The sequence below is a fragment of the Maylandia zebra genome, linkage group LG18 (genome assembly GCF_041146795.1).
Source record: "Maylandia zebra isolate NMK-2024a linkage group LG18, Mzebra_GT3a, whole genome shotgun sequence".
NCBI lineage: Eukaryota > Metazoa > Chordata > Actinopteri > Cichliformes > Cichlidae > Maylandia > Maylandia zebra.
In genome coordinates this window covers 13,306,074-13,427,969 of record NC_135184.1, presented here as the reverse complement: position 1 = coordinate 13,427,969, position 121,896 = coordinate 13,306,074, and the positions used below count along the sequence as shown (strand labels likewise).

The 121,896-nt window shown below is 39.2% G+C and overlaps 5 protein-coding genes and 2 long non-coding RNA genes across 8 annotated transcripts; 4 read left to right on the top strand and 3 right to left on the bottom strand.

The window, feature by feature from the left end:
- Positions 1–10,020: 10,020 nt before the first annotated feature.
- LOC106676186 (macrophage mannose receptor 1-like) lies at positions 10,021–27,398 on the bottom strand. The gene is made up of 31 exons (XM_024799385.2): positions 27,321–27,398; positions 26,663–27,019; positions 26,250–26,420; positions 25,953–26,108; positions 25,614–25,736; positions 25,012–25,149; positions 24,740–24,922; positions 23,180–23,334; positions 22,853–22,966; positions 22,314–22,429; positions 22,083–22,231; positions 21,797–21,996; positions 20,733–20,857; positions 20,393–20,465; positions 20,080–20,233; positions 19,908–19,946; positions 18,455–18,618; positions 18,275–18,336; positions 17,699–17,799; positions 16,605–16,750; positions 16,392–16,497; positions 16,069–16,193; positions 13,793–13,819; positions 13,587–13,689; positions 13,089–13,321; positions 11,782–11,947; positions 11,272–11,445; positions 11,074–11,193; positions 10,752–10,922; positions 10,477–10,506; positions 10,021–10,376 (listed from the first exon to the last, which is right to left on the bottom strand). Exons 1-31 carry the CDS (start codon positions 27,382–27,384, stop codon positions 10,126–10,128), a joined length of 4,296 nt encoding a protein of 1,431 aa, XP_024655153.2. The 5' UTR covers positions 27,385–27,398; the 3' UTR covers positions 10,021–10,125.
- Positions 27,399–41,155: 13,757 nt separating this feature from the next.
- LOC101482372 (macrophage mannose receptor 1) lies at positions 41,156–56,111 on the bottom strand. 2 transcript variants are annotated; one of them, XM_012916852.3, is made up of 32 exons: positions 55,930–56,111; positions 55,371–55,727; positions 55,110–55,280; positions 54,871–55,026; positions 54,513–54,623; positions 53,924–54,061; positions 53,630–53,806; positions 52,631–52,785; positions 51,879–51,992; positions 51,626–51,741; positions 51,337–51,485; positions 51,043–51,242; positions 50,570–50,685; positions 49,750–49,825; positions 49,474–49,627; positions 49,125–49,163; positions 47,697–47,860; positions 47,509–47,570; positions 47,074–47,174; positions 46,806–46,948; positions 46,350–46,455; positions 45,785–45,912; positions 45,423–45,467; positions 45,207–45,251; positions 44,980–45,082; positions 44,290–44,522; positions 43,798–43,963; positions 43,177–43,341; positions 42,946–43,062; positions 42,563–42,718; positions 42,246–42,275; positions 41,156–42,110 (listed from the first exon to the last, which is right to left on the bottom strand). In XM_012916852.3, the coding sequence occupies exons 1-32, from the start codon at positions 56,102–56,104 to the stop codon at positions 41,869–41,871; spliced, it is 4,410 nt and encodes a 1,469-aa protein (XP_012772306.2). In that variant the 5' UTR covers positions 56,105–56,111; the 3' UTR covers positions 41,156–41,868. The 2 variants fall into 2 exon arrangements, with proteins under 2 accessions (XP_012772306.2, XP_012772307.2); XM_012916853.3 differs by having other exon boundaries at positions 49,750–49,822; positions 55,930–56,091.
- A 6,505-nt stretch (positions 56,112–62,616) lies between these two features.
- Positions 62,617–63,431, top strand: LOC143413552 (uncharacterized). Its single transcript, XR_013094151.1, has 3 exons — positions 62,617–62,793; positions 63,161–63,251; positions 63,373–63,431. It is a non-coding gene; the product is annotated as an uncharacterized LOC143413552 (long non-coding RNA).
- A 5,255-nt stretch (positions 63,432–68,686) lies between these two features.
- LOC143413673 (apical endosomal glycoprotein-like) lies at positions 68,687–70,927 on the top strand. The gene is made up of 5 exons (XM_076877012.1): positions 68,687–68,857; positions 69,933–70,056; positions 70,379–70,508; positions 70,586–70,661; positions 70,749–70,927. The coding sequence occupies exons 2-5, from the start codon at positions 70,046–70,048 to the stop codon at positions 70,925–70,927; spliced, it is 396 nt and encodes a 131-aa protein (XP_076733127.1). The 5' UTR covers positions 68,687–68,857; positions 69,933–70,045.
- Positions 70,928–71,151: 224 nt separating this feature from the next.
- si:ch211-106h4.4 (apical endosomal glycoprotein) lies at positions 71,152–87,859 on the top strand. Its single transcript, XM_023154658.3, has 24 exons — positions 71,152–71,261; positions 71,359–71,574; positions 71,671–71,790; positions 71,906–72,067; positions 72,156–72,247; positions 72,777–72,944; positions 73,222–73,419; positions 73,530–73,638; positions 74,847–74,969; positions 75,056–75,155; positions 75,341–75,500; positions 75,629–75,725; positions 75,871–76,014; positions 76,640–76,827; positions 77,256–77,421; positions 78,042–78,260; positions 78,365–78,543; positions 79,518–79,755; positions 83,088–83,247; positions 83,350–83,464; positions 84,829–84,946; positions 87,366–87,459; positions 87,555–87,633; positions 87,720–87,859. The coding sequence occupies exons 1-24, from the start codon at positions 71,174–71,176 to the stop codon at positions 87,819–87,821; spliced, it is 3,435 nt and encodes a 1,144-aa protein (XP_023010426.3). The 5' UTR covers positions 71,152–71,173; the 3' UTR covers positions 87,822–87,859.
- A 1,833-nt stretch (positions 87,860–89,692) lies between these two features.
- Positions 89,693–93,495, top strand: LOC101482653 (uncharacterized). Its single transcript, XM_004542968.4, has 4 exons — positions 89,693–89,989; positions 90,092–90,139; positions 90,737–90,849; positions 91,981–93,495. Exons 1-4 carry the CDS (start codon positions 89,953–89,955, stop codon positions 92,104–92,106), a joined length of 324 nt encoding a protein of 107 aa, XP_004543025.1. The 5' UTR covers positions 89,693–89,952; the 3' UTR covers positions 92,107–93,495.
- Positions 93,496–101,606: 8,111 nt separating this feature from the next.
- LOC143413472 (uncharacterized) lies at positions 101,607–103,824 on the bottom strand. The gene is made up of 2 exons (XR_013094083.1): positions 101,982–103,824; positions 101,607–101,862 (listed from the first exon to the last, which is right to left on the bottom strand). It is a non-coding gene; the product is annotated as an uncharacterized LOC143413472 (long non-coding RNA).
- Between the last annotated feature and the right edge of the window lie 18,072 nt (positions 103,825–121,896).

The following is a 121,896-nucleotide window of genomic DNA, read 5'->3' as shown; positions in this document are numbered from 1 at the left end:
GAACAGAACCAAAATCGAAGAGAAAACACAAAATGCTGGGTCAAAAGGACCCAGGATCATGACACTTTATTTCCCTCAAGCTATCGTCCAATATCCCTTATAAATGTAGACCTCAAAATAATCTGCAAAGCTCTCTCAAAAAGATTAGAGAAGATAACCCCCCTTTTAATTCATCCTGACCAAACTGGTTTCATAAAAGGCAGGCACTCATCAACAAATACACGTAGATTACTTAATTTAATAGACTACTCATGCAGTAAAAACACTAAAACCACAATATTATCTGTAGATGCAGAAAAAGCATTTGACAGAGTTAACTGGAAATTTTTAATTGCAACTTTACACAAATTTGGTTTTGGAAACTCTTTCATAAACTGGATAAGAATATTTTATAATTCCCCAACAGCTTGTGTCAGAAAAAATGACCAGACATCCTCCAGCTTCTGTCTCCTGAGGGGCACCAGACAGGGATGCCCACTCTCCCCTTCACTGTTTGCAATTTTTATCAAACCACTAGCAGCAGCATTTAGACAGGCTACAACAATTAAGGGCATAAAATGTAAGAACGTAGAACATAAAATCAGTCTCTATGCGGATGATGTATTGCTTTTTCTCCAAAACTCACAAACCAACCTTTCTGAGGTAATTACACTAATAAACAGGTTTTCAAGAGTTTCAGATTATTCAATTCATTGGTCAAAATCTAGAGTTCTTCCCATTAACTGCTCCTTCCATAATTCTTCTTCTGCCCCACTACAATCTGGAAATATTAAATATTTAGGTATTCATTTCTCTCCTAAGCTTTCAGACTTAACTAAATTAAACCACATCCCACTTCTAAAGAAAGTACAAGGCGATCTGACTAGATGGAAATCTCTACCCATATCACTCATGGGAAGGGTCGCCACTATAAAAATGATGATCTTGCCAAAAATAAATTATTTATTTTCAATGATCCCAAACAAACCATCACAAGATTGGTTCAGATCTCTTGATTTGTATATTTCTAAATTCCTTTGGAAAGATAAACCCCCCGCGTATCAGCTTAAAACCACTACAAAGAACCAAGGATAAAGGAGGACTAGATCTGCCTAACGTTCAACAATACTTCTTAGCCAACAGGCTTCAGTTCATCTCAGGATGGTTAAAACATACCTTCTTAGATGAGCCCTGACTAGATGTTGAACAGGCACTATGCAATAATCTAGAGATTTCAGACCTACCATTTATCAGCTCAAACATCAAAAGACATGAATGCTTTAAAAGCATCAACATCAGCTCTTCTCTGACAGCATGGTGGGAGTTTCTAAAAAATAACGGAGTCTTCATTAATCCCATGCCAACGTACACCTATCTGGAATAACCCTGACATATTACAAAACAATAATATGATTAATTTTCCAGATTGGAGTTATAAAGGAATTAAATATTAGAAGGAAAAGACTTTATTCCGTTTGACAGACTAGTTATACAATTTTGGATCAACAAGAAAAGATTTTTAGAATATCAACAAATTAAATCCATAGTAAAAAAGAAATTTAACCTCGGTCAAGTTGAATTACAAACACCACCAAGTGCGGTACATTTTCTTACTCTTAAATCCCCCAAATTATTGTCTAAAATATACAGAACACTTTCTAAAATAGATGAATCAATATCCCTTCCTATTGCAAAGTGGGAAGCAGATTTATCAGTCAGCCTAGACCAAAACTTCTGGTCTCAGGTATGCTTAAAAACCTTTAAATTGATTAGAAATCCCAGTCTGCAATTAAAAACAGGTCATTTTTAAATTATATATATAACCCCTTTGTAAACCCTGTTCACTGAAGTCTATTTACCAACATAGATAAAGATATCACACATAAAAATACACACAGAAACATTGGAAATCAGTTTTTGGCAGGCAAACACTTTTTGGCACAACACCCCGGCAATAATTCATTCGCTGAAATTATTCATGAAATTAGCTAAGTAATTCCTAAATGCGTGTCAATTAAAGAAAATTGTTTGATTGTCTCTGATGAGCCTAAGGTACAAAACATGCCGGCGATGATGATAAAGTCTTTCTAGCTCCTTTTGCTTCTAGCTGCATACCCAGCCTTCGAGGATCCTACCTACATGACGTAGGTAGGATCCTTCGGAGCATCCTTCCCCTGAATTTGGACACAAAAACAGACATGAGACAAGGGACCGTCAAAGTAAAATGAACACAAGCACAGAGAACACCTAAACACTGGAAGAAAAATAACACAAAACTCTAAAAAATTAATAAACATAAACACGGAGTTACCAGACAGTAACAACTGCAAAAATTACCCTTTCATTTTGCTGACCATCAGATTTTGTTGTAATGCAAAATTGTGCAATTATTTAAAAAGTTAGAACTCTAAATGATATAAGTGCCAGTGTCCTCTACAGCGGTCTCACAGCCCAGCATAAAAGCTTCCTGTTGTGAGTCAGAACATTGTCAGGAATAGGGAAGGACGTAAAATTCTCAGTAAACAGTATCAAACTTTCTCAATTTATATCTGCTACTTCCTTATTGGGTTTAGAATTTGTAGTTTCAGATTTCAAACAACAGTGCAGATAACCACAAGCTGTGATTTGTACTCAACAATCTCTGTATCAGTGATGCTTGTAAGTTTAATGAAGTTAGCAAATACTTGCTCAATAAAACGGTTTTGAACATTTAACAGTCTGATAAAGAGAAGACTTTGAGCTAGTTGTATGTTCTATGTAGACCCATTGCATGTTTCCTCGAATCTCTGCATCAGAGGTGGCGAGGCTGAAGCTAACATGTCCCATTGAGCTCCAATAGCGGTAATTTTTACTCCCAAGTTTCAAAACAACATCTCTGGTTTTCTGTTGTAATAAACACTATTGTGTATACATGTCAAGACTATTAAGATTGCTGATAATGCACTCAAAAAAGATAAAAACAGTTCTAATGAGTACTAAAATAAAACATGTTACAAATAGATCCTTGACATATGAAACTCTTCATCTACAAATAGTGTTTGATGTGTAAGTAAGTGAAAGCTGTCTGGATTTAGACTTTCAATTAGATCTTTGTCTTCTGTGACTTGTGTCATTATAAGTTTAAATTGGTGAACTACTGCTTGTAAAAACACTTCCGGATTGTTTCAAATGTTATGGAGTGCAAGATAATGGCTATTTTACCTCCCCCCCCCCCCCCCCCCCTCTGTAGCAACTCTACCCTCTTCTGATCACAAGTGATGTACTTGTGCCCTCAGACATGTCAGAGTTACCATCAAATAGAATGACTTGGCCCAGTGATTAATACTTACCGTATTCAAAAAGGGGAAGTTCCTATTTTTAAATGATACTGTGGAAAAAAAACTTTCAAGACACTACTGTCAAACTAATAATCTGTACTATCCAAATAGCATAATGGAAGTCACATTATTTGGAATCCAAGCTCCACAAATATCCTCTCCAAAGAACTTAATTGTTTAGGAACATACATCAAAACTTTATTTAATGGCAAAATATTGTAAAGGTCAGTTTTTACCAAAAAAGAACCTTTGCTAAATTAAAGCAAATTATATCATTAAAGGTCTTAAAAACTGTTAACCATTAATTTATCATCTCTCAGATGGACTATTGCGAGACTAGGCATTCGGAAAATAGGAAGACAGGAAAAACTCAATAACTAAAAGATCAAAATGAAATCATAACCTAGTAATAAAAAGTAATATCCAATCTGAAACTACAATGTCAAGCATGTTTCATGTTTTTTTCCTATTTTCAACCCATATTGCTTTGAATTTCCTGTCCTTACGCTTCACTTTTTCCTTTTATAACTTCCCCATTTTGTTTGCACATTCTCCAGATTTCCATTTCACCAATGCATGCAGTTATGTAGAGGCCAATGTAGGAACCAAAGATAAAGGACAAAGATGATAAGCAGTGTTGGGTAAGTTACTTTAAATTAGTAACTTAGTTACATTACTAGTTACTTCTATCAATCGTTTGATGTAAGACTCAGATAATTATTTTTTTTTAAAAGCTAGACATTTTAAATGAGAATAAGAAAGAAAAGTATTTCCTTGTGCCCCCCTTTCCCTGTTAATGCCCTACATGGACCCCTGGCAACACTTTGCTAGACCCACCCCTGCACAGTTACCAGCTGTCAGCTACATAGAAAAGGATCCTGGTGTTATTTGTCTCTCAGAAACAGTTCATAACTTCCCTTCAACTCATTCATGTCACCTAAAAGGTAAACCTGTTTCTCCATCACCTGTTCAGCTCTGATGATTCAGTAAGGACATCTCCTGGTTTCATCTTCATGTTTCCGTCTCACCAGATAACCAAACCATATCATGACCAGCAGCTTTACAGCTGTGGCTCCAGCAAACATCAGCTGATAGAAATTAATATTAAATAAATTCTAACAACAGCTGATCAAGCTTAAATGTGCTGCTGTTGTTTAGCGCGGTTTCCTCTTTCTGGCGCAAAGTGGGCGATAAACAGACAAGAGAGAAAAGCCGATACGCTGATCACTGATCAGTTTTATGATTGAAGTAGAAACAGGAGAGGAGAGAATGAGAGAATAAGAGGCAGCTGTGCAGCGTAAACACAGAATAAATCCAGCTTTGTGTCTTTTTCATTGTAGCTGAAGTCCGGGACAAACTGTTCCTTTTCACCTCAATACGAAACACGTAATATTTTCTCTGAATACGAGACGATTCTGTTTTTTACGGGACGGTTGGCAACTCTAATAATTAACCTTATGAACAAAATAAAGTTCAACATCAGTAACATTATAGCACCCACCCAGCTGTATAGAAACTCTGTCATGCTAGCTAGCATGCAGTACGAAAAAGTCAGCACAATGAAAATAAACTCCAACTAAACTTGGTTTATATCTGACCCAGATGGACTGCAGGTCATAACTTCTTACCTGAAGTTCAGTTCACCTGATACTCTCGGACCAGCGCCCGCTTCGGGTCTCTCCTCTTGCCTCCCCTTTCTTTCATCCACCTGCTGGCCTCCACCACTTGCTAATGTTATTGAATCTGTGGAAGCTCCGCGATAGCCACCGCAAGGAGTAACGAATAACGAGCCTATCTAAATCCCAGTAACGAGTAACGCGTTCCTGATTTTGGCATAATAACTAGTTACCGTGCTCGTTACCACAATAATAACGTAGTTACTGTAACGCGTTACTTAATAAGGCGTTAGTCCCAACACTGGTCCCTGACCACCGAGAATCCACACGTTAACTTTTATTGAGTGGGAAAAAGTTAGCGTTCATCCTCCAGCTTCACTGTTTATAATATGCTAACATAGCTGTGTCGCTAGTGATCACAAAGAACATCGTTATATACCAGCTAGCCAAACTTCAGTAACCCTACAAACGTCACTGTTGTTTAGTTTTCTGTCTTCATTTACAGTGGGGCAAAAAAGTATTTAGTCAGCCACCAATTGTGCAAGTTCCCCCACCTAAAATGATGACAGAGGTCAGTAATTTGCACCAGAGGTACACTTCAACTGTGAAAGACAGAATGTGAAAAAAAAATCCATGAATCCACATGGTAGGATTTGTAAAGAATTTATTCGTAAATCAGGGTGGAAAATAAGTATTTGGTCAATAACAAAAATACAACTCAATACTTTGTAACATAACCTTTGTTGGCAATAACAGAGGTCAAATGTTTACTATAGGTCTTTACCAGGTTTGCACACACAGTAGCTGGTATTTTGGCCCATTCCTCCATGCAGATCTTCTCGAGAGCAGTGATGTTTTGGGGCTGTCGCCGAGCAACACGGACTTTCAACTCCCGCCACAGATTTTCTATGGGGTTGAGGTCTGGAGACTGGCTAGGCCACTCCAGGACTTTCAAATGCTTCTTACGGAGCCACTCCTTTGTTGCCCCATTGGCCCCATTCATTCTGTCCTTAACACGGATCAGTCGTCCTGTCCCCTTGGCAGAAAAACAGCCCCATAGCATGATGTTTCCACCCCCATGCTTCACAGTAGGTATGGTGTTTTTGGGATGCAACTCAGTATTCTTCTTCCTCCAAACGCGACGAGTTGAGTTTATACCAAAAAGTTCTACTTTGGTTTCATCTGACCACATGACATTCTCCCAATCCTCTGCTGTATCATCCATGTGCTCTCTGGCAAACTTCAGACGGGCCTGGACATGCACTGGCTTCAGCAGCGGAACACGTCTGGCACTGCGGGATTTGATTCCCTGCCGTTGTAGTGTGTTACTGATGGTGACCTTTGTTACTTTGGTCCCAGCTCTCTGCAGGTCATTCACCAGGTCCCCCCGTGTGGTTCTGGGATCTTTGCTCACCGTTCTCATGATCATTTTGACCCCACGGGATGAGATCTTGCGTGGAGCCCTAGATCGAGGGAGATTATCAGTGGTCTTGTATCTTCCATTTTCTGATGATTGCTCCCACAGTTGATTTTTTCACACCAAGCTGCTTGCCTATTGTAGATTCACTCTTCCCAGTCTGGTGCAGGTCTACAATACTTTTCCTGGTGTCCTTCGAAAGCTCTTTGGTCTTGGCCATGGCGGAGTTTGGAGTCTGACTGTTTGAGGCTGTGGACAGGTGTCTTTTATACAGATGATGAGTTCAAACAGGTGCCATTCATACAGGTAATGAGTGGGGGACAGAAAAGCTTCTTACAGAAGACGTTACAGGTCTGTGAGAGCCAGAGATTTTCCTTGTTTGAGGTGACCAAATACTTATTTTCCACCCTGATTTACGAATAAATTCTTTACAAATCCTACCATGTGAATTCATGGATTTTTTTTCACATTCTGTCTCTCACAGTTGAAGTGTACCTCTGGTGCAAATTACTGACCTCTGTCATCATTTTAAGTGGGGGAACTTGCACAATCGGTGGCTGACTAAATACTTTTTTGCCCCACTGAATGTCGGAAGTGATAGCTGTACATTTTAAAAGTTTCTGAAATCCCTCAGTCAGGACATGCTATATTGTATTTAGATGGAAGCTACCGTGCTAACTCCCTGCTAACTTCTAACTCCATTAAATGTCAAAATGTCATGAAAATTCCATTTTCATGGATGCCTGGATGTTAAACTTAATTGTTACACCTGGTAGAACAGCCACACTGATCATTTTATAACAGATGAAAGGATTTAGACCAAGCCTATTCAAATGGCGGCCCGCGGGCCAAATGCGGCCCAGAAGCAACCTGCGAGTGGCCCTGCCTGTGGTCCTGGCAGAAACACAGAGAAAACGCAAAAAATTAATTCATTAATTAATTTTAAAAAATTAAAAATTCCTACAGCGTAGTGTAGACCGTGAATGCAACACTCCTAGTAGCCTAGCAATATTTAACCCACAATGCACCGTGATGTAAACATATTAAACAATCATCGTAATATATGATGCGACAACAGCATGTCTTTCTCACTCCAGAAGCGCAAAATTGACAATGAAAACTGTCGGTTTAACCCTGCCTGGACTGACAAATACTTATTCATTTTACCGAGTTTAATAATCTTACAACCGGAGTTGTACTGCCATGGTGAGGGTCCTGTACAGCCCAAGATAGAGCTGCAGCATCTTCCCTTCATGTTTGCTTCTTGGCGAAGAAGAAAAGGCCTTTCACAGATTCTGAAACAATGAAAGACTGCATGCTGGCCGTGGTGGATGCGGTGAAAAGTGAGTGTGACATCTGCTATTAAAAACGTACCCCTGTAGGACAGTTCAAATATTCGTAGAATTGAAGTTCTGGCGTCAGACGAGTTTGAAATGCTGTTAGATGACCTGAAGAAAACTGATGTAATGTCTATAGCAGGAGATCACAGACAGAACTGATAATGCACAGTTGTGCGTATATGTCCGTTTTTTGGATGGGAAATTGCTCGGTTTACTACCGTTAGAGGGACACACAGCTGGCGAAATTATGTTTGAGAAGATTTAAGCTCTTTTTGAGGAAAATGGTCTGGATATGAAGCGTGTCTGTATACTTGTGACCGATGGGGCTCCATCCATGGCAGGAAAAGTGAGTGGTCAGCGAAATATTTATTTTAATTTGAAAGGAAATTATCAAAATGTTTTTTGTTATTATTATTATTATTATTTCAAATGTGCAAAAAATAGTTTAGTTATAGCTCCCTTTTTTTTAAATGGACCTTTTGGTGTGCATTTGTGAGAGGTCACCACCAGATTTACAGGGGAAAAGGAATAAAAAAAATACTTGTTTTTCAGTACAGTTGTGTGGGTTTGAAATTGATCATGATCTGCTGCTTACTGGCTGCAAAAAAAATATCTGGCCCAGATAAAGTCCTCGGTTTGAAAATCTGGCCCAACTAACTTCGTAGTTGAATAGGCATGATTTAGACAGTTTTTAACTCTCAGTTTTCCACAGTGATTGCTTGACTTATGGACCTGCAGCGGAGTTTGGGCCCAGACACGCAGTGTTGCCAACTCCTCAGTAAGGAAAATCGCTATTGGTTGTCCTAAAAGTCGCTAGAAGTCGCTAAATGACGTCATCGCCTAATTTGCATAATTGGTCATGCTAATCTAATTGTAACCTATGTTGTTGGAGAGCGAAATAACATCGTGGAAGAGACATAAAGTGGTAAAAAATGTCCTAAATGCATTTAGAGTTTATTTAGAACTACAAATTAAATTTCTTTTAGCAATTGCTGTTTTTTTAATGTCACAATTCCAACCCTGCTCCTTTACCCGGGCTTGGACCGGCAAAAGTGACCCGAAATAGGCACTCTGGTGGAGTTACTTTGTGTGTGTGTGTTTATAAGTAGTTTTAAACCTTGTGGTCCACAAAACAGCATAAGAGTAAAAGAGTAAAAGAAGAACTGACTGCGTTACAGCACCCGCTGCTTGTTGAGAGTAAAAGCGATACGCACTTTCACGTCTTTTTTAGCGACTTTTTTTTAGAAGAAAAGTCACTAAGGGGTCTGAAAACTCGCTAAATATAGCGACAAAGTCGCTAAGTTGGCAATACTGCAGACATGGCTAATGACGTCAGACTTAAAGACCGGATTAGAACAGGTTCTATAGACACAGAGACAACCATTCAAACTCACGTTCACACCAATGGGCAATTTAGATTTACCAATTAACCTAACCCCACTAACTGCTTGTCTTTGGACTATGGGAGAAAGGATGGAACTCAGGACCTTCATACTGTGAGGAAACTGTGCCACCGTCCATATACAATGTTTTAAATATTTACATTCAGAAAATAAAGTGTAGGAATGTTTAGCTGATTTAGAGTTTAGAAATGTGTTAACATAGAATGTAGAACTATTGTAGAGACACTGACCTTAATATAATAAAGGCCTCATTGTGTTGTGAACTTAGGAGTAGATTGTAGGAGACCCCTCCCCCACTTGAACTGTGAAAGTAAAACAGAGAGGAGTTAATGCTGAGTGGAAATTCCCCAGAGGATGTTTGGGTGGGGGTCTCAACATTTGTAACTGGATAACTGTGGTCTGGAAGGGAGATGGGTTTTATGACCTAGGGAGTCACCTACACCCACAGTGTTTTAACTGTCACGCACACTCACTCATGTGCACACACACATCCACACGCACACTCACTCATGTGCACACACATACACACAGGTATGCGTACACAGTCACACACGAGCACTCACATAGACACCAGGGAACGCGCACATGTAGGCATTCATGTGCTCGTGCACATAGACACAGACAGAGTTTGCAGCACACCGTGGGGGGTTTTATGATAGGGTCGCCCCTACAAAACTGTGTTTCACAGACAAAGGAGTGAAGATTTGGAGAGGGACACACCGGCCTCGTCTTCCCTTCTAGAAGATGCATGCTTAAATGAAGATGAGTAAAGATGAGTAAAAGATGAGTAAAGATGAATAAAGGTTTTGTGAAATGACTACTGAGTCCGGTGCCGTCTCTGGATGCTCGAGGAATAAAAAGAACCGGGGTAAAACTGATTTCGTAACAAAAGCAAATTTAATCAATTTTCACAGTCATAACATACATATTTGGTTAAACATTCTCCTGTGTTGTTTCAAATATGCTTTTAGCCATTTACTGCCACCTCAGCTCAAATTTTCATAACATACTAGGAATCACATGGGCCATGCAAATGAGCCCAAAATATTTAAATTACATACTGATTAAATCTCCAGTGTTCTCTTCTGCTGCATTCTCTACCAGTATACTGGTGTCAGCTTGCTCAGGCTGTGACACCCTACTACTGAAGAAGAGCGGGTTATCGAAAGTGTTAGGGGCGGGTAACTGATGACCAAATTTCTTGAAGAAGAAGACAGCAGTGACTGCCACCACTGCAATTCCAGTAATGACTAACACAACTGCAGTGGTTATATAGACACGCTGATGATGAGGTAATCCAGTTTCTGTACAGAGTGAAAAAGTAGATGGTAATCAGCTAAAAAACATTTGTAATAATTTGAAACAAGATATGTAAAATAAATAGTTAAAAGAGGTGTTTCTTACTCGATGATGGTGATGGCTTTGGTAGCAATACTACAAAAGGGAAAAAAAGAACAATCAAATAAGACACTTTATCACAAAGTAACTCTACTTCATTTAAAAATAAAAGTAAATTGCTATGGCGTAAACAGGTATTTGCATTTGTAACACGGTAACAAGAGTTATTCCTTTTGGATTCATATGACTGTGTCATGTCTGTTGTGAACATCTTACTAGAGATTCATATCATTACAGAAAAGAAAAAGAGAAAACACTTTTATAAATAAAGATTATTTTACCTTTTTGTATCTTGCAGATGTAAGGTCTTTGAACCCACATGCCAATATCTGTCCATGTCCCATCTGATGTACTAATCTCTCCTCTGCGGGGTAATCTGCTGCCATTAACAGGTTGACCTTCAGCCCAGTTAGTGTAACTAATGACTGTTTTATCCAACCAGAGCCATTCCTCTGCAGGCAAATAGACAAAAACAACAGTGTACATCATTTAAAAAAAATATTTATTTTGAACTGAAAATTTGGTTTAAAAACAAATGATCAAAAAATATGTTACTATTGTTATTATTATTATTATTTACCATAAAAATAAATAATGACTCACCTTTGTGTTGTTTTTTAAACAGGCCAATCCAGAAAGATGTGTAGCCATCTTGAAAAGTTCTCAGGTTAATTTCTAGAAATTTTTGCTCAGAGGAATCTTCAATGCTGGCAAGCATTCCACCTTAACAAAACAAATCAGTTGTTAATGAAAACTACAGCAATTTATTGCATAAAAGTATCTTTCAGATAAGTCGCCTACCATGTGCTACACAGCTGGTAGATGCTTCTTGCCAGCGCTTTTGCTCTGTAATAAAAATATAACAATAACCCCTGAATGGTACCCAGATATAGTTCTTGTTTTCTATTGTTGCCTCTGGGTCTAGAGGACAAACTCCTGGAAAAAGAGTTGACTCTGACTCTGTTGGCAGCACATCTGTGAATGAGACAATGATGTCAATGAGATCAATGAATTACATCTTTTAAAACTCTTAAATGTATTGTTTTATTGTTTTGACAACAAACGTGTGTGTGTGTGTGTGTGTGTGTGTGTGTGTGTGTGTGTGTGTGTGTGTGTGAGAGAGAGAGAGAGAGAGAGAGAGAGAGAGAGAGAGAGAGAGAGAGAGAGAGAGAGAGAGAGAGAGAATTTTACGGACATCAGTACCTGTGATCTGTAATTTAAGCTTCTCAACAGTGATTCAAGTTTAAATGAAACAGACATGCCAGTCATTACAGGGTTATAGGGTATCTATTAGCCAGTGTTTGGTCGTACCTGTCGACTTCATGCAAACACTCATTAGTGTCTCGTTACAGTGAGTGGTTTTCCATTTTCCATCCACATCCATGTATACACAACTTCTGTCCTTGCTTGGTTCATTTTTACCCCATCGACTGAATATTAAATGCCATCCATCAACATAGCGGAAAGAGCCATTGATCTGAAAGAAAAGATTAATGAGACAGCAGTTACCAATCAAGAAAACTAGCAGAACCATAGGAACCCTCTCATCTGTAATCCAGTTTTGAGATCCCTTCCCACACGCCTTAACGCCCTCTCACATCTTGGGTCATTTGATCTGAGTAACTCAAATGATAGGGTGGCGTAAGATCTAACAGTGGGTTCACCAGAAACCTTGGCTGATTGTGACCCACACCTGTTTTTATCTATTTTATTCGGCTTTTAGGAATATTTCCCTTAGTAAGCATAGCTGCACAGAGGATATAACAGTTGAACGGAGTTGACTCAAACTAACATGATAATCTATACTGCTCAAAAAACAGGTAGTCCAGCTCCTCCAGGATGGCAAATCAAAATGTACCATTGCCAGAAGGTTTGCTGTGTCTCCCAGCAGAGTCTCGAGAGCATTGAAGAGATTCCAGGAGACAGTTACTCTGGAAGAGGTGGACAGGTCTTTAGAAGGTCCTTAACTCATCAGCAGGATCAGTATCTGCTCCTTTAGCTAAGACAGCCGGAGCTGGGTAAAATGATGGAGTTTAAAGTAACAGTTTAAGAGTTTACATAAGAAGTGCTGCTGCTCAACATGCCTTCCTCACACAGAGCATCTCCCTGCTGGATTAGGGAGGCTGCACTGATCATGCCCTGGGTAAGGTAGGCACTTTAGTAAAACAGTGAAACTTTCCACAATGCTTATTTAATGACTGCTGCATTTAAAAGTGTTTATTTTTAATGCAGCATAATGTGCAACTGCTTCTTTATATGACCTTTATTGGCATCTTTGTAATCAAGTTAGCAAGTGCTACACAGCAACTTCAAATGTGTTTACGTGGTGCTGGCAGACGTATTATGAAAAGCAATAGCTAGATTTAACTGAAATGGATGGATGATTAATCTCAGTTCACAAATAACCGAATGATTGGATAAATAACTAGGCCAGTATATTTATCCATCAACGAAGATTTCATTTTCATAATTACAGATTATTTCGTTAGATAAAATCTTTGTTGAAATAATTTTTTGTGCACATAAGTAGATTTTTGATTGAATTTGCAGTCAGAAGTTTCGAAGTGGTTGGCCCTATTATTGAGTTATGAACTTTTTATATGTCTTCAAAAGTTTACCTGCGCTTTGTGTAATCCAAACCAAAGAGGAGCCTTGAGATTCAGCGCCAGGAGCTCAACATAAGCTTGCGTCCACTCATTCCTCAGGCTAGCTAGGAGGGCATCGTCATTTTTACAGTACTCTGCAGCTTTATCCCAATTCATTTGTTGAGGAACAACCTTAATGGAGTCATTGAGTATTTTGATGTAGTTAGTAGAAATTGTTGGTTCTGGAGAATCTGGTTGAGATGTGTCTGTTTAGGATGAGAATAGAAACTATTTTATTTTTTTTACATAATAAAACCCTCTGAATCATTCTTAAAAAGTTATTATAGCTATTTCCAGTGATGAATCCCTTGATCATAGATATTATTGTTATTATATATTATATATAGATATTAATTACAGGAATGAAATGTCAAAGCAAATTTTTAGTTGTTTTAGAAAAGCTAGAGAGAGTGTGATGGAGCTGCAGCTGAAGTTGGGTGGCAACAGGCCTGGGGTTAGAAATGGACTCACCAAGATTTCGATGACAGATAAATCCATTGGTGTCATTGCATGACTTTTGAATCCATTTCCCAATACCAATTAAAGGCTTGGTATTGATCACAAAACAGTTTTTCTGTGGAAACAGAGTTGGGTCAACAGAGAATAATGATACGTGATGATACAGGGAACTGTGTCAGGGAACACGGGGCATTCTTGGATCTTTAAAATTGACTTACCTTTTGTTTATAATACCAATACCAATGCTGCAACGTAAACACAAAGATTTTAATTATTTGTAAATACAAAAATATAAAGTTATGGATTATTTCAATGTGTCTGACCCTCCACAATAGGTAATATAGACTGTATCTACATGGTGCAAGTTCACTGCTCAAAAAATTAATGGAACACTTTTTAACCAAAGTATAGCATCGAGTCAGCTAAAGTTCTGGGATAGCAGAGCAGGTTGTTAATCAGTGTCAGCAACTTTGGGGTTAATGAAATTATCAACAGGTGCACTAGAGGGGCAAAAGTGAGACAACCTCCAAAACAGGAATGGTTTTACAGGTGGAGGACACTGACATTTTCCCCCTGCTCCTCTTTTCCGAGTGTTTCTTCACTAGTTTGGCCTTTGGCTAGAGTTAGTGTCACTGCTGGTAGCATGAGGCCATACCTGGATCCTACAGATGTTGCACAGGTAATCCAGCTCCTCCAGGATGGCACATCAATATGTACCATTGCCAGAAGGTTTGCTGTGTTTCCCAGCACAGTCTCAAGAGCATAGAAGAGATTCCAGGAGACCGGAAGTTACTCTGGAAGAGCTGGACAGGCCTGTAGAAGGTCCTGAACTCATCAGCAGGACCAGTATCTGCTCCTTTGTTCAAGGAGGAACAGGATGAGCACTGTCAGAGCCCAGCAAGTCATCTCCAGCAGGGCACTGGTGTAAATGTCTCTGACCAAACAATCAGAAGCAGAATTCGTAAGAGTAGCCTGAGATCACTACATCATGTAGGGTGGCCTGTGCTCACTGTCCAACTTCATTGAATTTGATTGGTATTTGCCATAGAATACCATAATGTTAAATCGTTCAGCATGACTAGTTTGGTTGTGGCTCTGTGACAGTCTGGAGAGGCATATCCATGGCAGGATGCAAAGACTTTTATAGGTTTGGCAATGGCACCAGTGTTGCCAACTTGGCGACTTTGGCGATATATTTAGCGAGTTTTCAGACCCTCTTTTCTAAAAAGCGACTAGTGACAAATCTAGCGACTTTTGCTGGTGTTTTTAGGAAGACTTATGACCACTTTGTGACGTGAAAGCACGTATCGCTCTTACTCTCAACAAGCAGCGGGTGCTGCCATGGGCACCTCGCCCGTGCCAAAGCGCTCACAGGCAGCAGATCATCCTCACACAGCAGTGTCCCCCAGCTGGTGTCAGAGCAGATGTTAACCCCTACGCGTCCAAACTGCAATGAATCGCGCATGAGCGAAGCCACTGCTCCAGCCCTGACTGTAACACAGTCAGTTCTTCTTTTACTTTTACTTTTTGTGGATCACAAGGTTTAAAACTACTTAAAAACACACACACACACAAAATAACTCCACCAGAGTGCGTATTTCAGGTCACTTTTGCCAGTTCCAAGCCCAGATAAAGCAGGTGGGCTGGAATTGTGACCAAAAAAAAACTATAATTACTAAAAGAATTGAATGTGTAGTTCTAAATATATTCTAAATGCATTTAGGGTGTTTTTTACTCACTTAATGTTCTGATGTCTCAAATCTGGTGGGAGACACCTGAAACACTATCAGTCGTGTCATTAGAAACATGCCCCAATATCATCAAGCATGTATACAAACATGCGGGGGCCATACAAGCTACTGAGTCATCTCTGTTCTTTTCCTCCTAGATCTTAGTGTGATACTGGTAAAAATATTAGAAATATGGTATCTAACCACATGCTTACTCTGGATAGCATTACCTTGGCCTCCAGAGACACTGTGATGAATCTTAAGAGTTGTTTTGACCAGGATATTAAACAGATATGTAAGACTGCTTTCTGGGACTCTCCACTGAAAAACTAGTTCATGCATTTATTACTCCTAGGCTTGACTACTGTAGTTTTTTTATTGTCAGGATGTCCTAAAAACTCCCTGAAAAACATTCAGTTGGTCCAAAATGCTGAAGCATGAATACTGACAGGGACTACAAAGAGAAAGCACATTTCTTTTATATTTGGTTCTCTTCACTGGCTCCCTTCTAAATCCAGAATTGAATTTAAAATCTTTCTCATCACATACAAGGTCTTAAATAATGAGCCCCCATCTTAGGTTAATGAGCTATGGTACTGTATCACCCCATTTGAATTTGGCCACTCTCTAGGTTGACCATTTTCATTTTTGTCAAGCCAGGTGGCATCTGTTCGTTCCTGACACATTACCCAGTCTATATAGCTACAGATTTTCAGCATGATTTTTTTTACTCACTGAGAACAGATTATTATTTTCCCACTTACATTATTACCCAAATTGATGTATGACTTTGGTTGTCCATCAGTCCAGTAAGTTCTCCACTGTGACTGAAATAAACCAATCCACAAGTCTGTAGTAGGCGCATCAGCCATTTGAGACAGTAGAAACACTGAAAATGTAGACAAAGATTTATGGTTAAGATATTTTCTTGCAAATAAAAGTGCACCGTGGTATCAGCTCTAACTTGTGGGTATGCCAAAACTGCACAACAAAAGAAATTCAGTGGTAGTATCATAAATGGACCGCAAAAGACGAGAAGGTAACAAAATCGAAATACTTATTTGAGTGAAAAGAAAATGAAACAAACCTTCCACCTGTCTTGAAGTAATAGACACCAAGTTTCCACCCTTTTGTTTGCATTTTTCCCTTGCATCATGCCATGTTAAATTCTGATTGTCAATGATGCTGTAACACTAAAATTGAAAGATGAAAAAGATCAATATAGTGTTCCAAGCACTAAGAACATATTGCTTCAACAGTAAATAATAGAAAGATTAAAAGACATGAAAAGACATCTGACCTTAGAGTTAAATTTTTTCCAGGGGTGTGGACATCCACCTTTTGGGGACACTGTAGGCACTGCGGCGGTGGTGTTTGCAGGTGTTGAGCTGCTGCGCTTACAAATGGACGCATACTCAAGCCCACAGCTGGAGTCATGCCAGAATCCTGCAGGCCAGGTCAGCATATTAAATGAATAACATTATTGACTTGAATGAATAATTAAAAAAATCAACTTCAATCAATTTTGATATCACACACTCATTTTATCTTTTGTAGCATGTCGTCTTGAGTAGTTTCTTTTTCTACATACTTTTTACTTTTACTCCCTACATTCTTAAACAAATATCTGTATTCTACTTCTTACATTTTCAAAACAGACTCATTACTATTGCTTTAACGCTTTAGGGTCAAGTTATTATTTTGTCCCTGCGAGCCTCAAAACATCAAACCGATTTGAAGCAGAAGTCAATCCTGTTCATGTGTTTATCACCAGAGGATGACTCGTAAAAAGAGATGACGTGTGCCAAAGTCAGGGGTTAAAGGCGGGATGGTGTTTTTCTTTTTTTTTTGTCATAACACCACAACAACTGCAGGTGTCCGTACGTTGCGGTTTAGGTACTTTAGCATCATAGCTAGTGCTACAATAGAGGAATGAGCATAATGGGAGTGACTTTTTTTTAAGTGGCAGGTAATTTCAAATTTCAAATGTTTCTATCAGCTCAGCAAACATCAGCAAACACACAAACTGTTTGTGTGCAGTTTTTTACACAGTGTGTTGCAAGCTAAAGGTCCAGCTGCTGTGATGAATTTAAAGTAAAACAGTGTGTGACTGTGACTACATTTCACTTTTTTTTAACTTTTACTTGAGTACGAAGTTGAATGTTTACTTCAACTCAACTTATATTTTCTAATAGTAGTATTTCTAGGATGTCTGTACTTTTGCTGTTCTTTGATATGTGTGTATGGGCTGTAAAGGATACGTATTACTGTGATAAAACTAGGGTGCCAGTAAAACTGAAGGGATAGTTGTGACAGGATGGCCTGAGTGCTATCACTGGGTGATACCACTTGTATGTATTTCAGTGAAACTGAATCGTATTTCGATACACTCACCATTGTGATATGTCATGAAAGCACAGTTCTCATCAAAGTTCTTGAAGTCAGGTTGATTTTCCTGCCAACTTTGAAACAACAACTGAGAACCATCCATCCACCTTAATGTAACACAAAAAATAAATTTGTTTAAATATATCTGTAAAAGATTTGTGACAATAATACCAAGACAGTGGCATACTGGGTTCATTAAAGATACTCTTATCCTTCTTCTTTTTGGTCACACTTTTGTTGTTTTTAGCTGTAATAACTGAGTAAAATTGGTGGGAAAGATTACAAACAGGAAACTCCAAAATTTTACAAATACAGACAAAGCTTCGCAAATAGAAATGCAAATAGATCTGCATTTGCAGTTAGAGCTTAAAGTATTTGGACAATAAGACACATTTAATTTCCCCTTTGTGTATCAGAACAGTAGATTTTAAATCAAACACTCAAGATATGACTGACTGAAATTAAAACTGGTATACTTATCTGACATGCTGCCTTGCACTAAGTACTTTTTAACTTGCTGTTACATAAATTTAAGTTAATTGTAAATTGCATTTACGTTTTTGTCACTAAATTCATACTCACTGAAATGTTCCATCAAGATCTACAGATAGGCCAATCCAAGAATTCTGATAACCTGTTGAAATCTGCACAAAAACATGGATACATAGGAAAAAACTGTCGGTGTCTGGATGTTTAAGTTTTTGCAATTATAACTTAAATACCCATTGCCTTGGTAAATGTTTTACAAATGCCATTGCTCACCTGTTTCCATAAAAATATCCTTTCTGCTTCACTGTTGATAGATACCAGGTCACCATGCCTCTGTCTGCAGAACATACGAGCGTCCTCCATGGCCATCGCCTTTTTGTTAATGTAATACTGAGCCCCATTCCATTCTAGCCACCCATCAGATGTCGTGTTATATTCTGAGAATAGATAAGAAATGCGCAATCTATTTCAGTAAATGTGCAAATAGTATGACCCTCTTTTTCAAAAATTTCAAAGAAAACGTTATAAAAACATGTTTGGAAACTGCTGTAAATGTGTTAGATAAGCAAGTCTTAAAAAAATAACTTTTTTCATGACAAGCTCATGTTTTTCCAGCTGTTCACAGTGAGGCTTTAAAATTATGAACAACAACTGCATGTTTTCCATCTTTTCCTCAAACTACACAATCCAATCTTCCTTTCTTCACTGTGAGGTTTATGCTCATACAGTATCAATGAGATCTGGTTGTGGCAGATGGCCCCGCCTCCCTGAGCCTGGTGCTGCCGGAGGTTTCTTCCTGTTAAAAGGGAGTTTTTCCTTCCCACTGTCGCCAAAGTGCTTGCTCATAGGGCCTCATATGATTGCTGGGTTTTTCTCTGTATGTATTATTGTAGGGTCAACCTTACAATATAAAGCACCGTGAGGCAACTATTGTTGTGATTTGGTGCTGTATAAATAAAATTGAATTGATAAACAAATAAACAGTTCAACTATGAAAAAACAGTTCAGTCTAATTCAACTGATCCTTGCACCGTCAGATACAGAGAAAAATAAAGGATGGTCAGCCATTAAATCCTTTCAATGGGCTTCACACACTCATAGAACTGACTTTCTATTTACTATTACTATTCTCACAGGTTTTTATCTTGTTTTGTTTTTTGAAATCATTATTCCATTATCTTTTGAGATTTCAGAAGAGCAAGTCTAGGTTCTGTAACATATTTTGGATTTGTTGTTGGATTATGAATGGTAAACGGCCTGTATTTGTATAGCACTTTATATAAAAAACGCATTTCATATGAGTTCATAAACATTCATACATTCATATATTCATTGTACATGTGTCCTAGCAGACACAGCTATGGTATCAATTTCAAAAATCAAAAGTGTTTTCTTGAGTTATCGCATTCACAAACACAACACCCATCCATCCCATCTGCCTGCCCAGTGGGGGTCACAGCAGTACCCCATCAGCCTTTAACAGCTTAGTGGTAAAAACAAAACAAAACACAATAATATTATTCAGCCTATTATTATTATACTTATTATATTATACTAGTTTCAAATATTTGCCACGCAGAAAATCAGCATCCATGAGACATCAGTTTCCCTGTCAGCATAGTATGAATAATGGTCTCAGCCTGGTAATCCCAATAGAAAGTCAACAGTCATGTAAAGATGCTGTATGGCAGTATGGTCAAATTCCTCAACGCACTGGTGCACTTACCAGGGGTGACAGGGTCTGGAGCCGGCTTTGGGGTGACTCCTGTGAAGGAATAAAAACAGAATAGTGTTGAGTTACTAGTGACCAGCTTGACATTGTGAGAATACATACAATAATCTTCTGGTCCAAAAAAAAAATGCTACAAAAGAATTGTATAACTGTGACCATGCTGTACCTGCGTGGATCTGACAAATCCAGTTATTGTACTTCTCACAGTGCACATCACTCCAAAACAAAGTTTTCTCCCAATAATTGGGTTTCATTTCAGCACATGATTCGGCGTTATTTTCATTGTTTGGCTCTCCATCACTCCACTCTTGAAAGTTTACCTTTATACAAAAATAAGATAATTATGAATAGTAGTAGTAGTATTTGTAGCAGTAGTAATAGCAGCTGTAACATCAGTAATATTAATAATCATCATCTTGATCGTTATCATCATTTTGGCTACATAAACCATTGTAGAGAGTTAAAAACTGTAAACTCACCGGGGATCCATCGCTCCATACATAACCTGTGTCTGGGTCAGGAGCACTAAGTCCAATCCAGTATTGATTATGCCTATAATGGACAAATGTATGTTCCAAATGTTTATACTTGTGTGATTTCTTTTTCTTGCTCAAAGACCTTTTATTTACTTATTTTGTGTAAATATTTTGTAAAAACATGTTTCCTTTTTTCTATCAGTGATTATGCTAATACGCAACTCATTGCTTGAAAATGATAAGAATCTATGACTGCCACTAATGTGTGACTTAGGCTGGAGGTGTACTTTACGAAAGATTTTTATCTTATGTAGCTCTGATTGTAGACCAGATAACACCATACCATGAAAATTGCCTTGGTAGTAAATCAGCACTGCTGTGAATGCTGACTAGGTCTCCTCCAATGGCTCTGCAGTAATCTCTAGCCTCGTACCAGGTCTTTCTCTTTTCTGAAGCCTCTGGAAAGATCTATAAACAAAATATAAGAAACTGAGTTGTGATCTGAAGCTTAATAATATTTGTACATTCAGAACTACATGCTAAACATGGGCCGTCATCTCTGTTTTTATGTCATCCTTGTTATGAATAAGATCAACAGAATAATAAGATAAGATAAGATAAGATAGAACTTTATTAATCCCTCGGGTGGGTTCCTCTGGGAAATTCGATAATCATATCCTTCTACAACAGAAAGGATTATGAGTATGGAAGTGACAGAAACCCATGTGCAGAAATGATCAGAAATCACTAACAAAAAGGAAAGTCAAGTTGTTGGCAAAAAGTCACAACTGTCACAGATATTATGAAATTGATGGGACACACACTCAAAACAAAATTAACATGTTTTTCCTCTGCTTATTCAGCAAGAGTTTTTTGGTTGTTTTTTTTTTTTTTTGGCCAGTTTTGAAGTTAGCTCTGCAATCCAAACGGTGATATTGCAGCTAAGCTAAGAGGAATACCATCTATATTTACATTCTGGGATGTTATCACAAGTAGAAGCCTCTTGTCATGTGTCAATGCATACTTTCTTTTGCATAAATGATGCAAATGACAAGTGTAGTTTGGTTGGAATGAAATCTTTCCTACATAAAACTGATCACAAGGTTGTGAGGCTTTTCTTTATTTGTTTGGTTTTTTGGGGCTTATAGCAGCACAATGCATTCTGGTTTCAATAATTTTTCGGAGTAAAATAACATCGGACATGTCTTTACCCGTTTATTCTTTTAACAAAACCAGTTAATATTGGTCCTCTGCTACTGCCTTGAATCAGGAGGAGCTCAGGGTAACTTACTTGTTTATAGTGCTACTATACTGCTGCTCTTGGTAACTCTACTGTTTGTAAAGGGCTTGTGAAAAATAGAGACTGCAGAATACTTAAGTCATGTACCACTGTGGCAGCCACAGTACCTTATAACAGATGCCTCTGGATTGCATCTTAATCCATCCATCTGTGCAGTTAGGTGTGGCAGTGGTTGGTGGAGCTGGGGTTAAAGCTTCCCCCTCTGCCAGGTGTTTACAGATGTATTTTTCCTTATTGGTACAGGGCAACACATCCCAAAGGCCAGCAGAATGCCCAGTTGCCATAGCAACACAACCCTGCACGTTACCTTGTGTTATAAAAGAAATTGTTAGCTGTCATTTGTGAAGTCATCTCCCAACTATAGTTTACATAGCAATTCACATTTTGCATTACCTGGCATATGAGTGTTCCAGTGAGTATATCTTGCATAGGCATTGTTGGTCCACATAAAATATTCTCTGTTTTTCAGGTTTGAGAGACCTATCCAGAAGTGTTTCTCTGGCCTCAGCCCCACCAAGCTTACAAGGAAAGCATTATCCACCCTGGAAATATTTACACAAGTCACATTAGAGGCTGCCTGATGCAAAATTACATATAATTTTTTTTTTATGAAAACTATTTTACCCAGTTGAAACGTCAGCTAAGTAAGAGTTTGAGCTCTTGCAGTCATCGTTGGCTTCATGAAACGTCTTTGTCTCAGTCCCTAGAAAGTAGCAGTAGGATCCATGTCTTTTCCAACCCTGCATTGCAGAGAAACAAGTTGGAGAACTATTCAAGCCTGTCGTTAAATGTTGTCTTTCTGTCTTTTTGTGATAGCAAGGAGTAAAACACCAGAATGCAGAATCACACTGCATCAGTGTGACTACTTGTTTACTCTACAGGAATGTTTTTTTTTTCCTAAAAATGCAATGACTAAATAAGATGTTCTCTTAATCTTTTTACTATAAACAGCACCCAAATACAATGTTTCATTAGGCATCATACCTTATGTGTATGCTGCTTTCCTAGATATTTCATGGACCACAGGCACAAAATTACATTTAGACATTGTGCCATTTGAAATATACAACAGCCTTTACAAAACAGAAACAGATAACAGAATGTGTGCATTCGACCAACCAGATGCAGACATTCTTTGGAAAATATATGAAAGGTTCACATACAGTTTTGCAGCCTGCGTTCAGCTCCACTTCATCTCCAGAGGGTTCAGAGTCACTTGTCTTCATGCAGATAAAGCCATGTTTCTCATCACACACACGGTCAGCCCAGTTTCCATTCTGCAAGAATGAAAAGAGCAAAATATATGTGGAAACTGAAATTAACAAGAGATAGACAGGCTACGGTGCATATCATAAAACAAAGACCTAATTTTCCTGGATATTAATGGACGTTCCTGGCATCCAGTGTTCTTTAACAGAACTGCATAGTTTTACAGAAAAAAGCTGGCGTGTCACAATCATCAATAATCTCTCCCACACTGTGCACCTTACCTCCCCTCTGATCAGAACACAGTCTTCTTGTTCAGAGGTGACAGTTGGTTCCCGAGAGTCCCAGCTAGTGTAACTCACAGGAGAATGATCACTCCAAACAAACAGCCTCTCTCTGTTCCTATCGTTTAGTCCAATCCAGAGTTCATCAGTGGATGCTGCAGACAGAAAATAACATTAATTGTTGTATAATCTTCTTGATAAATTCTGCTCATTTGCTACTCTTTAGATGTTACTTTTGCACTTAAGTTTTAGACTGCTGCTAATCGTCTGCCAGAATTGCTGGACTTGTAAACAAACTTCATCATATGTGAGATGTGCAGTGATACAGGGATCAGTCAACAGAAAGTGACTGAATGCTTATGAAGTGACAAAATCAAAAACCTAGTTTTGTGTCCAAAATAGCAGGATTCCCAAAGTGACCGACTAATGAACGGTCATTATTCTAAAGAGGTAGTCTGCATGGTAGGTCTGAAGTGACTGTTAGCTGTGGTGAGAGCCCTGGATTTTCTGAAGGTGGTGGACGGCTATACATTTCCAAGAATAGATTGCTCACAATTGTATTATGTGTGTAGCTATAAAATAAGATATTCATTAATATCTGTGTTTGAGTGTGTTTTTAACTTTTCCGTGTGATGTTCAAATTAGACATTTTAACAATTAAGGAGAGACAACTTCTAATGACTTAATTACAAGCTGAACACTTCCTGTAACTTTAACAGTTAACTTGATATTTATGTGGGATTTGCATCTTTCAGTTAAATGGACTGAAGTGAATTTAGGGCTGAAGTATAAAGGAGCATAAATTTGTTCAATATTCAATCACCTGACTTCTTGTGACTTTAGTTTTATGAGGTTAAATGTGTTCTCAGAAATGGACTATCTGATATAATCATGTTAAATCGAAAATAGAATTGAATTTAAAATCCTTCTCATTATGTACCAGGTCTTGAATAATCTGGCACCATCTTGTCTTACTGACCTTATCACCCTATTAGAGCACTTCGCTCTCAGCCTGCTGGCTTACTTGTGGCTCCTACAGTAAAGTTAAACTTCATTCAGCTTCCAAGCCCCCTCGACTATGGTTCAGAGAGGTAACTGTTGCTGTGATTTGCGGTATATAAATTACATAAAACTAAATTGTTGGTCTTTTTCTTAGATCAACATGTTTGTTTGTCTAGGATTCACACTGTATATGACAAATAACATTGTTATGATTTCACAACTTTGCAACTTGGAAAAAACTTGCGTTCGGCATTGGTATGTGATCATTGTTAAGGTTTGGGGTGTAGGGTTAGGGTTTGGTGTGTGGTGTGATGGTGTTTCCACATCACAACATTATGACATCACTGCAATGTGATTGATAACTTGCAATGTTGAAACTGGACAAACATTACTTTTGTTGATCCAGGAACATACCAACACAATCATATTAGATCGTGCCTCAAAAATATTTCAGTTACTCACCAGCAATTGCATAAAAATTGCATAAATATGAAAAGTGTAGGGTGAAGGTTATGTTAAAGGAATGCAAATGGTGCTCAGAAGTTTTTATTGCCATACCATATCCAAGTTGAGAGATGATGAAGCTTTGGTCCTCTACATTACGAATAGTTACTAGGTCTCCTCCTTCTTTACGGCAAGCTTTCTGAGCATCAGACCATTTTTTTGTTTCATTACGATAAAGGTAAAAGCAGTGGCCATTGTAGGGGATCCAGGGTGCTGTACAAAATCCACTCTCGGGAGCTATGAACCAAAAGAACAAAAGAAGATCAAAGAAATAGAGTCAATCAAGTTTTTTAAGAGAAGGGTAGAGAAGGGATTTTTTTCTATACCTTCAGTAGGTGCATCCAAAGGTCCTTCACTGTAGCAGATGTATCCCAGTTTCTTGTTGCATTTTGAACTTTGCCAAGAAAGCTGAACAGCGCCATCAATAATTCCACACTTATATCCTGGATTAGAAACTGGATGTCCTACGGAGCAGTGATGGTAAATGAAACTTGTCACTTATGAGATGAGACTCGGCAACTTTCAATTCACAGGATTCTCAAGATATTTAGAAGCATGGTGTGTATTGTGTATGAGCATTTTAGTTTTCGTGGAAATAAAATAGAAGCCTATGATTTCTACCCAAGAGTGATAAGGTTATGTGACACACAACGCCACCACAATAATTTAGCGGTTGTTGAAATTGCTGAACAATAAGAGGTTCTCTGATTATTGCTATATCTGCAGTGTGACTGGCACGCCTGCGTGGAAGACATTTTATAAAAAATAGGGAAAAAAATATTGACTTGCTGACAGATAACATTTCTTATATCAATAAAAAAAGATGACAAACATGATCAAGATGACTTGCTGAAATATTTTAACAACAGTAATGTAAATTATCATCAGAATGGTAACACAAGCTCCTGAAACTTGAAAGAAAACTTACCTGAGTCCCAATTCAGATATGCATAAGGATTCCCATTAGACCACTTCCACACATAATCTAAATGCTGGAAGATCAGTCCAACCCAGAGCTTGTACTCCTGTCCCCAATTTGTCCCTAATAGTGCTGTCAGTAGAGTTTAACAGACAAAAGAGACAGAGAAAACAAAAGTTTACAAGTATAATACTCAAAACATAATCATCAGCTGGAGCAGTGTCTACAGTCTACAGACCACAACAACTTTAATGTTTCAAGTTTTAGCTATTTGTAAAACTCTCTCAGCTTAAATGAATTGTTTTGTTTTCAATATATTCAGTGTAGTGTGGAGACTTTTCTCCTTACCTGAAATATAAGCCTGCTCATGAGGATTGCTGATACTGAGCAGGGAGGCACTCTGCTGTTTGCAGCTGGCATCAGCCTGATCCCAGGTCAGCGCTGACTGTGTGTTCAGCTGATAAGATGCTCCTGTTGTAGGGTCTTTGTTCCAGGTTTCTTTGGCTGTGACACAAACACAGTTAAGGTATTATAGTGTTACACTGAACTTGTACCTCAAGATGGCGTTCCTCAACATTTAAATTTGGATGTCCAGGTTCTGCTTATTACTCTGAAAACCTGTATTAGAATTTGTTGTGTACTTACAGTTAGTTGGGCAGTAACCCCAGAGTTCATGATCATATTTTGTTTCAACCGCACACCATTTACGGTTCCCTGGAGAGTCAAATGCAGTGCACTCCGAATACCAATTGCTTTTGTAAAAGAAAGGAAACATGCACGGCCTCCCAGCTGCATTTCCTTCAATGGTGTAAAGTTCTGAAGGACCAAAATAAGGAAAACATATAAGAAAAGAACAAAGAATAGCTTGAATAGTTTAAGCAAAATGATACTTTTATCATTTATCAACATCTTGTAATCATTTGACACACTATCTTTGCATTACAACTGTTTTGGAACTAAATATGAAAATCTACAAATTTATTATGCCACTAATATTATTTCCATAAAAGTTATTATGAATTACTTTACAATGTATTTGTTTTTTTGTTTTCACTTACCTGTATATGTTCTTGTGCAAGCACCACTGGAAGTCCCAGAAATTGTAAGGTGGCTATTGGGCACAACTTTATTTGAGAGCACAGCTGTGTTATCGGCAGTGAGGTCAATGTAAAGTTCTTGGCCTTTGAGAGCGATCACAGTTTCATTCATGCATTCCCACTTTTGGAGCTCACTGGTTTCATCACAATCATACAGGTTTACTTCACTGCCCACAGTTTTTCCCTGAACACCCAGGCACTTGTTCTTATTCTGAACCAAAAGTCGATCCCCAGATGTCCAGCGAATGTCATTGCAGTGGTTATTTAATTTTACCAAACAAAAACCAGTGGCCCTGTTAATTAGTTGAAATTGGGAATCTGTAGAGAAAAAAATATTGGAAAAACAGTACTGTTGGAGATGTAAAAAAACAAAGAAAATCTTCATCCATTTATCATACTTGCTTCAACTGATTTTTATATTTATAATTGCGGAAAGTTTACTTAAAGAACAGTTTTTATGATAAAATCACGAATAACTCATTGTAGAATTGTAAAAAAAACCAAACATAAATACAGGAAACGATGGAGGACACAACAATCTTACATTTAGTGCAGACAGGCAGGACGCACGATAGTCTGTTAAAAGCCTTAGCAAAAAATACAAGAAATAGTTGATTACCATCTGAAGCCAAACAAAGAAATGTTTGGATGAGAAGCACAAAGACTGTAGAAGTTATCCTCATTGTTAGTATTCCCATTCCTGTGTCTTATATTTTCATATAAGCTAGTTGCACAGAAGCAAAACACAGGGTGTGAATGATTGTCAACCATGACTCTTTATATCATCCTGTCTTGGGTCATCATGATGAGTGATGTTTTACAAGAAAAAGGAGGGGAGGGTTACTGTGAATTTTGCCTCACTGACTTGTATACTGATTTTCTAGCTTATCCAAAGAAACAAAAATGTAGACATTTTCCCTGTAGTCAAGAGAAGTAGGACGGAGGGAGATTTAACTCAAAAAAATGTATGATTTAGTAAAAAGAAGTTGAATTAAGTTAATTGTTGTTAGCAAACAGAGTTTTAAAGGGGGGGTGGGGGAGTAAAATAAAGTATTCATATATAGCTGAATAGCTGGATTAAAAGGGATCATATTTAGTGCCAGCGGAATGAGCCACTGCTCAGACTGTGAACCTTTGGTTTTGTATTTTTTGTTTTTTTCTCTGCTAATTTTTGCCATGCTAGAGTAAGGAATCAAGAAGATTGGGATTTCCACTCATAAGTGCATCTTATGATCCAGTTGTGCTTATCCTCAGATCTTGTTTTTCCCCATTCAGCTGACTCTTCAGGACCTTGATTTAGCGCTTTGATTTAATTCAACATTGTGATTTACCAATTGTGTTAGAAGGATACAGGGATTCAAATTGTGATTTAAGCACAGCAAAACATGATCCACAGCTGCTATGATTGGCAACTCCAAGCATAGGGTAATAATTGCAAAAATTAAGCTTTCATTATTCTGACGGTCAGAATTTGTTAAAGTGGAAAATTATGAAGTTTTTTTTTTTAAATATCACTCTAAATTATGTTTGTTTGTTTGTTTGTTTGTTTGTTTGTTTGTTTGTTTGTTTGTTTGTTTGTTTGTTTGTTTGTTTGTTTAATCTAGAATTTGTGTTCGTACTTAGTTTTTTCACTGAATTCGCCACAAGCTCTGATCACCAAGTTCTGCATCGGTGATGTTAAGGCTTATATGTTTAATGCAGTTATCAAAATACCTGCTTAATAAAACTGTTTCAACATTTAAAATGTCTGATAATAGAAAACCCTTTGAGCTAGCTATATTTTTTATATAGTCCTACGTTTCCCTGAATCTACATGCATAAGAAGTATAGAGGCCAACAAAGGATGACACACATAGGAAGTTTCAAAACAGCTCTGGTTTTCTGTTGTAATAACCACAACTGTATGTAATGTCAAGACTAATGATGCATAATGATGCATGACGCGTAATGCAATAAAAAAAAATCAAAATGGCTTGAATGAGCATGATAATAAAACACACGTAAAAAAAGATATATGATATATGAATCTCTTCAGCTGCAAATAGTTTGTCATGTAAGGATGTGAAACTGCCTGGATTTAGACTTTCAATTAGGTCTTTTTCTCCTATGCCTTATAAGGCACCCGTATGACGATAAGTTTAAATGGGTGAACTACTGTATGTAAAAACACTGTGAAATTGTTAGAAAATCCTCTGCTCACACTGTTAGAAAAAACATCTTAAAAAAACAGTAATATTCCAGCAGCTGGGGCGCCAAAATAATACCGTAAAATAACAGAAAATAACTCATAAAAATATGGTTTTTTCCAGTAATGAAAATACAATTTGTTGCCCTAATTTTACATGGGATTTTGCCTTTTTCAAGTGCTTTTAAACATTAAATTAGGAACAATTTAATGTGATTAAACAATGAAATTACCTATAAACAAGGTCAATGAATGCGGCAATATGAATAATAATACTTAAATGTACAGTTAACAGTTGGTTTAAATAATAATGGATTGCATTCATATTGCACTTTTTGAGACCCTCAAAGTGCTTTACAATTCCACTTTATAATTCCCCTCTGGCCATCACCTGTAGGTGGTAGGTGAAGTGCCTTGCCCAAGGACACAACGACCGAGACTGTCCGAGCCGGGGCTCGAACCGGCAACCTGCTGATTACAAGGCAAACTGCCAACTCTTGAGCCACGATCGCCCTAAATAGCAATAATAATTATTATTATTTGATGTAAAAAAAGTTTATAAGACTCATTTTTTATATTTTTCCACATTTTTTACATTTGAATTTAACAGTTCAACCTTTCAAATAACGGAAAAATATTTGTGAAATTATGATACATTTGTGAATGTATTTTAACAATCTAAATATGCATATGTACAGACAAATACATTTAAAAAACAAGAAAATTATGTTTTATTACATTACAGTGATTTTACGTTAATTTACATTTGAAATGTGAAATCACAGTCTATTGATGTAAATTTAATGATATTCTAGAAGAACAGTACAAAACTGTAAAATACACAGTAAAATACTTTTATATTAGGATTTTCTTTTACAGTGCACAGTTCTTTTACCTTTTTTTTCCTGTTTAGCAACCCTACTCTCATGATCAGAAGTGACGTACTATGCATTTGATCATGTCAGAGTTGACTGTAAATAGAATGACTTGCTGCACTGATTAATTGTTCTTCAAAAAGAGGAAGCTCTTATTTCTGACTGATACTGTGTCATGAGCCGATGTTCTCACAATTACTGGACCCAGAAACAGACTCAAAACAAATTAAGCAGCAAACTATATACAAAGTTTAGTTCATGTATGTCTCCAAAAGTTGATTCTGTTCATCTGGACGTAGCGTTTTGTGGGAGAAACGTTTCGTCATCATCCAAGTGACTTCTTCAGTCTCAGCTGACTGCAGGTTTCCCCAATCTTATAAACAGTACATTTGCATAATGACTGAAACTAGCACCACTGAAGGAACAATGGACTGGGAGGTCAGTTCCTTAATTATAATTATGCAAATTCTCATGACCATTGATCAACAACCACTGACCAAAACCCACTGATCAAAGACCATGAGTACCATTCACAGAGAGTTGGGGAATGGCTGCAATCACAGCATTGTAAGATGGCGAAAGATGTACCCTTAGGCCCCCTCCTCGATTCAGAGATGGTCTTTCCCTTTCCACGTAAATGGCCTCCTTGACTGCATGCTCAAACCAGCGTTCCTCCCTGCCCAGGATGTGTACATCCTCATCATTGAAAGAGTGTCCACTGGCCTGTAGGTGTAAATAGACTGCAGAGTCCTGGCCTGACAAGGTAGCTCTTCTGTGTTGTGCCATCCGCTTCGCCAGAGGTTGTTTGGTTTCCCCGATGTATAAATCCTGGCAATCCTCCTGGCACTTAACAGCGCACACTATGTTACTCTGTTTGTGTCGGGGACCCGATCCTTGGGGTGGACCAATTTTTGGCGCAGCATGTTTTGGGGTTTAAAAGCCACAGAGACCTGGTGTTTCTTGTATGAGAAAACAATAGCAAACTATGAAAGTGAAATTTAAATTCAGGCCAGAGGAAACGGAGCAAATATGGAGGTCAGTGCCGAGAGAAGCCATGATTGGGACTGTGGGAAAACTGCAACAGAAGAGGAAACAATTACTTAACTGTGGGAGAATCTAGAGGGATGAACTGACAGAGAGTGTTATCCAGCATGCAGGGCAGGCAGGAGGACAGGCAGGTAGTATTTCCAGCGAGCAGGACGGAGACCTGAGCACAAGGGAGTAGAATTAAACCCGAGCAAAAAACCAAAATGGGTACAGAGCAGTTAGTTACCACTAAGAGTGACTGAACAGACTGGCGTTGAGCAGCAGACCATGCTGCCTGAAGTATTCCTCCTGTGATTGCCTGTCGATGGAATTCAGGTGTGACGCTGGTGGCCCTGGCCCAGGGCGTAGCCAAAGAGCGATCCCGAAACACTCCCCGCATGATTGCTCCCACGGACCATGACCTCCTCTTCCTTACACACTGCTGAGTTTGTCCTGGTGTATTATCAGGGGTGGACAGCCTCCGTCCCATCAGCTCTCCGTCAGAGATGATCACAGATGATCTGCAGCACTGTGTTTCTGAGTCTGTCCTGAATCTGGACACTTGCAGTTTTCATACATGGAAATCAAATGTGTGATAAGCTGCAGGATTAAAACACAATGCATGCAATAACAATGAATGTATGCTCCTTCCTCCGGCTTGGCATACAGTCCCAGAGTGGTGGACAAAGCATCTCCTTGGTAAATCCTGCATGATGACTTGTGCTATAGGCTTGAAGTTGGCCAGTGTTGTTCACCATATCCCTGTTGATCTTATATAGTTTTAGGCATTCCAGGATCCATGCGTGAGGCAATTCACTTCAATTCAATTTCTTGTAGTCAATTCAGGTGGTGCACGGGTCTTACAGTCTCAAGCGAGTGATCTTTTTACCTGTAGCTGGTATTTTGCCCCTCTGGTGTTTTTGCCTTTTCCTTATCTACCCCACTCATGTATTGATCCATGTACAGGCGTGACAGCATCGTCCATGTGGTACTGAGGGAGGTTATTGGTTGATAGTTGGATGGGATAGGTCCCTTCTGTGGAATCCTTGGGGATCAGGCCCATTTGGCCTTCAGTTAGCTGTTCTGGGTGTGTCTCATTCATTAGCATCTGGTTAATGAACATTTAATGAAACATTTTTCATTAATTACATTTAATATCTCACTTCAGCTGTCTCTTGCGAGCTCAACATGCAAGTTGTGTAAGGAGAAAAAAGGAGAAATCACAACTCTAAATAACAGCAGCATGGAGCATAATGACTGATTTTGAACCAAAATAGCGTTCATCATTTAATTTACATTGTACATATCATTGACTTGTTGTCAATCATTACTTCACAGATAAAATTCAAAAATTAAGGAAAAATTAGTGCTTGGATGAATTTGTTTTTAAATTTTTTTTACAAAGATAAGATAGATGTTCAAGTTGAAGCTGACATTCACATACACGTGAAGAATGAGTCCCAGCCTCTTCAAAACAATGACAAATAGTAGGACCTGTACCCATGGCGGGTAGGAAGGCTTACACAATAGAACCTGAGCCTTTGTTCGCTCTGTAAAGAATACACAAAGCGCATACGTGAAAAAAAGAGGGAGAATTCATGAGGAGCATGTATTCTTGCTTTTTTTTTTTTTTTTTTTAACTAAAGGGCAGCTACACTAATGCTTTCTCATGAAACACTGTCACCTGGTGGTGAAATGTTTTGTTCAGTTTTGTACAGTGACTGTAACTATTTCCTTTAAGGTATACTGACAGACAAAGACTAACAAAATCCAACGGTAAATGAGAAGTGGAAACCAGGTTGGCAGAAGCATGAGAGCCTAGAGCAGGGGTGGGCAACTCCGGCCTTGAGGGCCTTTAGATCTCACCCTGGGTCAACACACCTGAATCAAATGATTAGGCCAATTATATTATATTATATTATCCATCCATTCGCTTCCGCTTATCCTTTTCAGGGTCGCGGGGGGCGCTGGAGCCTATCCCAGCTGTCATAGGGCGAAAGGCGGGGTACACCCTGGACAGGTCGCCAGTCTGTCGCAGGGCCAACACACAGGGACAGACAACCATTCACACTCACATTCACTCGCACATTCACACCTAGTGGCAATTTGGATTATCCAATTAACCTATCCCCACAAGCTGCATGTCTTTGGACGGTGGGAGGAAGCCGGAGTACCCGGAGAGAACCCACGCAAACACGGGGAGAACATGCAAACTCCACACAGAAAGACCCCGGCCTGATGGTGGAATTGAACTCAGGACCTTCTTGCTGTGCGGCAACAGTGCTAACCACCATGCCACCGTGCTGCCTCTATATTATATTATATTATATTATATTATAAATAGAATTAATCAAAAACTAAGCCATCTGTGACATGACATGGCATGGCAAAGACATATTAAAAATAAATAAAAGAAACAAATACATTAAACTAGTAACACTGTCATGAACAGAAGTAGGCAAAGATCTCTTGTGAGATTGAGAGAAAAGAATGCTGTGGCAAGTTAGAACACTGTGTCCATCTTGAATGAAGCAACACAATATCCTGTTTAGGGATGGAAACAGTCAGATGTTTGCTCTTAAATTCTTCCCAAACGTCTGTCATAGCATTTTCAGTTCCTGTTTTGCTATCAATCTTTCTAGCACAACATTGTGATAATATATGAAGCTTTGCTACCACAGTAAGAAAACCCCTGATATATATATATAATTGGAACAATCACTGCAGTTTTTCAAATCTCAAATATATCAGAGTTCATAAAAACATCTTTTCATGTATCTCTTTTCTGGCATCTATTCCCTTTCTCAAATACCCAGATTAAGCAATGGTTTTAACAGCACAAACAGGGTTTCGGCATTTAGAAACTACCGTATTTTCTGGACTATAAGGCACACTTTAGTATTCTCAAAAATCGACAGTGCACCTTAACGTAACCCGGTCATAGATTACATATTGTTATAATTACACAAAATGTGTTCTTCTCCAAGCCTTGTAGTTATATTCATTATCAGTTAGAGCATCTCCTCATTTTTTCTTCTTCTTCTTTGGTGCAACCGTATAAATACAGTTGTCGTGTTCAAATTCTTGGGCTGCATCCTCCTGAAGACCCGGCCTGCGCGGTCTACGTGAGCCGGGTCCTCAGAAGGTCGGGTAGGCCGGAAGTAAATGGCTGTGAAATTGGACAGTCTAGCCTTCTGATTAGCGTCACCACTGTCTCGAGGGAGTTTAATAAACTCAGCCGTCTGCTCCTTGCTATCTAAAATATAACAGGACACTGGTGTAAATTCTCGACCATCTCACACTTCTGTTTAATCAGTTTTCTGTTTGACGTTTACTCAGCTGAGTGAAAACCAAGGAGGAACCCACCTGGGGGATTAATAAAGTTTTATTTTATCTAATCTAATCTAATAACTTTAATCTCAGCCAAACCGATTTACTCACAAATGAAATAAAACACTGAAAAAAGCCAAACAATGACAATTTTAGTTTATCTAAGTGACATATATTACGTTTAACCTGAGTAGCGAAAGACTGCAGTGATCTGAAAATGACGTGCCTGGAGTTGTGCCATTCTCAGCGGCTCTAGTAACCCTCGAGCTCCTGGCTAGCTATCAAGCTGGTGGATAACGGACGTCTCCGAATACGTCGGAGCACTTTTGCAAATATGTGAGAGCTTGATAAACCAAGCAGATATTTGAAGTTTACACAGCTACATTCTCGCCTGAAAATATGCTAAAAGTTTGTTTTGTGACCTGGAAAGAGTAATAAGAGTAATATTAAAAGCTTAGTAGCGGCCGCCATTGTTGAAAACTGGAATTGGCTGGGCCTTGCTATGAATTCTGGGACATGGTGAGCCATGAAGGATATACACGACCCATCCTTCAAATGATGGAAAAGGAAAAGGAGGATACTGTCATGGTCCGGAGTCTGTGACTCCGTGTTTATGTTTAGTTTATTAGTATTCTGTGGTTTTGGTTACCTTGGGTGTTTGTACTCTTCTGTTTCATGGTTCATGTTCCTATGTTCTGTGTCCCCCAGTCTGTGTTAAGTTGGTGTGTTATGTCATTGCGTGTATGTGTTTCCTGTTTTATTGTGAAGGTCTGCGTCCTATGTGAGTGTTTTCAGTTTGCCTCCCTAGTCTCGTCACGTTAATCACTCCCAGCTGTGTTCCCCACCTGTGTGTAATCTCCGTGTGTAATCTCCCTGTGTTCTCTGAGTGTATTTAAGTTGTGTCTTCTGTCATAGTAGTTGCTGGTTTGTCTGTGTTGTTTCCCCTCGTCTCCCTGCGTCTCTCCGTATGTATTTCCTCGGACCTCCCTGCATCTTCGTTTCTGGCTTGTTTTGCTAGTTTTACCCAGTTTAGGTTTCCGGTTTCATGTTCACCCACCATTGCTGTTTGTACCCACTCCTGTAAATAAATACTCACCTGCACCAGAGCTGCCGCCTTTTGGGTCCTTTCTCCAACTCCACACGGCTTGCAAACCGTGACAGATACATTTGTTGGCTGCATTTAGAGGAGTCTACGAATTTGGACAGCCTTTGTCGCGTCACTGTGATGTAATCGGCCTACAAATGCGGCCTCAGGAGGATGCATTCCATGAATTTAGACACCCCCAGTGTACCCCTTTGGCCTCTCCCGTTTTCTACAATTCCCCCGTGGGAGAGGTTGGTGTAATTTCTTTCCCAACACTGTAAAGCGATCATATAATGTATATTTATCCACCCTGATGCTTCTGATTGTGATTTTTGTTCAATTATTGTCATCATTGTGCCTGTTTTTGTTAGATGCTATAAACGTGTAGTATGTGTGTGTCATAAATGTGTTTTAGGCGCCGTTAACACTAGCATTAATATATAATTCTGGCTAGCTTGGAAGTTGTGATGGGTTGAGCTAACCCTCTCCCCCACTGTTGTATTTGGTCATAGGAGCTGGAGCAGGCAAGTTATTTACTTGGAGGTCTTTCTTTCTTTTACCTTTCTTTGTCAGACACAACGCAGGAACACATCGGTTACACACCTTATGTATCAATTCTGGTTGTGCTTACTGACCTCGAACCGATTTTGTGTGGTACACGGTGCTCAAAAATCTCTCAAAAAATGTTTTAGTACAACTTTGGTGAGCTACGAAGCTGCACCGCTTGATGGATTGTCGGAGCATTATGGCTACCGTTGTCAGAAGCTTTGCGGAGTAAACAGAGTTCAAACTCTGCTTAAGGTCCCAAAGTCAAACAAACACTGCGGCATCACTTAGACTTAAAATCTGCCTAAATTCTTTCATCTTTAATAAAAGGATCACCGTTGCTGCTTCACCAGGTGTAACAATTAAGTTTAACATCCAGGCATCCATGAAAACAGAATTTATTAAATTTAATGGAGTTCGAAGTTAGCAGGAAGTTAGCTTGTTAGTTTCCACCTAATCAGTGATGCTGCAGTGTTGGTTTGACTTTAAGAGGACTGAGTTTAGGACCCAGATTACTCCCAGATTTATGAGCGCCTTAGTCCAACAAATACGGCAATAATGACGGCCCGCTTGCATGTTCTACAAAAAATTTGCTTTGTAGTGTATCTGACGGGCAAACACCAAACCAGTTCCACATCACTGAAGTGGCACCATTTTTACAAACTAATGCTGGTTCATCCGCTTCACTCAACGATCTGCTTTCTCCCTTCTCATTCTCCGTTGCCGCCATGCTTGTTTGGCCATGTGCGTATGAAAACAAAGGCACTGCACATGCGTGTTTTACCCATATTCTATTGCGATATTTCATTTTCTTATCGTTGCCTAACATTGTAGCGGTATTACCGTGAACGGTATAATATGGCCCAGCCCTACCTCGAACCAACCTGAGTAAGAGTCAACTACAACCAGGTGATGTTGACCATTCCACTCAAAGATGTCAGTGGCGACGGTTGACCAGGGTAGCTCCGGCACTGGATGTAGCTTGAGTGGCTCCTTCTGTTGATGTGGCCTGGTGCTGTTGCACACTGGACACACAGTTGTTTCTTGCTCTATAGCTTCAGTCATTGTGGGCCAAAACACGATACCACGGGCCCTTTTGCAAAGACTTTGGGATCACTGTCTTCGGGCCTTTCATGACAATGCCATCTTCTAGGGTGAGTTCATCTCGATATGGGTGGTATTGACGAATTTCTGTGGGCAGCTGAGTTTGTCTGCAAGGCCACTCATTGTGACATTTCTCAGTTTCTGTAGCTCTGGATCAGAGGCAGTGTGTTCCTTCAGCTGGGTCAGCCTAGAAGAAGAGATTTGTTGGATCGACATGATCTCGTAGTCTGCTGTTTCATCACTGTGCTGACCTGTCAAGGTTGTGGGAGCACGGGACAAAGTGTCGGCGAGGTACATCTGTGAGCCTTTTTTGTACACCATCTGAAAGTTGTACTTTCATACATGCAGTACGAAAGTCTGAGCATCAGTCTGAGCAGTCTGAGCATCATGCGCTGCAGTTTGGCTGGAGCTGAGTGTATGGGCTTGTTCAGGATAGTGACTAACGGCTGGTGATCGGTTTCGATTTGGATTTGCTTTCCATAGATGTAATCATTGAACTTGGAACATGCAAATACAACTGCAAGAAGTTCCTTCTCGATCTGCGCATAGCGCATTTCGGTCTGTGTCAGAGTACGAGAGGAGTAGGCGATTGGGGCGCCTTCCTGGAGGCATGCAGCCCCGAGTCCACACTCCGAGGCATCACACGTTAGCGTGACGGGTTTCTGGACGTTGTAGTAGCTGAGAGTGGGTGGACTGGTTAGGCTCTGTTTTAAAGCATCGAATGCATCCTGATGCTGCTTCAGCCAGCACCACTGAATGTCTTTTCACGTTAGCTCCCGAAGTGGGGCTGAGAGCTCACTGAAATTAGGAATGAACATTCCTAGGTAATTAATCATCCCTAAGAAGCGTTGGAGACCTGTGACATTTTCAGGTGTGAGCATCTCCTTAATTGCTTTAGTCTTTGCTGGGTCAGGCTTTAAGACCTTGCTTGTGAAGACATGACCAACATAACAGACTTCTTTGAGAAGGAATTTGCACTTTAGGGGGTTGAGTCTCAGCTTGACTTCCCTTGCACAGTCAAGTACCTTTCTGAGATTCTGTTCATGCTCTTTCATATCTCTTCCGCCGATGATTATGTCGTCGACGATGACAGCACAGGGGTATCCAGCAAAGATCTGCTCCATTGCACGCTGGAACACTTCGCTGGCTGAGTTTATTCCATACGGCATTCTGAGAAAGCGGAATCTGCCAAATGGAGAGCTTAAAGTCATGAGCATGGATGATTTGTGTTCAAGCATTACCTGCCAAAAGGAGCATTTTGCATCCGGGACAGAAAAGACTTTGGAGTTAGCCATTTGGGCGGCTACCTCCTCTATAGTATGCATAGGGTGATGCGGGCATTTCAGCGCTTTGTTTAGATCTCTTGGATCGATGCAGAGTCTGATGTCATCTGAATTTTTTTTGGTGGGTTGCCACCATAGACAACACCCATTCTGTTGGCTCGGTGACAGGGGTGATCACACCCAACTTGACCATGCGGGTTAATTCTGCTTTAACCTTGTCTTGCATTGGAACTGGTATTTTACGTGCAGGCTTTACTACTGGTGTGACTTCTCGGTCTATTTTCATGGAATAGGTAACCAGAAGCTTACTAAGTTTATCTTCGAAGAGATCTGAATACTCTAAGAAGATCTTTTCTGAAAAGGTGCTTTCCACATCCATGGCTACATGGTGGACTTCTTTGTTCAATGTGATTAATTGTAAGCGGAGTGAGCCTGGTAAGCCAAGTAGGGGTTGTACGTCCCATTTCACTACGAAGAACTGCAGAGGGTATTCCTTGCCTGCAGAGTGGCATGAGAGTGTTGCTGTGCCAGCGGTTTGATTTCCTCACCTCCATATGCCACCAGTTTAGTTTTCTGTGATGGCAGGAGTTTTTCATCTTGTCTCAGATGTTCAAAAAGGTCAGCTGGCATGACATTACATTTGGCGCCAGTGTCCACCTTGAGCTCTATGGGTTTTCCATTAATATACACTGTGGTGAAAATTTCATTCTTGTATGGAAAGCAGGGATTTATAGTGTCTATATTAATTCCAATCACATAGAACATTTCCTCATCGCTGCTAGGCGCTTGCATCTCAGTGTGGTTAATGGGTCTCTTTTTGAATTGCCGTGTGTGTGATGACTTGCAGTATTTCTGGAAGTGATTCCATTTTTGGCACTTATGGCATTGCTGGCCATATTTATTATTATTAACCTTTATTTAACCAGGAAAAGTCCCATTGAGATTAAGAACCTCTTTTTCAAGGGAGTCCTGGCCAAGAGGCGACAACATGTTGAAATTATTATGCTGGGCATTTGTCTCTTTTTGCCCCGTGGCTGCCCCCGCAGTTGTTGCAGTTTGTTATTGCGTGAGCGGGCCTCTGTTCTTGTTGTGTTGCACGCCGCTCATTGCCTGTCCTCGTCTTGACTTTGTGTAGATGTTTTTTCTTTATTATGTGATGCAAGGTGTCCACCTTTGCTGCCATTTGTTCTGGAGCTGCTAGAGCTTTTTTGTATGTTGATCTGTCTGCTCGAATATCTGGCACATTTCAATTGCTTTGCTCAAAGTTAGGTCACTGTTGCACAGCAGTTGCTTTCTCATGCTGTCACTATTTATGCCACAAACGAGTCTGTCTCTGATGAGCTCGTCTTTAAGCTGGCCAAATCTGCAACTGCCTGCCTTCTTTTTCAAGTCGCTCATGTAAGACTCAATTGTTTCATCTGGTCGTTGGTTTCTAGCGTTAAACTTGTGCCTTTCCATTGTTATGTTTGTTTGGGAATTACACAGTTTCCGAAATTTGCGCTTGAGACATTCCGGGTCTTCTCTCGATTCTGCTTCTCTCACCAATTGTCTGTGTTCTCCTTCCCCCGCGTGCACAGCGGGTGCATAAACGAAGGCGCGCTCCCGCTCGATGGCTTCAGAGCTGGCCAGGTTTAGCAGGATGAACGCTCTAGTTCGAGCATCCTTATGCTATGAATATGTCGTATTCCTGCTCGAAAACACGCCACTTCTCGGCGATGTTTCCACTGAACACCAATGGTTCTGGTCTACGGAATCCGTCTGACATGGTCATTGATCCTTAATAGCCTTTCCTGCGATAGCCGAGCAACGCTAGCTGGTTACTTGCTTGCTTCGTCTGCAAAGTGCTGAGAAAACTTTGGCCTTACCACTCTGTCAGCAGGGCTGTAGCACACGACCAAACCACAACTTCTGACACCATGTTTGATGTTCAGCAATGACTCTGGATTCGATTCGTGATTACTAGCAAGCTTTGTTTTACTACGTAACTGAGCAGACATTACATGTAAGCAACTCCACACCCGGGGCGGGGGGGGGGGGGGGGGGGGGGGGTAGGAAAATCACTATTGGTTGTCCTAAAAGTCGCTAGAAGTCACTAAATGATGTCATCGCCTAATTTGCATACTTGGTTATGCTAATGTAATTGTAACCTACGTTGTTGGAGAGAGAAATAACATCGTGGAAGAGACATAAAGTGAGTAAAAGACATCCTAAATGCATTTAGAGTTTATTTAGAACTACAAATTAAATTTCTATTAGCAATTATTGTTTTTTTTTAATGTCACAATTCCAACCCTGCGTCGTCATAAATAAGTCTCCAATAACACCAGAAAAAGTCACCAGATTTGTCGCTAGTCGCTTTTTAGAAAAAAAGTCGCTAAGTTGGTAACACTGGGGGGGGGTCTCACCTTCGCGCTGTATCGCTGCATGCGTGCGCAGCGTACTACTTGGAACAGGTATATGAAAGCGGCATTAACGAACAATATTAGTCAGATGTTCTACAATGACTGAAAGGCACAGACAGTTATTTTTGCAGGTTTTTCGACTGTAATTTTAAATCAGAATTTACTTGACAGGTTAGGCACAAAATTTGGGATTTAGTCTGCATTTGGTCTTATTCAATGTCAGGGACAAAAGCATTAGTTTATTGTGTGTGTGTTTGTCTGTTTTTCCAATAACCTGTCCAATCTGTACCCCACTGTCATCCAATGCTAACATTCACACCTACTGTCAGTTTAGAATCACCAGTTAACCTAACTTCATGCATGCCTTTGGGTTGTGGGAGGAAACCTCTCAGACACATGCGAACACCACACAGAAAGCCCTGACTTTACACCCATGAACTACTTGCAAGAGGCAAGAGGTACTAAGTACTAATCACCAACACCATGCTGTTTCATATGTAGATCAAATCTGTTAGTCCAAAGTGTGCCTGAGAAAAAACAAATTACACGGTAACGCTAACACAAATTTTGCTTTTGAAAACTAGAAAGATAGCAACTAAACATACTAAATACACATTAATTGTTTATTGCCAAGTTTAATGTTTATTCAATACCAACAGGCAGTACATTTATGTATTTCAAGACTACAAGCAATGAACAGCTACTAGTGGATCTAAGCACCACATGTAATAATTATATACATTCAATCACAGGGATAAAGAAAAACAAATTGTTATGGGGAAATGTTTTTATGCTTCGCTTCATAATAATAGTGTTCATATTTTACACTGTGCAGCCCAGCTTCTAAACAGTAAACTGTAAGCCATATAAGCCATATGATAAGACCACATGAGATTAACACACAAAGCTGAGTTTTGCAGAATTTGACTCACAAACAACACCCACACACGAACATGAAAAACAGGAACTGCTATGCTTGTTAAATAAAGGAAACGCCTGCGACTCGGTGTGAGTCTCTCTGTTGAGCTCTCACCCGTGCACGTTAAAAATCTCTCCAAGTGTCTAAGTGTTGTTTCTTCACCTGAGTGTTTGATAATTGTTGATATCCTTGACACAAATCAAATAATAATCCTATTCATACAGACATCCTAGAGCTTAAATTGGTCTGTAATGAGGTTGCCACCTCCACTGAAACTCACATTTAGTGACTTACTGTTAAATAATTGCATGTATTTACTGCATATAGTAAACAACCAAATAATAAATCATCAAAGTGTAATGCATCAGTTTGGAACACAGTAAAGTTTATATCCTAATAGACCCTACCTAAAATCACAAAGTTAAAACTGGTTCAGGGTTTTCTGCATTCTCTATTAGTTTATTGGTGTCAAGCACATCAGGTTGCGATCGTTCACCATTGAAGTACAGTGGATTTTCAAATGTGGGGAAGGGACCAGGAGACTTCTTGTAGAGGAAAAATGCAATGACTACCAGTGTGGAAGTGATCGTAATCACCAGTACAACTACCACAGTAGTGTGGACACGAGTTTGATGAGCTTGATCTCCATTAGATCCTGCAGGTTTAAGCAAGTAAGTTCAGATTTTAAAACATGATTTAAATTTTCACAAATTTTCACTAAATTTTTCACATTATTAGTAGTAGTATTGTTATATAATTAAACAACACAGAGCCATAAGACAGAACTTACCATCTTTTGATCCTGAAGTTTGAGGCATCACTAGTGGCAAAAAAACAAAGGAAAAGAAAGAAAGAAATGGTAAAAATGCAAACATATAGGTTTATTAGCTCTCTCTTTCCTGTAAACCATAAAACTTTAGCATTAATGTAAAGTAAGATGTAAGATATCCAATGGTAGATGGCATCTGTGTGGTGTACTAACAAGCTGCTTAGTAACACATGTAATGAGTATTATTAATTATAAATTATTATAGTTGTGCATTTGTTAACATTTTCCTTCAATAAATAATTGGATATAATTACTTCACATTGACACAATTATTTTACCTTTGGCTGTTTTACAGATATATGGTCTGTCGTGCCATCTGCGACCCGAGTTCCAAGTCCCATCTGAGGTTTGGATTGCTCCAAAATCAGAATCCGGCTCATCTGGAGCCCAGTTAGTGAAGTCCAAAATAGTTCTATCCAACCAAAGCCATGTCCCTAGAGACAAACAGAAATGTATTCCTTTTTTCACTTTGCTAACTTACCAATACCCCACTGAATGTGGCTACACAGTTGCTGACAAGAAAGACATGATAAATAGTACTGATTTAGTGGTGATTTGAGGTTATAGTTTGTTTCTTCAATTAAGTCAATAAATTGTTAATATGGTTTCATTAAATAGTTTTTCTATAAACACTAAAAGATTACACTTATTGTGGCCATACCTTTATGAGTTTTAAACAGACCAATCCAGAAAGAGTTGTGTCTGTCTTTGAAATTTGTCACAAAGCCTTTGATGAATTCTTGCTCGGAGGGATCTTCAATGCTAGCCAACACTCCACCTTAAAAACAAAAATCGACTGGTTGTGACAATGTTGAAAACACATATTAGGCTTAATCTTAACACCACATATTTACTGTATAGTGATTCTAAAATTATTCAGCATGTATCTTACCATGCCTTACACAGCTGCTAGCTGCATCTGCCCATTCAATTTCATCTTGGATAAACAAATAACAATAACCCCTATACGGCAGCCATGTGTAGCTCTGTTGGTACTCTAGATCTGTATCTTCAGGACAATTTCCAGGAAATATTGTAGACTCAGTTGGTGCCACTTCTGTGAAGAATAGAAGCAATAATGCTCAATGAATCACAAAATGTTTTACTGTGACTTGGTGAAACGGTTATCTCCTGGGATCAAAATGTTCTGCGATGTCTGTTACTGTAAATTAATGTAAATAATAAAAGAAGAACACTTGAGCTGACCAACAGCCAGCTAAGGAAAAAAGGCCCTCTGAAATAGCTCTTATTTAATGGACAGTAATGGGTCTCAAACACTCACAGGCCATCAAAGTTCTGTTCTCGTTACTCTCACATGATCAGAACACAGAGCACTGAAAATCCTGCCTCTTACTTTTAACTACATCCTTCTAAAGACATTAATAAGCAGAGATTGCTTGACATTGGCCAGTTACCTAGCAGTTGCCAATTTAGTGATATCTAATATAGACGTTAAGACGTATAATCAAGATGCCAAAGATGTAGGAAAAATCATTAACTTGTTAAAACATACCTGTAGACTGCATACAGGCACTTTTTATGGTCACATTGCAGAAAGCGGTCCTCCATTTTCCATCCACATCTACATACACACAAGGTTTGTCCCTGCTTGGTTCAAATTCAGCCCAGCCGGCATTGTTCAGATGCCAACCATCAATATATTTAAAATAACCTCCAGTCTGAAAATAAACATGGATCAGATGTTGTCAAATCAATAGTTTTGTGGGGGATGTTTTCTGTCTGTCATACCTTATTAAAACTGCTTCTGCCAATATGTGTTATACAGATTACAAATTTTGATTTTATTAAGAAGTCAGCAATCTTGGGTCATATGCCATTTGTCATGATTTTCCAAAATAAGTCATTTAATAACTTTATCACATCTTATTTCATACATAACCAAGAACCCTGTATAACTCTTATTTTCAGGTGTCCTGTATGTTTAATCATTTTATAGTACTTTTTATAGTTTTTATAGTAATTTTGGATAGTTGCAGCCTTGTACCTGCTGTTTGTTAAGTCCAATCCAAAGAGGACTATTGAGTTTTATAGCCAGTAGCTCAACATATGCCTGTGTCCAGTCATTTCGCAGGCTGGCCAAGTTGGCTTTCTCAGCGTTACAACGTTTCTGGGCATCATCCCAGGTCAGATTTTGAGTATTAATCTTGATGCTGTCATTTCCCAGAGTCTCATAGATATTATAATCTATGGTTTCAGGTGGTGCTTTAATGTTTGGATCTGTTAAGAGCAAAAATAAAATTAGACATGAGATTAATTCACATTTTTTGCACCACTGCAAACATTATAACTGTCAACAGGACTTTTTATTTATTTTGTTGTGCATTATTTGCAAATTTGTTCCCCATAGCAGGCCAAACACATTGATATGAGTGAACTACCACTGGAATGCAGTTGTACAACAACAATTTAACTTCTTAACATCCACCAGATCTCCAACGACCTCATTATGGGTTAGAGCTGGGTTTACATCAACCTCTCTATAACATTTTCACCTGTTTGCTCAAATGTAAATATAATAATAGAATTAAGGCTTATGTTTGAAATGAAGCTCTTTTTGAATTTGGATCAAATGCTACTTAACACTACCCCTAAATGGTGAGACTGCAGGAGAACAAAATATTTTATGAACTATGTTTAGCCTCTGAAAATGTCTACTCCAAAGAGATGAACTCACCAAGATTCTGTTGACATATATATCCATTGGTGTCATTGCAAGACCTTGTTGTCCATTTACCAATCCCAAAAACAGGATTTCCATTCATTACAACACATTCATCCTGGGTAAGAATGGTAAGTGAACATGATTTTAAAATCTATTTTTTTAAAATGCGCAATTAATTAAGATTACTTGTTGCATACAAACAGTGGTGACATGCTTAAATTAATATGGAAAATCATTACCTCATTCCATCTTTTATAAAAGCTGCCAGGATGACGATGAAGTCTCTGCAATCAAAATGATCATTATTAATATTTCATTAACATTTCTATTCCTGGGAGAAGAAAAACTTTTGGTTGGAGTTTGACATTGACCTCTGACCAAGCCCAGCATCACTGGACACATCTCTAACCACACCTACCTGTCAAATCACAACGCATAGCTCAAACTATGTTTACCTCATTCCATCTCGGATACACCATCCCAAAAGGTTGTTCACGTCTCTGAAATCAAAATTTGCTAGTGTAAATATTTCTTTAAAATGTCAGTGAAAACTCAAAAGCTGGTCAAAGCTTGACACTAAATTCTGTGTAGTTCAATTAAATCATAGCATCACTGAATATATATCTGTAACTCGACAAGAAATGCGCATTGGCGACTGCTGCTGTGATTTGGTGCTATATAAATGAAATTTAATTTAATTTAATTGAAAATGTGAAATCATGATACAAAAGCAAGCTGTAAAATGACAATACAGCTACTGATAGTTGTACAAAGGATTAGCTTCACATTACACCTGTATGAGATTGAATGAACTCACAGAATAGCCCCAGTTGGTGTATTGCCTTTTTTTCCCATCGGTCCAGAAAAATCCCTCTTGGCTTATAGCATTCAAACCAATCCACAGGTCTGTAGATGCTGTATGAACCATTCTGGTGATCAAAAATGCTGAAAATTGAAGATACAGACACAAGATATTAAATGTAGGTTTCTGGTTTCTTTTCCATTTTTGGTAAAGTATTCACATCTTCATAAGCTGTATGATATGTTTAACTCTTTCCTCCATAATGACCTCCCCTGTGCCCTTAATGAGGAGTTTTGAAACCTTAATATACACCAATAAAAATGTGGTTTGACAACCATTTGAATGGGCTTTAGGTTTTTCCAAACTTAGCCCTAGAAATATGTAGCGCTAAGTACAGACAGAGATCAACCACACTAACTTCAGAAGCACACCCAGTAATTTTGTTCTGGAAGCAGACCTAAAATATAACAGAAACCATTGAGTCCAGAAAAGAGAAACGAGGGATACACCTAGTAGGTATTTAAGGGGGAAAGAGTTAAAGTTTAAATCCAAATCTGAATAAAACACAATTAGAACTAACCTTGCACACTTCTTGTAGGTATAGAGACTAAATTGCCTCCCACCTCAGTGCATTTTGACCGTGCATATTCCCAGGTGATCTGCCTTTCGTTAAAGATGTTGTAACACTGCAGAAAAGAAATGTAATTATTATTATGATAAGACTTAGGTGAAACATTTCACCACTGAAACCTGTGTATTTTAGATGATCTCATTTATAATTAGTACTGAATGAAGTACACAGATGGAGGGGTCAAAATTTGCTGACTTTTTTTAATGCCACTCCACATTCGACAAACTTCTTTCTGCTTCCTTCATTCTCCTTCATTCGTGTTTTATTTAGTTATTTATTACATTTTAAAGAATCAACTTGACATTTGAAGCCAAATAAAGGCTCAATGTAAAATTTGATGGTGGGCCTCTGCTGTAATGTTGTCATTTTAAAAACTTCTCTGAAATAAAGGTTTAAAAGTCTGACCTTTGTGCCAAATTTCATCCATCTTTTTGGGCAGCCACCTGTTGGAGCAACTGTTGGGGCTGCAGTGGTGTTGGTTGGCAACATCCTTCCTCGCTTGCAAATAAATGAAAGCTCTCTTCCACAATTAGAAGTCCTCCAGAAGCCTATAAGATCAACAAAGAATTCATTAGGAACATTATCCTAATCCATTAATCAATTATTTTAATCCAGACATCGTGTCTAGATTTGATCATTTTTCAATTCAAGCGTTCAGCGCATTTTTACTCACCCATGTGATAAGACATAAAAACACAGTTTTGATCAAAGCCACTAGTGCTGGGTTGATCTTCATCCCATCTTCGAAATGACACTGGAGTACCATCCATCCACCTTAATGTAGAGAATTATGGTTAAATTTTTAATTGTATCATATGAAAATATTCATCATTTGATGTTAGACTTTTTTGTATTATGGTGTCACTATTTCTATTCCATAATAAATAAACAAACATGTGACCACATGGATTTAGTTCACTGATGGCTAAAAAAGAAAAATCTTCTTTAGATCAAATGACAGGTCTTTTGAACTGATATCTGAAACTTAACCAGTAAAAAAAAGGAAATGTGCCTCATTACAAATCTAATAGGAAATGCACTTCTTATCAATGATCATGAGTTGGCCTAAAAGCTCCCTTTTCCCCTTATGGCATTAATGATTACTCACCAAGCTGACCCATCAAGATCCACAGACAAACCTATATAATAACGCCCATAGCTTCTGGATATCTGTAGACACACACATAAATATGCACAATTATCTCTAGTGTGTGTCACATTCTAATGTTTTCAGCCTGCTCTAATGTATTAATAAAACAAAACAAAAAAGTACAAATTAAATACATAGATATTTACCTGTTTCCATAAGAAAACATTTTCCTCTTTACTGGTTATAGATACTAGGTCACTGTGCCTCTGCTGACAGAAGTGACGAGCATCTTCCATGGGCATTGACATTCTGTTAATATAATACTGATTCCCTCTCCGCTCCAGCCAACCATCCGAAGTGGTATTGAATTCTGTAAAAGTTTAGAAATACATTGATAGACTTGTCAGTGTTCTACCGTATCTTTTGGTCAGATCCGTTTGTCCAAGGAGACCCAACCTTAAAAAAGAGCAACTAAAACACCTGGTGGCCACATCAGACTTTTGAAGAGGGCTGAAGGTACACAATGAATAAAAAGGTATAAAATGTAAAATCTATCCCATTGATATTCAGATCATCCCAAATATTTTTCAACTAAAATTTATTTTTATTCATTAATTTCTTCAGTGATGTCATTATCAGAGGTGGAGCAAGTAAAGTACAAGCATTCTTTACCCAAGTAGAAGTACAGATATATTTGTTTAATTAAAAAAAGTACTAATTCAATACTAATTCAAGTTCATTACACACTCACTCAATTCTACCACCTATTTTTTATGCAAAGGTAACTGAACCTTGTCCTGTATTAATGTCATTCTAAAATAATATTATTATTACATGAGAACACAAATGTTATTCCAATCTAAATCTAAACCTAATGAATGAACTTTGCTTAAATCTTTTATGTAGGACACAAGTAGTTAAAAAACATTTTTTAAAATAACCATTTTCAGTTGTCCACATCGTAGAGCGTGACTTTGCCTCCACACCGCCACCAAATAATTTTTAATGTGTTCTCCAGTAGATTTTCTTAATGTGCAGGGTTTGATCACTTCATCACTTTGTGGATTTACAAAATTCAACATGATGTATGCAGATGTTTCACAGCTATACTAACAGTATACTGTATATTGTCCTTATACTAGACCTTTAAAGATGGTAAAAAGGTGGATGCTTAATCTAAGCATCACATGCTTAAATGCAAATTAATATACTACATTTACATAACACTGATCATGAGCACCACAATATGAAAATGGATAGAAATTATCAAAACACATCATATACAAATCCAATATGTAAAAATGCTGATGATTACATGCAATCAGTTTATGAGGTGTCACTAAGCAGTCCTTATCTTTAAATATAACCTCTCTTTTTCCTCCTTAGTTTTTTTCTATATTGGTCTCATGCTCTATAAAAAATACTGTTTATAATTTATAGTATAAGTTTGTTTATTTGAAAGGTAACAATGAAAATGATTTATCAGACTGCTTTGGGAAATTGCAAGTTTGAGCTACAATGCAAAACCACCAAAAAGGATGAAGCTGTACTCGGGCAAATCCGCAATCCAAGTTTTGTAGTGCATATGTGTTATTCACCCAGGTTATGTTCAAGGTTAATTCATGTGAACTTACCCACCACAGTATTATTCGAAGGTAGTTTTGGAGTCACTCCTGCAAGAACACAGACAGAAGTCCATTTTATTCAAAGGAAAGGAAAGCAACAGTAAACATGTGGTGGCACTCTGTAGTCTACACTGCGGTATACTGTAATGCAGTCATTATTTTTAGTCCGAAATGTGTTTCAACAATAGTGACAATTTCTCCAATCATATACACTGAAATCATGGCAAGAAGAGATTACATAATATTGTGAATATTAACAATAATCTCTTCACCCCTGAAGACAGAAAAGAACATGCATATGAAAGTTAGTTAAAAAATGTTCCAGCAGTGAGACTGGTCAGCATTCAGTCAACTATACCTGCACGGATCTGACACAACCAGTCATTGTAACTGTCACAGTTCAAATCATTCCAGGAACCTTCTTCATCCCAGTTATGTATCACAAACTCAGCACAAGATTCTGCATTGTTGAAATTGTTTGGTTCTCCTTCCTGCCAGTGCTGGAAATCTAGCTGTTAACAATAAGAAACAACAATATTATGTTGAGTTATTGTAAATATTTTATTAAAATAACATTTAATGATTTAATGACCAAAAACAAAAGAACAACAAGAACAGAATGCCATTAACTTACTGGGCTTCCATCAGTCCAGGCATAACCAGTGGTTGTTTCAGGAATGTGAAGTCCAATCCAGGCTTTTCCACCTCTGCTGTACAAAAAAGGAAACGACACTCTCACTGTCTTCTAAAGTACTAAAACAAACATTTTAGCTACATTTGCAGTTAGCTGATGGTGTCAGTCTCATCAGAGAAGCTAAAACATGTCCATATGTTTTCACCCTACAGGCAAGATGTGGTACTTCAGGTGATGAAAGTCGAAAATATGGTGCATCTGAATTTGCTACTGCATAGAACAGCAGTCCCCAACCCCCGGGCCTCGGACCGGTACCGGTCCGTGAGAGTTGAGGCTCAGGTGTGAAATGTATGGTTTTCAGCGTTATTTTGTTATCGTTTTTATCGTTAACTCAGTTTTCCTGGGTCTTTTCACGTGTGTTATGAATAAATCTTCTTTTTTTCGGTACCGGTACTAGTTGTATTTTGTTGTATTTGCCGGTCCGTGAAAATATTGTCGGGCATAAACCGGTCCGTAGTGCAAAAATGGTTGGGGACCGCTGGCATAGAACACAGGTCAGATAAGTAGGTGTGAAATGTACTACTATATGAATGCTTTTTTTCAGTAGGTTAAAACACCAACATGGTGTGTTGTGTGAATGTGAAACATATTTGCCAGCATGCTGAATATTTTTAAACAGGATTATTTCACATAGATGATCATTGTCTAGAGTTTGATCTTATGTTAGGATAAACTAATGGTTGTATGATTTAGACTGGAAAATAATTGACAGAAGATATTATAAACAGTAGTTGTTATTGTAGACTAAGTCATACTGTACCTGAACAGTCGTAGCTCAGCAGAACTGTGGATGCTAAGCAGATCTCCTCCAATGGCCCTGCAGTAATCCCTGGCCTCAAACCAAGTCTTTTCTTCTGAGCGAGGACCTGTAAAAAACTTCAAACGCAAGACAACAACTCTGTAAATTTCTCAACCGCAGATAGTTCATGCAATTGAAGGTAATTGAATTTAATTTAATTTTGTGAGCACAACACTGAATGGAGTCCTGAGGAATAAGGAGAAATAGAATGCAAAACACGAAGAACAAGTCCCTATCGTGATGAATGAAGAGATTCTTAAAACTGACAGGTTGCTAGTGTATCATAGGACTAACACACAGAGACCCAGTTACACTCACATTCACACTTATAGCATATTTTGGCTGACATCGCATTGCTGTAAAGTGCCAGTGCTAAATACTCCACAATAGACAAAGTTTCTTTGAGTTCACTCAAGGCTGACCGAAGGTTGTACCTTAGCGCACATAGCTTTCGTTCCCACTCGAGTCCAACCCTCTGGACATTTAGGAGGAGCTACAGTTGGTGGTGGAGCAGTTGGAACCATCCCCTCTGCCATGTACTTGCAGATATATTTTTCTTTGTTGGTGCAGGGAAGCAGGTCCCAAAGTCCAGCCAAAACCCCAGTTGTCATGGCAACACAACCCTGCTGGTAACCTTGGGGCATTGAGGAAAGCAATAGTCATGTGCAACTTATTGGGCTGCAGTTTATTCCTGATATTTAAGTACAGAAATTCAGATGCATCCATACCTGGCATTTGGCTATTCCAGTGAGTGAACCTTACTGTGGGTGAGTTGGTCCACTCAAAAACATCAATATTCTTTTGATTTGAGAGCCCTATCCAGAAGTGTTTCTCTGGTCTCAACCCCACCAAGCTGACAAGGAAGGCATTATCCACCCTGCAAAAATGTATACAATTCATGGATTTCTTGTCATTTTTAATATACCGTGCAGCACATGCATCTGCATGCATGTTTGTGGATTTCCCAAAGAAGTCGTTATGTGATTTATAACAAAGATGAACTGGTTGTTTTCTTACCCATTTGAAACATCAGCTAAGTATGAGTTTGAACTCTTGCAGTCTTCACTAGCTTGACTGAAAGTCTTTGTCTCAGTGCCTACAAAGTAGCAGTAGGAGCCATGTTTTTTCCATCCCTATAGGAGAGTAAATACATCACAACTGAGGAGTACATTAAAATTTCATTTATCTATTTTTAATCTGTTTTTTTAGAATGTACTACTGATTTCACAAAGTGAAATTTGAACCTTAATCATGCTTTGTTATTACTCACGGCTTTACATCCGATGTCTATATCTGGTTCATTTCCAGTGCTTTCAGTGGAACTTTGCTTCATACAGATAAAGCCATGTTGCTCATCACATGACCGATCTGCCCAGTTCCCGTTCTGCAAGAACAAAAGCATTGTAAACACTTGCAGATTTGTGGGCTGGATTGCTGAATCAATAAAATTCAAATATTTAAAGCACTGTAATTACAGTTACTCCAAGGTTCTTTGGTATATTTCTCAGAATGCTAAGCACTCAAAGTGCTTATATTTGCAGTAAAACACTATCACATCCAAAAAGCCTGTAACTTGCCCAAAACCTTTAAATCATGAAAGGTTTTAAAGTTTAGATATTTCGTAAGAATGACACATGGCTATAGAAGTAAATGCATTGCCTTCTAATTCTAAAGGAGTCTTGTCGTGTTTTCTCTCACAGTGAATCTACTTTACCAGTCTACCACACCTAAGATACTGATTTCATAACATTCAACTTTGTAAACCAGTGTGGAAACTATGAAGAAAAATGTCAGAAGAAAATATTCTGCAGCTCACAACTAAGTTAAAACGGTAGAAAAATATGTAAAATATCAGTATTGTAAAACATGTACTCTAGAAACAGCACAAAAAATACAGTTTAATATTTCTTGCAAAACTTTTTCTTGAAGATCAATACATCAAGGGTAGTGGATTATGCTTCCTCCATGCATGATTTGTCTAGCTAAACACATATAGATGAATAAATATGCACAAGGTCTTACCTCTCCCCTGATGAGAACACAGTCATCTCCATCAGTGGAGAGTCCTGGTTTTCCATATTCCCAGCTGGTGAAGGACACATGAGACTGGTCACTCCAATCAAACAGTCCCTCTGTCCTAATGTCATTCAGTCCAATCCAAAGCTCATCAGTGGATGCTACAGAAAAATAATGGACCAAATATCAGCCAGAAGCTCAAATTTCCCCATTGCACTGAAAATTACTTGTACAGTTCATAGACTGGTAAAGAGCGACAGGCATTGTCTAAATCGTACTTTAACATATGAAAAAATCAACAGCTCACACATGCGTGGAAATATTTGACATAGACTCGCAGCAAGCTAGAGCTGAATGAATGACATGATCTCTATTGTCACTCCTAAATGTACAGTCATGCTGCCAGTTATTATGTGTAAAGTGTGCATGTCATTCTCATCTGTTAAGGCTTTCTTAATAATTAGTCTTTTATACAAAATTCAGTATTTTTTTATTATTTGCCAGAGTAAAAACAATTATGATATAGGGATGAATACAGCACTCTCTCAGTGATATTACGAAGTGAAACTGTTATTCATATATTGTTATTCATATATCACTGGCTGTTTATGTATTAGTAAACATTTTGGTTTTAATTAAAGACAAACTTGAATAAACTCAGTAGGTGTAAATAGAAACTGGATTAGGTGGAATACACATTTTGATTAGGTTTAGGTGAGATAGACAGTTTAGTTAGAGTTTAAAAAAACACGATTTAAATTAAATGCAAATAAAGATGTTGTGACCTAGCCTGTGTACTTTTTTTAAACCACAAAATATCCCTAAAGTTTACCATATCCTGCCACAACAATAAAGAGTTTAATGATGCTATTAGTGAATTACAAACTGGAAACTGATGTGTTCAACCTCAGCACATGTGCACCTTGTCAAATGTATGAAATATATTTGCTGTTGGGAATCTGTTTTATATTAACATTATTTCTTGGAGATATGATTGCCACATACCGTATCCAAGCTGAGAGATCACAAAGCTTTGATCCTCCACATTTCGGACGGTCGCTAAGTCGCCGCCTTCTGCACGACAAGCTTTCTGAGCGCCAGACCATGTTTGAGCATTACGCTGAAGATGAAAACAGTGGCCATTGTAGGGAATCCAAGGTGTTGAGCAAAATCCTTGTTCAACTGATGATGAAAAGAACAAATATATAAGAACTTCACTTCTGATGTCCCCCAAGAAACTACTGCAATCTAGAGAAATATTCAAATCGCGGTAAAACAGAATCGAATTTTTTTATATACTTTGTGGAGGTGCTGGTGGGACCCCATCTTTGTAGCAGATGTAGCCCATTTTCTTGGTACAGGATGAACTTTGCCAAGAGTGCTCTCCAGCAGTGTCAAGAATTGCACAGTTGTGTCCTGGATTAGGAAGTGGATTCCCTAAATCAAGATAATAATGATGATGGTTAACACTCACACATTACCCAATCATGCACAATAAGAATTTTAGGAGTACTTTAAATCTTTGAGTAATTTGTAACAATATTGGTAGTATTTAGCATTTAGAAAAACTAACAAAAGACGGATAGAAAATGAAAATACTGTATTAGTTGTTAAAAAGATAAAAATGTGTAATAATTAGCCGAAACTTGGAGACATGAATGAATATTTAGTTGTTGGTTTTTTTAGGTTTAGACTGTTGTACTTCTTACGTACATGAATTCTTGAAAAACCTTTTACCCTAAGAGTCTAGTTGTCACAGGAGTTAGGCTAACAGATTATATTTGCTTAACACTGTAATTTTCTGAAACTTTTCAGTTAATTTCCAGATCGCTCAGATGTTTTGAGGATTATTGCTGAAAGTAACTTCGTCCTTGCAGGGAGGACTTACCAGAATCCCATCGCAGATAACGGAAAGGTTTGCCATCAGTCCACTGCCAACCATGTTCTGGGTCCAAAACTAACCCAATCCAAAGTTTTTTTCTCCCTGCTCCCAATAATGCTGTGTGTTCAAGTGTTTACGAGACAGCGGGACGAAAAAAGAAAAGCACTTATTTTTCTTTCCTGAATTAAAATATCAGCTTTACAAAAGTCAGTTGGTAGGAATAACACAGATAAATACTAAAATATAGTGCAGGTTCATGCAACATCAAAAGTATTTGTAATCCAAAATCTTGATTATTTCATTTAAAATTCAAAAGGCTGCATCTGTTTGAGCTCTGGCAAATATCCACCAGGTGGCACCTCACCTGAGATCAAAGCTTGCTCACTGGGCTCCACAATACTGACCAAGGAGGCAGCCTGCTGTTTACAGCTGGTATCAGCTTGTCCCCAAGTCAGAGATGACTGTATGTTCAGCTGGTAATATGCTCCTGTTATGAGATTTTTTCTCCAGTGATCTGTGGCTGTATTTTGACAGAAAAAAAAATAATAATTCAAATAATTCTTATATTTTCACTCCAGTGATGTTGAAATTTGACAAACTCACAAGTGGTTGGGCAGTATCCCCACTGTTCACGTTCAAATTTTGTTTCAACTGCACACCATGGTCGCTTTGTTGAGGAGTCAAATGTAGTGCAGTCTCCATACCACCGGTCTTTGTAAAGGAAGGGAAACATGCAGATCTTTCCAAATGCATTTCCCTCAATGGTAAATAACTCTGGAGGTGAAAAGAAAAGGCTTCAGGTTGGGTCAAGTGGCTATAGACAAATGCACACTTACACATAAAAGCATATGTTTTATACTATACCTCTGTATGTTCTTGTACAAGCACCGCTTGAGGTCCCTGTAATTGTGAACTGGTTATTTGGTCCTGTTGTTTTTGAGAGAGCAATTGTTTCATCAGCTTTCATCTCAATGAATAAATTATTATTTTTGAGGGCAAGCAGAGTTCCATTCCTGCATTCCCACTTTTGCAGGTCGCTCTTGTCATCACAGTCATACAGGCTCACTTCACTTCCTATACTTTTGCCCTGAGCTCCCAGGCATTTTTTAGTTGTGGTAACATAAAGCCGGTCATCAGTCGTCCAGCGTAGGTCAAGGCAGCGGCTAACCCTTTTCAGCAAACAAAAACCAGTGGCTTTGTTCATGAGTGAAAACGGGGAATCTGCAAAGGGGAAAGTTAAAAAAAAAGATCAGCCTGTTGCACAAAGTTTATTCCAGTATGGATTCAAACAAGCCTTTAATGAAAGCCGTGTTTGAATCAATAAACATCCTAATATATAAATATATTTCCCAAACAATTGTGGGGTTTCTCAAGGCTTGGTCATGACAAATCGTTAAATCAAATGTTTGAGCTTATACTGTACCATTTGTTGTTGAGCATTGGCATGTTGTGATGAAGAGGCCAAAGACTGCTAGAGATATTCTTGGGAGCATCATTCCTCCAATCAGTCTCAGAGCAGCAGACAATGTCCATGCATTGCAAGCAGAGGACTTATGTGCCTGAACATGAAAAGGAGGCAACCTTAATATCTCTGACATGACTTTGTTTCCCCCCCTTCATTGAGAAAGTCTCATGTTTCACATTGGCACATTTCAACATTTTGCTACTGGTACGTGGGTGGACAGGAAGGAAGGAAGGGCAACATACACAAAAGCACACAAACACACACTCTTTCTGTTAGACTCCAGACACGGCAAAAAGCTGTCCCATTCACTTCCCCTCCATAGGAAGAACGAAATGTGTAAGACAATTTGCTAAACATGTTTCATGAATCAGCATTAGTGATCCAGAGAAACAGTAATTCACAAGCTTTGATGCAGTACATATGGATTTATAGTGTTGCCTTTGACATCTTCCTTATGATTAAGTAAGGGTCAGAATCACAAAGTTCCTCACAGTACTACAGTACCATAATACTGTAACAATGTTATCAGGATAAAGGCATTCAGCAATATTCTACACAGCCCAAGATTGTCTACTATCACACTCAGTGATATATTTGTTACGAATTAAGAATATTGCTCTGAAGAGGCAAAGGCAGGAAATGTGCTTCTATTTATTTGTACACATATATTAAATTCATAATGAATTTTCTGTGTAGAGTTTGCATGTTCACTGCAAGGCTGCGTGGAGTCTCTCCAGGTTATCTGGCTTTTAAGCCAACAAGTAACGTACCCAATGGCATGTTAGCTTATCTTGTGATTCTAAATTGGCTGTAGGTGCAAATGTGTGCAAGTGAATGGTTACCCTGTGTCTCACCCAATGAAGCTGAGGTGACTGATGCTACCAATGCTATAATTCATGATGTTATGACAGATCCGGGGGGGGGGGGGGCTGTGTGCATCCTGAGAGTAGTAACATAATGTCCTGCTTTACGGAGTAGGCATTCAGATGTTTTTCTTTTTGTTTGGTTTGTTGTGTTTTGTTTCCAGTTCTTCCTTAATATCTATCACTGCATTTTGTATTTTCACTTCCCCTTTGGTTATTCTCCTTTTTGTGGTGGCACATTGTGCTGAAGTATGAACCTTTGTTACCACGATGATGTTTTTATGATGCCTGGATGAAGCTGCTACACTAATAAAGCTCGAGCTTTTGTTAAGCAAAAAATAAAATTATACTTTTTTCAACATATTTAGAAACAAAACTATTATTGTAGGGTAAATCAAAAGAAATACCTTCAAGAATATAAACACAAATGCTTTGCAACAAGGTGCAAACTATTGTTTACACAAAAAGCCCAGATTAGACACAAAAATATCTAAAATAGAGTGCACAGTTCTGAAAAAAAAGTCTTTGGAGAAATGAAAGTAAGATAAATTTGGATGATGGGAAAAGAAAAATGCAAAGAAAGAGAAAAACATTAACGATCCGAAAAATTATCCGACAAACATGGTGAAGGCAGTGTTATGGTATCAGCATGTTTGGCTACCAGTGGGACTGGGTCACTGGTGTTTATTGATGATATTAATGCTATTGATGATAGAAGCATCCGGATGAACTCTCTACTCAGATTTAGCCAAATCCTGGAAAACTGATCGGACAGAGCTTCACAAATGGATAAAGTAAAGCTGTTGGTTATTTAAGATGTTCTTAAATAACCAAGTCAGTCAGCTGATCTAAACCCAACAGAGCATGCTTCTCACAAGCAAGCAGCAACTAATGGTGGCTGCTTTAAAGGCCTGGCAGAGCATTATTAGGGAATAATTACATGTGATGTACAAGGGTAAAAGGTGTGTTATTTCAATTGCTATCCAAGTATAAAAAACAATCCTTATATCCTTATATTAGTTTGTCCAGATTTTCCTGGAGCCGACCCAGTTAGAAGGTCAGATCAGACCCAACAGGCTTGACCATTACATCTTTTAAACAGGAAGTTTACTTCACAAAAAAAGTGAGAGGTCTCCACTTTTGTATATTTATATCAATTTTAATAACAACGAGACACATTAGTAAGACCAAAAGAAAAAAAACACTTAAATGCTTGACCATAAACCATGTTCTCAAGCCATTAAATGCTTTTATAATCTACAAAATATAAGTTAGCCATGCATTACGAGTTATGATTTACAAGCAAATGATAGAAATGCAGTGTCGCTCATTGAGCACACCCTGGACTTTGGTGTTTGATAAGGTTTCACAGTCTCAGCTCAGCTGTGGTAATAAAAGCTGATGTCCAGTATTTCAGGTACAAACTGAAATACTGGACTTACACTGTAACCTGGTTATGATGTTGAGATGTTTCTCTTTATTTGGACTCCTCACGTTTCTCTTGTCATCTTTGTTTAGATGTGAAACAAATATTTGCTCTGCTTTCAGGTATGTTTCTCTAATCTGAAATTGCTTGCAATATATTTTTTGTACATCCTGAGGAAATAAGGGGTATAACAGTGAGGGAGAGCACTCATGACTTGTGTAACCTCTGACAAATTGTGCAATGTTTGCTGTAGACGCTTTAAAATGTATGAATAAGAGTAATATAAATAAATATGCACCAATAAACATGTCTCCTTGATATCTTCTTGTAATGAAACTGTCTTCACAGTACTGTTAGTCATCATCTCGTCTCGTCCTGATGAGGAATTTAACAGTAATTCTGGTGAATGTGTTCCTGCTGGCCTCAACTGTGATTTCAAAGAATTGTGGCGACGGCTCTGATGAAGAATTTTGTGGTATGTGGTCATTCTACACAAGTTAAGCTGAAGCTTAAATTTATATTTTAGTGTCAGCTATTTAAAATTTACCAGACATTACTGGAGAAATTGTGATGTCCTTGTCTCATGCACACGGCCAGTTTAACATGTGTTGAGTAACTCGTGCATCTGTTAAGATTTTTAACTCTTTGACTACATCATGATCATTATTTTGTACCTGTTGCAGTCTGTGAGAAATGTAAACACAATTAAAGCACAAATAAACAAATATAAGCGATCATGTGTTCTACTTACTGTTCTACTTTGAAGTGACTATTTTTCTTTTTACATGAGTAAATTTGTTCATTAATTTACAAACACTGGTCGTGAGATGCTATGTAAAAGCTTGATATCAGAACTTTTTCTTTGCACTTTTAGTTTGTAGCTTTCAATGATAAATCCATAATTTGATATATCATCTAAAAGGCTCATGCGACTTTGAGGATCACTCCTGTGGTTGGAAAGATGTTAGTCAGACCTCTTATTCCTGGAGAAGGCAGATGGCAAACATTACCTTAATACCTGGACAGGACCATACCACAGGAAGTGCATGGGGTGATTAGTATAACTTCCTGTCATATTGTTGATGGCACATTTTAAAGTGGATGCAAAAACTACTGAGATCCATTTTTCATTTGATTATGAGATTTAGCCTGTTAACACTGGATTTTTTTTTCTGATTGCCACAGGTCATGTAATGCATATAGATGGTAAGGAAGGAGGTGGGGTTTTTTCAGATGCTAATTTGGAATATTCTGTTGACCAGGGAGCTGCTCTGGGATGCCAGATTAGGTACTAAAAATTTATCATTAATATATGAGTCCCACAGCTGAGTTCCTGATTGATAGTGCATATCAGTATGCCCCATGCCAGCAGTTATCTGTTTTTATGTAATCTGTCTGTTAATATGTTTCAGGTTTTGGTACCATATTTATGATCAAGAATCATCATCGCTCCCATCAAGATCAGCTCTTACAGTAAAAGTGATCAGAGACCACACTGAAACAGATTTACTGACGATTTCTGGTGAAACAGATGGTTGGGAGAATGCCACAGCGCTAATTGGGAATCAGCCAGGAGGATACAAGGTTAGCAAAGCATCCTGTAGACTTTAACCAATACACAGAAAGTAACAGCAAACATTTAATTAAGGTTAATATCTTTTTAGTTCCTCCCTCATATTATATTGATCTTTATCTGATCTTTAACTGTTTCATGTTCTTCTGGAACACCTCTGCATCTGGGGCAACAATAAAGCATTTTTTTCACTAAAAATGCAACACCATAGCACTCAGAATGATGAAGATGCTTTTGTAAATTAAAATACACATCATAATTTCAGGTGAACTTAAGCAAACAGGCCAACCAGGTAAAATCCGGATGCTTTCCATTAATCAAAGCAACAAATGTATCAAAATTTAGATGTACATGAATGTCAGTGACCTAAAGTGTTATTAAAAAAAGAGATTACAGTAATACTAATTTTATGGCTGTTTGTTCTGACGTATCGACCAAAGTAGTTGTCATTGTTAAAAAATATGCCTTTAATTCTTTTAATTTAGTAATCTAATCTATTCTTCTCATTTTGTCATGTATGGACCCAATAGACGTCTTTTCTACTTGTAAAAAATGTCAACATCCGTCAGTTTTTTCAGCTATACTGGAACCCAGTAGATCACATCAGGGTTTCAACCGTGTTTTCATGGCAAGATGAAAGTGTCATGTTTTCAGTAATTTCCTACTGTACTTAAAAGCAGCAGTGTACAAACAGTACAGAGAGTTTAAGGAACCATTTCTTCATTTCTGACCCTCTGCAATCATAACTAAGAGATTGTGGGGGGGTGTCTTCAAAGAAATGCAGTAATCTTCTCTTATAAGGGTGAAAAAATACTTTCTAACTTTTGATTATGAATTTAATACTGACTTTTCAGAACAAATGAAGAGTAAAGGTCTTTTTCTTTTTGCAGCTACTGTTTTTATTCAGTCTTTCATTTTTGGAAAAACTGGATGTTATGTTGGATGATATCAACTTTGAATACTGTAAAGAAGGGGAAGTCCCAGCTGGAGGTATAGACAACCTTTCATGTGACTTTGAAAAGGATACCTGTGCATGGTACCATGACTACAGAGCCAGTCTCTTGTGGGAAAAGAGTAAAGGTGGATATGATCTCCCAACTGGGAATGGTGAGTAGCCTACTGAGCATTAACATATAGGTTTAATATTTTGGATCTTCCTGGGTGACATGGATTGAAATATTGTGATTAATAAATAATATTAAAGCCATCATGAAACTATATACAGTAGCAACACAGTTTAAGTAAACTATAAAACCATCCAGAGTACTATGCATGGCCTCTGATGTGTCTTTTAGGTCATGTGATCTTCTGTAGTATTAATAACGCAGTCATTATCTTAAATATCTGCTCACGTGTAAGATTTATGTATCATCTATTACAAATTGCAGTAAATTCAAGTGAGTGTATAACTTGACTTTTGCATCTCACTCATCACTTCAAAGTTTATGAGATTGCTCTGAGTGTATCTCCTGTTGTGTTTTGTTTTTCTTCTGCAGGCTACTACATGCTCATAGAAGCTAAACGAAACCTAAACATCTCATCAGCAGCCAGACTCATTAGCTTTCCTCAGCCTGCGGGTCAAGTGCTTTGTGTGAGTTTCTGGTACCACATATTTGGCAACAGCATTGGTACGTGAACCGCTGTCCCTAACTGCACTTGGAGGCAAATTTTATCTAAATGCACAGAGAGATAACAATATGTATTTTAATGAATTGAGATACATTTAATGTATTGCTGTTCTCTCATCATCAGGCTCACTCAAGTTTATTGCAAAGCATTCTGGTGAGCCAGAGACAGTTATGTGGATGAGAAGCGGCACCCAAGGAAACAAATGGCATTATGCTGATCTTACCTTCAACAGCAACAAACCAATACAGGTATAACTGATGCTTTTGTAATTGCTATAGCTTGTTTGTTTGTCTGTTGGCAAAATCTTTTTCAAGAAATACTACTGGAAAAATATTTTGTGCAACAAAATCTGATGTATACCTGTTTTCCAGTTTATTATAGAAGCTGTTACGGGAGGTGAACAAGGGAGCATAGCCATTGATGACGTAGTGGTGTTCAGTGGCAAAAATGGTTCTTGTCCACCAGAGAGAGAGTGCACCTTCCAGGGCTCCCTTTGTGGTCTGCTGCCTCACCAATCTGCAAACTTCAGCTGGGACCGGATCACCGGAGAGTCCCAACCATCCCTCTCTTCAGGCCCCAGAGTGGATCACACACTGGGGACAGATCAAGGTATGCAAATGTTTAGAATAACGATATACGGTTGATTTTCAAAACCACACATATATTAAATGTTTTGTGTTGTTGGAATAAAGCTCAGTAGATCAGTTGAAGTGATATGATTCATCCTCTGGGGAGTATGAATGAATTACATTTTATCAAGGCCAAAGTCCACTTTATTGTCAGTATTTGTTGTTTCCTTTCCAATCTTGAAGTTTAAGGCAGGAATAGAGATGCAGTGCATGTGTTGTGTTTATTGGCACATGATACGTTTTCAGTAGAAATATTTGATCTTATTTGAAAGTACCTGCAATGTTTTTTTGAGGATGACGCCTTGTCACACATGATATAGTTAGTGATTTCATAAACACGGTGCCTTTCCAAGCTAAGCAACCTGTGCACAAAGATAACTATGCATTTCCTCAAAATAAAGCAGAATGTATGATAACGCCACAAATTTTGTAGGTTATTACCTGAGCGCCCAATTGTGGAGCCATCCTGTGGGGTCCAGAGGTGCAATGACGAGCGCGGTGCTCGAGCCTACCCCTTCAAAGGGGGAATGCCTAATGTTCTGGTACTACATGGAGGGAAGTGGCGTGGGAGAGCTAAATGTGTATCTTCAAACCCCCGACAGCCATGAAGATCCCGTCCAGCTCTGGACCAGAGCAGGTGATCAGGGGAAGCACTGGAGGCATGGAAGAGTGACACTTCTCAGTCCTCATAGCACATATCAGGTATGTACACATAGACACAATGTTTTTTGTTTTTTATGTCATTTTATATATTTTCTGTAGTTTGTCTAATAATATAATATAAAATATATACTGTTTTGAGGTTTTTTCCTCTGGCACAATATTGTTACGCTTCATCTAATACTATATATATCTATAAAGATTGCCACTGTCGATTAACTGATTTTTTTAGTTATGTTTTCTCCTGTATGGCTTTTTACTTGTGCCTTGTGTTCAAACATTTTATATATTTCAAGGATAATGAAACACTTAAAAAAACACTTACTTTCATCATTTTAGCAATTATACTTTAAAGGATGTCATGTAAAAGACAGAGCTATTACACGACATTTGTGCTTTTGAATTCGAGGTGATTTTTGAGGCGATAGTTGGGGATGAACCAAGCAGAGATATAGCCATTGACGACCTCATAGTCCTGAATGATGCATGCCCTCCGACGGGTAAGTAGCCACTGTAGATTTTAGATAACAAATTAATCGTAGTGTTTATTTGTTCGATTGATTTGATTTGATTACACTGTGTGTATCCAGCTGTATAATGTGTCTGTGTATTTCTTTGAAGGTTTTTGTGACTTTGAGAGGGACTTCTGTGGTTGGGTCAACAATCCTCCCCCAGAGTTTGGAGTTGAGTGGGATTGGCTCTCTAGCAAAAGTGATGGCTTAATGATTCCACCCAGAGACCACACCACAGGATCTGCTTTAGGTAATTTACATGTCACACATGTACTTTAACTATAATGGCAGGCTCACTTCAATATTACTGTTATAGCATTTGCTCTATAAGTGAAGATATCCTTCAAATTCTTAGGCAATGTCAGAAGATGCCACTTTTTAAAAAATAAATATGTTTTTCAGGCCACTTTGCATTTTTCATGGCATCCGATTCTGATAAAGAAGAAATTGCCCAACTGGAGAGTGAATCAATGGCAGCTGTTGACCAAGCTTGTCTGGAGATGTGGCACCATGTTGGAACATGGCTATCAAGTAGTGAGTACAGTTTGTTTTTTTTTACTTTATATTAATCTTGTTTTATTAACAATCTGCAAATATGTGGTGTAAACAAGATAAGGTCTGCTTTTCTGCAGTCAAACATGAATAGTTATCAACTTTACAATAACTTAAAGACAGAAACTACCAACATTAATGTCAGTCATGCCATGTTAGTGTTAATTACACAGTGTAACAGTAATTTCATGCTAAGTCCAATGCCAGTCATGAAAAAACTCAATCCAGATCTTAGTACAGTTATCAAAATTGACATTGTAAGTGGAAAATTTATTTCAACCTGTCAAGAGATCAGTGAATCTACTGTAGTAACATGTGGATACAAAATAATAGCATCAATGTAACTACTAGCAGCTATAAATTGAAGTAGCAAAAGCATTTGTGTGAAAATTAGCATGCAGTTGAACCTTCACTTACATTCATTAAAAGACCCAAACAAAAGTCTTATCATTAGTGGTGCTTTGTGTTAGAAAATTAAATTGCTGTCGTTATTTAAACCCCTAAATAAATTGTCACATGTTGATTATTGAGGCTTGGATCCGATACAGACAAGTGAGGCAGAGCCATTTATTGAGGCTGAAGTTAAAGTCAAAAACAGCACACTGAAGTTGTTCAACCAACTCTAGAAAAAAAACTGAGAGGAAAGACTGTTTATACACATAAGGGGTGGAAATACCAAAGTAACAAGTCACAGCTGCAAATAGTCAAGACAGCAGGGGAGGGAGCAAAACCCAAAACCAGGCACAAGAGTTAACTAATTAATAAAGTATAACCAGTTAACTAATTAATAAAGTATAACCAGTAATGAATGCAGAGACAAAGAAATAACTCCTCTGTTAAGCATCTCCTCAACAGAAGGGATAGCACAGGAGAATGAAACAAAGGGAAACTAGTAAGGGAACTAATAAACTCCACAATTAAGAAACAAATAAAGGCTCCAAATACTAAAATAATAATAAAACTTTAAATAACTTATACATAAATAGTAAACATAACTAAGAACCAAACAGAGAACCTCTAATAACAAACATAGTATAAACAAAGAAATAACACTTAATTATTCTCTTGATGACCCAGAGCCTTCAGCCATTACACTGACGGTGTTTGTCAATGAGCCTGCTGGACTGCGTGCTGTGTGGAATACAAGTGGATTTTCTAATAACAATTGGATCAGAGACAGGGTGGATTATAGCGCATCAGGCCCTCACCAGGTAAGAATTGCATCATTTTGATGTTGATTTTCTCATGAAAATATTGACCAATGATAAATCAGCGCAGAGTTTTAAACTTCTATTGTTCTTTATCGCAGATTATTTTGCAAGCCAGGTGTCCCGCCTCAACAGATGACAGCTTTTCCCTGGATGACGTTCACATAATCAGGAACATGTCTTGTGATGACCTCATTCCAACCACTACACCATACCCAACCACCACCATGACCAGCGCTCCTGCCTCTGCCATGGACTGCACCTTTGAAGAAGGTAAAAGTGCAAAATTTACCAGAAATTTAGCAGAAATAGCTTCATTTGTTAATAGTATGCTACAAAATGAAATGCCATTCAAGTTCTTATGATTACTGGCATTAGAGCTTACAAATCATGGTCATGATAATGAAAATGTTAGACATAAAATTACCTTTAAGAGCTTTTTCCACAACTAAAAGCTCATAATCATTGCCATTGTGTTTTTCTTTTAATCATCAGTGACTTTGAAATATATGGACACAACTTAGCTCAATGAACAATAAAGAAATATAAATGAATTTACAATATTTGTTGGTATTATTGGTATCCCATCTCCTTCATGCCCAGTTCAAAACACCGCTAAGTATGCATTGGCTATATCCATCACTATATATGATCTATAACATATATAGTTATATAACTATATATGATCTATCTATAACATTTTAAAATATTATAGATATGAATGTGTAACCACTCCTACATGCATTTTTCTCAATTTGAGTATGTCAATTTTTTCTTTCCTGCTCATGTACTTATATCGTGTTTGAATACTCTCTTGTAAAAACAGGTCTGTGTAACTGGGTCCAGGAGGCCAATCATGATTTGAACTGGACTCTCAGTATTGGACTTCCAGTTGAGCAACCATGGGATGGACCTCAGTATGATCATACTGTTGGGAATAATGAAGGTATTCATTATTGACAGTAATATAAGCACAGAGGCAGTGCATTTATAACAGAAGTCTAGTGATACACCTTAGCTGAAAAATAATGAACAACTTTGATACCCAGTTATCCTTTGTCTTGTTTTTCTAGAGAAAGTCTTTCTTTCTTTCTTCTTCTTCTTTTTTTGGCTGTTCCTTGTAGAGGTCACAACAGTGTCTCATCTGCCTTCAACTCACCCTGTCCTTACCATCCTCACCTGTCACATCAACCTTCTGCATGTCATCCTTTACTACATCACTACTTCTCTTTCTGTTATTCTCCTGTTTAGAAGCTCCATATTCAACACCATTCGGTCACTATATCCACTATCCCTGTTCTGCAAATGTCCAAATCATGTCAGCCTTGCCTCTCTAGGTTTTTCTCCAAGCTGATCAACCTGAGCCGTCCATCTGATGTACATATTTCTAATCTCGTGTATCACTCCCAGTGAAAATCTTGGTACCTTCAACTCAGCCTCCTGTCTTCTTGTCAGGGTCACCATCTCAAACCATACATGATTACATCATACATCTCACAACCAACTTGTAAAGATTTCCTTTCTCTCTTGTTGGTATGTTTCTGTCACCTCTGACACCCATCTCCATCCACTCCACCCTGCCTATACAGTATTCTCCTGTTTTCACAACAGCCCGGCCTTTTATTCTCATCTTCATCCATTTTCCCCTCTCTATCAAGGTTTCTTTCTACTTATTAATGGATTTGGATCTAAGAATGGTGAAAAAGCAGTCATCTCTGTTCCTGTCATTACTCGTGCGTCACCAATCTGTGTTGATTTCTGGTATCACATGCTCGGGCCTTCAGTGTCAAACCTGGATCTGCTGGTTCAAACAGTATGTAACCTTTTTAACACAACTGAACCTTCAGTTTCAGGCTGTGCTTTATATCATCTTCAGATTTCTTCACATTCCTTTACATAATTTTTTCTAGCAATCATCTGAACTCTTAGTTTGGACTCGTCGGGGAACGCAGAATCCAGAGTGGATGAATGCGAAAGTAACCCTCAGCATGAATGACATAGTACAGGTAAACCTCACCTTGCCATAAAAATGTCAGTCAATTTTCAAGTAATTTTTTAGCTTCTGACTCTGAATAGAAATGTCTCTAATTCAGAAACATTTAATGTAGCACTTTGGCAGCATTAAACTTTGCATCATCCTTAATTCACAGATTGTGTTTAGTGGTCAAAGAGACACCAGCAGTCAAGGATTCATTGCTATTGATGATGTTAAAGTTAAAGAGGGGGCCTGCAGTAATCACGGTATGTAAACATTAACTCAGTACTCCCAGTTATCGTCAAATAACATCAAATCAATATCAAATAAATAAATAAAATAAAACTTTGCAACCTTTTTGTTTTAAACACCATTTAGATGTGTGTGGGTTTGACTCGGACTTGTGTGGCTTTGAGAATGATGTGAGTCATTTGGGTCGCTGGATTCGCAGAAAAGGAACAAAGCATCATGTGGATCACACATATGGAACTGAGAATGGTGAGTGCTGAACTGTGCCACAGTGCCACTGCACAATGTGGGATTAACAGAGCTGAGCAGTCATGGTCTCACTCCTACAGGACAATATTTATGCTGTAACTATAATGGTAATATATTGTAAGTCCTAAGTTTGTCCCTTGATATCAACTTGTGGATCAGAGCTCTACAATAATAAGTCACAATAAAAATGCGACTCATCATCTTGTAAAATAATTATCAAGAAGGAGTATGTTGCATAATGTAACACATTGTTTTAATGCGAAAATACTGCATAGCTTTATTACTCAATCCAATCATCTGTATTTGATGTGTTATATCTAATATTTCATACAACTCTGTTTAAAAAAAGGATTCTGTTACTTAACAGGCCTGCAGGATTATCGAGGTGTAGGCTCTTCTTTTAGCTAATCCTCTGCAGTGTTTGACACCTTTTAGATGGCAGCTAAAGCTTAGACGGCTGTTACAGACAATATAATACAATACAATATTTTACCACTGAAGCAGGAATGTTATAAATTGCCATAAGCTGATTTTCACAATCAGTCATAAGTTCAACAAATTGTCTGAAAGTAGCAGCATTGTTCTCTGCCTCAGATTTTAGTCATCGTTTCTCAGAAATGTCCCAGTCAACAGTCGTCTTTGCATTTTTGTCACAAAACAAATTTTGTTTTTATAGGTTTCTACATGATGGTAACATCAAATTCTACACAGGATGAGATCGCTGAGCTGTTCACACCAGATTTACCTTCAGCTAAAGAAATGTGTGTGCGCTTCTGGTGAGTTCAAAGATCCATCACAGATTTACAATTGGAGGTTGAAGACTGGTGCACATATTACTGTACATTTAATGTAAATGTACTATTTTTAGGTACTGGTTACCCACAGACTCCTCTAGCAACCTCGCTATCCATATAAGACAAAGCGCAGAAGTTGGTGATGTCCTCTGGCAGCAGACTGGAGGGCTCTCTGCAGGCTGGGAGGTGGCAGAGGTCATGGTGTCATCACCTACAAAATTCAATGTAAAAGCATTTGTTTTCTTTTCTGACAATCAGACAGTCTTATTCTTCCAGTATGTTTCATTTTGTATTTTTCTTTATCTTCTGTGGGAATTCTACCTAAAACAGCTGTGTTGCTTGATCAGGTGGTGTTTAAGGCTGTTCATGTGCATGGCACGAATACCACAGTGAAAATTGATGACTTTTCTGTGAGGGACGGAGCCTGTAGTCCTCTGGGTAGCTGTGACTTTGAGTCTGGACAATGCACCTGGGTCAACATCCTCCAAGAAGACGGACATGACTGGGTGCTGGCCAGAGGAGGCTTCCACGGTCCACCAACAGACCACACCACTCAAACCCCGGAGGGTATGGCCTTAAACAAGGATTACTGAGTCAAGGTTTTAGCCACAAAAATGTGATATACAGGGAAAAAAAACTAGATAAGCCAACAGTTCTCTTTGATACATTTGGATAAAGATTCTTACATGTTGGGTTGGTTTTCCATCGTCTTGCAAGACTTGGTACAGGACTTACAAGGATTTATATGACCTCCATTGCATTTTAGTCTGATGATATCAGCTTTTTGAGCCTTTTAGGGAGATTTGCATGCACATTTTGCATATTTGTGCATATTGAATAAAACAATCAAGAAACCACTCTTGGTTTAGAAAGAATTTATTTTGGTTCAAACTCTAGTGGCTGACAGCTCAGTTTTTCATTGATATCCGCATTGGCATAGACAGTATTCAGACTTATTTAAAATACATTTAAATCCTTAAAACTGCACTGACCAACATTTTTTATTTGCTTACATATTTTATGTATAATATTAAAGTGGTGACTCTTGGGATTCCCATCAGCTCTGCACTACTTAAATGTCTTCTAGCTGACACTAGCGTTACAGTTTAAGCTCACCCTTACTGCTCTTATCTGCCTTACAAATAGCTAAAGCTAAACACTCAGAAAGTCAACCAATGGTGTGGATTTCAGTTCCCAGTGAACATTTTGTCTTTGTTTGAAGTTTCAAAATGTGACAGATGGTGTGAATCATCTGAAACTTAGTTAATTATAATCAAAAACTGCTGATGTTGCAACCTGTTGATGTTGCAACCTGATCTATGTGAACTGAAGTTAATTTTTAACTGACATAACATAGTTACTTGAAACATACTTCTCTTTTTTTTATCCCTGACTTATGTCCTGTTGCTGACCTAACCTCCTCCCTGACTAGATGTAATGTTTCTAAATTCTAGATGCTCTCTATTTATAAATATCTAAACCTTAACAACTGCATTAATATCATTAGAAAATAATATGTTTAATCTTTTAACGTTTATGCTGGTGTACCCCAAGTTTGAATTGTTAAAACAGCAAAAGGAGCAGCATTAAATATTAACTGTATTTATTTATTGTGTGAATTTTGTTTTCTTTTTGCATGGAGGTCGGTTCCTGTTGAGCTCGTCACCAAACCAAAGTCACAGCAGTGTTGCACAGGTAGTGTCTGAATGGATCCAACTTAAAGACACCACATCCTGTCTCACTTTATGGTACCACATGGACAACAGGTCAGCAAAAAAAAATCAGGTTGCACTTTATCCTGTTTATCTTGTGTAGTTTCCTCACTGACTTCCTCAAGAAGTGTGCACAAATGTCATGTATTCGTGAATCACCTGCTTTACTTTGTGCAAGACTGAGAATATTCTGTGGCAGAGTTCAGTTTGTTCCAAAAAGAGTTGCACTACCAACAGTGAAACCAGCAGCCTTTTAACCCTGTAGCAGAAAGATGCCATTATTAGTTTTGGAAATGAAAAGTGTATATTTCTTGTTTTTAACAAGAATCTCTCTTTTTTTTCTCTCAACTAAAACAATTTTCCTGTTGTCCATCAGCGACTCCGGGACTTTGCAGGTGTTCATACATTCAGGGCCGTCAGACGAGGATCTGATGTTCCACAGTAACAGCAGTGAGAGCCGCTGGGGCAAGTTCTCTCAGTCTGTAGAGACATCCAAACCTTTCCAGGTATTGCAAACAGATTTAGCTGTTACATTAGAACCCAGGAATATTATATACATATTTACATGCTCTCTCAAAAACAGCTGCTGATCGAGGCAGAGACTAGCAGAGGATTCATTGCCATTGATGACATTTTTCTCACACCAGGCCTCTGTCAAGGTACAGCTATTCTTTTTTTTTTGTTGCATTCCCTTTTTTCTTAGTAAATCAAGTTACACAAAATATTTTGTTTTCTTTTTGACACAGTTAATGAAACAGATTTGGGGTTTGCGGGTTGCTCGTTTGAGAATGGCACATGTAACTGGGAGGACATCAGTGTTGGCCAGTGTCGGTGGATGAGAGGAAGGAACGTTACTGGGAATACAGGACCACCCGTGGACCACACTCTGGGCACTAATCTAGGCAAGGCCAAATACACACACTAAAGATATAATAATACATTTACACCAAGCGTCAAATCAAACTGTCTCAGATTACTTTTCCTAAACCTGGACTCTTCTTACAATCTCAGCCGGCTTTTGTCTTTTTGTACAATTTGGAAAGTCTTAGCAACACTTGTGTTTATGCAGTTTCACACTGAGATAAGTGTAGACAATCAGCAGTTTTAAGTAGGTTCTGATCTGATGTTTCCAGGTTGGTACATGGCAGTGGAACCTAACCAGGGTGATCAAATGAGCCCTGCTACCCTCCAGAGTCCCCTTATGAAACAGGCCAGCACCACCTGCATACTGCACTTCTTCTACAACATGTATGGGGAGGGTATGTTTATAGGATCTATGTCTTCAGCAAATAAATAAATAAATAAATAATACAATTCAAAAAATTTATTCCAACCTTTGCAACAATCAATCAACAGATGCAGAAGAGCTGAACGTGCTACTGAAGGAGGGATCCAGGACCACCAGGCTGTGGTGGTTATCTGGTAACCACGGAGATTCATGGCAACACGGTGAAGTAACGATTGGCAGAATACCTCAGGACTTCACCATCCTGTTTGAGGCCTCCAGGACCTTCGATATACCCGGATACATCGCTATTGATGATGTGGACTTCACCAACTGCAGCTTGCCTGGTAGGCTACCTGCTCACCCTGTGCGCTCTGATGTCCTCTTTACTATTTTGTCCCTTCTGGACATTTATTTTTTATCTTTTTAAAAATTATTATTAGAGCCACACCCTCAGTGTCCTGAGGGTGTGTTCACATGCAACAACAGCGTGTGTGTGGACACCAACCATGTCTGTGACTTCAGCGATGATTGTGGGGACTGGTCTGATGAAAACAACTGTGGTGAGAAAAGAAAAAATGCTCTGTGGTAGATTTTGTACTTGGAAACTGAATTTTTGTATTAATTACATTTATTTTTTTAATTATTCACTTCTTTCTTTATCTGCTAATCACGTAGAGCTACAAGGTGTGTTGGAGCGCTGCAGCTTCGAACACGGCCTGTGTTCCTGGGCAGCAAGCGATGTGGACACACCCGGAGCTGAGTGGACATATCACAAAGGAGAGGACGCCTGGCCCCACCACGGACCTCACAGGGACCACACACAAAATTCTGATGCAGGTCTAAGAGTTAAAGTCTGAATTAACTTTGCTTTGAATCAGTAATGCTATGATTTATTTTAGTTTTTAATTCCGTCTTATCCAAACAGGTCACTACATTATACCTGGAACTCACCTGAGTGCAAGTGGCGAGACATCAGAGATTCTGTCCAAAACTTTATTGCCCAGCTTTAATTGCAAAGTGAGTTTACTGTATGTAAATTAAAGTGTTGTTTACAGAAAAACACCACCTTGTGTTTTTTAGGGTACTGACAAGTCATGTCATAAAGTTCCATAAAAGCTAAAAAATAAAAAAAATCACCAAAATGTCAAATGGGGAGAAAAAGCAGGCAGTTAATAAGCTTTTAATAAGCTGCAGTGGTTTCATTAATACAGATAATAGTAATAGCTGATGGGGGCAAAATCTTGACAGATTGACAAACTGCAGGAGATAATAATAATAACCTTTGATGTATTTAATAGCATCTATATGAAGCACTTATGGGGCACAGTACAAATAAAACTGCTGAACACTTCTGTAATTATACTACAGTAATAACAATGCTTATCTACACATATTTTTATTACCTTTCTGATTCTTATCTTGAGTAATTGCAGTAAAGTATTAACTACTCCTGCAGGTTGCTGAGTCTACAAGAATTCTTTAGCAAACACCATCCTGTCGTCAGCCCGTTCTTTTTATGCTCACGGTACTGTTGTAATACTTTCAGGTGAGATTCTTCTACTTCAGCCTGAATGATGCTTCAGGCCGACTCACTGCACAGTCCAGGACTCTACTGTCCGGTAGTGACGACAGAGTTTTATGGACCAGGGAAGCATCACAAAGCTACAGCTGGCAGAGAGCCGAGGTTACGTTGTCCTCCGCAACCAGCAGCAAGGTTAGTGAGGACACAAGCAGTTAATTGAATGGCAGCCACTGCCTCATGTGTATAAATGCTGTTAGACATCAACTTAAATAATAGCCTTAAATCCCTGAAGCTTACAGACATTATTGAAATTATAAGACCAAGAAGACTGTTGAGGCCTTTGCATAAAAGTATCTGTAGACGAATGAATACTTCTTATATGTACAATATAATTATGTGTTGTATCAGAGCAGTTCCCTGGCAGAATAATAGCTAAAAGGCCACAGTCTAATCTCTGTTTTATCCTCAGATTGTCTTTAGGTATGAGCTCGGCGACGGTCTCAGAGGTCTGGTTGCACTGGACGATGTATCTTTCTCCAGGGATTGTGTATTTGACCCCAACAACAGCGAGCTACCTGACCTGTCGTCAACCTCTGCCCCACCATCAACCTCTAACAAACCCACTTCTCCACACTTGACCTCTACTGCACCAATAAACCCCTGTCAGGTAAGCTGCAGAATCTGACTTTATTTCTGTGATAGCAAACTTAGGAAACATAAATTATAAACAAGTCTAAATACACAGTGGGTATTTGTCTCTTTTTTTTCCTGATGCAGGATAATGAGTTTTTTTGCTGGCAGTCACAGGGAAAAGTGTGTATTCTGGCTACCTTACAATGTGACTATCATCTAGACTGCCCGCAGGGGGAAGACGAAGCCGGCTGTGGTGAGAGCTGCATATTGTATTCAAGTTTGTCTTGAAAAAAGTGTTATTATCAAAGTTGTGGCAAAAATCCATTTAATCACTGTTTTTCCTGAATGTGGCTAGTTGGAGAGGTCATTTAAAACAGTAACGCTGCCATAAAATACACTTCTGTAGTCCTCTAAATGCTAATGTTGCCTACTGCGACAGTCCTTAAAATAATTCCTCCTTTGCAATGGTTAAAATGGTTTATTCATCCCATTTTAAAGCCTGCATGTTGTGGTGCTGCTGAATTTCATTATTAGTGTTTTTACATTTTGACAGTAAATATGGTAGAGTAAATATTACCAAACAGTATTATGAAATTTCACTCTTACTTACAGTGTTTATCCACTGTATAAAGATAGTTTTATTCTCAGGCTTTTTTTTATGCCAAATATTCATTTTTTTTTTAAGCCGTGCTGTATAAAAAAGAAGCACTGGAATAGTTGGGAAAGTTTTCATAAGCGCAAGAAATCAGATACAGATGGACTCTGCATAGAAATGAGTTGCACACTTATCCCCAAACAGGTCATGTGCAATTTCAGCGCCAATGAAAGAAGAAATTTAAGTCCTCGCACACTTATGCAGTGTTGTGATTTGTAAGCCTTGATGACAATTTCAGTGCTTTGACATAACCCTAAATAGGCTGTTTGTGCTAGAAAACCCTCCAATGTGGTTGAATTATAACAATTCTGCAAAGAAGAGTGGGTCAAAATTCCTCCACAGCAATGTGAACGATTCATTGCCAGTTATCGCAAACACTTCGCTGCCGAGGGTGGTGACTTACAATTATTAGGTTTAAGGGGTGAGTACTTTTCATATATGGGAGACTAGTAGGTTTGCATAGCTTTTATTCCCTTAATAAATGAAATCATCAAAACTGCCTTTTGAACTCAGGAAGGGGGCAAAACGTTTTCACAGCACTGTAATTGCCACCAAAACCTCTTGTATGCCTTTAACAGGAGAAAACTGGATCAGTTATGCTCTTCTTTCTTTTGAGGCTTGTGTTTGGGCCCAGCACCAGTTTTTTCTTTGGCCGTGATGACCATGAATATTGTGACTGTTTTATCAGCAGAAATTCCTTTGACTGACGCACCTGCATACAACACAAAATCTTTTAAAAGCGGTTTACTTCTCTCGAGTGAGTGATTTCCACAGCAGTGTTACATCTCTTGATTTGAACCCTTCAGGTCCGTGCACATTTGAGAATGATCAGTGCCGATGGACTGATGTTAGCGATGGACAGAGCAAGTGGCAGAGGCAGCGAGCCAGTAACAACACTGAGCCACCCACTGATCACACTGCAGACACAGGTGGCTGTTATTGAGTAGTTCATTGATGTTATTGTCATAGCTTCACTTCACAGCGTGTTTAATCACCACGTGTCTGTTATTCTCAGGCTACTACATGAGAGTTAATTTCAGTAAGGGGTCTACACAGAGTGAAGCTCAACTCCAGAGTCCCCCGCTGTCTCCATCGTCCCCCTACTGCCAGATTCGGTAAGCAGTGATGCGCAGACAAATGATCGCGTCAAACCTGGTTATTTTGATGGATATATTTGATGGATATGTCCGTGTATGAATTGCTCAATGCTTCAAAGCTCCCCTCCCCTCTTTCTACCATGCAAGTGTCTTCCCAATCCAACGCTCTCTCTGCGTCTTCCTTCCTTCTTTCCTACACACAGGTTTCACTTCCACATCAGTGCAGAGAGCGCTGGGTCACTCAGAGTGCTTATGCAGCAAGCTGGAGGGAGTGAAGCAATCTTGTGGTCACGTAGTCACAGCACCGTCTCTCATTGGAGCCCGGAGCATCTGCCTCTCGGCCTGCACCAGCAGCCTTATAAGGTGTTTGATTTTGCCTCCTCTCAACAATGAAAAATGTACACAGGAAGCAATGAGAACAAATGAGTTTCATATAATAATAAATAATAAATACTAATCATTAAAAAGTGCCTGACCATTTTTGTCACCAGGTTTTGTTCAGTGGCATGAATAATGCAGCTGCTTCTCATGTTGTTGCTGTGGATGATATCTCTTTCCTAAACTGTGAAAAATCCTACCAACCTCCAGGTAAATAAAGTTAATTCAAAGTGACTGTTAGTGAATATATGACATGAGAGGTAGGGGAATGAGTGTGGTGCATGTATCATTTTATATCCATTTTTGTGCCATGTTCAGACTTCCAGGATTATTTTTGTTTTCCTTCCCTTCTCAGCTCTGGCGTCCTTTGGCTGTTCTTTTGAAGATGGTCTGTGTGCTTGGGTTCAGGGGGCTGAGGATCAGCTGGACTGGCTTAGCGGGGCAGGTCCCACTCAAACCTCTAACACCGGGCCTGCAGGAGACCACACCAGCAGCAAAGGTCCTTTTACCTCATGCTAAATTTTCATTATGCTAGTCTGTATATTTATGCAAGTGCCAGATGCCTTGTGTCCATCAAGGCTGGCCTTTGTAACCTTTGCTGAGCATCAGCCACTGTAACCACAAGAGACCATTAATGTAAATTGACTGTTGACATTATAACAAGTAGAACTGAGTGAACAGGACAGACTGAGTAATGTCCATCACAAAATGGCAGAATGCACATAAAAGACAAATCCTGCAAGACTAACTGCAAGATGGTGCATCTTAATTCCACAGTTAAAGCTTAAAATTGATTAACTGGGGAGTTTTCATAAATTGTTATAAACATTAGCTTAGTTTTTGGGACTATATAACCAAAAAGAAATAGTATTGTATTGCTTGAAGCAGTGGCATGATACATAAAATTATAGTCTTACAAAATGTCTATTTCTTTTTACCTTTAGCATTTATCAAATTTTGGTTTCTAAAATTCTCTCTTTAAACCTTTTATGGCTCAGTGTGACACAATGTGAAAGTGGAGCATCACTCCTCACATGCCACATATGCAAGCTTAGGACATAAGTTGCAAATTTATTTTTATTAAAAGGTTGAGACCTTGAAGTTGTCTTGTTTTTGTTTCACAGGGAAATACCTTTACATCGAGAGCTCCTCACCGAGCATAAAGGGTGATTCAGCCCAGCTGAAGTCTTCACTGCTTCCACCTGCTGGTGAAAAAGGATACTGTTTTTCATTTTGGTACCACATGTTTGGAGCCACTGTGGGTTCCCTCAAGATGTTCCTGCAAACATCTGATCCCTTAGAGAAAACTCTGGTAAAAATATGCATGAAATTAGTCATTTTCTCAATTTATTTTATCCAGTGAACGCCAAAAAATATGGCAGAGGCCTTAAGAAGGCCACTTAGGTTTTTTTTTTTCTTTTTGTTAGTCATGCTGTTTTAGTCTGGACACGTTACTTCCCTTTACTGCAGGAAAAAAAAGGGAAAAAAACGTCTGTGTGGCCGATTGAGAAATATTTGCGGCTGTTTCCACTGTGTTTTTCTCTGTGTTATTATACTTTTCACATTCTTGTGAAATGCTGATTGCAAAATCACATTAATGCATGGCATAATGAATGCAAGATGCACACTTTCAGTGCATAACACTGAGAACCTTAACAGACAGTGCATAACACTGTGTTGCAAAAATCCTCCTCACATCCTTATTGGGATGAGTGAATCAACATTCTGTCTTTCCTGTAGGTGTGGCAAAAATCAGGAAACCAAGGAGATGAGTGGCTGCAGGTTCAGAGCCATGTGAACCTGCAGAAAGTCCACCAGGTTGTTCTGGAGGCAGCAGTGGGGGGAGAGGCTGGAGACATAGCCATTGATGACATCTCCTTGAGTCCTGGAGCATGTCCTGTTTCTGGTAATGGAGCTGAAAATGATAAAAATTCCAAGCAACCACATTAATGTCTGTTATTTGCTATTTTTTGCCACACATGTTAAGTAATTATATTGTTCCTTTTCAGTTTACTAACTGTATAGATCAAATAAAATGCTAAATGGGGGCGTAATAGTCATTTTGCAAGTATTCATTTAAAAAATGATGCAATAAGTGTATAAAAACATACCAGGTACTTCACATGGGCATTTCAAGTTGCCCTGCCTCACACTCTCCTCTCCCCAGATACCAAAACAAGCCCTCCAAAATTTGTGAGGAAGCTGCCAAATTTCTATTTCATCCTCTGTCAGCTGCATCTCTCTCTGATGTTTCAAACTTCCATCATCCCAACATCCACCCCTTGGCTCCAAAGAGATGTTTACTTAAGTTTAGACTCCAATTTCATTCATTTGCTCTATTAGAGTTCAAACAGGAGCTCTCTGACCAAAATACAAAATAGTTTAGCAGCTCACTGAAACTGCAGCAGAACTAGTCTTATCCAAGGCACAGGGAGCTAATTAACTGCAACAGATATTACAGTGTTAATCAAAAACTGTCATGTCTAATGTCCTCAGATTAAGTTAAAATGTAATAATGTTGTACAGATTTGTGTGACTTTGAGGATGGGAGCTGTAACTGGGAGCAGCAAGCAGCCAGTGATTCTGAGTGGATCAGACATCAGGGATATACTCACAACCCTTACACAGGACCGGAGAGCGATCACACCACCAGCACACCTACGGGTCACTACTTCTACCTGCCTTCATCGTCTACTGACCGAGCTGGCCAGAAAGCTGCAATGTTTTCACCTCTGTACCCAGCGGGTGAGAGACTCAGCAGTATTTTTATATAATGCAGACAGGGGCCCGCGTTCAAACAGGCCCAAAACAGTTCAGGGGATTCAGATGTGATTTTTTTTGTCCTTCAGACAAAGGATCTTGCGTGCAGCTGTGGTACCACATGTATGGCAAAGGAATGGGGACACTAAATGTTTACCAGCAAAGTGAAGATGGGAAGGAAGCTCTGATTTTCTCTCAGACAGGAGACCAGGGCCTTCTGTGGAGGTTCGCTCGGGCTTCTCTTCTGCCTCGGCTTCATCCTTACAGAGTGAGTCACAAAGATCCATCCAAACTAGTGAACAGAGCAATTTAAGTCATAAATAAGTTATTTAGTCCAGTGAGAAAATTAGTTTTGTGTATTCAGTACATACAGAAGCAGAGGGCAGCGCTCCAGCTGTAAACCAGTGCCTTGATCAGAGGCACAAAAACAGTTACATAAATAAACACGTGTGAACAAATAGATGCACAGACAACAACAAAAAAGCAGTACAGTGTCTAAATACATTTTTAATTTTTCACACACACACTTATTCTAATATAAAACATAGTTAATGCTTTTCTGTTAATTCAGTAATTATAAAATATTAGTACATTTTAATACAGGTTTAACCCTGCTGTGGGTCATTATGTCCCCATAATCAGTATTATTACTCACCACTGAGGTTGTTCTTTTTTTTTGATGACACTGTACTTTCACTTCCACTACATTGTGGTATTGTTACACAAGTAAACTCTGGGAGTGTTTTTTTTTTCATTACTACAACTGTATATATTTGTAAGCCATTTCCTTTATGTTGTTTTCATATGCTGCTTAATTTGACTGTGTTTAAACAACATCTGTAAATATTCAAAATAATGTAAGAGGTGTCATATTTTCATTTAATCTTTGTGTTGTGTAGAAAAAAGAGTTGTTTTTGTAAAATGGAGTTGAAACGCATGCACTAATTGTTCTCCGAAAACACTAAAGTGTTTCCTGGTAATAATGTGGTGAATTAGAGTAATCTACAAAAAACAGAAGACCAATATTTCAAAACCTGATCACATAAAACTGCATAAACACATATTACTGTGAGAGTTTATTTTCTTGGGCAGACAAAAATTATGGCACATTAATTGGTAACACTACTTTGAGTGTACAACAGTGCAGTGTCATGGAAATGATACAAAAATATTTAAAAAAACACTAAAATAACTCTTCCACTAAGATTTTTTAAAATCTGGTGTACATGCTTTGTGTCTCAGATTGTGGTGGAAGGTGTGAAGGCCGGCCCTACACAGGAGGGGGACATGGCTATTGATGATGTACAGCTGACTGATAATCAGTGTCCTCCTCGTGGATTTTGTGACTTTGAGGACACAATGTGTAGCTGGAGCAACCTGGGTGAAGGAGTCGACCAGGGAGACTGGCTCCATGGCAGTGGTGGTTCCCCGAACCCACATACAGGACCCAGTGTGGATCACACTACTAATTCCACACAAGGTAGTAACTATACCGGATAGAGACAAAAAGTAGACTTTACAGATGCACAAAAAACACAATTGCCATGAGCAGTGTTGGTCAAGTTACTTGAAAAATGTAATCAGTAACTAATTACTGATTACTTCCCCAAAAAATCCCGTTACTTTACTGATTACTTATTTTCAAAAGTAATTAATTACTTAGTTACTTCGTTACTTTTTAAAAGCACGATTTACAACCTGAATAGGTGATAAAGCAATAGCTCTTTCAGCCCAATTCTACTTTTTTTTGCATAATCCATCATACAAAATGTAATCAAATGGAAAAGTCCCTTTTTAAAACTTGTTTTATTAGTTTTAATCTTTTAACTTTATGCATCAAGCAAAAATTTAATTATATGTAAAATTCTCTGACTGGAAGAAATTTGTTTAACATTTAAACCTATTTTCTGCACATTCCAGAACATAAAATAAAATATTTTTTTGTGTTTACACTCAGTCTTTCAAATAGATGCAAGTGAAACACAGTAGAAAATAAATAAAATCAAAGACTAGCAGCCCTGTTGCTCTATTTTCACCTGTAAAGCAGGACTGCGGTAGGCGGAGGTTTACCCTGGTGCAGGTGTGCCACAGCGGTCAGTGGAAGAATCCGCGAGTTTCTCTGTGAATTTCCCATTACGTGGTTGCGCACTCGGTGCTTGCTTGGAAGTTTAGGGGGTTTTTTTTCGCTGTAAAAAGAAGTTTTCTTCCCACGCACAACGGACACTAATGTTTTTGTCACTTTTTACGGAATCAAACTCAAAGTAAGGTCAGTACTTCCACGCTTTAAACGCTGCACACTCATACTCTCTCCCACAATCGATATATTATCCTTTGTTGATCTGCACACAGCTGTTGTCACGAACGTCGCACTCGCTTACGTCACTGTCATGAAACATTCTCGCAAAAAAAATCACGGTTTTAGTAACGCAGTAACACAGCGTGCTTACGGGAAAGTAACGGTAATCTAATTACCGTTTTTGCGATAGTAATCCCTTACTTTACTCGTTACCTGAAAAAAGTAATCGAATTACAAGTAACGCGTTACTGCCCATCTCTGGCCATGAGTTCAGTTATACAGGGAGTGCAGAATTATTAGGCAAGTTGTATTTTTGAGGAATAATTTTATTATTGAACAACAACCATGTTCTCAATGAACCCAAAAAACTCATTAATATCAAAGCAGAATTTTGTGGAAGTAGTTTTTAGTTTGTTTTTAGTTTTAGCTATTTTAGGGGGATATCTGTGTGTGCAGGTGACTATTACTGTGCATAATTATTAGGCAACTTAACAAAAAACAAATATATACCCATTTCAATTATTTATTTTTACCAGTGAAACCAATATAACATCTCCACATTCACAAATATACATTTCTGACATTCAAAAACAAAACAAAAACAAATCAGCGACCAATATAGCCACCTTTCTTTGCAAGGACACTCAAAAGCCTGCCATCCATGGATTCTGTCAGTGTTTTGATCTGTTCACCATCAACATTGCGTGCAGCAGCAACCACAGCCTCCCAGACACTGTTCAGAGAGGTGTACTGTTTTCCCTCCTTGTAAATCTCACATTTGATGATGGACCACAGGTTCTCAATGGGGTTCAGATCAGGTGAACAAGGTGGCCATGTCATTAGTTTTTCTTCTTTTATACCCTTTCTTGCCAGCCACGCTGTGGAGTACTTGGACGCGTGTGATGGAGCATTGTCCTGCATGAAAATCATGTTTTTCTTGAAGGATGCAGACTTCTTCCTGTACCACTGCTTGAAGAAGGTGTCTTCCAGAAACCGGCTGCAGGACTGGGAGTTGAGCTTGACTCCATCCTCAACCCGAAAAGGCCCCACAAGCTCATCTTTGATGATACCAGCCCAAACCAGTACTCCACCTCCACCTTGCTGGCGTCTGAGTTGGACTGGAGCTCTCTGCCCTTTACCAATCCAGCCACGGGCCCATCCATCTGGCCCATCAAGACTCACTCTCATTTCATCAGTCCATAAAACCTTAGAAAAATCAGTCTTGAGATATTTCTTGGCCCAGTCTTGACGTTTCAGCTTGTGTGTCTTGTTTAGTGGTGGTCGTCTTTCAGCCTTTCTTACCTTGGCCATGTCTCTGAGTATTGCACACCTTGTGCTTTTGGGCACTCCAGTGATGTTGCAGCTCTGAAATATGGCCAAACTGGTGGCAAGTGGCATCTTGGCAGCTGCACGCTTGACTTTTCTCAGTTCATGGGCAGTTATTTTGCGCCTTGGTTTTTCCACACGCTTCTTGCGACCCTGTTGACTATTTTGAATGAAACGCTTAATTGTTCAATGATCACGCTTCAGAAGCTTTGCAATTTTGAGACTGCTGCATCCCTCTGCAAGATATCTCACTATTTTTGACTTTTCTGAGCCTGTCAAGTCCTTCTTTTGACCCATTTTGCCAAAGGAAAGGAAGTTGCCTAATAATTATGCACACCTGATATAGGGTGTTGATGTCATTAGACCACACCCCTTCTCATTACAGAGATGCACATCACCTAATATGCTTAATTGGTAGTAGGCTTTTGAGCCTATACAGCTTGGAGTAAGACAACATGCATGAAGAGGATGATGTGGACAAAATACTCATTTGCCTAATAATTCTGGACTCCCTGTACAGCATGAGTAACTCAAGCAGCATTCATAAAGAATCATTGTGCGAATAAAGCACTTTACAATTATTGGCTCGTGAGAAATAGCAAATGAGCGCTGACTGTTTGAAATTTCATGCATGAAACACTTGGCTCGGTGCCTAATGCAGAAGCAAGCTGTAAACCAGACGACAAAACTGTTAGCAGGAGGTCACTTTTTACACAAGCAGAAAATATAGAGCTAAGTTTATTCAATGTTTGCATTAACCTGATGTTCTTGAATCTAACATTCACTTTTTTTTTTACGTCTCTTTTGGGTCTCCTTTGGTCCTGGAGGAACCTGGAGGAGTTCTTACTTGCCTGAGTCTATGATAGACTCCAGATATATAAAAAGATGAATTAGATTAATTCTAAATAGAATATAAATATTAATTGTAGCAGTTTTATTCGCCAATAAGGTTCCGCATAGAGACAGAATTGATTATATAGAATAATTTGTCATCGGTAGACTGTGTTTGGCCTAAAGGAAGTATACCATCTGATAAGATAAGATAAGATAAGATAAGAGGAACTTTATTTATCCTGAGGGAAATTCTTTTGTCGTTCATTATTTTGATATGCATGCTTGTTTGAAATCACAGTTCTTTATGACACTGGCTGCTATTGTTAATCTGAATGTGCTTGCTGTGTTTCCATCAGGTCACTATGTTTACGTGGACAGTTTTGTGGGTGAGTGGGGAGTCTCATCCTTCCTGGTCAGTGATGTTTTACAGCCCTCCACACGAGGGCACTGTCTCACATTCTGGTACCACATGTTTGGAAACCATGTTGGGACTCTCCGTGTCTATATAAATAACAGGTAAATACTTCTGTCTGAAGATCATTAATATTAAACAATATTATTATACGAATGAAATTTTCTGCATTACATAAAATAAATGGGTGTCATCCTGTCTTGCAGGAAAATGCAGGCTGGTGGTGATGAAGTGGGCCTATTGAAGTGGACTGAAACAGGAAACAAGGGAGAAAAGTGGCAGATGGCAAATGTGTCTGTCACGCATGATGAAGCATTTTGGGTATTACTGAGCTTGTGATAAGTTTCATGTGGCGAAATACACAAAATATAAAAGTGAAAAATGAAATGTTGATTTTATATTGCAGCAGATTACATTACAGATTACTTACCATTACAGAGAAATGATTCACAGATGGACACAAGTAACACATTTGGAACAAAAACTCTTATGACTGCTTTTTGATAAAGCCCATTAGCCAATTTTTATGATGACTGTCAACAAAGGCAGGAGTTGACTTTAGAAGTCTAAAATTACTCCATTTTAAAAAAATATATACATATAATAATAATAGGGGTATGGGTTGTACAGTGGTTACCCACTTTGTACCTATGGACGTAAACAAACCCAGGTCCTGGTGACTCAGGATTTAAACTATGTGCTTTTCAGATGTGGATCCCAGGGCCCCACATCACATGAAAATGTTTCTGTTAAAAAAAAAGGCTTTGAGTGCTAGGTGAGAGTAATTGCTATATAAATTAATGCTGCATTATCACTACGTTTGATTTATTTGTTTTAACACTTACAGTTGTAATATTATATTCTTATGGTATATATTTAAAATTATGACTTATTCAGTTTCATCTTATTCAGCGTCACGACGTGGACGTGTGTATTGCACTGCTTTTGTCGTTATCAGTCGATGAACATTTGATGACCTGATTGCTCCTCGTGTTTTAACTTTGCTCTTTGATGCGTAACAGTTCTTCTCAGTTGGTTCTTTATAATATTTAATGATAATTTTACTTATGGATGGACAAAATGTTAATTTCAGTTATGCAGAGAAGGTCTGACAAGGATTTTTATGCAAACCCTTCATGAACCTCAGCATTAACAAAACACTGAAATATTAAACTAAAAGCAGCACTTAAGAGATTATGTATTTGAATGGGTTTACTGAGGATTTATATAATTTGTGGCTGAGTATTTCACTTTCTCTCAAAGCCTTCATTGTCTGGGAATTTTGACAGATGTCAGGAGCAAACGTTTGAATTTATAGGCGATGGCATACATGCTGTAAATGCACTTGTATTTATGGGCTTTAAGACTTTATTTACATTTAAATTACAGATTGTTTGTCAGTTCTTTTGTTAAACCTGCGACTCACCGACTTCATTCATGGAATTGAGCACTCATATACACCCATACAGTGATATACCAATCCCTTTAATTTAAGCAGTCTGGATCATAATTTTGTTTTTGCATGGAAGTAATATTCTTCTTATGTGATTTGTACACAGTTGTGTGAGCTGAGAGGTGGGCAGCAGTATATATTTGACAGCTACATTGCCTCGCTACAGTCTGCTTCATGTTTTTTTTTAGATATTTATGTAACCTTTAAACTTCTCTCTCTTTCCTTGCCACAGTTTGTGTTTGTGTATCAGCGAGGCAGGATGGCAGGTGGGGATGTTGCTCTTGATGATATCACCATCATCCCAGGCAGCTGCTACACAGAGCCTTCCATTGATCACTCTGACAATAAGGGTAACTGTAACTTCATGAATACATCTTACTATTTTTTTTCATAGAAAACTAGAAGAAAATAATTTCTTGTACTGTGGAAAAATGCTTTTCTTATGTAAAAAATGACAAATTATTTGTGGGTTTACATATGATCCCAAATGACCATAGCAAAACACCTACTTGCATTAATATTTGGGGCAGACACTGTCTCTTTTTTTTTCTTCTTTTGCACTTTATAGCACAGACTGCCAAGCAAGGTTTACTCCCAATTGTTCAAATCAAGATACTTTAAATGGGTCACGAATATTTATCATTTGATTTTGGCAGCTTGAAGTTAGTGTTAGGATGCCTGGGTCGTTGACCCAGGGTTTTTGAGTTTATTATATTATGTATACTTTCTAGTCTTTGGTTTCTTTGAGTTCTGTCTTATGGTTTATGTCTCTGTCTTCTTTAATGGCTCTGTCTCCCCTATCACCTGCATCCCCTTGTCTAGTTCGCGTCTATGTGTATCCTAAGTTCCTATATCCCCGTGTTCAGTCAGTGTTTGTGTCTGCCCTGGTCCCACGTCTCTGTTCCCTTTGTAGTGCCTGCATGTGAGTCTGTGTCTTTGTTCAGTCTGTGTTATGTGTTTCCTGTTTTACTTTGAAGGTCTCTGTCTTTTCTCAGTGTGTTCAGGTTACGCTTCTTTGGTCTCGTCAGTTCTGATTTGCCCCAGCTGTGTTTCCCTCCTGTTACTCATTCCCTGATTGCTCCCTCTGAGTATTTAAGCCCTGTGTTTCTTAGTGTCTGTGTCGCGATCTATATGGGCTCAAAATGTGGTCATAAATAGTTTGTACTTGTAAATTGGTTTTGTACTTGTGACAAAGATTTGTGTGTGCGTGACAAAGATTTGTGTGTGCGTGACAAAGATTTGTGTGTGCGTGACAAAGATTTGTGTGTGCGTGACAAAGATTTGTGTGTGCGTGACAAAGATTTGTGTGTGCGTGACAAAGATTTGTGTGTGCGTGACAAAGATTTGTGTGTGCGTGACAAAGATTTGTGTGTGCGTGACAAAGATTTGTGTGTGGACTTAGCCAAAAAAACCCTACAAGTTACAAGTACGAATTTTGACCCTATTTTTCTTCCTTTCATCTGATTGGTGAATGTCATGTCAATCACAAATGTAACAATCCAATCAGAGAACAGATGGGTTTGGCTCTCAGAGGGGCGCTTTTTTTGAACTGCAGGTCTTTGAAGGGAATAAATGCCCTTTTACATGCCAACCCAGCGTTTACCTTCATCACCACGAAGGAAAACAGTCTGTGGTCGTCCGAGTTTGGTGATTTTTGTGTCACAGGACTACGTGTTTAATACAGGGACTTCCACAGCCTTTTCAACAGTGCTGCGGACAGCGCTGCGGACGCGGGGGGGCGGGCCAGTGTTTTGGGAATGACAGTCTTCATTACAAAGCTTTCTTCGTTATGGATTAGCATACATGTTTTTATTGAACTTTTGAAGAACCAGCAAAAAACCTCCACAAACTCTTGTAGTTCACATAAAGTCGGAGATAAAAACGACAAGGAGCAGGTGCATCTAGTGCAGGTAGAGCTGCTGCAAAAACCCACAGAGCCCAGCAGCCAGCAACAAATTCTGGATCCTTTGCTTTTAGTTAGCAATTAGCATTAGCAGCACATCCGATGCGTCTGATGTGAAAGGACTTTTATGCTGCGCGCTGTGACTCACAGCAATGGTCCCGGGTCAGCCCTGACGTTGTGTTAAACTAATCCTAAAGTAATAATGGTATTTCTAACCACTGATATACCACAACTTAATCCTTTCAACAGCTGCTGAAAGTAAGGGGACCTAACTGCTATCGGATATTTATATAGAGATTACCCTTCAAGGACCTGCAGTTCAAAAAAAATGCCCCTCCGACAGTCAAACCCATCTGTTCTCTGATTGGATTGTTTAATTTGTGATTGACATGACATTGACCAATCAGCTTAAAGGAAGAAAAATAGGGTCAAAATTCGTACTTGTAACTTGCAGGGGTCTTTTTGGGCTAAGTCCACACACAAATCTTTTTTACACACGCACAAATCTTTTTTACACATACAAATCTTTTTTATGCACGCACAAATCTTTTTTACACATACAAATCTTTTTTACGCATGCACAAATTTTTTTTACACATACAAATCTTTTTTACAAGTACAAAACCGATTTACAAGTACAAAATATTTATGACCCCATTTTGAGCCCATATGTTTACCTCCACCGGACAGTGTGTATTTGACTAAACAATGACCAGACAGTGCTGCTCATTTATGTGCTTTTATCTGCCTTCACTGATAAGAAGAACATCTTTGAATACTGTCAGCTTTGTCTTTCAGAAAATTAAATATTGGAAAAACAGTCATCTGTTTGAATGTGCATTCATCATGGTTCTCTTTGTGTGCAGGTATGATTGTCGGCCTTGCAGTTGGGCTAATTGTTCTTGCTGGGATCATCATCTTCATCGTCCTTGTTATGCTGAACCAAAATCATAATAAAATGTAAATTTAACAACAGTGATTAGGGATTCAACATCAGGTGCACATTAATGATTGCTCGTTTTTGATGTTCAATAACATTTGTACTTTGTGGTCAGGAATCAGCAGCTATTTGTGAACGATGACGATGCGATTAACCAGAACTCAATGTTTGACCTGTATGACTGCAGAATAGATGTAAGTAAACATGATGTGGTAACAGGAATCCTGTTTTTTTTTTTTTTTTTTTTTTTATCAGATTATTTAAATATGTTTCTTTTCAGGGCACGCAACATGGCACTGAATCTGACTTCTCCTTCTTTAACAAGATTTATGATCCATCGCCGCAAGCAAGGGAGGCCACCACTTCATCGACTGACGCTTAGGACAGATGTTTTTCTGTCAAAGTAAATAAAATAAGTAAAATCGAAAGGATTTTCTCTTTATTGAATAGATGTTAATTTCATGAAATCAAGTAAATTACGTTGGAATGTGCATGTGGGACTTTTCTCAGGAGAGAACATAATCAGTAATTCCTTAAGTGTAGGATGCATCCCCCTGGTGGGCCCTGAAGATACTGCAGGTTGGCATAACAATCTTTTGCCTTTTAAATTATTCACATAAAAAAACGAAACAACACTAAAAGAAGACAACCATTGTATTTAAAAATGAAGCATTACTCTTGGTTTTCTGAACCATTTTCCCATCTTTAGCATTCACTTGTAACAGGAAAAACTAAAACAGGGGAAATGGCTATCAGGTGCAAGAAGTAAAGCTGCTGCCAGCAAGTCGAGACTAAATCAAAGTGAATCAGTGAAAAATACATTGAAGAAAAAATACTCTAGCTTCTGCCTGTGCTGAGGTAAAACCTTTGCAAAAACTTATAGTATTCTTATTTTAGGAAACTATACATTTTCCTGTCATTGTGTAAGGGCACTTTTTCTATAAAGGATCTTATGATGTCCAAAAGCAGCAGCTTCTTTCAAGTCTTTTTATTAGACAAAGTGCAATGTATAATACAAAGCACTTTCAGAATTTCTACATTCTAGTTCTCTCCTCGACCATTAAACAACAAAGAAAAACACACAACCAAACATAAAACAAACAAACAAAAATCAGGAACAATAGTCGTGGGCCTTTCAAAAAAAGTCCAGAAAAGGGGACCACAGTTTATAACATTTGTTTTTTGGCCCACAAGAGATTCAGGGTAGCGGCTCAGTTTTGACCACATTACTGAGGTTTACTACAGTGTCAAGCTAATATACAGTGGTGCAGCGGTCTCCATTCCACATGTTTTCTATGGTTATATTAGCATCAAAATACACTTGAAGTGTTTGAAGTGCTACATGTAAAAGGCTTTCCTTATGGAGGATGCATATTTTCAAGAATGATGTTTGGTCCTGAGTTCACCCACTTTAACAACTGTGTCCGTCCTGATTGTCCATGGGAAATATTCAACTATCAAAATAAAAAAAGAATTCATTTGTTTTCTTTTCTAAAAACAAATATAGAAGGTATAATTTATTACGTTAACATAGGCTAATTCTGACTAATTACAACAATCCATTTCACACTGATCAGTAGCTGCACTTCATGTTCCAGAGGTTGTTCAACAGAATTAAACTTAAAAACATTCAGTTCTGTTATTTCAAGGCGCATCCTAATTTATGGGCAGGGATAGCTCAGTAAAGTGGTCGCCCCATGATCGGAAGGTCGGCGGTTCGAATCCACTTAACGGCTACCCTGAGGTACCCCTGAGCAAGGTACCGTCCCTACACACTGCTCCCCGGGCGCCTGCTTAGTGGGCTGCCCACTGCTTCACTGAGTGAATGGGTCAAATGCAGAGAAAAACAAGTAATTTCCCCATGGGGATCAATAAAGTATCCATTATTATTATTATTATTTTTGCCTATCCAAAATGAGAAACCCATCCAAGTCAAGTAAAATACTTTTACCACAAAAAAAGAAAGAAAAAGAAAAATATTTAATTTTTAGGATGATGACTGAAGTACTCTGGTCTTCTGCAGGCACATCCTTTACTACTCAGTTTTTAAAAATCCTGGAAACACCTGCTTTCAAGATTACCTGTCTGCATAACGTAATAATCTGTGTGTGCAAGAGAAAAAAAATGTCTTCTAGAACATCGAAGGCCCTTTTTTTTCCCATTGTGATTCATTTATTTGATTACTCAAAAAAAAGAGAAAACTGGATCTTCATGGGGCCCCTGCTTGGGTTTGAGAATGTCACTACTACGCCCCTGTGTCCGCTCAACGAACCCACTAGGTCGGGAAAAAATCAGTAAACTGCATTTTTAAAGCCAAAGATTGGCTTTAAGGCTCCTTATTTATTCCCACCGTGGCATACATCGAGCAGCAGTTGAAGACAGCCGCGTTTTTTTTTTACGGCTTTTAGCCCACCAAACCACTTGGGACGTTATACTCGACGGCTTCATTGAACGAGCTCACAATCAGAGAGTACCAGGAAGACAGACAGAGGGAGAACTGTGCTGAAAGAACAATGGGAGTAGACGTCGAAACCCTCAGACCAGGAGACGGTAAAGCTTTTTTTGTCCTCCCCTCTTTGGTTCCAATTATTCCGTCCGTTTAAAACTATATTTGCCTTTGGGTGTATATCAACCTTCGTTTTCTTTCTTCAGGAAAGAATTTTCCGAAGGAAGGATCGACAGTTTCAGTTCACTATGTCGGTAAGCCTCGCCTCTTTTTGACCATTTATTCATTTACTTCGAGGTGAAAAAATAAATATGTATTAGTATAAACTGGGTTTGTAATAAGCATAATTTCTCATTTCGTGGACCTGCGGACAATTAAATGAGAATTTGATTGGTGGCAGCAAGCTAATTCTGTAGCTAGCACTGCTTAGCTTAGCTTAATTTAGCGTAGCATAGTTTAGCGCCTGGAAATGAGGGGGCGGATAGCCGGACTCTAAAGACACCCTCTCTGTAATTCCTTCCCACCTTTAAGATTGCCTCGTAATACCTACAATAAATAAAATGCGAGAAACTGCAAACTATCGCTAGGGTAACGTGTGTCTTTATTCTAAGGATTTGTGCTAATGTGAGATATTCTAGCCGCATCCTGACGGCAGCTTCCGGCGTCCTAAGATGTCGAACAATTCCTGCTCAAACTAAGCTGCACCGTGTACCCTCAGCAGTACATTTTTACCCAGTCACCCTGTGTGTGAATACAACATGACAGTCACTCGAATCTTTTAATTTGTATCGTTTGGCTTCGCAGAGGCTATCAGGCTTTGACTTTATTAATTTGGGGGTGCTTTCCGACAGGCACCCTGACAAACGGCAAGAAGTTCGACTCCTCCAGGGACCGAGGATCACCCTTCCAGTTCAAACTGGGCGCAGGTGAAGTCATCCGTGGTTGGGATGTAGGTGTAGCTAAGGTAAGTGGAGCTTTGAAGGGGCACACTGATCAATGTTATGTTAAACACATGAAGATACGTTCGGTGCCTTCGTTTTGGCAATAGCTCCGAGTCATTTCCCCCTCAAAAATAACAAAAAAATATCACTGTGGCTTACTTTAGTGTTTATGTGTAAGATTATTGTAAGTCACAAATGAATCTGTTAAGATGTTTCTGCCTTTTATTATCAGAGGCTGCAAATATGAGCAGAAACCAGGCCATCCATTATCTACATTTTACACTCTGAGCCATTTTATCTGATGTTTGCTAGCAAGCCATTTTAATTCTGTTATTTCAGTACTGCTTTTTAGAGCTTATGTTTTATCATATAGATTTTTATTTAATATTTGCATACTTATTTTAGTTTACATTTTCATTTCAAAAGGATTTTATTTTTAATAAAGTAATGGTCTGCCAAAAATACCAGAGATTTCATTGCTTGGCTAGATTATGAGGTAAAATTGTATCATAAAGGTATGTCAAAGATCGTAATTAGGATTGGTTGTTTTTTGCTTTTTATTTCATGTTTCTTATTAACTTAGTCATGAAGTGCACAAAGGCCAAAATACTACTGTGGTTATGAGGTGTATAAGTTTAAATATTTCAAAATACAAACACAATCTTCTACACAGAAAAAAAACCCACTTTGCGATCGGTTTGGTTGCCAGCAGCTTGCTGCTGTTGCCTGAAATTTGCAAGGAAGACACTGCCTTTTCCGCAATCACTCGCCCACTACTTGCTGCACAGTAGTAAAGCACTAAAAAGTGCAAGGTGCAAACAGGCAGTGCAGAGCAATCAGTCATGCAAACTGCAGCTGCTGCACACACAGTGAAACTGTTCATGCTGCATGTTACAGTAACAGAAAATACAGGCAACTTTCATCTGGGGCCTTCAGGCCTAGTATTTGTTGTTGTTTGTTGCTGTCTCATATGGCTTCACTCATTTAAGCCAGCGTGAAACGTCTAATGAACTATATTCACTTGTGTAATTTTTTTTTTCTTTTCTTTTTAACACATCTTCAAAGCTGTATCAATCACTGGGAGGGCTTTTAAAACAAAGTAAACTTTGTTCATTTCACTCACCTATCTAACTTGGTCTTCATCTCCTCCACAGATGAGCCTGGGCCAGGTGGCCAAGCTGACCTGCTCTCCGGACTACGCGTATGGCAGCAGAGGATATCCACCCCTGATCCCTGCAAATTCCACTCTTATCTTCGAAGTGGAGCTTCTGAAATTCTGAGGGTTTAAATTGAGTGTTACTATTCATTTTTTTTCTTCCTCATCCTTTCCATCCACATTTAATAGTTTGATCAAAGGTGCTGTCATTATCATTCTCAAACCCTGATTATTGTAGAAAGAATTTGTCTCAAATACATCTTCTGTAGATGTATTTGAGACAAATGAGAACAGGCAAATAAGCGTCTTAAGGTAGTGAGATGATTGTGAAGTCTCTAAAATTTGAAGTAGTAGTAAAATAATTTGGGGAAATGCTGGTAGCTTTCTTGCTGGAAGTTGGATGACATCGGTAATACTTTTCTCTGTTCAATAAATATGAAAAACCCAGCTTAAGACCAGAATTCAGCAATGTCTCTGTTCAAAGAAATCAAAATCCACCAAGGCCAGTGCTTTATCTTGTGAATTTTAAATAAAATTATTTCAGTTGTTTCTTTCTTTGACCATGCTCAATCTCTCCACTGAAGTGACCAATAGATTCTGGGTTTTATTTTTTGTTTTTGTTATTTAAAACTCTGTGTAACAGCACTGAAAATCTAACTAATTAGTGATCTAGAGGTGTTGGTAAATGACTTTACTGACCTTTTAAACAGTAGGCTCATATTTACCAAACGCATATGAGCAATATTGATCTCATCTCACTTTATGTAGAAAGTCTTTGCCAAAAAAAGCCTGTTTAATAGGTTTCAGATGAATTTAAACTGGCATTGGACGAAAAAAAATCAGTATTAAAGGATATGATTGCTGAATCTGGCCAGTTTATATTGGTAACCTGAAAATGACAATTTAATGCAGTCTTGGATGCTAAGTGAAATTTGAGGATTTATTTAGCCTTATTTTCTGCCACTTGCCTGTTAAATTTTTAAGTTACCTGTTTATCTGCATCTTACCTATTACTCAACACAAAGGGCACACGATAGCACGCCAAAAAACAAAGTAACATTTCAAAGCGTGTTGGATATCAGTCCTTTTTAGGAAATTTTCATATTGTTCAAGCGTTTTTAAAGTAATGTGGTAATCCCTGTCAAAACACATATAACACCTTTTAGTAATTTTTTTTTGAGTAGATTTATCCCTTCAATAAAAGTATTGATTTCACAGCTTAAACAACCAAGAAAAAAGGAAACCCTTTCTATGTTTGGAAATAGTAATGCACGGTGACCTGTTCAGTTTCAAACCTAATCATGCCATTTATATTGTTGGTTACATTTTACGAAACCTGTTCTCCTTTAACTTTCCTCCTGTATCTTTGAAGTTACAAAGTGTCTTTGTCTTTTGTCATAATACAGTCACATTACTGGTAGTGGGGGGGGGGGGGTTTCTTCACTGTATCATCCATTGGAATTTGTCTTATCTTTGGGAACTGCATTCTTGAATTAAAAGCGTAAACTATAAATGTCTCATTCATTGCTACACCAAGTCTCTTTGGGAATTCTAGTTTAGAAGACTGCTGTATTTCCAAGAATTGGTGCAGATTTCTAAATGACTAAAAATGTGTTTTTGTTCTGCTTGCTTAAACGTGTGTCAAAATTGAAATCCTTAATAGGAAAGATTTCTGCTCTGTGGGTTTACTGGTTGGAGTTAAACTGATCTGTAGCAGTTTAATGATAAATCCTGACCAGGAGTGTGAATTGCATTTTTTTTACTTAGCAATACTTTAAGTGTGCTTTTTTTTTTTATATAGGAAAGAGATGAGTTTTTATAAAGTGCCTATAAACAAAGAGTATTGTTAGGCTAATAGGCATTGCATTACTGTAATTAAAAGCAGTTGTTGTTTAAGTTTTATCATATTAATGCCTAATTGAACATGTTAATATTATACAGCTTCTTCAGTTAAAGACAATAGTATTTGAGATATATCCATTTATTTGATGTCATATATATATATATACACTGAGTTCATGGGTTTATTTTTAGTAAGTTTATCAATAATTTAATGTAATTATGCTAATATATCTGTAATAGCTATTTTATAATACAGCAAAGCAACACCCAGGGTGCTCCTGCTTGTGTTGAGAGCCTAGCATAAAGTCACACAGGTGCCGCAGTTTCCTTGATCTCGTCTACATGTTTGTGTCCATGATGCACCGCCATCTAGTGGGGAATAATTGAGTTGCATTCACTTAGACTCAGTAAGCTACCATCATATATATGTCATAAGATTTCAAATCATTTGACAATGGCTGTTTTATAGTCTGTTGTGTAAAAACACAAACAAAATAAACCCCAAATAGTATTGATATTTACTGCAGTTTATGCCCCTAGTAACCTGCACCACCTAACGGATGAAAACAGGAAGTCACTGTAGTTTTGAGAAAACTTTTATGATGACAGAAAAATTTCAAGCATCAACACGTTTTTCAGGTCATAATGAAACAGCATTGCATAAAATACCATAAAGAATATACTGCAAAATCAAAGTGAATTTACTCAAGTACAGGTGTTAGAGCACATCATCTCATGTGCCACTGTGCTTTTTTTCATTGTATATTCTGATCTTGATTTGTTGAGCTGTAAAGTAGAATTTAGCAACAAACATATACAGATATACAGCCATTAATATATTTATCTAGCATAGCTACACTTTTACTGTAATGCACAAGATGCTGGAGAAACAAAGCAGAGTTCAGCAATAAACAGAAATATTTGGGCACAGCCTGGTGGATCTGAATGTCTCAAGATTACTTTATGTAAGAAGGATCCATCAAGTGGAACGATCTTTGTTAAAAGGATCCCGGTCATTCGATATGTGTTTGGGCTTTTATGAGGCCTATTTAACAAAGCCCACCTCTGCAGTCAGTCACGGGCTCTCCAGCTAATGATCCAGATGATAAGTTTTAGCCCGTTACACTTCCACTTACTAATTTACCTGTATTAGCTCATTTAATATAACATGATTTTCCTATATTAGATCGAACTCTATAGTATTCATTATTTACCACTTTCTCCGGAGCTACATACAGGTTTTCACTTTTTAGCGTTTGTGTCATCTAGCAATCACTTTCTTTATTGCAGAAGCATCGTAGCAGAAAAGAAAAATCAACAGATCTTCAGTACAAGGCGTGTAGTCTGCCTTTCTGAACACTAGAGGGCACTCTGGTACTCTGGAGTTCATGAATTCAGAAGGCTATAGAATAATCATTATTGTACTCCAAGAAACTGATTGTTGCAGCATTCTTAGTGTGCTCTTTGTTCTCTGGCTGGGGAATCAGAACTTACATGATCAGCTGCTCGTTTCATTGAACATGAGTTCAAAGGTGACAAATGTTAGCTGGTTGCTGGCAGTTATTACTTATCCCTTTTTTTCTACAATGACCAGTAGATAGGAAAATATGGTTATGATCAAAACATCAAGAAAATAATTTTCTTCACAACACAGAGAACTTTGTGATCTGGTAGGTGGAAGATCTCCATAATTTCCACTCTACTTGATTTGCTTGTAAGAGTCACAATCTCAGGCCTTAGAAACTGAAATGTTAAGAAAACACAAATACACTCAAATGTATGCCATTCTACTCCTCCTTTTCATTAGGAATCTTATGTAAATGATGAAAATATGTTAGTTTGTTTTTTTTTAAATTATCATATTAAATGTAATTTTACCTTTTCTTCACAGGAGGTTGGTGACTTTATTCCTGTGTGGATCATTTTGATCTTTGTAGCCCTGGTTATTGATCCACTCAGTAATGGTAGTTAGATGGTCATTTCTCATGACACCTTTGTTTTGAAGCAGAGAAAACCATGTCTTTACCATCTCTGTGCTGTGTTTCTGAAAACTGTTTTCGAAGGTGTCAAGCCTGGTTTTACTCATTGGGTTGTTCTGAAAGTTTTTCAAGTCCTTTTCACTATCCAACCAGAATGTTGGCATTGCACCAAGGATCGTCAGCTTGAAGGTTCCCACAATATCATCTTTACTTATTGTGTTGGCCAAGTGTGTTTGTGATGTTGTACTGGGAAATTCACAATGTATTTCTTTAGGCACGTAAATGATTGGGCGTTCACCGCCATGATATTTGTGTACATCAGAAATGTTCCCAGTAATTGAGTTTGTTGCCATTTCAAGCATGGCTTCTGCTAATCTGCTATTCTGGTTCAATTTTCTGGCCATCAATATGCTACTGACTGGTGGCTGGTGATCTGCATTGATGAAATGCCCAATTCCTTTATTTTTTTATTGCATATGTTTTCCATTCTTTGCATAATTTCACTTTTCCAACTTCTTCCTGATGTAACTTTTTGCTTTCTTTTATGACTTTTCCAGAATTGCTTTTGCTGTTCCTCCAGTGTGTGATTTAGTTTTTTCAATCACTGTGTAGAGGGATGAATTCAGTTTGTTCTGCCAGCTGAGGTCTTCATGGAATGGCTGTATTGCAGTTTTGCTTAACTCTGTGAAAACGGCCAGCAGCTCTTTCAAAGTAAAACAGAAAACATAACACAGAAACTCGCACTTGACACGGGGATACAGCAGACAGAGGAGGCAGCAACTATGGATCACAGAAAGAAAACCAAAACACTAAAAGTCTAAGAAAACCCACACAGAGAATCTAAACTAAGAATAATCCTATAACCCATAAGACAAAGCTAGAATATAATGAAATAAACAAAATCAAAGAACCAAAAACACAAAACACTGGGTCAATGAGCCAGGCACCCTAACAGACTTATGGCCAATATAGTAATTAAAAGAGAGGAAGGCCCTAACATCGGCCAGTGAGAGAGTGGGGGAGGCCGGCTTTAACCTGACGAATGGGAAACAACCATTGGGGGGCTTTGACACAACACCACCCCCCGCCCCAGGTGAAGGCAGAGATCAGAGAGAGACTCGAACCTAGCATGCCATTAGATTCAATTACAGGAAGAGGCCCCTGAATCCCACCCACAGCCAGGATATGGATAGAACACAAATAAATAATGAAATGAAATAGACTGAAAATTTAACTGAGTAATCAGGAAGCCCTGTGTTTGGGTTCAATTTTCCGTAAACCTGACATTTGTTTCTTAGTTGCTTCACACTAACGGTGCCTATTCCATCTAAAAACAGCAACATGGTTTCCATATGACACAGAGTGATGACTTTGAATGAACCTGGTTGATTGAATCTTGATTAAATTTGTATTGTTGCTCTGACCACTTTGCAAAGACAAATTAAAAACTCACAAAGACAACCAGCTTGTGTGTAATTCTATTTATTTCAGAATGTTCATAACAGTGGCCAATTATGTTTATAGGCCGTTTTCACCAATATGTTTTAAATATATTTAGATAAACTTTTAAAGTATGTAATATCGTATTGGTACATTTACCTGCAGTTTTATTGTCCACTATTGTGTAAAAACATTTCCATAGAGATAATATATTTTATAATTTCACTGTTAACCCCCCCACTACCACCTTCATAGTTACACTGAATTAAACAAAAATTATACACCGTTTGCATGATAACGAATAGGATGCTGCTGACAGTGAACTACATGCAGGTTTTTTTTCCTGTAGCTTCTGTGATTCATCAAAAGCAGTTTCTTTATCTCCAGAGCTCCTTTCACAGTCAGGCTCTGCAGAATTACTCCAGCTGTCACCTTGTGCTCCAACCAACAAAAAAGAAAATCAAGCTGCTAAACCTTACAGTTTTTCTCAAATGTTAAAACACAAAAGCCAATCCTGTAACCCAAATGACCAGTAGTCTAAACACATTTACTAAATGTAGCCACCATATTCCAGTACCATAAACACATGTCACATGAAGACACAATTCACAAAACACAACCCTCTGTACTCATAAATCTAAACACGTTTTTCCTTGCTAAAACACATGTTGCAAAACAACTCTGCTCATATTCTCAAATGAAAGCCCATGTGATGCAAAATGCTTGCCACAGTCACCAATCTTTGAACACAGGGAACACACCTGGCGTCAGTCACTACACACAACGACTCAAAATTGAAGACACCTGTTGCTAATGATGTGACCCCACCTATAAAAGCATAGTTTGGTGAAGATGCCAAACAATCACAATGGATGAAGGCATTTGAGCGTGCGGAAGGAGAAGAGCTGCAGGCCAAAGAGCTGCAGGCCAAAGAGCTGCAGGCCAAAGAGCTGCAGGCCAAAGAGCTGCAGGCCAAAGAGCTGCAGGCCAAAGAGCTGCAGGCCAAAGAGCTGCAGGCCAAAGAGCTGCAGGCCAAAGAGCTGCAGGTAGTGATGGCCAAATGAAGCTTTCTGAAGCACTGAAGCTTGTGTTGAAAAACGGTTCATTACTCGAAGCTTTTCAACACAGTCCTCTCTGGTGACATCTGGTGGCCAAAAATATGAAGAGCAGCTTGAATCCACAAAATAAAACCAACCGCTTCATTATGATTGCCCACTCTACTGAGTGGAATTCTGTCTGATATTGGGCCGCCGCTGTGTTGCTTGGAACGTGTAGTTTTTGGTGGTTAAGAAAATGTGTTTTATTTGTTTAATAAATAGTTTTGACCAGTAAACTCTCCTTGTTATGCACCATGGTGTGGTCTTTCTTTGCTTGGGACTTCTTGATGTTGGTAAATACAATAATTGAAAAATACCACGTTACATATATATACATATAATAATGTAAAACACATTATGGAGTATGCTTCTGCTGTGAGGTCTTTCCTCCATGCAGGTATGCAATTAATCGCCGGAGGGGTGTATTTATAAATAATAGCTATTATATTAGGGAAATTTCCCCAGACATATTTTTGACCTGGGGGTAGAATTGATTGTGAAATGGAAAAGGAAAATGCTTATGAACTTGCAAATTAAAAACATGATGCATTTAAGGTAACCCTTTTTCATTTTTATTTAAAAAGAGAATTTGTTCTAGTGTGCGATGGCCGAACCTGTTCCTTTTCGTGGAGATAATTTCTCCTGCCTTAAGGAACATCCCTTCACATGGAACAGAAGAGGCTGGAGTGCAGAGAAACTGGTAGAGATGCAGTTATACAGTCTACCTGGGCCCCACAAACGATCAGATAAAGAGAATAAATAAATTCAATTGCTGCACATTTGGCAGACTAACATTTTCAGATTAATTAAACAATAAAATATATATTTTTACAACATTACATGTAAAGAATCAAGTGGAAGTTTTTCTAAAGTTATTTAATGATATTTATATTATGGAAGCAGATTTTTGACATTTGACCTTTTTCCCGTTTTCAGATATAATAAACACGCACAAAACAAAAGCAAACGGCCAGAACACAAAGCTGGAAAACCCACCCGATTGACAAAAATCAACTCAAAATTCTCCCACACAACAGAACCTCCTCTATTCCTCGCTGGCTCCAAATCTCTCAGTGGAATGATCAGTGGTTCGCTATCTGTCACCATCAAAACACTCCACAAATCCCGCGAATGATTCGCTTCCTTATAAACCATTGAATCAGATACTGAAGCAGTTAGGTTCTAAATGAAGCTTCGGACGTCACTGATCACGTGGCTCTGGCCAAACGAATCAAGCTTCGACACAGTGCTTCTGAAGCAGTGTGTTGATTTTTTTGACACACGCACCGGAGCTTCAGCTTCAAGCGGACCATCACTAGCTGCAGGCCAAAGAGCTGCAGGCCAAAGAGCTGCAGGCCTAAGAAGAGGAGTTTGGAGTAGAGGAGGAAGAGGTGAAGGCCTAAGAAGAGGAGTTTGGAGTAGAGGAGGAAGAGGTGAAGGCCTAAGAAGAGGAGTTTGGAGTAGAGGAGGAAGAGGTGAAGGCCTAAGAAGAGGAGTTTGGAGTAGAGGAGGAAGAGAAGGAGGCCAACAAGAGAAGAAGACAACCTCGCACCATCATAACAGATGATATGCGAGCAACAGTAATTGATCATGTCATTGTCCATGGCATGACAATGGCTGAAGCGGGACGAAGAGTACATCCAAACCTGAGTAGGTTCACCGTGGCCACCATTATCAAGGCATTTAGACAACACAATAGGTATAGTACGCTATTGCTTTCTTTGTCACACTACAGTTTTACAGGCCTGTGAAAGTGGTCTGTTACTTTACATGTAGTTTTACATATAAATCAGTCAATTGACAACACGTGTTTCTTTCTTTAGAGCTGAAAGAATGCCACATAGAGGTGGGAGGGTTGCCATATTCACAGCGGCACAAGAAACCCTCATTGCAGATATGGTCCGTGAGAACAACTGCATTAGACTCCTGTGCTACCTGATTGACCGTTCTGAACACCTGTACGCTTTTCCATGTTCACAGAGGATAATGCAGTTGGACGCGATGGCCAGACCCCATGAGTACCTCTTCCTGGATGAGGCTGGCTTCAACCTCCAGAAACGAAGGCGAAGAGGCCGTAACATCATTTTCCAAAGAGCCATCACTGAGGTTCCTGGCCAACGGGGGGGGGGTAATATTACTCTTTGTGCAGCTATGGGTACGGAGGGGCTTGTCCACTGGCATGCTGTCCTTGGGTCTTACAACACCCAACGTCTCCTCACCTTCCTAGAGGAGCTAAAAGACATCCTCCTGGACCGTCAACAACACCATCCTAGGCTAGCACATCACATGTATGTGATCATTTGGGACAACGTCCGCTTCCACAAAACACACCAAATCAGAGAGTGGTTCACCACCAACAGTGACTACTTTTTAAACGTCTGTCTGCCACCCTACTCCCCTTTCCTGAACCCTATAGAGGAGTTCTTCTCATCATGGAGATGGAAGGTTTATGACAGACAGCCATACACAAGAGAGAACCTCGTACGGGCAATGGAGCTGGCCTGTGCTGACATCCCAGTGGAGGCCTTCCAGGGATGGATTCGCCATTCCAGGGCGTTTTTCCCGCGGTGCCTAGCAAGGGACAATATAGCCTGTGATGTGGATGAGGTGATGTGGCCCAATGCAGCTCGGCGACATGATGCCGCACAGTGACTGTGTGTAATACTGTAAAAAGACCGTGTAGACAATAAAAAAGACTTCACACCCTGATCATGTTTCCGAGAGTACTGTTGTGTGCGATAGATTCTGTTTTTGCATTGAGTTGTATTACAGTAGTGTACGTACATGCAGGATGTTTTTATAGATTTATAGTCTTCATGTGAAACTCACAAATCTAAATGCCTAATCCTCTGCAGGGTTCTATGACGATCCATTACTGTACAGTTTATAAAAATATGCATTGGCAGTTATGAAACAAAGAACCTTCTCACAAATTGAGCATTGTGTTTTCAATTGTTTTGCTGTAGTGTGTAATGCTGTGTATAGTGTTTACAGTTTTGACAGCTTCGAGCTGCTCTCTTGGTGTGGGAGTTTGAGTTTTGCAGTGGGAAGGTGTGGTTGTGTTTATGTAGCTTTAGAGAAGGGTGTTCTGTTTGGACATTGGGGGACCTGGTGGTAACGTTTGTGACATGTGTTTTAGCATTTGAGAAAAACTGTAATATGACACATGTGTAGTTTGTCTCTTAAAAACAATAGGGGGCACTCAGGTACTCTGTGGATGATTTAGAAGCCTTTCAGAGTGATTAGTAATTTACTACAAGAAAGACTTTGTTGCATCATTTTAGTGTGCTCTTTGTGCGCAACAAAAAACAAAACCTGTCATAAGCAATCTACATTAAGCTATAATGGCTAAACAAGCAGTTAGGACTTTCTTTTTTTTTTCTGTGATAAGCACAAAAATTAAGTTAAAATTAAACCAAAGGTACAGAGATATCTGATAATGATGATTAGGCAGGTGGAAGATCTCCAGGTTTTCACTGTACTTCATTTGCTTGTAAGAGTCACATTCTCTTCTCTCGCAAACTGAAAAGAAAACAGAAATCCACTCTGGTCAGATGCTTACCACAATGCATGCTACTCCAGGTACCTCCCATCCCTTTCATTATGAATCACAAATAATATGATGTAAAATTTGATGTTACCTTTTCATCAGAGGAGGTTGGCAACATCTTTCCTGTGTGGATCGTTTTGATCTTTGTAGCCCTGGTTAGCGATCCAATTATTAATAGTAGTTAGATGGTCATCTGTCATAACACCTTTGTTTTTAAGCTGGTCAGACCATTCCTTTACCATCTTTTCACTGTGGTGTGGAAAACTTTTTTCAAAATCTTTAAGTCTGCTTTTGCTTATATTTGTATTCTGGAAGTTTTTGAAGTTCCTGCTACTATCCAACCAGAATCTTGGCATTGAACCAAGGATTGTCAGCTTGAAAGTACCCACAACATCATTACTACTTATGGCTCTAGTCAAAAGGTCTCTGAAGGCTTGTGATTTTGTACTGGGAAATTCACGATGTACTTCTGCAGGCACATAAACTGTTGGAAGTTCACGGCCATGATATTTGTGTACATCAGAAATGTTCCCAGTAGATGAGTTTGTTGCCACTTCAAGCATGGCTTCTGCTAATCTGCTATTCTGGTTCAATTTTCTGGCCTTCAATATGCTACTGACTGGTGGCTGGTGATCTGCATTGATGAACTTTCCAGTTCCTTTATTTTTTTTTGCATGTGTTTGCCAATCTTTGTATTTTTCTACTTGGCCAACTAATTTCTGACGTAACTTTTTGGTTTCTTTTATGACTTTTCCAGCTCCCTCTAACATGTACCAGTCCCCTCCCCTGATCGTTTTAGTTAATTCTTTCCGCTTGATGAAAGGCTCCCATTGGCCTGGGTAACTGAGGAGAGCATCAGCCTCCACAGATCGAAGACGATTTGCTTCCACAGTGATCTCTTCTTCACTGGCTTGTGGTTTCATTCCACGTGCCCAAGCATGAAACAAACAGCTCTTGCCTTTGTTGTCTATGCTCACTGTCTGGTTATTGATGTGCACATCATAATGGCCATCGGGGTATTGGTCACTCTTTGGTCTGTAGATCAGGGTCACAGTTTGATTGGCATGTCGAGTGTCTGGGCTCAGCTCCTGCATTTTGGTAAGTCTTCCATTGCTGTCCTCTGTTAGGATGACAACTTTAGTGCCAGTGGCTTCTGACAGGACTCTGATATCAAGGATGGTGCCTGCAGTCGTGGAGTTCTTGATCTTTTCAGCATGTGATCGTGAGCGCTGACCTGCCTCTCCTTCAACTTTTAGGTTAGAATTTGGGTGTTTTGGCATGTATGCAATGTATCTGTTGTCCTGTCCAGCTCTGAGCTTTTCCTCTGTTCTTTCACTCTTTAAACCCTTTCTCACATATTTACCAATAACACCATTTGCCTTGTCTTTAACAATAGAAACAATGTGACTGGAGAACGTCTGGTGGAAAACTTCCACCAAAGCATCAGCCAATAACGTACTGATGGTGCTGCCTAAATCCTGCTTGAAATCTTTCAGCAGTTTAATGTCTTCTGCAGACAGATCACTTACATTCACAGTCTCTGATTTTCGTTGCTTTTCTTTAAATATTTTCAGCTGTTCGTGAAAATTTGAAAAAAAGTTGTCTGACAGGCTGAGCACTGCACTGATGGCTTCTCCTGCCAGTGTGACCATGTGGACACCTTGTATAACTGTCAGAATTGTTTTTGCTGTTCCTCCAGTGTGTGATTTAGCTTTTTCAATCACTTTGTAGAGGGATGAATTCAGTTTGTTCTGCCAGCTGAGGTCTTCATGGAATGGCTGTATTGCAGTTTTGCTTAAGTCTGTGAAAACGGCCAGCAGCTCTTCCTTTCTTCTCTCGTCATTCAGGAGATCATGAAGTTGTTTTTTGTCCTCAAGGTGTGAAAGAATAATGAGGTCTACTAATGAAGATGGAGGCTCTTTTTCTATTTTTAATTTCACTTCGTGATCAGTTCTCTCTTTCACCTTGTTTTTGATTTCTTCTAATATTGTTTTAATTATTTCATCTTCTGCCTTTCCCAATCCAAAGGTGATGAGTTCTTCTGCAATTTGTTTACCTGTGTGTTTTACTGCATTCCTCATATTTGTCTTTAAAACAACACTGAAGCCATCTTTAGCTTGTCTAGAGAGAAATTTTGGCATTGACTTAAGCTGTTTGCCAAATTTAACTAAGGATTTAAAACATTTGAAGCCCTTTGAAATCAGCTTTCCAACTCCGAACCCAATGAGAGAGACACCAATAGAAATGGCTTTTTCTATAGCCCATGACTTCCAGCTGAATTCTCCTGTCACCATGGCCTCAATGCCAGTGATGCAGTCTGATATTCCCTCAGTAATGAGTCCCATTCCAACTTCAGCAAATGTTCCAAATGTAAATGCAGTGAGCAGTGCTCCTCCAACAATCTGTAAAACTCCAAGAAAGAACACCAGCAGACCTTCCCATGAGAAACGAGGCTTTTCTTCCACAGAAAATACATATTTCAGACCTCGTCTGTAGAGATTGTAAGCTTCATCTTGGAGATCTTTATCAGCATCTGAAAATAGTGAGAACATTGGGGATTTTGGGGCCATTGCATCCCTCCCTTTCTCTCTTATTTCTCGTAACTTTTGGATGGCCTCAGTAATGTTTTTTTCAAAGTAACTATACATTGTGGACCTGGTTGATAACTGTTTTTCCAGGCTGGTTGTGTTGCTGTTGGCTGAGTCTGCAGAGGACATTTTTACAAACTGAAGACAGACTATTAGTTCCTCATTAAGAAACTTCAAAGATTCCTGTGCCTTTGTTAGATCATCTATGGCCTTAGTGAGGTAATCTGATTTCTTTTGTTGTATAGTACAATATGCATGATTGTAAAAAGCTACAGCTGCCCAGCTTTCATCCTCTGCTGTAGCTTTTTCAAACAGTCTGGCTGCAATATCCCACTTTTTTTCATCCAGTGCAATATTTCCAAACTTGATATAGTGATAAATGCTGGAACTTGGTGAAGTCTGACTTTCAGACTGACTTTTTGCCTTTGACAAATCAGCTTTCAGACTCTCTTGCAGTTCATTTCTCTTCAACTGATCAATTTCTTCTGATTTAGTTTGCAGCCAAATCCCCCAGAACTCATTCATGATGGCAACAACAGCTCTTTCCTCGTCTCCATCAGTGGTGTCATAAATATCTTGAAGTGTTTCACAGTATTCTGAAAACAGGTCCTCCCGCAGTTTCATCTCAGCAACATCGTTCATCATGTGTTTTATCTTTTCTGCTGCAAGTCTGTCTCTTGTGCTCTTGGCTTCCTCCAGAGAGGACACTGTGCTGAAAGATGGCTGCAGGTGTTCAGTGGAAATGATTATCTGAGCAGATCCAGGTTTACCTTTGCGTGCAGTTCTTCCAAAAGCCTGGAGTTCCACTCTTGTGTTCTCAGCAAGGAAAGAGAGGATCACAAATAACCCTCCATTATTGTTCACCTCTGTGGACACTTTAATGTCTGTGCCACGGCCGGCAAGGTTTGTGGCAACAATGACATCACCAGGAAGCAGCTCCTTGTCTATTTTACTCAAACTGTCTCTGTCACTGCGGCAGTAAAGAATCAATTTTTTATTTGGGATGCAGCTCTTCAGCTCTTCGTAGATCTCTTTGGCTTTGTTGATAGTTTCACAGATCACCAACGCTGCTCTTCCTTCTCTGTATGAATTTGGGGAAATCTGAGCCATGACCACATCTTTTATTTCAGATTTCCATTCTTCAGCTGTTTTTTTCAGAGTACCTTTGACCTCAAATAACTTTTTCCTGTTGAATGTTGGTATTTTGCACACAGAGAGATTTGGATACAGGTCCTGCAAAAACTGAATGTCTGCTTTGCTCCCCAGTGTTCCTGTTGTTCCGTATATTTTCCCCTGGTATTTCTCAAAAAACGAAACGTTGGAAATGTAGTTTGTCACTGTTGAAATTGTGCTCAGTTTGACTTGGTGTTTAATCTCCACAAACTGCTGCAGACCATCACCCCATTTCTTATTCAGTTCAACAATACCAGTGGATCTGAAGTCCACTGGACAGACGTTGTCATTTTCTACAACATATTCTTGTCCTTGTTTCAGTAACATTGCCAGAAAGGCATTCTGAACCCACACTGAGACTTTCTTCTCCACCAGAGTCTTCAAGAATCCAGGAATGCTGATTTTGTCTTTATTGTTTTCACATGGGGTGTACTGAATACTCTCAGAGATCAATTCTGCAATGGGCTTGACAAGAACTTCTTCTGACTTATAGAGAGGACAACACAATCCTTCCTCCAAGACAAGAAATGAAAGCTCTGGGATGTCCAGGTCATTGTATGAACTGCACTTTTGAAGACAGAGCAGTCCCTTGTCATCTAGCGTGTAAACAGTAAAGCCGTAAGGCACATAGTCCTCAATTTCTTTGAAAAAGTCAACCATAGCATCCTGACTCACTGTTTTCAGTTTAATGAGAAGTTCATGGTTTTCACTCTTGTAGATATCGTCTGAAAATCCTTTTGGCACAATGTTGGATTCTTCAGCAATAGTTAAAATGTCCATTGGATCACTAATTTCAGTGTCTTCTGTGTTCATTGAGTCATAGATGGCCTTGAAGAATGAAGCAGGAGGACCTCGTACAAATGTCTGATGTCCTGTAGATAGGAAGCCATACTGACTGACGTGGCTCCAGATCATGGTGAGAATAATGTTCAGGTGCTGCATGGAGACCATGGGGCTGGACAGGTATGTCAGCTGCACTCCCTGATCCAGCAGCAGTGAGTCCACTTCATCGATAATGATGCACTGAAAGTTACGATCAGGCCTCACATCCTTCATCTCAAATATTTGGCGAAGGTGATCAGCAGCAAAGGCTTCAATGGTTCCATACACCACGTCCTTCTGATAGCATTCTTTCCGATCTTTATCCTCATTTTTATTTGTGTTTGTGTCGACTGTAATGCCAAAGTATTTGTAAAATTCTGCCCATTCTTCAGCATCTCTTTGGCATAACACAGAAGAGCTGGACACCACATCCACCTTTTCACCTCTAAGCACACGCAGCACTGCAAACATCGCTATGACACAAGACTTTCCTTCTCCAGTTCCCATCTCCAGGAGCTTCCCAGTGTCAGACAAGGCCAACAGGCACCAGCTTATCATCTGAGTTGCCCTGGGAAACCACTTCCTTTCATCTTTGTGGAGGTGTACAGCATTGCATAAGACTGCAAGAACTTCCTGAAGGTCCTCTGTCTCCATGCTGTGACTCAGAGTCCTAGCTCGCCGTATATCTCTCTGTTTTTTAATTTCACCAGTTTCGATGAGGTTTGTTACATGAGTTACTGTGTTGTATGATTTACTCAGTGTTTGTTCGTCAATTTCTTTCATCTGCCGTATTTCATAAAAAAGGTTGTCAATGCTTTCAGTTTTCTCATCTTTAAGGCTCTTTTCTAGATGCTGGATCAGATTCTTAGTTGTGCATGAATCTATGAGCTCAAGGAGAGATTTATTGTTTTCATCTTTCCACTTGGAAGAAACCTGATATGTTTCCACCAAATGTAAAATCTTCATGATGGAAATACAGCTTTTATCATGATGGTGTATAGTTAATGCTTCAAGAACGTTTAAGGCCTCTACTGGTGACCAAAGTCTTTGTTCCCCAAGATTTGAAACCATCTCAAAAACTCCTTTGGTTTTTTTTTTTTTTGAGTCTTGAAATTGTTCCACACAGGCAAATAAAATCTCCAAACACCACTTGCCTGCAGGATCTGTCATGTTTTTAACAGCTTCTGTTTCACTAACAAAACTTTTCATCAGATTCTCCAGAAAGGTCAAAATGAAGATCTCATTAAAAAGCAGTTCCTTTCTGGTGATTTTCTTTGAGATTGTGATGATTTTATTGTCAGTGATTGTGTCTTTGTTTAGGGTACTGTGAAGGACCTGAAAAAGGGCCTTAATAAACATGTGTATCAGTCCCACATCTTCACTGTGAAATTTACTCATGAGGTTCTGCAGGACCTCCGCAGCAAACACCAGGGAGTCATCGTCTTTGAGTCTTGAAAGTTCCAGAGCATGCAGAGCACTGAGACTTTGTTTTTCAATAATAAATCCACGACTAAATGGTGTATGCCCTGTTTCCATTGCCTGTATGCCATGTTGAACATAATCTGACACAAAATCATCCATTGTACCATAAACAATGTCTGCTTCATAGACATCCTGGAATGATGGGTCAGTCTTCTTCATGTTTGTGTTGATTGAAATGTCAAGGTGCTTGTAGAAGTCAGACCACTCCTTTGTTTGCTCCTCTGAGTGAAGATCAGAGCTCAGCACAATGTCCAATTTGTTTCCCATGCAGACTTGCATGGCTGCAAACATGGCTGTAACACATGGGTCTTCTTCCACACCAACCAGTTGTACCACTCCACTTTTCTGAGTCAGCACCAGTCCACACCACCGCACCACCTGCCTCACTGTGGGCCACCAGCCTTTTATGTTGAACACTGCTTTGCAGAGCTGACACAGACATTTCTGTATGTTGTCTGCATTCAAAGATTCACATTTAAATGAATCTTTCATAAAAGTTTCTTCTTTTGGTACATTTTCTGTATATTTCAGGACACCAGTGTTAATGTTTTTTATCATATCAATGACAGAGTCATCCAAATTCCACAACATTTTTACTTCTGCTAAAACTGCAGTTACACTGTTCTCATCATTTCCTCTTAGAGTCTTTTGGAAATCCTGACAAAATCGCTCAGGAGCAGCAGATTCAAGGAGCTGGATTAGAGAGTGCCCACAGTCATCTATCCAGTCTGGTGGTATGTCATACACTTGTACCAAGGTAAGGATTTGAGTTATGGAATCATCATCTGCATATTTCTGTGACAGTGCTTTAAGCAGAGTGACTGCCTCCATTGGAGTCCATTGGTTTCTTTGCACAAGTTTGAGGAGCATTTCAGTAGATTTTGAGTGGGCTTCTTTTCCATTTAGATCTGTGAGTGTGGATAAGAGAAGCTTTAAACACTGGATTTCCATCTTAAAAGTGAACACAGAGGCTCTTCCAATTGTACTTTGCAGTGATGATGTAAGGGTGCTCAGAAACTCAATTATAAAGAGGTTCTCAGTGGAAATCTCATATTTTGCCCATTTTTTGGCTATGAAGCCGGCATCACTATCAGATCTTCCGCTGTCATTGAAAAGGTGCATCAAGTTCAGATACAGGGCTTGAGTCAAGAGGAAACTCTCAAAAACACCACTTGCTGATTGGCTGATGGATCCCAAATGGGACTGCATATGATTGGAGATGCTTTGTAGGGAAACTTCTTCAGATATTTCCAGAGACAGAGCACAGAGCTCTGTGATGAACACCTGAGTGTGCTGCAGAGTGCTAATGGATGGAGGAGCATTAATCCACTCATCAAACAGAAGTTTGTCCAGGACTGAAAGGATCTCACTGAGCTGATCAGCTGTGAGCTGAGTCAGACTGAGACTCAAAACCTCAACACTGCATTTTGTAGAAAGAATTTCAAGAAGCTCATCACTGCCACTACCTGATTTATAGTTAGCTTCAAAGTCATCCAGATGCCATATTAGAGCATCTCGCTTGGTTTCATATTCCTGAGAAATGTAGCTGCTCAATTGTTTCTCAAGCTGCTCTTTGGCTCGTTGGTGAGATTCTTGTAGTCTTTGATTCAGTTTTTCTTTCTTCCTCTCCTCCTCTCTTCTCCTCTCCTCCTCTCTTCTCCTCTCCTCCTCTCTCCTCCTTTCCTCTCTTCTCTCCCTTTCTTCTTCTCCTCTTCTCCTCTCCTCTTCTCTTCTCCTCTCCTCCTCTCTTCTCCTCTCCTCTCCTCTTCTCCTCTCCTCCTCTCTTCTCCTCTCCTCCTCTCTTCTCCTCCCCTCCTCTCTTCTTCTCTCCTCCTCTCTTCTCCTCATTTGCTCTTGATCTCTGATTGGCTTATTAAAGCAATATTCACACTCATATGCGTCATCGTGACCAACTGGTCTGTAGTATTCACCTCTATTGAACACATATACGACTCGACCATGAACCTCAGTTTTGTAAAGGTCATCAAATGATTTGCATGAAGGCAAGACTCGATAACATTTGCAGCATTTAAGATTATTGCCCATGTTACTTTCTGTTGGGACCTGGTTCCCCATTTTGATGACTTCAGCAGACAAGTTGCAGTTATCTGAAAGATAAGAAAAAAAGAGTGATTAAATGATCACAGACTCCGCTTTGTTTTATCCAGTAACCCTAGATTATTTCAGTTATATCTTGCCAAACATGTTTTGTGGTTATTAGAGTTTTTCTGAATTGCTAAAACACTAAACCCCATTCTCTAAACCAAATTCTTAGTGGCCTAAACTTATTTTTCGAATCAAACACTCTGTTAGCCAAACCTTAAACACGGTTAAGCCATTTAGAGACGATTTGCAAAACTCATCCACTCTTTTTATCAAACCCATAAACACATGCTCAGTCACTAAACACATTTCACACGTGTATTGCAAAACTGTAAACACTGGCAGGGGTTCTGCAACATCATGCAAACCTGTGGACATATAACACTACACATCTCCTGACATTTCTTGGTGGTCTACAGGATATTACGGCTGGATGTGAAATATATATTTCATGTTATTTTTGTTATCTACATTCTAATTCTTTTGTTACAGTTTTTTCTGAATGCTTAAACCCTAACTGTGATTCCTGTAGCACAATCTCTAAAACTATTCAGACTTATAGCAAAACCACTCACTGAGTTTGCAAAACTAAAAGCACAAAAACTGCTTTGCACTCAGTTTGCAATTTTGTAACACACACTTTGCAAAACTGTAGGCACAATTCACTGCACAACACTCAATTACCAAATTTCCAACACACTCCTAGCAAAAGTATACACATGTATGGCTATCATTAACACTAATTTGCCAACTGTCTGGCACACTTTCACATGTGAAAACTTCTTTAGATAATTCGTTCACTTTGCAATCAGCCTAAGCACTATAATACAGGTAAGCTGTGTGTGCGGAGTACAATGGAGGGAGCAGAAAGAGTGAGAAGTAGAGGAGGCCGAGGAAGAGGACGTGGAGGTGAAGAAGTAGGATGAAGAGGATGACAAGGACAAGGAGGAGCAAGAGGAAGACGAGGAGGAGGGAGAGGAAGATGAGGAGGGGGGAGAGGAAGGGTAGGAAGAGTAAGAAATAGAATTGCTGATGACATCAGAGCTACAATAGTGGACCACGTAATCAACCGTGGAATGACCCTGAGGGTAGCTGGCCAACGGGTCCAGCCTAACTTGAGCCGCTACACTGTAGCAAGTACCATAAGGACATCTTGAAATGAGAATCGGTTAGTACAGTCACTTCGCACAAAGATTTGTAGCACTGCCATATGCCAATGAGAAACACACCAATACCACTGATGTAAAAATACTGAAATTGTTACTTTACAGAATTGCTAGATGACCAGATGCTGGGGGCAGAGGAAGCATGTTCACTGCAGACCAAGTAACCCATATAGTCATTATGGCGATTGCAAATAATCCTATACTTGGAAATAGACACTTGTGTTTGTTTTGATGTACTTGAAGTTTGGATCCCTCTATGCTTATGGATCTATGACAGAAGTATGAGCTCAAACTGACATAGCCTACCTTGTGCACAGAGAAAGCAAAAGCCAGATGTGTTTTGTATTCATACCATCAGTGTGCAGTTGGCGCATTGTGTGCTTAGTAGATGATGGCTTGTGTGTACTGTTTGATACGGAAACACCATTTTTACGAAGGTGTGAAGAGTTAATCTAGCTGTGTTTGCTTTTGCAAGAGAACTACAATGTTTTGATTATTGGGTGACAGGTTTTCTTATTTGTGTGAAGAGTTTTGCAAAATTAGCCAATAGTTACAAAAAATGTGCTTAAGCAATCAGAAAAAACTGTAAATACACTTACAATAACTATGCCCACATGCCCTGGATGCTGTGTCTTGAATTATTTGATGTAGTGTCTAACAAATGTTTTGTGGTGAATATACTTTTACTTACTGTGTTTATGATGTGAACACATTGTTTGGTTTTGAACACAGAATAACAGATTTTGAGATAATTGTTTGATTTCAGCTGAAAAGTCTGGGGTTTTGTGAATGCAGTTAAAATTTTTGGATTTGTGTTTAAGGTTCTGAGAAAATAGGTGGAGGTTTCAAGAAATGTGAAAAGAACCCTGAAGTATATAAATACAGTTAATAGCTAATACCCTTAAAAAAAAGTTGATTCTCTTCAGGGTTAGGTGGTAGAGGTTAGGGTGAGTAAGTTGTTCCGGGCCCTTACAGGCAGAAAAAAAAGGATTGAAAGTGTTCACTTCATTCCAAAATAATCAATTGCCTTGAACTCTCTGAAGTTTATGTTTTGATATGTTAATATCTATAATATTAGGGGTGTGAAATACCATACATGCTGTCAATGGAAAATTGTACTTAGTAGTCAATATAATCTTTTAATGATATAAGTTTATATATGATAGAATACTGCATGATGACCTTTTTATGACTCAAACTGTTGTTCACTACAGGACTTGTTCTGTTCCCCACTCTCGTGTGAGCACTCTGTGACTGCCCTTGCAAGTAAAACCTGCAGCGTGTGTGTTTCCAGTCTCTGACTCTTAGCTGAAGAAGTGTCTTTAGAATACATCTCTTGACACATGCTTTTTTTTATTATGTTACAACTTCAACTTGTAATACATGTATTAAACCTAATTTAAGACTAGAAGTCTTTGCTATGTGTTGTGGCTGTCTAATGAGTGGAAAAGAGAAATACTTTTAGTTCATCTTATCATGATGTAAACAAACAGTTCATTCCATGTGCCCTGTGTCATTGAGCCAGGGATTTGATTTTTGGGCATGTTTGGGGTTTTTTTCTCATTTTATATCTTTGTATTATAATTCTGTGTTCCTGTTCTAAAGGTCTTCAGGTTCATTCTGGGTAAAGATGAGTTCTGTGTTAGCGAGCCATAGTTTTCTGTTTATGTTCTAGTTTCCTTGTGTCTCTGAGTTTTGTTATCTATTTTTCTGATTCATGTGTTCTTGTTTGATTATGTTAGTTCCCTTTGTGTATTCTCTGTGTCTTTCCTTCAGTGTCTCCTTTGGAAGCCAGCCTTGTCTCCGTGTTTACTCAGTAGTGTGACTGTTTAGCTCCTAAAGTTTATATATCTAAGTCCTGTTCGCAGTGTTTGTTACTTTCTGTTTAATTAGTCCCTTGTCCCGTATGTAATGTTCAGTTTATGTTATGGTATGTTCAGTTTTCCTTTCCTTGACTTTTAAGTCTGTGATGAGTTTCAGGTGTGTACCCATCTGTTGCCTATTCCCTCATCAACCTGTGTATATATAAATCTTCTAAGTCTCCTTGTGTTGCATTCTCCCTCTTGCTGTGTGTTTCCAAGAGTTCTGTGGGTTTTTGTCCTCATAATTTCCAGGTTTCCTATTTCATTAGTTCTTAGCTCCAGTTTTTTTCCTTGTCTGAAATTGTTTATTTTTTTAAATTTAGTTTCTAAATAAAGGTGATAAAGGGGCTTCCTTTAGTTTATCCTTTGTCTCCGAGTCCTGCAATTGGGTCCTACTCTGCCTGCCACGCATCTTTACCTGACAGCTGTTTTTAAAGTGAAAACTGCAAGATTTGACAACACTTTTGATAACTTTTCTGAGATTTTACAATTTATTATGTTTGTGTAATTTGTCAGCATAACCACACTCTGATAGCATGTCCAGTGGCTGCACCTACAAAATAGCAGCAGTTTCTTAGTCAAGTTGGGGCATGGGGATGTTACTCAAAGTGCAACAGCTGACTATCGATTCCACAATTAAACTGTCTGTCTCTTTACCAATATGTGAAAGTGTCAATGGAAAATTGTACTTAGTAGTCAGTATAGTCTTTTAATGATATAAGTTTGCATATGGTAGAATACTGCATGTAATCATTTGTGTTTAGAAGTGTATATAGTTGGTGGCAAATTGAAAGAATGTCTCATCCTAGGAGGTCTGTAACATTCCAGGGTGTTCTGGCGTTCACCCCCACATCCTAGGAGCATGGGAGAGGTCGTACCTTGTCTTATTGTTTTACGGTAGGATTAACGTAGCTATATCTGTTCTAGTCTAAGTGCTTTTTCTTTAGATGAACTGCTGGACTGGTTTATGGGGTCACACACACACATACACACACACACACACACACACACACACACACACACACACACACACTGAAGTATAAATAAAGACCGGGGCAGTTTCTCAGTGCGAGTCTCAGTTCTGGAGGCTGCCCTTGCTAGCAAGAAATTCTGCGTGTTTCTCTTCTCTGATTCTCTACTGAAGAAGTGTTTTAGAGTACATCTCTTAACAGAAAGGCTTTCAATTCAATTTGATTCAGCTTTATTTATACAGCACTAATTCACAAATGTAGTTTACACTCTACAATCCTAAAGCGAAAATTCCAACAATCAACTAATGTGGTTCCTAGAATATTTATCCAGTTATTTATCCATTTCAGACAGGCACCCTCTCTGTTTTTAAGATTAGGCGTAAGATTTTCCTTTTTAGCAAAGCTTACAGTTAGGGGTGGATCAGGTAATCCTTAATCCACCCTTAGTTATGTTTAGGCTTCGAGGCATCTCATGATGCACTGAGCATATTTCCTTCTCTCACCCTTTTTCACTCACCAAGTGTTGGGGTAGCTGAAGATTAGGAGATAGAGTAGGTCATCTACTTATCAGAAGGTTGATGTCATGTCCTCGGGTGTCGGCAATTGCGGTTTGGCTATTCTTCCCTGCAGAAAGAGCTGCCCGCCTCTGGGCAGCGAATTCAGGATTCGAGCCTGCCTTTCCTCACGTGCAGCTTGTTCTGTTAACCAAGCACAGCAGTTTTAGGAGCAGCGCAGATCTCCACTCTTCACCAGATCATACTAATAGCAGAACCAGCAGAACCAGGCCTGTTCTGGGCTTATGCAAGAGGTTTCTTCCTGTAAAAAGGGAGTTTTTCCTTCCCAGTGTTGCCACATGTTTGCCCATACAACCCCCAACAATCAGACAATAAATTCAGGGTTGTCTGATTGTTGGGGGTTCTATTATTAGTATTATTTTAGACTCTTTACATTAGAAGCACCTTGACTGCTATTGTGATTTGGCGCTATATAAATAAAATTGTATTTATAATATATATATATATATATATATATATATATATATATATATATATATATATAATATTTATAGTTGTACTTTTCTGTTAAAATACTTTAAAATACTTACAGTCAGACTAAAATGATTAATCCTCCACTCCAGCCAGTTGAACTTGGAAGGTCGAACTCTGCCTAAGCAAAGAAAAATGTCCTGTCAGATATGACAATCCTACAGCTTTCAAATACCAGAAGCAATTATCAAGTCACTGGGCAAAAGCACAGTGCAATGAAAATATAACACCATTCAGTCTGTGAGCCTTAAGACCTATGGAATATATAGGAGAAATCAGTATGTTATCAAGTATTAATGAAGGGAGAAAAAATTGGCAGTCACTGAAACAATATGGAAAAAAGAAAACAAACATGTTAGATTTACAAAAAACAATTAAACAACAGAAACAAAAAAATAATTTCTTGAAAATCCTCTATGAATATTCTTTGGGCTATAACTTACACAGAATTTTCTAGAAGACCTTCCACTGAGTAAAATCTTTAAATTACCTTCAAATAAAGATTTTGAAGGTGGAAAAACAGTCACCCCAGCAATGTCCAATGGAAGTGAAACTAGAGAGTTTATCCCAGGGTTTATATCTGTTCACGTTCAGGAGTGGAGTGATTTGAATAATATGTCAGATATGAGGAACTATGTTTGCTTCCTGTTACTGTGAATAATTCCACAACATTCCTTGGAAGTTGTTTCTGTGAACATTGTGTTATGGTTGATATTTATGTTTCCTAAGTCTTTCAAAAACCAAATATTGTAATGGTTTGCGGAGTGAGTGGAACCCAGGAGCAGACTCAGGCGAGGAGACCACAACTAACTTGAACAAAAAGGGAGCCTTTTATTTCGGCTGATAATCTGGTCAACAAAACAAGGCAGTAAGCACAGAGGCAAAACTAAACTGGAACCTAAACCGGGGAACACTGAAAACTCAGAAAACTGAGACTTAACTATGAAAACTAGGAAGACAATGACAAGGGGACTGTGAGAACTATGAACAGGACTTTGTGAAGGAACATAAAGGAACTTTGAACTTATACATGAACAAGCAACATAAACATGACCTGCACAGAGTCCTAAAACCTGGCATGACATGAGGGGTGGAACACAGGACTTAAATACACACATGAGGTTATCAGGGGAAATGGAGACACATGGGGAACAGCTGGCACAAATGAACCATAATGACACCACAGGGGAAGCTCACTGTCAGATATGAGGAACTATGTTTGCTTCCTGTTACTGTGAATAATTCAACAGATTTGATTCAACCATGAGACAGTCTCCAACATCGGCTGCAGACTCACCCACCCCCACTGCTGCTGTTCCACCTCTGACACCTCAGACACTTCACACCTCCTCTATTCACCCTGCTCACTCCTCCCCACCCCCAACAACAGCATCCAATACACACTCAACACAAGGCTCCAGCCTGTCTCTCTCAACCACCCAGGTTAGGAGGGAACTGAGGAGGATTAATGGCAAGAAGGCAGCGGGTCCAGATGGCATCAGCTCGAGGGTCGTCAGGTCCTGCGCGGACCAACTGTGTGGGGTGATGGAGCACCTCTTCAACCTGATCCTGAGGTTGGGAAGAGTCCCACAGCTCTGGAAAACCTCCTGTGTTGTTCCAGTCCTCGCTCATCATGTAATTCGGACAAAGCCATACCTGTGTCCGCTTGGGGTGGGATGTAGACCGCCGTGGCGATGACCGAGGTGAACTCACGGGGCAGATAGAAAGGGCGGCACTTAATGCTCAGGAACTCCAGATGTGGCGAACAGCCGCTGGAGAGAGTAGAAATGCTCCTGACATCACACCACTTTCTGTTTACCATGAAACACACTCCCCCACCTTTGGTTTTGTTCGACTCTGCCGTTCTGTCAGCGCGGAGCACAAAGAATGAATCCGACGGAGTTACGGCCTGGTCCGGCACGGTGGGGGTCAGCCATGTCTCCGTGAAGCACAGAATGTTGCAGTCCCTCATGTCACGTTGGAAGGTGACTCTTGCTCTTAGGTCGTCGAGCTTGTTCTCCATGGATTGTACATTGGCCAGTAGGATACTGGGCAGTGGTGCGCGATGCGCCTGCTGTCTCAGTCTGTTCCTAATACCAGCGCGTTTCCCCCAGCGCTTCTTTGTTCTGCGCCTCGGATGAGTGGCCCGTCCTTTGTTGTTCTCCGCGCCGCGTAGAATCTCTGACGGCCAGGAAGGGTCAGGTTTAAAAGTGTCCAAGATTAGATGTGCAACCTTGGCACCGATGTTTACAAGTGATCCGCTGTCGTAAACTATAAGACTAGAGGATTTTGGGATGAAAACCAGAGCAAAAAATAGGTAAAAAACAAGAAAAGGAGCTGGTGGTGGACTTCAGAAGGGGTCAGCACAGAGACTACAAGCCCATTATCATCAATGGAGCTCCAGTGGAGAGGGTGCAGTCCTTCAAGTATCTTGGTGTCCACATCTCCTCAGACCTGACATGGGCTGCCCACATTCAGGTCCAGACCAAAAAGGCTAGGCAGCGCCTGTATCACCTACGACAACTGAGGAAGTTCAGGGTCTCTCCAAAGATCCTCAGGATTTTCTATACAGGCGCTGTGGAGAGCATCCTCACACAGAACATGACATCGTGGTTTGGGAACAGCTGTGTGAAGGACCAAAAAGCTCTCCAGAGAGTGATCCGTACAGCAGAACGCTGCTGCAGGATTGCTCTCCCCCCGCTTCAGGACACCTACACCAGGAGATGCCGGACTAGAGCAGCGCAGATACTGAAGGACCCATCCCATCCTGGCAACAAACTGTTCCAACTTCTGCAATCTGGTAGAAGGTTCCGCATCTTCCGGGTAAGGACAGAGAGACTCAAGAGGAGCTTCTATCCCCAAGCCATCCGGGCCCTAAACACACACACCCGCCCTCTCACATCATCTATAATTGACTGAGACAGGACTCTTCCAGACACTAAACCAAGGCACAATGTACATTTCAATTCCTTTCATTTTAAATATGTTTATATTGTCTATCCTGTAAAATAGTCAGATGTCTATTCATATTAATGTACAGAATTCACCTGCTTACTGCTACTACTGCACATTCACCCAATGTACAGTGGGGCAAAAAAGTATTTAGTCAGCCACCGATTGTGCAAGTTCCCCCACTTAAAATGATGACAGAGGTCAGTAATTTGTACCAGAGGTACACTGCAACTGTGAGAGACAGAATGTGAAAAAAAAATCCATGAATCCACATGGTAGGATTTGTAAAGAATTTATTCGTAAATTAGGGTGGAAAATAAGTATTTGGTCAATAACAAAAATACAACCCAGTACTTTGTAACATAACCTTTGTTGGCAATAACAGAGGTCAAACGTTTACTATAGGTCTTTACCAGGTTTGCACACACATTGTAGATTCACTCTTCCCAGTCTGGTGCAGGTCTACAATACTTTTCCTGGTGTCCTTCGAAAGCTCTTTGGTCTTGGCCATGGCGGAGTTTGGAGTCTGACTGTTTGAGGCTGTGGACAGGTGTCTTTTATACAGATGATGAGTTCAAACAGGTGCCATTCATACAGGTAACGAGTGGGGGACAGAAAAGCTTCTTACAGAAGACGTTACAGGTCTGTGAGAGCCATAGATTTTCCTTGTTTGAGGTGACCAAATACTTATTTTCCACCCTAATTTACGAATAAATTCTTTACAAATCCTACCATGTGAATTCATGGATTTTTTTTTCACATTCTGTCTCTCACAGTTGAAGTGTACCTCTGGTGCAAATTACTGACCTCTGTCATCATTTTAAGTGGGGGAACTTGCACAATCGGTGGCTGACTAAATACTTTTTTGCCCCACTGTATATACTATATATATATATATATTGTTCTTCCTCTACACCCCCCCCCCCCCCCCCCCCCCCCAATTTTGTTGCACATGTCGAGGAGCGTGTCAGGCTACATTTCACTGTGTGTTATACTTGTATAACTATGCATGTGACAAATAAAGAACCTTGAACCTTGAACCAGTCCCAAAGACTTCACGCCCCAAGGACCTCAACAGCTATAGGCCGGTGGCTCTGACATCCCACCTGATGAAGACCCTGGAGCGGTTGGTCCTGGCTCAGCTTCGGCGCCTAACAAGCTCATCACTGGACCCACTTCAGTTTGCCTACCAGCCTGGCATTGGAGCGGATGATGCCGTCATTCACCTCCTACATCGTTCCCTCGCTCACCTGAAGACCGCTGGAAGCACTGTGAGAATCATGTTCTTTGATTTCTCCAGTGCCTTCAACACCATTCTTCCCTCGGTTCTGAAGGACAAGCTGGAGAACTCAGGAGTGGACCATCACCTCACTACCTGGATTTTGGACTACCTCACCGACCGACCACAGTATGTGAGGACTCAGGGCTGTGTGTTGGACAGGGTCGTCTGCAGTATGGGGGCCCCACAGGGAACGGTTCTGGCTCCGTTCCTCTTCACCATCTACACTGCAGACTTCTCCCACAATTCCACCCAGTGCTTCCTGCAGAAGTTCTCTGATGACTCTGCAATAGTCGGCCTCATCACTGATGGGGACGACAAGGAGTACAGAGGACTGACTCAAGACTTTGTGGACTGGTGCCAGCTGAACTACCTCCAGATCAATGCCAGTAAAACCAAGGAGCTGGTGGTAGACTTCCGCAGGCACAAGCATTCTCCACTGCAACCACTGAACATCCAGGGTATGGACATTGAGGCTGTGGACAGCTACAGTTACCTTGGTGTTCATCTGAACAACAGACTGGACTGGACTCATAACTCAGACGCCCTCTACAGGAAAGGGCAGAGCAGGCTGTACCTGCTGCGGAGACTCAGGTCGTTTGGGGTGGAGGGCCCACTCCTGAAGACCTTCTATGACTCTGTGGTGGCTTCTGCTATCTTTTATGGTGTGGTCTGCTGGGGCGGCAGCATCTCTGCTGGGGACAGGAAGAGACTGAACAAGCTGATCCGAAGGGCCAGCTCTGTTCTAGGATGCCCTCTGGACCCAGTGGAGGTGGTGAGTGACAGGAAAATGGCGGCTAAGCTGTCATCCCTGTTGGACAACATCTCCCACCCCATGCAGCAGACTGTGACAGCACTGAGCAGCTCCTTCAGTGGGAGACTGCGGCACCCACGGTGTGGGACGGAGAGATTTCGCAGGTCTTTCCTCCCCACTGCTGTCAGACTCCACAACAAAGACTTTAACTGAACAAACACACACATCCACACATGTGCAATAACACTAAGTGCAATAATCTTTTCTGGCATCGTTGTATTTTTACTCAGTTGTATATAGCATTCGTATTCTATTTTTATCTTATTGTATATTTTTATTCTATTTTATTCTACTGTATATAGTATATTATTTTATTCTATTCTGTACAGCTGTGTACTGTATTTATTCTTATTGTATTCAAATTTTTGCGTCATAACTTTTGCACTGTCCACTACCTGCTGTGACAAAACAAATTTCCCACGTGTGGGACTAATAAAGGTTATCTTATCTTAATTCCACAACATTCCTTGGAAGTTGTTTCTGTGAACATTGTGTTATGGTTGATATTTATGTTTCTTAAGTCTTTCAAAAACCAAATATTGTAGTGGTTTGCGGGGGCAGGCTGTGTGTGGGTGTGTGGATCCCAGGAGCAGACTCAGGCGAGGAGACCACAGCTGTGTCCGAATTCAGTGGAAGGATGTTCCGAAGGACGTATTTGGAGGCAATGACGTCACAGCGATGTGATGAAGGCTGTCCTACTTTTCCCCGAATTTTTTTTTTGTGTGTGTGTTGTCCCGTTTGGATCTTTAGCCATCAGAATTGTTGTCTTAAGGCCAAGAAAGATGCCAAGCAGATTTATTTTACCAAGTGGATCATCATGGCCTTGCCATATTGGTCCATTTGATTGTCCTTTATTATAATTATGTATTTATTTTATTTTCGATTGCTACAAATGGGACAGACATGACTGGGGGACAGGACAGGGAGAAAGAATGAAAGAAAGAAAGAGAGGGAGAGGGAGAAAGAAAAACAGAGGGGAGAAGAGACGGTGAGAAAGGGGGGAAGAAAGAAAGAAAAACAAACAAAACACCTGGATCAAAGGAGCTTGCAAAGAAAAGCGTCTGGACTTCTTTAAGTTGCTTGAAGACGTTTCACCTCTCATCCGAGAAGCTTCTTCAGTTCTAAGGTCAAATGGTGGAGAGTCCCAGATATAAACCTAGTGGGAGTATCCCCCCACAGAGGGACAAAAGGACCCCCTGATGATCCTCTAATCGCCTGAGCCTAGGTGTGAAATTGGGTGTGGGTCCCAATCAGCCAGAGTTTCGGGTGTGTTCATTGTGAAACCTGGCCCCACCTTATCATGCGAATTCCTGAGGTCAGATGGCCCAGGATGTGAGTGGGCGTTAAGGCGTCTGGGAAGGGATCTCAAAACTGGATTATAGATGGCAGACAGTTGGTGTCGTAAACCCCCGCCTCTTTTCAAAGATGGTCGCTCACAGTGGACATAGATGGCTTCTTTCACTCCTCTTTCAAACCATCTGTCCTCTCTGTCCAAAATGTGAACATTGGCATCCTCGAAAGAGTGTCCTTTATCCTTAAGATGCAGATGGACTGCTGAGTCTTGTCCTGTGGAGGTGGCTCTTCTGTGTTGTGCCATGCGCTTGTGAAGTGGCTGTTTGGTCTCTCCAATGTAGAGGTCTGAGCATTCCTCACTGCACTGTACAGCATACACCACGTTGTTAAGTTTGTGTTTTGGCGTTTTGTCTTTTGGGTGAACCAGTTTCTGTCTGAGCGTGTTGCTGGGTCTG

What these genes read in the sequence shown, in the direction of transcription:
- LOC106676186 (XM_024799385.2), bottom strand. Translation starts at nt 27,384, where the DNA reads ATGAGGATAACTTCTACAGTCTTTGTGCTTCTCATCCAAACATTTCTT. An exon ending in GATTTGTCAGATCCACGCAG is followed by an intron (nt 19,947 to 20,079) that starts GTACAGCATGGT and finishes ATTCCTTCACAG; the next exon opens with GAGTCACCCCAAAGCCGGCT. An exon ending in AAAGCCATCACCATCATCGA is followed by an intron (nt 10,377 to 10,476) that starts GTAAGAAACACC and finishes CACTCTGTACAG; the next exon opens with AAACTGGATTACCTCATCAT.
- LOC143413673 (XM_076877012.1), top strand. An exon ending in AGACATCCAAACCTTTCCAG is followed by an intron (nt 70,509 to 70,585) that starts GTATTGCAAACA and finishes TCTCAAAAACAG; the next exon opens with CTGCTGATCGAGGCAGAGAC. An exon ending in CACACCAGGCCTCTGTCAAG is followed by an intron (nt 70,662 to 70,748) that starts GTACAGCTATTC and finishes TTTTTGACACAG; the next exon opens with TTAATGAAACAGATTTGGGG.
- si:ch211-106h4.4 (XM_023154658.3), top strand. Translation starts at nt 71,174, where the DNA reads ATGAGCCCTGCTACCCTCCAGAGTCCCCTTATGAAACAGGCCAGCACC. An exon ending in ATCCCTTAGAGAAAACTCTG is followed by an intron (nt 76,828 to 77,255) that starts GTAAAAATATGC and finishes TCTTTCCTGTAG; the next exon opens with GTGTGGCAAAAATCAGGAAA. An exon ending in CGCATGATGAAGCATTTTGG is followed by an intron (nt 83,465 to 84,828) that starts GTATTACTGAGC and finishes TCCTTGCCACAG; the next exon opens with TTTGTGTTTGTGTATCAGCG.
- LOC101482372 (XM_012916852.3), bottom strand. Translation starts at nt 56,104, where the DNA reads ATGTCAGAGATATTAAGGTTGCCTCCTTTTCATGTTCAGGCACATAAG. An exon ending in CCAATGCTCAACAACAAATG is followed by an intron (nt 55,728 to 55,929) that starts GTACAGTATAAG and finishes TCCCCTTTGCAG; the next exon opens with ATTCCCCGTTTTCACTCATG. An exon ending in CGAAAGCTATGTGCGCTAAG is followed by an intron (nt 50,686 to 51,042) that starts GTACAACCTTCG and finishes TTGCGTTTGAAG; the next exon opens with TTTTTTACAGGTCCTCGCTC.
- LOC101482653 (XM_004542968.4), top strand. Translation starts at nt 89,953, where the DNA reads ATGGGAGTAGACGTCGAAACCCTCAGACCAGGAGACG. An exon ending in AACCCTCAGACCAGGAGACG is followed by an intron (nt 89,990 to 90,091) that starts GTAAAGCTTTTT and finishes TTCTTTCTTCAG; the next exon opens with GAAAGAATTTTCCGAAGGAA. An exon ending in AGTTTCAGTTCACTATGTCG is followed by an intron (nt 90,140 to 90,736) that starts GTAAGCCTCGCC and finishes GCTTTCCGACAG; the next exon opens with GCACCCTGACAAACGGCAAG.